This window comes from Schistocerca nitens, chromosome 2, assembly GCF_023898315.1.
Source record: "Schistocerca nitens isolate TAMUIC-IGC-003100 chromosome 2, iqSchNite1.1, whole genome shotgun sequence".
Lineage (NCBI taxonomy): Eukaryota > Metazoa > Arthropoda > Insecta > Orthoptera > Acrididae > Schistocerca > Schistocerca nitens.
This window is the reverse complement of record NC_064615.1, coordinates 117,935,248-118,052,169: the sequence shown is the minus strand read 5'-3', so window position 1 is coordinate 118,052,169 and position 116,922 is coordinate 117,935,248. Positions and strand designations below refer to the sequence as shown.

Here is a 116,922-nt window from a genome sequence, read left to right as displayed (position 1 = left end):
TCTTAATCTTTCTTCTAAGATAAGTCGTAAGGTTAGTATTGCCTCACGTGTTCCAACATTTCTATGGAATCCAAACTGATCTTCCCCGAGGTCCGCTTCTACCAGTTTTTCCATTCGTCTGTAAAGAATTCGCGTTAGTATTTTGCAGCTGTGACTTATTAAACTGATAGTTCGGTAATTTTCGCATCTGTCAACACCTGCTTTCTTTGGGATTGGAATTATTATATTCTTCTTGAAGTCTGTGGGTATTTCGCCTGTCTCATACATCTTGCTCACCAGATGGTAGAGTTTTGTCATGACTGGCTCTCCCAAGGCCATCAGTAGTTCTAATGGAATGTTGTCTACTCCCGGGGCCTTGTTTCGACTCAGGTCTTTCAGTGCTCTGTCAAACTCTTCACGCAGTATCTTATCTCCCATTTCATCTTCATCTACATCCTCTTCCATTTCCATAATATTGTCCTCAAGTACATCGCCCTTGTATAAACCCTTTATATACTCCTTCTACCTTTCTGCCTTCCCTTCTTTGCTTAGAACTGGGTTGCCATCTGAGCTCTTGATATTCATACAAGTGGTTCTCTTCTCTCCAAAGGTCTCTTTAATTTTCCTGTAGGCAGTATCTATCTTACCCCTAGTGAGACAAGCCTCTACATCCTTACATTTGTCCTCTAGCCATCCCTGCTTAGCCATTTTGTACTTCCTGTCGATCTCATTTTTGAGACGTTTGTATTCCTTTTTGCCTGCTTCATTTACTGCATTTTTATATTTTCTCCTTTCATCAATTAAATTCACTATTTCTTCTGTTACCCAAGGATTTCTACTAGCCCTCGTCTTTTTACCTACTTGATCCTCTGCTGCCTTCACTACCTCATCCCTCAGAGCTACCCATTCTTCTTCTACTGTATTTCTTTCCCCCATTCCTGTCAATTGTTCCCTTATGCTCTCCCTGAAACTATGTACGTCTGGTTTAGTCAGTTTATCCAGGTCCCATCTCCTTAAATTCCCACCTTTTTGCAGTTTCTTCAGTTTCAATCGGCAGTTCATAACCAATAGATTGTGGTCAGAAACCTCTTACAGGTTCTGAATTGCATATAGTGAGTCTTTTCGAAGTTTAATGTCAGTGAGTTGGCTTTAAACCATTTATTAATATCCATGAAAATATCATTAGCAGATCTTTCTAGAACTACACTCGACATACTATTTATTGCAATACTTGTGTCATCTGCAAACAAAACGAACTCTGCTTCTGGCAATGTAACTGATGAGAGATCATTAATGTACACAAGAAAAAGCAATGGCTCTAAGATGGATCCTTGTGGGACACCACATGTAATTTCTTCCCATTCTGATGACTTACTTCACCAGTCCCTTGCACTGACACCCTTTGTTTCCTGTTGGCGAGGTATGACTTGAACCATTTTGCTGCACTGCCCGTAACACCATAGAATTCCAATTTATTTAAAAGGATGTTGTGGTTCACACAATCAAATGCCTTTGACAAATCACAGAAAATACCTGCTGCTTGTAATTTGTTATTTAATGAATGAAGTACATTTTCACTGTAGCTGTAAATAGCCTTCTCAATATCAGAACCCTTCAGAAATCCATACTGTGTTTTTGATAATATATTATTTGTGGTCAGATGGTTGAGAAGCTGCCTGTTCATTACCTTTTTCTAAAATTTTTGAGAGTGCTGGCAAAAGTGAAATCGGTCAGTAGTTTGACGGTATCTCTTTATCCCCTTTCTTGAATAGATTGTAGTGCCCCCAGAATTTTATGAAAGTCTGGAGACACTTGTGTTCCAGCCGTTTCGAACACCCGTTATTTTAAAGCAGGGCGTAAGGATGAGCATGGGATACTGCACCCATTTATTGTTTGTGCAGGTGAAACTGGAAGGGAGATAATTCGTCGGCACTGGCAAGTGTTCAGCACGACCTGCCAAGAATAATCAAATACGGCCTGGAAGCTCTGTGGCCGGCTGCAAAGAGTAATGTAGTTTTGTATTGTTGAAAAACAAATGGAGAGACTCGAGATAGTGACTGTTCATTAGACGTTGAACTTCTGTTGAGGGTATGTGGACTGGACGTGGATAGTCAGCCACAATAAAAGCTTATGTATTAATTGTGTTCAAAATTGTGTAATTAACTGATTCTGGGTGCCGGGTAATGTGTGGGCTTACGTCATAAAGTTAAGTTGTTTTTTTGTACAAAGTGGAAATAAATATGTTCTGGTGCATTAAATGATATTCCAAGAGTAGTGTATTTTTTAAATAAGAAGAGAGAGAGAGCGAGAGAGTGAAAATTTCCCCTTCCTAGCAGTGAAATCTTAGGAGAAGCGTCCGGTGCAACAGAAGACATCGGCGCTGCAAGAAAGCAGAACCAGCATTCTTCAACAAGTAAGTCCACAAAAATGCTTAACATTACACTGGGCCACCACAAGAGGCTTAAAATCTGCATATTTTAGCCACTCAGGAAATGTCCCAGTTATAATTGACTGGTTACACAAGTAACTTAGAATTGTACTAAACTCACAAGAACATGCCTTAATTAACTTTGTTGATATTTCATCGTAACCACTAGAATGCTTTGTTTTTAAAGATTTTATTATGGATGTTATTTCTTTTGGTGAATGGAGTGACATATTCATGTACCTGAAGCTACTTGTAAAGGCTAGTTTCAGATATTCAAGGGCATTATTTACTGATCCTGACAATTCCATTCTATCAGTAACGGATATAAAGTACTTGTTAAATAGATTTGCCACACTATGCCCATTGGTTACTAATGTGTCATCTACCCTTAATGCTATTTGCTCCTGTTCCTTTCTGGTTCTACCAGTCTCCTCTTTGACTATATCCCATATTGTTTTTATTTTGTTCCCTGACATTGCTATCTTCTCCTCGTAGTGCATTTGTTTAGATGTCTGAATTACTTTTTTTAATATTTTACAGTATTTCTTGTATTTAGCTAAGTCATCAGCATTGGAGCTATTCTTGGTCGACAGATACATTTCCTTTTTGTCTTACAGGAAATCTTTATTTCATGTGTAATCCATGGTTTTATTATAGACTTCTGTTTAATTTGAGTAACTTTTAGAGGAAAACAGTTTTCAAACATGGTACTGACATTGTTCATGGATGTGTTATATTTTTCATTCATGTCACGAGCACTATAAACATCTTTCTAGTTCATATCTTTGAACAGTTTTCTAAAACACTCAATTTTTGGTTGATTGACTACTCTGCTGTACTCAAGATTTAGCAGTCTTGATAATCTGCTTAGAATTTACATCTAAAACAAGGAGCTGCATGTCATGATTTTGTTCCTTTGATTTGTCTAGTAAAAATGTTATCAATGGCTGTCCTTGAGGATTTAGTGATCCTAGTTGGAAAGTTTACAGTGTGAGTTAGATTGAAAGACATTACTAACTGCAGTAAATGTTTACTGGAAGATTGCATTAGAATATGTGTATTAAAGTCACCAGCAATCACAAATTCTTTGTTTCTTCCTGTTAAATAACCCAAAAGAGCTTCTAGATGATTTATGAATAGATTATAATTTCCTGCAGGTGCTTGGTAAATAGTTACTGTTATATAGGATCTGTTATGGAACTCTACTTCTGTTGCACATGCTTCTAGATGCTGCTCTAAACAGAATTTATTAATGTCAATGTTCCTGAATTTATGGCAGTTTTTAATAAATGTGGCAACTCCTCCTCCATCCATATCTACTCTGCAGAAGTAGAAAGCTAGCTTAAATCCTGAAATGTCTAACATATCTATACCAGTGGTCACTTGATGTTCAGAGAGGCAGATTACGTCAATTTGGTTAGATGAATTCATTTCATCAATACAAATGAGTAGTTCATCAACTTTATTTCTGAGTCCCAGAAGAAGATTGTTCCAATAATTACATGAAGTCCATGGAAACCTGTTGCAACAAAGAATGTTGATCCATATACTGTGTCTGCAATAATGAAAGGTGTTTCCCAATATTTGTATGCTTGAAGTATTGTGAAATATAATCCTAATTGTACTGTGAAGAATAGGAGTTGTAGTGCTTGAGTGTGATTAGATTGTATAAGACTGTGGTGTGCTCATGTTATGGTTACTCCTGAGGCTAAAAGAATAGCTGTATTAAGTAATGGAATTTGTATAGGATTGAAAGGTTGAATTCCTATTGGAGGTCATAATATTCCTAGTTTAACTGTTGGTGCTAGTCTTCTGCTAAAGAAGGCTCAAAAGAATGAACAAAGAACAAGACTTCTGATGCAACAAATAAAATTATTCATCATAATCCAATTGATACAAATCCTGTATGTAATCCTTGATATGTTCCTTCCCGTACTACATCTCGTCATCATTGAATTATGGTTAATAAGGTAATACCAAATCCAATTATGAATAAGTTAATGTTAAATAGGTGAAATCATTTAGCTAATCCTGGTACTACGACTATTGCTCCTGTTAATGGTCAAGGTCTATAGTCTACTAAGTGGAATGGGTGGTTATAGGTGTCTAGCGATTATGTTTGTTGCTAGTCGTACTGCTAATGTACCTGGTTGGATAACGTTTCTAATTGTTTCAATTAATACTATAAATGATATTAATGCAGGTGGTGTTCCTTCGGGTACAAGGTGTATAAATATGTGACCGATTCATCCAAATAATATAAATCTTAATCGTATAGGTAGAGCAATTGCAAGTGTTAATGCTAAATGGCTTGTTCTACTAAAAATGTAAGGGAATAGTCCTACGAAATTATTGAATAATATTATAATGAAAATTGAGATAAAGATGAATGTTGTCCCATTAAATGATTTTGGTCCTAATAATGTTTTAAATTCATTATGCAGGGTTAAGTTTAGTTTATTCCAGATAATATTAATTCGTGATGGTGTAAGTCAAAATATTGATGGGATTAATAGTAATCCTAGAAATATTCTAGTTCAGTTTTATGATAAGTTGAAGATATTAGTTGATGGATCAAATGTTGAGAATAAGTTTGTTATCATTTTCAGGTTAGATTTTTTTTATCTCAATTGTTATTTTTTCTGCTCTTGTAATAAGATTAGGTTTAAATGAGAAAAAGTTTATTTGATTAAATAGAATTAAAGTGGCTGAAAATATAATGAATAGAGAGAATTATATGAGAGGAGGTATTTGAGGGATTTGGATTTAAACTTCCGCATCAGAAGTAGTCGTTAATTTACTATTGTTTGGTTTAAGAGACCATTACTTACTTTCAGTCATCTGATGTTTCAAGGTGTACTAATTATTTAGTTATTTTAGACTGACGCTCTAATGTTATATATTTTGACTAACTCCTTAAAATATCTTAGATAATCACTTGATGAATAAATTTACTGAAGTTCTTTCAATTACAGTTGGTATGAATGTGTGGTTTGCTCCACAAATTTCTGAGCATTGGCTGAAGAATAGTCCAGGTCGGTTTATTGAGAATTTTCCTTGATTTAGTCAACCTGGTGTGGCATCAATTTTAACTCCTAGAGCAGGATGTGAGGTCCGTCAGTTATTGCTCATGAGTGAAGGCTCTTGTTAATACTTGTACTTCTGTATTTATTGGAAGAATTGTCCTGTTACCTACATCTAGAAGTCGAAAACCATCATTTTCTAAATCCTGCTCTGGTGTTATGTACATATCAAGTTCTATGTCTATAAAGTCTGAATATTCATATTTTCAGTATCATTGTCGTCCAATTGTTTTGATTGTAATTACTGCGTCTACTGAATAATCAAGTAAATAGGAGTGCAATAAAAATTAAGGTAATTGCTGGTAATGCTGTTCAAATAGTTTCAATTAAATGTCCATTAAGTATATTCTGGTTTGTGTAGGCAATAAATAGTACATATCTTAGGGCGTAGCATACAATTACTGTAATTAATAATAATACGACCATAGTATGGTCATGGAAGAATGATAGTTGCTCCATTAATGGTGAAGCTCCATCTTGAAGTGGTAAATTTGATCATGTTGCCATTATTGGGTTTCTAATAAAAGGTCAAACCTTTATTTGTAGGGCTTAAAGCTACTGCACTAATCTGCCACATCAGAATCTAGAAATTAATGGTAATTCTGAGTAACTATGTTCTGCAGGTGGGTTTGTAGTGGTTTAATAAAAAAAAAAATGAAAAATGAGAGAAGAGTGACCGTGAAAAAAGGGAAAGAAAGAAAGAAATGCAGATCGGACTTCGTATCACAGAAAATCTATTGTTGGGGTGGTCCTTGTGGCGTTTTTGAGCAAAAGTTAAACCAATTTCCACTACAAAATTTTTGAAAAGGAACAGAGAATAACAGAATGTAACTGACAGGGGGAAGTGGCGTAGATAAATCATCCTTTACCAGGTTAACTTGTCTTCTTTCTTGCGGCGTCTCCTTCATTTCTGGGTGAAAAGTCGGCTTCGAAATCTTGCAGTAAGTTTCATTGTCCAAGAATTTATAATGTGCACAAAACCGTCTTGCTCTTAAACACAATTTATTTTAGTTGCTTCTCTCCATCCTCCGAATTTCATAATAACTTCCACAATGTCTACACATTAATAAGTTTATTCGTCTTAATCAGCTCACGTCTGCCTTAAGCTACTGCTATCAAGAGACAATTTGAAAACGGATAGAAAAACAAAAAAGGTTACAATTTCGGTATTTTCTCTCTGCCGTCGAGCGCTCATACTGCTGCGACGGGATATTTATATCTGAGGGGACGAATGTAGCGCGGCGAAATTCAAAGTCCCGCTACATCGCCCCCTCGACTGTCACGCTAAAACATTTAGCGTGGCAGGCTAGCAAACAATAGAATAGATATACCTAAATGTCAATTATACATATTTTCTTAGGAAAGGCCACGTGCATTCATAGGGGATTATCTTTGTCAATACTTGGTTTCTAAATCTATATACTACATTCAATTGTTACAGTTTTGATCCTTTTTACACAATTAATATATATTTACATACAGTTTGTTTGAACAAGGTGCTCGCCAGCGTAGTTAATGTCGTGCGCTTCCAGCGTTGGTTTCCCAATGCATCTCTGGCAGAACGTAGTCTTTGCGCATGCGCAGTAGCATCACTGAATTTCGCGTGCGGCAGTTTCAAAATCGCTCTGTTATGACAGTCTTGAACAGTATTCACTCTCACATAGTGTTCATTACAAGTTGTTATTCCAGCATAAATGGCGTGTTAAGTCCGGTGACACCATAAGATTAAGCGTGTGCGTGAGCTGAAGCAATGTCTATGTCTTCTGTTACGAGACAACACTCCAGGTCCTTGTGCGTTTTCATGACTATTGTTCCCGGGGCATATATGGTCGATGCAGTTTTTAGCCTCCACATCGCCTACGACAGGTGCTGAGTTTATTGTCTCCTAAGCATCTGAAGGCCGGCCAGGAACAACGGCGTCGATGTTCGCAAAGGTAGGTGCATCATCACGTTGTTTACACTCGCCAACAAACGTTCAGTTACAGTGTGAAAATCCTCATTATCGTCGACGTAAATTGCAGTTTATATCGGTTTACAAACAGTTATTTGGTTTAGGCACCATAAGTTTCACAAACAACACAAAATTCGTCGTTTATAACGTTCACAGTTTAACACAGTTTGCAACACTTTTTTGCCATATTTACATTTTAACAAAGTTCACTTTGTCCAAGCATGTTTACGTCGTTAATTCTGAAAGCTTACATTTCGTGGTCACATTTCAAAATATGTTGACAATATGCAAAGTTTTAACACATATACAAATACATATAAATTTACAAGAATATGCATGTGAAATATCTATACTAAAAAAAAAATTATACTAAGTCCCATTGGCTTTCTTTTATTGGGGTATTAATTTTTTATTCAGGTTTGGGTGTGCCAAGGGATATAAGACTTAATATTTAAAAGCACGGGCTTTCCTTCATTTATTATTTACCTCTTTTTTTATATATATATATATATATATATATATATATATATATATATATATATTCCATATCTTGGCTAGTGGTTGACCAGGCTTGTAATGCCATTCTCAATTTTCTTCATTTCTTTTAATTCATACCTGAAAGTTTACTGTCACACAATATATTCTTACATTCCATAAACAAACAACACCCAGCTGCAGGAGGTGGTAGGATAATGGAGAAAGAAAGACTGGAAGAAACTATTCACTACCTATAAACTACCAAATCCTACAGCTAATACATAAAAAAAGAGAACATAATACATTATAACGTTTGCATCACCTTCAAGGGGTGTGTGAAAGGAGGTACTTACAATTTACCAAATCATGGGTAAATGTAAGTGTCCTTACGTCAAGTCTGTGTAGTGTAACGTCATGACAGATTCTCTGTTTGTGTTCTGACTGTTCATATGACTAAGTGTATTATACCTTAACAAATCCTTGCATGAGTAAATCACATATCTGCTCAGTACTTCCTCGATATCTCCACTTCTTGTGGATACCGTCTATACAAATGGAAAATATATCTCTCAGAGATTGTCTCTCTCATAATGTGTATTATATAATAACATACCAAATTTCCTCTCAATAGTCAACCATGAACTTTCTTCTACTTCTCTACATCATGTATGTTGTGTACATATATCATTTCTTTGTATAAAACATAAATAAAGAACATAGTATTATAATTGACAGTAAAATGTCTCTTTCTCAGTGTCCGTTGCTCGATGTCGGCTGCACGGGTGGTCACTGCTCCTTTGCACTTACCTTGCATAGCCTGAAAAGTCAAATGTCTTCAACGTAGATGTAATTTTGTCATTCTTTCGCTTAAGTGGAGGTGTTGTACGAATCGCAAAACGGCCTTAATAACTCTATCTTTTGCTTCCTCAGGGTTTTCTGTCTTGTGTAAAAAAATTTTTTTTCTATACAAATGTATTCACATGAGGGCTGTGTAAAAACTATATTTCAACTTAAGTTCCTTAAAATATCATTCTCCTGTCTGAACACAAACTATAAATGTTTTCTTCCACACAGTGGCTTAACAAAACTTAACGAAAGGTTACCAAGTTACACTTCTGCAATAAATTAAGGCTAACGTGTTTCCAAGTTACATTCTTATTAAACTTCTTTCCACAGCTGTAATCATCATTATGTTCACTCTGCTTTTCTTGCATTCATTCATTTTCGAGGGCACTGTAAAGAGATTCACCTTTAGTGTCTTGTACTCACGTGTTTTAACTCATCACAAATGTATTCTCTCAAACTGAAATTCTTATGTAATCTTAAAGATGTAGACTGTTTACTCACTTCTCCATGTAGCACAATATTACCAAAACATTCTCACTCATTCCTTACTCACATATTCATCATAATATATATATTCTTATACATTAAACATATTCCTCATCAAACATTAATATATCACATATGTGGGCCATCTGGCACTTCCATTCTCATAAAACTCCAATAATATTTTCCTCAAATAATCTCTTGTCTCCATCAACAACTTCACAGTAACTTACCTTCTTATATTAACTTAAATATTAACTCATTCATTCTTACATCCTCATTCATTCTGCTACATACCTATGTCATTACTGATCTCATTGTAGTGCCTTGAAATAACTAACTAGTGGTTGATTCACCTTATAATTTACAATTAACAACAAATGTAACCTGTGTAGATCTCATTCCTACATGAATATCTTTTCTCACCTGGGTTTACATTCTCTTCATAATTATGTATACAAGTGTAACTGCAGTATATAATTTCCATAAATGAATGTTTGTGTTCTTAGGCTGAATAACTTAATGTGTCGTGTATTCAATACAAATATTTATGATCTCGTTTTCACAGCAACTTGCTCATGTTCAACTTAGTTATCATTATATTATGTTGTTTTAGTGCACAAAGGGTTTCAAATGTCTGTGGGGATGCAGCCCCCTCGGCTTGTGAGATAGCGGGTATTCTAGGGAGTAACAACCTGGGTGAGGTATGCTTGCTATTCTGAAAGGACCTGAATATAATAGCTGCCATTTTCTGTTCAGTTGTTTTAACTTTGTAGACTTGGGATGTGAACGCAAAAGAACAAGGTCATCAACCTGATAGGTTTGTGTATTTGTAACATATCTGTCATACTTCTCTTTCCTGATCTTGGCTTTATTGCACAACGTAGTGTATGCCTGTCTTACTTTCTCTTCCAAAGGTGTGTGTGTTGTGGATGCGGTTAGCTTTGGAATGGGCATAGCCCACTTGTTCTGTTCAGGTTTGTTTAATAATAATTCCTGTGGTGGGTATCCTGTTGACGCATGAGGCAAGTTGTTTACTATCTGCTCAAAGGGTGCTAAAAATTCGATCCACTTTGTGTGTTTACGAGGTGAATGTATTCTCATAAATTGACCAAACTCTCTAAAAATCCTTTCTACAGGGTTCCCTTCTGGGTGAAATGCTGATGTAAGAATATGTTTGATGTTATGTGTGGCAACAAAAGATTTCCATTTTCTTCCCGTAAAATAGGGTGCGTTATCCGTGATAATGCTGTGGGGTTTGCCAAACCTTGTAAAGTAACTGTTAGTCAAACGTCTAGTAATAGCAGATGCGTTGACAGTGCGGATAGCAAACAATTTTAAGTATTTTGAGAAGACATCAAATACAGCAACGATGTATTTCACACCTCCACGAGCTCTGGGATAAGGTCCGGCGATATCCAACGATACTATCTCCAAAGGTCGGGTTGGTACAATAGGATGTAATTCATTCAAAGATGATCGGTTGGAAAATTTTGCTTTTTGGCAGATGATACATTTACGAACAATTTGCAACACTCTCCGACGCAGATTGGGAAAGTAACAGTACTGTACTATTTTATCAGTGCATTTGGTGACTCCGTAGTGTCCCCAAGTTTTGTGTGTGAACAGAATAAAATCGTCAACATGCGCGTCGGGTAGACAAACACACCAATGGTGCGAGTCTGGGGTACGCCTATGAAAAAGTACATTTTTGTGTATCGTGTAATATTTTTGTAAATGTGAAGAAGGATCTGTACGTAATTTCTTTTTGATATTTGACCACCTGGGGTCGCTGTCCTGAAGTGAAGCAAAGTTCTTGCACATATTGCGGTAGTATGGGGCGTATGTACCATCATACATAAGTAAGATGTTAAAGTCTGATGTTTGCTCGGAAAGTTCCGAAAAATCCTGTATGCCTTGGGGCAAACGGGACAGGGCATCGGCTACTACGTTTGATTTACCTTTAATGTAAATAATTTCGAAGCTGTATTCTTGGAGTGAAAGGCACCACCGGGTGAGCCGTGAATGAAGCAATTTGCATGATAGTAAGAAAGAAAGGGCTTGGTGGTCTGTGTATATGCGAGTATGTTTACCCCAAAGAAAGTAGCGAAACTTACGGAATGCCCAAATAATGGCAAGAGCCTCCCGTTCCGTCACCGAGTACGACCTCTCGCACTCAGTGAGCGTGCGGCTCGCAAAACTTATCGGTTTGATGACAGATTGTCTTGATTCGGATTGAATTTGAAATAGAAAAGCTCCAAGGCCGTATGATGACGAATCCGTGGCTAGGCAGAAATCTGACGTCATGTCAGGGTGGCAGAGGAGGGGTGCGTTCACCAATGCATCTTTAATAGCCTGAAAATCAGCTTGGCAAAACTCTGTCCATCTCCAAATTGCGTTCTTTTTCAGTAAAGTTAGCAGGTGAGAGCTGTTCAGAAGCTGTTTTGAAACAAACTTCCGAAAGAAAGAAGATAAACCTAAGAATGCTTTCAACTGTTTGCGGTTTTGTGGAGGAGGGAAATTACGAATAGCATCAATCTTCTTAGAATCGGGACGAATACCTTCCGGCGAGACAATATGGCCTAAAAACTTGATTTCACGCCTTCCTACTTTGGACTTAGAAAGATTTACTGTGACTCCAGCTTGTGAAAATTTAAATAAAATTTGCTGTAACAGATCAATATGTTCCTCCCACGTATTTGTTGCCACGACAATATCATCGACGTACGCCGTGACGCGTGACAACAAACACGGGCCGAGAACGGCGTCAAGCGCCTCGATGAACACGCCCGCGCTTACGCGCAAACCAAAAGGCAACACACAAAACTGATAACTGCGTCCTTCACAAAGGAAAGCAGTGTATTTACGACTGTCATTGTGAAGGGACACCTGCCAGTACGATGAGCGGAGGTCAATATTAGTTAGGTATTGTACATTATAAAATTTTAGCAACTGTTCATCCAAGTTGACGGGTCTTGTGTTAACGGGTATAATAATTTTGTTGATTTCACGTGCGTCTAGCACCAATCTGACATTTCCATCTTGCTTGCCTACCGCCAGGATAGGACTGCAATAAGGGGAATGTGATTTTTCTATGACACCCCAGGTCAACATACGCTCGATTTCACGTAAAACTGCAGGTTTCTTCGCCCATGGAATATTATAATGTGTCCTACAATAAGTTTTATGTGGCTTAACATCCATTTTATAGCTATAACCTTTGATTACACCAGGCCTCTCACTGAAAACTTGTGCATAATCACATAATAATTTGTACAATTCTTCTTGCTGTTGTTTCGTTAAATAGTCAGATTCGACACATTTCTGATACAATAAATCCTGCTCAGTCTCCTGATAGTCTGAATCTTCAGGTGTTAAATTACATACACTAACTATGGTAGGATATATCAATTGAAATTGACTTACTTCGTAATGTTTTTGTCGTGGTTCAATCGTCTTGTTAAGTTCAACATTAATTAGTTGTTCTCCTACGGATAATTGACATATGCCATTACTTAAATCTATGATTGCTTTGTGTTCATTCAAGAAATCCATCCCTAGGATGCAGTGCACGATAAGCTTGTCTACAATCAGAAAATTACACTTGAACTGTGTATTGGAAAATGTGAAGTTAACAAGGGCTTGCATGCGTATGTTCTTAGATTTAGTACCTGTGGCACTAACCACGTGGCAATTCTGTACAGGTAATGTAGGTATGTTTATAATTTGTTTCAATTCATTATAGAATGCGGTTGACATCACACTTGCAGCAGCACCAGTATCGAATAAAATTTGTACATCATATTCGTTAAACTTAACCCATGCCGTAGCTTGTATGAATTCTTTTACACAACTGCCTGATTTAATGTTTATCTCGTCGGTTAATTCCTGTTCTGCTGTCATTTTGTCATCGTACCTGAGGAAACAAACCGTCTCAGCCATTGCGCTCTTACAACACCTCACGACCGAAGCACTAGCGCTTAGCTCGGTCGGCGACTGTTTTCCGTCGTCTGCTGTGTTTGGCCGGGTTCATTGACCAGCTCCACTATGTTTACATTCCGGCCGGTTGGCGCCCACGCGTCAGCTGATGGCGCGCCGCAATTGTTATTGCTACTTCGTGGCGGGGAGTGCATAACTGTACTAGGGAACGGGGGCGGATTCCGTGGAGGGTTATGATTTGTCATGCGTGAATTTTGTGTGTTCCACATATTCTGTCGGTGATTGTTGGGATTGTTATTGTTTTGGTGGTAATTATGTCTGTTATATGTCACGTTCCTGTCAAAGTAGCCCGGGTTGTACCGGTTATTCTCACGTCTCCTATTGTTGTTGTTGTTGTACTGTCTGTAATTTTCATTTTGCTTGTAGTTACCATTTTGATATGGGTGATAATTATTGTTGTTATTATTATTCCACGAATTCCTGCGGTTGTTCCTACCATCATACACGTTTCCATTTGAATATGTTTCGCGCGCAGGCATCGTACTGTGTCGCGTCGCGGAGGCATGGTTCCACCAACCACCGTCACTACGGTTCCTTTGGGGTGGGTGCTGATTTTGGTTACTAATATGAGTAAAATTTGAATGGTGTGAATCGCCTCTGTAAACTACGTCCATTTGATCTAAGAAGTTTAAGAAAGTCTTGACGTCATTCTCCGGTACTCCTATTAATCTGTCTCGGTATGGAAAAGGTAAGTGGCTCTTTAAAGTGTCAATTATCGCTGGCAAGTCGGCTGGTTTGGACCAGTACAGTGTCTTGTCTAGGTACCTCTCAAAGTATTGTCTTAACGTATCTTTTTTTGGGTCATAGGTCTCGGGGTTGCACACGTCTCTCCTTAGACTCTGTTGCTCATTCTCGGACCAGAATTCGTCCAAGAAAGCTTGTTCGAACTGTTCAAACGTAAGGCACCGCCGTTTCATAGCGGCACCCCACTTAGCTGCTCGTCCTCTCATGAGATTGGTGACGTATCTGATTTTATCGACTTCTGACCAACTATGTGGAAAAACACCGTCAAATGATCTAATAAACACAATATGGTGGACTTTGTGCTTGTCCTCACTGGAAAATGTCTGGAAATACCCATGCCTTACAAACGTGTCATCGGCCATGCCGGTTGGCATAACTGTATTGACGTAGTTTGTGTCACTTGCTACTCTAGGTGTCGCACCGTAATATTGCTCGTTTGGTGGAAAAGAAAGCGGCACATTGTAATTTTGATTTGAAATAGGTGATTCCACAATAGGTGTTCTGTCTGTGTCATTAGCCATGGTTTTCGCTGTTTTGTTGTTCCCTGACGATGCATTTGCACCAATCGCCAAACACGGCACAACATTGTCTCGTAATTTTGTCACTTCGTCTCCTATGTGTTTTGTCTCGTCTTTAACATGTGTCTTCGTTTTTGAAAGTATGTCTTCTGTAATTGTTTCAAGTTTTTTGTCCAGATAGTCGTCACACAATTTACATTCGTGTACAATTCTTTCGGCCATGTTGGTGTCGTTGTTTAGTGATGCGAGGTCCGCTCGATCTTCTAATTTTTCTATCTTTTCTTTGAGGTGGGTTTGTTCAAGAACTACCATTGTGAGCTGTTGGGTAATATTTCCCACTTCTTCAGTCAGCTTTTCTTGGGTGGAGCTAGCTGAAGTGTGGGCCTGAGCTAACTCTTCCACACGAGTGTTCACTTCCTGCTGCACATTAACTATTTGAGTTAACTGATTCTCACATCGGGTGATATTGTTTTTTGTTTCATGTGTGAATGTAACCAAAGTTTCTTCCTGTTTAGTGACTCGGTTGGACAAAGTCTCAAATCTCTGGCTGAGCTTTTGAGTGGTGTTATTTAATTCTGTCATCTGTTTTGTCGTTCGTTTAAAATTTTCGGTCATAGTACGGTTTAATACGTCAAATTTTTCGTCGCTTTTATCTAGCCTTTGTTTAAAGTCCTGACCAAGTGCGTCCAGTTTTGCGTCAATTTTCTGACTAACGTCTCGTTTCACGTCTGCAAATAACTCGAATAGTCGGTCCAGTTTGTTAGTCTCCTGTGTCCGATTTGTGTCACATTGCTGAATTTGTCTCAAATTCGGTTCTGACATTGATATTAACAACAGCGCTGACGGTCTAGTCTCACGTCCATTCCACATTTCGTCATTTAAAGTCGCCATCTGTGTATTATCACAAATGTTGCGAGTTTGAGGAAAAATCATTGCATTTATCTGTGAACTCGTCCATGGAGGGAAACGCGGACTTTCTTGTTGGTTGCACGATGAATCTAGTTCACTTAACTCATCTGCCGAAACTATCTCTACCTTACCGCGTTCCATTGTAATAGGATGTATAATCGTAAGTCAAAAAGGGAATAATATAAGTCTGACTAATAAAGATTTGACTAAAATTTAGGTTGAAATATTTCCTCGTCAATGTAAATGATTGCTCTATTGCAAACAATGGTTGAGAAAGATGCAGCAGGGCGGACAAAATTTTTCGTAACAAATGATTGTTTGGCGGTCAAATTCACGATCTTCATATGCAGCTACGACAATACTATACTTACCACAAACTACAATAGAGATAGATAATTTTGGAAAAATCTAGAAGATAACTACAGGATGTGTGGAAAGGGAAAAATGGATTCTGCAGTTGGCTATTGAATGTTTGAATGAAGCATAATTGTGTGACTCACCATTAAATTTTCTGTCCTGCAGCGGCTGGTCAAACACTTCTGCATAAATAGTATTCGTCAAAATATAGATTTTCTTAATACATCTCCATCGGATAATCACCAAAAGGTCTCAAAATAACGGTTTTGCATCAATATAGGCCATGCAAAGAAAAACAGATTGAATTAGTTACAAAAATTCTTTACAATATTGTTGTATGATCATTTGCTTAGGTACAATAAAGTTGGTGTTTTCGTTACCCTTTAAACTTCAGGATTTTTGGTTATTCTCTGTTGGGAAAAAATACAAATTAAAGTTTCAAATTTGCTCAAAAACGACACATCCGAAAATTGCGTCCTATCACGGTCGCCAGTTGTAGTGGTTTAATAAAAAAAAAATGAAAAATGAGAGAAGAGTGACCGTGAAAAAAGGGAAAGAAAGAAAGAAATGCAGATCGGACTTCGTATCACAGAAAATCTATTGTTGGGGTGGTCCTTGTGGCGTTTTTGAGCAAAAGTTAAACCAATTTCCACTACAAAATTTTTGAAAAGGAACAGAGAATAACAGAATGTAACTGACAGGGGGAAGTGGCGTAGATAAATCATCCTTTACCAGGTTAACTTGTCTTCTTTCTTGCGGCGTCTCCTTCATTTCTGGGTGAAAAGTCGGCTCCGAAATCTTGCAGTAAGTTTCATTGTCCAAGAATTTATAATGTGCACAAAACCGTCTTGCTCTTAAACACAATTTATTTTAGTTGCTTCTCTCCATCCTCCGAATTTCATAATAACTTCCACAATGTCTACACATTAATAAGTTTATTCGTCTTAATCAGCTCACGTCTGCCTTAAGCTACTGCTATCAAGAGACAATTTGAAAACGGATAGAAAAACAAAAAAGGTTTCAATTTCGGTATTTTCTCTCTGCCGCCGAGCGCTCATACTGCTGCGACGGGATATTTATATCTGAGGGGACGAATGTAGCGCGGCGAAATTCAAAGTCCCGCTACAGGTTATTTTGTAATCATTCTGTTGATCATCTTATATTCGCTCTAAATATGATTGCTCGGTTTGTAATTATTCTTTCTCATATGATTACAATAAATATAATGATTCCTACAATAGAAATTGTAGATCCAATTCTTAAAACCATATTTCATGATGTATATGCATCTGGGTAGTCTGAACATCGTCGTGGTATTGCTGCTAATCCCAAGAAGTGTTGAGGGAACAATGTCAAGTTTATTCCAATGAATATAATCATAACTGAAGTTTTAATCATGTATTATTTATGGTTAACCCTGTGAATAGTGGGTATCATTGAATAACACCTCCTATCATTGCAAATACTGCTCCTATGGATAATATATAATGGAAGTGGGCTACCAGTCACACCCATAACATGGGTAGTCATGCACCAGTGCCCTGTAAGCAGTATATGTTACCAAAACATCTCCAGCCATTCAGAGAATAGTCTGTGGACAATTTAAAGAAGGCATAACAGAGCACAGTGGTAGTTCTTGGTCAGCAAGAACACTAATTGTGCTGAAAAAGTCACCTGATGGAACAAGAAAATATACATTCTGTTGTGATAATAGGTTTTTAAATAAACATACAGTAATCAGTGCACATCTGATTCTAAGTATAACTGAAACTTCGGATAACCTGGGGCAATGTAACGTCTTTTCTGCAATATATATAACAATTGGTATCGCCAGATTGAAGTTTGTCCAGCAGACAAGCTGAAAACAGTTTTTAGAAGACAGACTGAAAACAGTTTTTACAGCATCATACAGTCACTACCAGTATCACAGAATGCCTTTTGGGTTAAACACCGCACCTGCAACATTCAAGTGGTTGTTGGATGTAGTCCTTCAAGGGTTAAAACCAAAAAGATGCATGGTCTATTTGGATGACACCACTGTTTTATCAAAAGATCTAAATGAAAGTGCAGTGTGTAAGTGAAGTACACTCCTGGAAATGGAAAACAGAACACATTGACACCGGTGTGTCAGATCCACCATACTTGCTCCGGACAGAGGGCTGTACAAGCAATGATCACACGCACGGCTCAGCGGACACACCAGGAACCGCGGTGTTGGCCGTCGAATGGCGCTAGCTGCGCAGCATTTGTGCACCGCCGCCGTCAGTGTCAGCCAGTTTGCCGTGGCATACGGAGCTCCATCGCAGTCTTTAACACTGGTAGCATGCCGCGACAGCGTGGACGTGAACCGTATGTGCAGTTGACGGACTTTGAGCGAGGGCGTATAGTGGGCATGCGGGAGGCCGGGTGGACGTACCGCCGAATTGCTCAACACGTGGGGCGTGAGGTCTCCACAGTACATCGATGTTGTCGCCAGTGGTCGGCGGAAGGTGCACGTGCCCGTCGACCTGGGACCGGACCGCAGCGACGCACGGATGCACGCCAAGACCGTAGGATCCTACGCAGTGCCGTAGGGGACCGCACCGCCACTTCCCAGCAAATTAGGGACACTGTTGCTCCTGGGGTATCGGCGAGGACCATTCGCAACCGTCTCCATGAAGCTGGGCTACGGTCCCGCACACCGTTAGGCCGTCTTCCGCTCACGCCCCAACATCGTGCAGCCCGCCTCCAGTGGTGTCGCGACAGGCGTGAATGGAGGGACGAATGGAGACGTGTCGTCTTCAGCGATGAGAGTCGCTTCTGCCTTGGTGCCAATGATGGTCGTATGCGTGTTTGGCGCCGTGCAGGTGAGCGCCACAATCAGGACTGCATACGACCGAGGCACACAGGGCCAACACCCGGCATCATGGTGTGGGGAGCGATCTCCTACACTGGCCGTACACCACTGGTGATCGTCGAGGGGACACTGAATAGTGCACGGTACATCCAAACCGTCATCGAACCCATCATTCTACCATTCCTAGACCGGCAAGGGAACTTGCTGTTCCAACAGGACAATGCACGCCCGCATGTATCCCGTGCCACCCAACGTGCTCTAGAAGGTGTAAGTCAACTACCCTGGCCAGCAAGATCTCCGGATCTGTCCCCCATTGAGCATGTTTGGGACTGGATGAAGCGTCGTCTCACGTGGTCTGCACGTCCAGCACGAACGCTGGTCCAACTGAGGCGCCAGGTGGAAATGGCATGGCAAGCCGTTCCACAGGACTACATCCAGCATCTCTACGATCGTCTCCATGGGAGAATAGCAGCCTGCATTGCTGCGAAAGGTGGATATACACTGTACTAGTGCCGACATTGTGCATGCTCTGTTGCCTGTGTCTATGTGCCTGTGGTTCTGTCAGTGTGATCATGTGATGTATCTGACCCCAGGAATGTGTCAATAAAGTTTCCCCTTCCTGGGACAATGGATTCACGGTGTTCTTATTTCAATTTCCAGGAGTGTATAAAGTGTACGTCACCTTTTGATTTAGAGCTGCCAAAGATAAGAACACACTGGGCAAACATGTGAAGCAATTTGTGAAAGTGTTGAAAGAAGTTTGGCAATGAGTGAAATGTGCAACACAAATCCACTGGAGCATCAGGAATGGATTGTGAGTGGATTACCTCAGTATAGAGTAGTGTTCTACTAAACCGCAGACCCCAAAGTGTAAAACAAAGAAATTCTTGATGATATTTCAAGGACAGTACCAGATTACTTTATTGGCCAATCTCAAGTTGCTACCAATGAAAACATAGGTTGCACATGTTAGTTGAGTTCAACCTTTTAAGGATACAGTTGACAAATTACCACTGAAAAGGAAATGCCACGTGGAGTGGGAGAACCACAGAGTGTGCCTTATGAGTTTAGGTCTAGAGATAAGTGATAAAATAGCAGTGTATTGTTTTTAATTTTGTGCCTGTTTATGCACATAAATATTTTTTTTAGTTTGCTGTAGTAGTAATGTTCTTGCACATATGTGAAACAGAGGTGAATAAAATCCAGCTACTGGAAAATGGAATCTTGCTCTTACGACAACCAAATGTACTTCTCATGGACCAAAAGTGGCTGCTTAAACTCACATTTGACATCTGGGAGTTAAGAAATAAAATTCTACATTTACAGAATATGTTCATTATCTTCAGAAGTGGAAAAGGGGCAGATTGTAACAGATGTACAGAACAAATACCAGGAATTGAAATTTTCTTATGAGACACTTCTGCCTCAGTTACAGCATATGACAAGAGGTAATTCCAGAAATGCTAGTACAAAAGAAAAGAGGTTGGTTAGATGCAGATGGGAAGTTATTAAAAATGGTATTTGGGACAGCAGATAAAAATGACATTGCACATTTAAGTAGTACGATAGGGGAAATACAAGAAATGGCAAAGAACGCAGAACCAGCAGCTGTTTGGCATATACAAACTACAATTTTTTTTATTTAATTGTATCAGAAGCACAAACTATAGTTTACAAGCTATACAAAATGTCCCAAAATATGGTACTATAAGCATTACAATTACAATTAAATGCGGCATGACCAGTATGCATGCTTCCTTGGTGGCATTGATGACATTCTGTAGCATGCATGACATTGGGCATAGGCTGCAGACAAGATGACTCATTGTCTGTTCTTCACCAATTTCACATGCTGTGGAGCGCATGCAAATCCCCACTTTTTCAAGTTGGTTTTTGTTCTTCCAACTACAGAACGCAGCCTGTTGAGTGTCTTCCATATTGACCAGCTGTGTGTCGGCAACGGAACGTCGAATAATTCACAACGAGGTGGAGAAAACGATGAAGAATGACATCATTCAGTCTTCACAAAGCCCATGGTCATCACCAGTGGTTCTCGTCAGGAAGAAGGATGGCAGCTAGCACTTTTGTGTTAATTACAGGAAGCTTAATAAGACAACTAAAAAGGACGTTCACCCCCTTCTACGAATTGACGATACACTGGACTGTCTGAAGGGGGCTAAGTTTTTCTCAAACATGGACATGTACTCGGGATACTGGCAAATTGAAGTAGATGAGGCTGATTGTGAGAAAACTGCATTCATCACCCCTGAGGGCCTGTATGAGTTTAAGGTAATGCCGTTTGGTTTGTGTAATGCACGGATGATGGATAATCTTCTAAGTCACCTGAAGTGGATGGTGCGTCTTTGGTATTTAGATGACATTATAGTGTTCTCAGAGACATTTGATGAACACATAAAAAGACTGAGGGCCATTCATAAGTGTCCCCAACAAGGTGGACTGAAACTTAATCCAAGAAAGTGTCTCTCTGGAGAAAAATAAATCAAAATACTTGGACACCTTGTGTCAAATGAAGGTGTGCGCCCAGACCCAGAAAAAGTAAGATCTATAACAGAATTTCCTATTCCTGAAAAAATTAGAGATGTGAGAAGCTTCCTCGGATTATGTTCTTATTACCGTCATTTTACCAAAGACTTTTGTATCAAAGCCAGGCCACTCCAAGAGTTGTTAAAAGCTGATGCTAAATTTATCTTGGGTGGTGCTCAACAAGATTCTTTCGGTGTGCTGCGAAAAGCTCTGACGACTGACCCTGTACTTGGTCTGTATGATGAGAGAGCACCTACTGAACTACACGCAGATGCCAGTGGGTATGGGATCAGTGCTGTTCTGGTGCAAATTTCGAATGGAAAAGAGAAGGTTATAGCCTATGCCTCTAGGACACTTTCAAAAGCCAAGAGAAACTACTCAACTACAGAAAGAGAATGTCTTGCTGTGATCTGGCCCATGTGCAAATTTTGACAGTATCTCTATGGAAGGCCATTTACAGTTGTTACAGACCATCATTTACTTTGTTAGTTGACAGGTCTTAAGGATCCAACATGATGACTCGCCAGGTGGGTACTACGTCTTCAAGAGTATGACATTACCATAGTGTACAAAAGTAGAAGAAAACATCAAGATGCTGACTGTCTCTGTGCAAGACCATCAAGACTTTGATGAAGATAGTGACTGTCTCATTGCCTCCAGGATCTCTCTGCTGAGCAGAAGGACTCCAAGATATCTCAAATTATGCTTGCCTTAAATTGGGCAGAGGATGAGAAAGGACAATTTAAGGTAGTTAATGGATTACTTTGCAAGAAAAACTTCGATCCGTTTGGAAAGAGGTGGCTACCAGCGATTCCTAAACACATGCACTTAGATGTTCTACAGAAATGACACACCTAAGGCCTGACATTTAGGATTTATTAAGACATACAATATGATCCACAAGAGATTTTTCTAGCCAGGTTTATTTAGGGGTATCCGTCACTATGTGTCACACTGTCAAGAGAGCCAGAGGAGAAAGGCAGTTCCTCAGAAACCACCTAGCTGACTCATACCAATTACACCAGCTGAAACACCTTTCCAGCGTGTTGGGATTGACCTTCTTGGATTTCCAATGTCTGCTAGTGGCAATAGATGGATTATTGTTTGCACTGAGTATCTGACACGCTATGCCATTACAAAAGCCATGAAAACAGCCAAAGTGTTCTAGGTAGCCAAATTCATCGTGGAAGACATTGTATTAAAACACGGTGCCCCAAGGTCGTTAATTACAGATTGAGGGAAAGTCTTTCAATTGAATCTTGTGACAGAGATAAAACCGTTGGTGCAACATTACTCGTCACATGACGACTGCCTACCATCTGCAAACTAATGGGCTTACTGAACGCCTTAATAAGACCTTGGCCGACATTCTATCAATGTTCGTCAATGTTGAGCAGAGCAACTGGGATGAGGTGCTACCTTGCCTTCAATACCGCCAAACAAGACACCACAGGATTTACGCCATTTTTCCTGGTGCATGGGCGTGAGACGACTATGATGATGGACACTCTGTTTCTGTTGCATCCTGATGGTGCGGACAACGACCACATAAGCCAGGTGTAAACCAGAGCTGAGGAAGCTTGGCAGTTAGCTCGACTCGGCACACTGCAAGCTCAAGAAAACGATTATGTTGTGAGCCACCACCGTGTTGTCTACCAGCCTGGCGACCTCGTCTGGATCTTCACTCCTGTTCGGAAGGTTGGTCACTCCGAGGAGCTCCTCGGGCGCTACTTTGGACCTTACAAGGTTGTAAAACAGTTGTCTGATCTTACTTAAGAAGTTGACGAGTTCGACCCCGACACAAGACGATGGAAGATCAGAGATATGGTCCATGTCCTTCGAATGAAGCCCTATAAGGATCCTGCAACCCAGGGTAAATTCGAAGCTCCAGCGACAGGTAACAAGTGGAAAGGTGACGAAGAGGATAGCAGCAAAGGAAGTTCTAAGAAGATCACTGCCAGGGCAAACATCAGTCATCAGGAGTCGGAGTATGCAGGACCGATGACTCGTTCCCAGACTAGGAGGACATAACACCGAGACGCTGTTCTCTGAAGGAGGGAGCAGTGTCACAGAAGAAGCTGAGTAACACAGTCACCGAGGTGTAGTGGTTATGATACTAGACTGTTGCATGGAGGGTTGCGAGTTCAAAACTCACCCGAACTGTAAAATTTTAATTTCTATATTCGGTTCGAGTACATTCTAGAAGTATCCACAAATGTCAAGAATCATTGTACTGGAAAGTTCTGTAACTGTATATATACCATGTGTTCTGGCCAGAGGCAGTTCGCTCCGCGCTCTTGTATGTGGAAGTGCTGAATAAACCTTCATTAAGTGAAGTTAGTGTTCGTCATTCATCTATTTACACTTTCTTCTACGTGAGAGTATGGTATACAGTGAGAAAATGGATTAAGTTAATTCAAACTGACAAAAGGAGTGAAGTCCTGCATGTGTGGGTTTCTGAGCTGTATTGATCTTTTTGTCTGGTTTTATGAAGGTTCCATTGTTGATATTGTTAAATGTCTTCTCTTTTCGTGCTGTCAAAGTTCATGATTATTGTTTTCGTGTGATATCCAGTAGCATTCTGTTTTCACTGATAATGGAATATCCAGAATCATGCAACAGTGATAAGTCTAGAAAAAACTAAGACAATGTCACATGAAATAGGAGAGCACTGCAACTGTATGAAGATTTGTACAACTGATACGCTAAATGATGTAGAAAAGTCTTTAATTTGTATCTAATTTCAGTCTACTGAAGGACTGGAATGAGCAAAGTTGTCACCTGTCAGGACTGATTTCTACTGATATTATTTAATGCTGAAGGCCTTGCAGAATGAGACAGTAGCAACTTTACGTTATTATATGTTTCATTATAAGAACAATGAGAGGGAATGCTATGAAGGAACTGACTGTTAGTCAACAGGCCTTTATATCATTGCATGGGCTTTTTTTTTTTTTTTTTTTTTTTTAAAAAAAAAGATTAAAAACTAGTAGGATTTCTTTAAAAAATGATGTTTCAGTTGACAAATGAGGCAAACACAGAAATCAAGCTCATAAACTTCCAGCAGAAATGGAGTAAAGCACCTGCATTCACATCATGTCATTTAAAGGGAGTTTCAATCATTACAGCATACATAAAGCACAAAAACTGTATTTGCCTGAAGAACTAATGATCAACAAGACGTTTAAAGAGCTTTCAAGAGGCACATCCTAACTGTTCAGCGTGATATGAAACCTATCATAAAATATTTTATACTAAATTTAATATCTTGTTTGGTTTATCTTGAAGTGATATATGCAGTACTTGCAATAAGTTTCCTGCAACTTTAAAAGCGCCAGAGGCCCAGATTATACGTATAACACATGGAGAGAAAAGATTAGACATTCAAAATAATATTAAGAGAGAGATGACTGAATGTGAACTACACCGCAACTGACACTGTATATCAGTGTAAAAGATAATCTCAACAGAGAAGCATAGTAAATTTATAAGCACTGAATCGATAAGTATAGAGTAACCATGGAATTTTCTGTCTCCAGCATCAGCACCAATGTTGTCTATTATTAAGTGCCAGCTTTATAGCTATTTATATACATCAACTCTCCGAGAACAAGGCAGTATTTTATGTTTACCCTGAAACAATACAGAAGAAAGGTTCAAATGAAAAAAAATGTAACTACAATTCTAGATTCAGAGGTTAAAACTTTGGAAATCTTCTGGGACATATGTGGGGGTTTAAAACAAAAACTATCCTCTTTTTCAGGTTCATTCACTATCTTGTCCATCATGCAAAGTGTTTTGAATCTATTTGTGTGACATACCCAGTTAGAGGAAATTCATACTTGGAAAGTAACAAAAGACATGGGCCTTATCAGGCATAAAACAAAAGCAGAGTTTCTGAAGCACAGAATGGACACAATTAACGATGCACATGTCAAATCCACTCCTTTTAACACTGTTGAAGTTGATGACCTTAATGATACTTGAGAGGTCTGATTTCTTGCAACCAAGACACTTACCAAATTGCTCAATTCCTTCTTAAATTATTAAGGAGATGAAGGTAGAACGTCATCATCTAAGGCTTGGCAAATAGGCGACACTAACGATGGATCTTGAATCACATCAGTTATGACTGCTCCTGCTGCACGAATGGTAGAAGAAACGGAACTTGCAGAAGGAGATTTTTGTTCCCTTTGTCCTGTTATGAAGGTAAGCTATTAACCCTAGAAACACCAAGCACGGGCAAAAATTGCCCGTACATTTTTATTTTTTTAAAATGTCATGGCAAATATCCTTCTATGTTTTTGGGTCTTTTTCTATTTGTCTGTTACCTTATAATACACTATGCTGTATGTTTCTATGGTTAAATTTTTATAATTGCAAGTACAAAACAGGAATTTTACACCCAAGGGCACATTTTGCCCGTGGTTGGTACTCCATGTGACCATAATTCTTATTATCTTCCCTACAACCACCAAGTATGGGCAAAATTTGCCCGTACGTTTTTCTTTCTTTTATTCAATTGGCAATCTTGAACATGAGTTTTACTGTGGTTTGTTGAGCATCTAATAGTTGAGTTTCACTTTCATTGTTGATTTTAGACTTGCCATTATTATTATTAGCAGTTCGTCACAGTAGAGAGACGCCTTTATTGTAAAGTAGATTTTGTAAGATGAGTTATAAAGGCTTGAACGACGCAGAAGTTCTTGCAGAACTATTACTCGACAACGAATTATCAGTTTTAAGTGATTTTGAGTCAGATCATACAAAAGTAGAAAAGGATTCCAGCGAAGAAGCGGTGGACAATGAAGAAGAAACAAATCATGCAGGTAACGCTCCAAATAAATATGTTACAAGTTCTGGCAGAGTGTATCTAGCAGAAGCTCCGAGACATAGTAAAAGGGATTTTGGTAATACAGTCCATGAACGTCAAGGAATAACCAGTGCTGCTGGGAAAGTAACAAGCATATGTGAACCATTTAAAAAAATTTCATTCCTGAATTACTACGGAAAATACTTGAACATACAAATGAAGAAGCTGAAAGAGAAAACTTATCTCCCGTTAGCGATTCTGAAATATATGCATTGATGGGAATTTTAATTCTAATGGGAGTTTATCAGGACACCAATATTTCTTTATCTGATTTATGGTCAAATTTACTGGGAAGAGCAATTTATAGAGGAGCTATGGGTAAGACAAGAGCATATCAGCTATTGAATATTCTTGCCTTTGATGATAAAGGCACCAGGTCAGAAAGACGTGTACATGACAAATTTGCACCGCTGCATGAAGTATTGAATGGAATATTCCCATGGTACTTCAGAAGTGGACCTGACAATACAATTGATGAAATGTGTCTTTTTCAGACGTTGTTATCCTTTCAAAGTTTTCCTCAATGACAAAACTGGAAAATATGGAATATTAGTCAGAATGCTTTGCAGTGCAACTGAACGATATATAATAAAAAGGGAAGTGTATGTTGGAAAAGACAGTAGACCTGCCAGTGAACAAGGTCCTCTTGAGATTGTGAAGAGACTGGTGGAGCCAATAAAGAATACAGGCTACAATGTCATAACTGACCACTTCTACACTTTTGTGGAGTTGGCGGACATTCTCTCTCAAGACTACAAACTTACATTGGTTGGGACACTCAAATCAAACAGAAAACATGTACTGCAGGAACTTAAGATGGCAGCAGACAGAGAGCTGTATTCCTCCAAATTCGCATTCACAGACCCATCTTCTAAGAAGCCGCCAGTAACAATTGTCTCTTACATCACAAAGGGAAAACCAAAGAAAAATTTGTTGATGTTGTCTACACAACATCATAATGCAGGAGTAGAAGTTGATACACCAAAAAAGAAAACACACATAAATCTGTACTATAATTCCACTAGGGGAGGAGTGGATGCCATAGATCAAATGGTTAGGACATACTCTACAAAAAAAGGTATGAGAAGATGGCCACTGTCAACGTTCTACAGCCTACTTGATATAGCTGCAGTTAACTAATACATACTGTTCAAGATGAATGCGCCTAAACGGAATGAAGGGAAACCAAACGACAGAAAACTGTACCTCCATGAATTAGGCCACAAACTTTTGAAACTATACGTACAAGAGTGACCCATGGATTTGAAAGGACTCCAGTTGCCTATTATTTGTGCGATGGGAGAGATCCTAGGAAAGAAACTAGAGGTAAACAAAATTGCTGCAAATGAAGAACCAACTAGGAAAGCAAGGTGCTACTTATGCTTGAAGAATGCAAGTAACCAGAGAGCAAGAGACAACATCACAAAAACCAAATGAACATGTGGAAGCTGTGGGCACCATCTGTGTGACTCATTCAGAATAAACCATTTTGCGTGCAGGAGGTAAATGTCATCTGTAAATGAAAATATTCTCTCCAAGTTAAAAGTGTTTTCCGAGAGTTTTTAGTGTACAATACCATGTATTTTAGCAAGTGTTTTCATTTCTGTTTTTGAAACTTTCTCTCAATGGCAAAGCTGTATTATTCAGTTAATAGATCAAAGAGTGCATAGAAACTTCAGACAGCCTTTGCATTCAATTACAAACCTTCTTATCTTGTTTACACAAACTTTCATTGACCAAGATTTGATCATTCTTGGTTGTTATATTCACTCTGTGAGTGTTAAAAAATTAAGCTTTCAATTATGTTGTCACTATTTACTGTTAAACTAATATCTCAATGGAAACAGAATTACATAAAATGTTTCAGGACTGTTACCCATTACCAAAGAAACATATCGTGATCTACTGGAACTGGAGGTGTTCTGTGACCTTCTTTACAGACTCTCCCTTCTGGCAGCGAATTTATTGTTTTTTTCAATCCCACTTGTGTTTTGTACAAGTTAAAAGAAAAACATGATCACTGAGATATATATATAAAAAAAACTATGATTTATTTTTAATAACTGCAATTACGTGTATGTTCCATTTACTATATTTTTGTTGACTGAATGATTGTTGGAAGTAATACACAAGGCGATTTAATAAGGATACAAAAGTTGAAACGCTAAAGTATTTGAGTGGTAAAAAATATCTCAGGGTGTTCCATCAGGTTCCATATTAGGCCCAGTCCTGAAGATCAGGATTCAGAAAAAATTCCCAAGTCTGTAATCAGTATCCTCATTAATTTAGAAACTTGGTTTCAGCTAAATGGGTTGAATCTACACATGTCTAAGACTCACGTGATGCAGTTCAAAACCAAACAGCCAAAATGTGAGCAGATTGTACACAACAACCAAGATATAGACGAAGCTGACTCAATCAAATTCTTAGGTTTAAATATATATGTAAACTTATACTGGCAGGCACACATTGAATACCTGGCAAACAAAATGAGTAGCTTTGCAATGCAAATATTATCAACACAACCGACATGGAAGCACAAAAAGTAGCATATACAAGCTACTTCAAATCCATTATTAGGTAACTTGACAAACATAGTGCGGATACTAAAAATACAGAAAAAAATCATTCGAAATATGTGCACTTCAAATCACAAAGAACCATGTCGACCATTATTTAGAAAACTTAAAATACTAACTCTGCCATCCTATTATATTTTTGTACACCAGACATGAATTATTTGAGGAAACAATTTTGTCCATTCGCATGATACTAGAAACAGAGAAAATTTTATGCTCCCCACTCACCGCCTCAGACTGTATGGCCAGGGACCTCAAGACATGGGAATGAAAATTTGTAATAAGTTAAAAGGGAACAAGTTGATGCAGATGAATTTAAGTTTACTTAACAGAAAGCTATATGAGGTACTCACATTGAAGTGTTATTACTCAGTGGGTGAATTCATGCAGGACAAACTGGAAATTTGAGCTGGATACAATGTGTTACATATTCCAAGAAATATCATTATAGTGTTATTATTTATTGTAGTGCTATTATTTATTAATGTAAAAATCACTGTAACTGTATTATAAATTTTGGACATATCTCCTGTACACAAACCAAATGGATTGCAAATGTACGTCATGAGATGAATAAAACACAATTCACACTGACTTAATAATCTTTATAATTTACTCATTCAAAATAAAAACATGAAATCTATAAACAATATTATTCCTAAAACCCTGTGTGACAGATGACTAGAATCATAGATGAATAGAATTTTGTTGTAGGAGTTACATAGAGGTTATATAGTGAAAAATGATCTTAATATCCCATTAGTTTCTAAATTTCATAATTGATTTGACAACTATACTAAGAAACTGAAAAATAGCATCCAAACAAATAAGACACATAGGGTCAAATTTTTAAAAATATTTTTTAATTCTTTTACAGAAAACTAAAGAACGGTCATTCAATGCACCTTATAAATTACAACAGCATATTTCAATAAACACTGAAACTGTGAAGTTTCAAACTTTAAAACTGCTCCCCTGAAAAAAAAATTTAGAAAATGGAGTTAATCCCTCCTTCCCCTGTAGTCTTCAAATGAAATACCAAAAACTTTGTGCTCAGCAATATGAAAGCTGCAATGCCTGTAAGGCATATTTATAAACCCATGTTCAAGATTCTGCTCATCTGTAAATATAAAATTCAACTCTGATGATTATACCACACAGTAAACATGCCAAGGTCTCTCAGGATACTGGCATGAATGTTGGTCCCTTATTATATGTAAGGTACGTCAACTGAAAGTAAATCAATATTTCTGGAATAAAAAGTGAGAATTACAATGAAAGGTTACAAGGCCAAGCTAATACTTGTCTGTCTTTCTTGGTTCTACTACGTAAAAAAATTTCACGTTACTCTAGAAGCATGTACAGGTATATCTCACACATGTCCTTAAAAGTAAGTATCCCTCACAGACTCTAGAAATGACATATCCCTTGCCACCGAACTTATATTTTCATGACACACAGCACTTCTTTCTGCTGGAGTTGAAGAGATCATGTTGTCCTCATGGTTGGACCTTTGTATTTCTTCTGTCATCCAAACACCAGATGTTGACTGTTGCTGATGTGTCTTAAGGTGCTGCTTGAGACTTTCTCTCCATCGAAAACTTCGACCACAGGTAGTGCATGACAAGTTCCTCTCATCTAAGTGAATCTTCATGTGCTTCTTTACACTGTCTGGGTATGCATAGGATTTACCACATAGCTGACACAAATACGGCCTTTCTCCAGTGTGCTGGCGCATGTGTACTCTCAAGTGACCTGCGTGATAGAAACATTTTCCACAAGTGGGACATTTCAGCATCCGTTCACCACTATGTAGAGTTTTCTGATGCTTGTTGAATGTAGAAGCATCACTGAATGACTTTCCACAGGTAGCACATAAGAATGGTTTCTCACCTGCAATAAAAAAAATGTTTAAAGTAGCAGACACTAATTGGAAGAAGAAACTAAAAAACATAACTTCACATTATTTGATACTGTAGTCTACAAATGAACTGGCAAAAGGAAAGCAATCAACATTGTTAAGTGATACTCTTTTCCCTGCAGCTTCACCCATGCATGTATTCGACACGTGTATTGCACACATCTCCTCCTCCCCAGTGTCTCAGGTCAACTCCCCTCCTCTCCCTCTCTCTGTCCATCTCTTCCTACCACCTCCTACTCCCCATCTCTGTCCATTTGCTCATCCTCCTTCCCCATCTGTACCCAACTCCTCGTCCCCTCATGTCTCTGCCAATCTCCTCCTTCCCCCTCTCCCTGTTCATCACCTCCTCTGTCCCTCTCACCCCCCCACCCCCCACCCATGCCCATCTGCATGTGGCATGTGTAGCCCCTGCAACACAGGCTGATAAAGCTGGCCTATACTACTCCAACACATCAAATCTGTCATGCAGGGCAGCCTATACAAGAGGGGCTTGAAAACTATGCCCCTGATATGTAGGCTGTCCTACAAAGCAGGTCGATAAGGAAGACCAATACTATTCCCAAATAACATGCCTGTCGTGCAGGATGCTTAAACAGCAAGGGCTGAAAAAACACTTATTTGCCTGTATTTCTGCTTCTATTGAAACCAAAAAATGCTGATAATAATGAAGTTTGCTGTCTGTGCGTAGAATTTGGCTGAAACCGATAAGCTCAGTTAAAAGAGACATAAAAACAATATCTTCAAATTTTCAAAAGTGCCAACAGAAGCTCGGGAGACCAGAGATTTTTCCAATGGACATGAAAATAGAAATGAGAACATACTGAAAGTTTCTGGAAAACATGAAAAACCGCTGGTCAAGAAAGTTACCTTGACATTGTTGCAACACATCCTATTTCAATGTGTGCCAGACATTTCTCAGACTGATTAATTAAGTTTCTACCTGTTTGTCCACTGTAAAATTTGATACTATCATCACATGAGATTTTATATATTCCTGAAGTCGAGGAAACAAAGAGTACAAGAAGAAGAAACTAGAATCCCAATTTTCTCAAATTCAAGAATATACAAAATCTCACGCAATGGATAAACAGATAGGGACTTCCCAATTATGTTCAAAGAACACAATCTAAATTGTGAAAGTAATCAATCTATCTTTTACCTGCACTTATGCAACCATAAACACAAACCAGAATGAATAGAAAATGCAATGAAAATGCTACAGTTTACCCAAAGGGACTATAATGAAACTCCTGAAATAACTTAAGATTTATACCTACACAGACACTTATCCAGACGAAATTGTTGATGAAAAATGGAACTAAAACACAAACAATATTTAGAAAACTTTATTGACTTCCTAAAGGAGAAAGGGTGATTTTTCACTGTTCATGACACCAGGAAATAAATAAAAAACAGCAGAACTCTCAACACAAATTATATATGTACATGATACATAAAACATATAATGATACAATCTATGTAATGTAAACTTATTGTAAACACATACACATCAGTGGAGTGGGTCGTGAGTGAAGTTAGCTTTCCTATCAAACAAATGTAGGTACAAATAAAAGGTGAGGACCATACATAAATTTCTGACAAAGTCCAAAACTCAAGAACACTAAATGATGACATCCCAAATGTAAAGCTAATTGTTGCTAACATACATGTAAGCCATACCTAATAATTTTAAACAAAAAATTGTACCATTATTAATATGGTAAGATTAATTGAAAATGGCATAATAGCCGAAACCACTCGTCTTATGTACATAATGAGCTAATAAAATCAGTGTGCAGCACAAAATGGAAAATTCATACTAAATACACAGCATTGATTCTCCAGGCATCATAGTTCACTGCACCTTGATTGTGTGTAGGCAAAAGCAGTTGTTCTGTCAAGTGATCGGAGTATACCTTTTCTGAACCTCGAAAAGCATCAATGACGGTCAGGAACAGGTGGCAAAAAACCATGGGGCCAACAGTCTTTCTGTCCAAATGATAGGTTGAAACATATCCAAGGATGTGGTACACACAAGGGGGGATAGGTGGTTGCTCCCTGACAAGAGGCAACAGTGGAGGAAGGTGGAGTTCAGAGCAGAGACACTATGCGAACTGCAATTTTGACTCCAGTTCTGGGCCTCTGTTGTGGAAGGTGGAACACAGCACCAGAAAACAGATCATAGTAGTTTGAATACTAAGGGGAGCAGCTACTGTGTACTGAGTAACTGAGCAGTGGTTGTTGGCACCTGATCTGTAGTGGGTAGACCCAAGCATCCACGAGTAGGCTGTTCACAGGGCTAGTCCAAAACGCACCTGTTGCAAGTTGGACCCACAACAGTTTATCAGGTCCACCATCCTCAATGTCAATGGCTATGCCAAGCCAGTCTTCCATAATCAAGACAGGACAGCATCAGAGCTTTGTAAAGCTGCAGAAGTGTTGAGCGATCTGTGTCCCAACTGGTGTTATTGAGGCAGCAAAGGGTATTAAGGTGTGACCAGCACTTTTGTTTAATTGGTGAAGATGGGGAAACCACATCAACCATGCATCAAAGACAAGTCCCATAAAACCTCCACCACTTTGAGCAACTGACCGTCGAGGTAAGAGTTCTGTTTGTGGATGGACAGTATGATGGAGACATAAGTGTGTGACATGTGTCTTGGCAGCCAGAAACTGAAAGCCATAGGTGAGAGCCCAGGACTGCATCTCTTGTATGCCACCCTGCAGTCAGGGTTCAGCAACACCCACAGTGAGGAGCAATAGTACAAGCAAAAACTGTCGGAATAGATGGAAGGTGACACTCTAGTTCCCACAAGTATAGCTACATCATTGATACTACTAGAAAAAGGGGAAAACTCAATACAGAGTCCTGCAGGACCCTATTCTCTTGTAAGTGGGGAATACTGTGGGAAGCATCGACTTCAACCTGGAAAGTACAGTATGATAAGTTCCGGACAAAAATTGGAAGCACACCCTGGAGACCCCACTCATGTAGGGTAAGGAGTATGCGGTGATGCCTTTGTAAGCCCAAGAAGACAGCAATAACAAGTAGTCCGGATAACAGACGCCAGGCAGACTGAATTGTCAGCAACAGAATGGCCTCGGCAAAAACTGCCCTGCGATGGAGCCAAAAGGACCCGAGACTCAAGGCACCAACACAGCTCATGAAACTTACAGAGAACATTTGTGAGACTAACTGGGCTGTCCACCTCAAAGGTGCTGGAGAACTCATATGCAATCTCTTAATGATCACAGCGATTTCAGAGGTCCACCAAAGTATGGTCTTCAGACAGTTGAGCCTGAGGAACAGTGTATCACTAAGTCAGCTGCCAACAGAATGGCTGCGGCTGTACTCTGGATGGCCACATTAATAGCTTCATGTGTCGGGGCACTAAGGATGGCAGCAGAAGTGAAGACATCCCAGTCAGCACAGTTGAGAGCCCCATCTGGGTGGACACCCACGTGACTGATGCTGAGGGAAGGACAGGACAATCAGCAAGTGGCCACTGCCATATAGTTCATCACGGACACTCCAATGGACAGAGGGGAGAAGACCAGTGCTGCAAGTGGTAAGATCAATGGCCAAATAAGAGCCATATGCCACACTGAAGTGTGCAGAGGCATCAGTATTCAAGAAACAAAAATCTAGCTTGAAATGTAACCACCTTTCATAGCTAACAAACTCGATACTTAACTTGCAGTTTCTCAGAGTTCTTTGCTGCAATTATCTCAAACTGAAAGAAAGTGTTGGGCTCCTTGTAATGTCATGATCGATTAGTCCAGTTAATCAAATCTAGTGAATGATGTGGCTAAAATGAAAATATACTTAATAAATTGTTTATTCACAACACAAAGATGACTTAACACTGACCCAACAAAATATGAAGAAATACTAGCCATTCCATGGCTGCTGCCATTGATCCTTATACTTCTAATGATAAGTGCATATAAATACAGGCATTGTTTGAAACAGTAATTCTGTAGTTTACAATTAAAAGTAGATTGGTTTTATTAAACAAGTTACATAGTTTGTATTTACAATTTGTAACAATCTTTTCAGAAAATGTAATCAATATGCCAAAGTAATACAGTTATCATTGCCAAAATACACGAAATACCTTTCCACAGTAATTTTTGGTTTAGAAATGTTTATAATATTCTAAATATTGGTTTGAGTCTGATACTAGCATAAATCCTGGATCCTTACACACAGTTAAACACAATTACTATCAGGTTTCTTCATATGAATTTTGCAAATACAAGTTTTATCATTTGTTTACATTTTTATACATATTTTCAGACTGAAACCATATTTCATCATAATTTTAATACATTTCATCATTTTTATGTTCCATGTATCTCCATTCAGTCAAATAATATTGTTACAATGTGTGCTAATTTAGTTATATAGCTTTGTGTACACATCGCAAGATAGTATCAGGTAGTTCGATATTTTCTGTACTGCACTCTTCATTGTGTGTCATCCCATTCTGTTACCCTCCAAAGTACTGCACATAAGAACTATGGATAAGATTTTGCCGTAGTATGCATGAACCACAACAGGAGTACATTACACAATAAATTTGATATTGGTGTCTGTCTGTGTTGCGAATTGATGGTCAGTATTATTGTAGTATCGTAGTCTATCGGTACTGCTAAAGCTGTTGCCTCAACATTCCTGTGGGCACCACGAGTGGGCTTTGAACATCGTCGCCACTGAAGAACCTCCAGGCCGTTGACCAATGAAAAATGCCAGGATGGTGTTATAAGTGGCAGGCGCCAGAGCGCATCTGCTAGTCAAGATCACTTCCATGTTGCTAGTTTGTGCCAAATGTTACATCAAGTTGTTGGTAGCTAGCTCTACCAGCAAACATTCAGTGTGCTTCTGTGTCAGGCCTCTGCCTGTAACTAGCCGTGTCTGCTACACGCCGTCAACACTGCAGCATTTCTTCATCCGCAACCTGAGTATAATATATTTATTTAAAGTGCACTTGTGTCCACTAATCTTTTGCTTGTCTATCCAGATTTCTGTGGTGACGGATCCGTTGGTCATCTCCCACCCATTTATCTTAGGCAGCAAGGTCACCTTCCACCCATTTATCTTCAGCAGTGAGGATACATTTGGCTCCTCGTACTGACTTGCAGCATAACAGTTCTCAACCAAGCATATAACATAAACATATTAAGCAAAGAACAATTTAAACAAGTATACACACAATGTTTTTACATAAATAATTAAACATAACTTAATTTTACAAATGTTTTTCTTCCATGTCTTTTCTCTCCTCCATAGAATCATTAGTAGAATGGAAATTTGTATTCAACATGCCATCAGCAGGCACCTACTTCTTCTTGAGCCTCTTCACAGTGTTTTGTTTTCTCTGGAACAACACACATATCTATTACCAATCGATACAACTACAGATTAAAGAAATTTTTTTAGATAATTATACAATGTAATCCTATCTAACTCAATTTTGGTATTTTGTCTACTTATCCAGTAGTATGTATAGTACTCCAGGTAAATTTATATTATTATTTTCTGCATCATCTGTCTTCCATATCTGTGATATGGTAATGTCTTCCACACGAAAATCATCAGGAAAACCATGTACTCATATTTTTAATAATTATTTTGTCATCTTCAAAAGATGTAAATTGCATTTCCTCTTAATGACATGTACTAAACTTAAGTTATAGGCAATGATTTCCAAAACAGTATTTTATAACAAATACGGTTCACTCAGAATAGTGTTACAGTATAATCATCATTACTATTGTTTTAGATTCATTGTTTACAGATAAGATAAATAACATTTCATACATATGGTCAAAGGTGTACACACATAAATCAAGAGTATCAGTATAAAATTCTACCATATTTCAACAAGTGTTAACTTATGTTAGTGCTACTTTCACAAAGGTGTAGCTCATTTGTCATATCCTCTGTACAGCTTCACAATTGTAATGAAACTGCTGTGTCTAAGTTTAAAGCGCTTCATATTTCTTTCATTTATTTTTATCTGATGATGAACTACTGTTTCAATTATTGTAATTTATTCCTGAAACTAGCTGACAAAGCCAGCATTGCCCATGTTTCCATTTTGCCAATTTTCTACTGGAAATGAAAACAAAAAATGAACTGTGTATGTAGTGTAGAACTGAAAAAAATTAATTTCCATGTATTCATGAAAACACCTTTGAAATTATTATGGTTCATCTGTCTACAATGTGATTTTGTTAACATCACTATGGCCATGCCTGATCATAGTTCTATTAACAGCTATTGCTTTTGCCTATAACCATTTGTGCTTCGCAACTGAAAGCTCTGAAAAGTACTGCCAGATTTGGGACTTCCTTAAGTTGATTCGACTGTAGGAGTGTCTTAATAGTAAAGAATAAATGTGTTAAAACATTAAGCATGATGCACCAGTTTTTCATGCACCTCAGTGTTTATGAGATCATATCTCCTGATGTATAATAGATAGGTGGTTCTTCCTCCCACAGCAACTGTTGCCTGACAGTAAGGGATAAGTGTATCACATTTGACTGAAATTGGTCCAGTGTTTTAGGAGGAGATGTGGAACATACACACACCCATTTTTATAATATCTCTGGATCCAACCTAACTGTAATAGGTACAAATGCACTACCTAAAGTAACATATAAAAATTTGCGCTGGACTGGGACTTCGCCGGACATCCCACTTATCGCAAGTGGTTGCCTTACGACTTAGGCTATCTGAGCATGTTGCCCAGACCAACTCAAACTTCCATAAGTCACATACCTATCTATTTCTTCTCACAGATTATTAATTCATTTACCTATACTCGTACATATCATGATCCCTGTGCAGAATTTTAGAATCAAGACCATGGGAGGTCATAGTATATCGTTGCCATTTTCATCACAGGTCCATCTTCACATTAGTATAAAAAGTAACAAATTACAGTTTCAAGTGCTGAAATTTATCCCTGAAATTCAACTTAACTGTAATAGGTGTAGATGAACTACCTAAACCGATATATGAAAATTAGTGCTGGACCAGGACTTGAACATGGATTTCACAAAAATGACAACTACAGTCTATGACCTTTCATTGTCTTGATTCTAAAACCATGCACAGGTATCAGGAGATAAAAGAGTATGGGTAAATGAATTAATAATCTATGAGAAGAAATAGGTAGATCTCTGACATATAGAAGTTTGGGTAGGTCTGAGGAGCGTGTTCAAATAGCCTAAGTGGTTAGGTGACTGGTTGCAGTAAGTGGAAAACCCAGGTTTGAGTCCCAGTCTGGCACAAATTTTCATATGCTGCTTATGGTAGTATGTATACCAATGAAAAGAATAAATTTCTTTCAGTTGTTTGATATTGGAATTAGTGAGGCTGAGTGAGAACTAATAAGAGAGAAACTTTCACAAAATCTTTGATACATACGAATGTGTTATTCATTTTCAGATTGATGTATTTCACTTCAAGACATATCTATAATAAGTTTCACAATAAGTAATAACATGAATATTCTTATAGCTTTATGATTATATAGTCAACTGTGTTTTGTAAAATAAGTAAATCATTATTTATATTAAGGTATGAACAGTAAGGAAGGCCAAATGTAACAAGGACTGACCCCAGCCCCGATAAGACAATCATTCTAGTTGATGTACCACCATGTGTATAAAGAAAGTTCATACACATACTTGTTCTTACTATGTAATATTTACGATTTTATAATCCTCCTCCATTCAGTATAAGTATGTTCTCATACAAATTGTAAACCAATAGGGTATTAGTGTATTTTCACTGTGTATCAGTGGTATAGCAGTTTCAAAGAATACAACACTTACAACATGAGTCATAACTGTAGTGACAGTAAAAATATTCATACAGTACGTTCCATTATTTTATGTAAGTATGTAATATCTGTGTTCAATTAATGTGTAATTTATGTAGGTGTACAATCATAAGCATCAAAGTTTTAACAGTACTGAGCACTTCTTACAAAATGTGTTTAGAAGTAATGAAGATATTAGTTAAATAAATGCCAAATTAATTCTCAAGTTCTTTCTTTGTGTACAATCCATGAAGATAGTGAGTTTGTATAATATATTTCAATGTGTTTATTAATCCATCAATATAAACACAAGATACACTACAATCTGTTGAATGTAGAAAGCTATATATATCAAGTTTTGATGCTGTCCGGTGTCCTAAGATTTCAAAGTGCTCCAGAATACGTACAAACTTCAAGTGTATGCATGTATCTCAAGTATGGTAAAGTGCCTATAATTACAATAGCAAGATAAAATGGCAAAACCTATATTTTACTGAATTATCTTCTCAAACAAAGTTAAAAAATGTTATCTTGTACATTATTTACATCACTTACAACCATACCATAAAAAACATTAATCCCACAGCTGTTCCAAGTTCTCATTACAAAAAGGTCCTAGACAGTATTGTTACACTGAGCTTATCATATTTCCAGAAAATTACTATATGCCAACAAAATTGTTTGAAATACTATCAGACAATAAAACTACCCACATCTCTTCTGTATTAAAAATAGATTTCTGGTTTCATTACAGATTGAATACCCCTCCCCCTACCTGTTCCTCCTTACACTTTGCTCTCTTTAAATAGTCCATACTTGACACAAGAATCATTCAGTTGGTGTAAAATACTATCCAGCAACATTACTTAATCTCAGACATTTTCCAAAAATAACTGTTCTACTACTTTCATCATTTCCAGTTATGTCCTATTAAAAACTCATTAAATGTTGTTAGTATACGTTTTCACATTCCTATCAGACGAACAGTAAAAACCTACATCTTGTTACTTAGCACAAATATTTACTATATAACATAACTGATCATCACACACCACAGTGCAGAATAAAATTCCATAACACATAGCAACCTCATCATAATTATTATCTTCAAAATACTGTAATACATTCTATATTTCACCAATATTTTATCAAATAGTGAAGAAAATCTCTACATCTCATCATCACAGCACATACATAATCCTATCTCATCATGTCATCATAATACACCTAAAGAAAATGCAAAACCTACTGTCTCCACATTATAAAATACACCACAGTGTATCAACTCTCAAATCACTACATCATCCATCACTTGTTCACCACTTACAAAAACGACAACTTCTTTCATACACTGAGGTCACAAAGTTATGGGATAGCAATATGCACATATACAGATGGTAGTATCGCACACACAAGGTATAACATGGCAGTGCATTGGGGAAGCTGTTATTTGTACTCGGGTGATTCATGTTGTAAGGTTTCCGACTTGATTATGGCCGCACTACGGAAATTAACAGACTTTGAATGTGGAATGATAAATGGAGCTAGATGCATGGTACATTCCATATCAGAAATTGTTACGGAATTCAGTATTTTTAGCTCCACAATGTCAACGGTGTGTCAAGTATACCAAATTTCAGGCATTACCTCTCACCATGGACAATGCAGTGGCTGACGGCCTTAGTTTAAGGACCGAGATCAGTGACGTTTGCTATGGGCTATGGCACAAGACGACCAACATGAGTACCTTTGCTAACAGCATAACATCGCTGAAGCGTCTCTCCTGGGCTCGTGATCATACCAGTTGGACTCTAGATGACTGAAAAACCATAAACTGATCAGATGAGCCCCGATTTCAATTGGTAAGAGATGATGGTAGGGTTTGAGGGTGGCACAAATCTCACAAAGCCATGGGCCGAGGTTGTCAACAAGGCACTTGGCAAGGTGGTGGTGGCTCTCTAATGGAGTGTGCTGTGTTTACATGAAATGGACTGGGTCCTCTTGTCCATCTGAGACGATCAATGACTGAAAATGATTATGTCTGGCCACTTGGAGACCATTTGTAGCCATTCACCAAAGGAATTTTTAAGGATGACAATGCGCCACGTCACAGGTTACAACAGTTCACAACTGGTCTCAAGAACATTCTGGACAATTTGCGTGAATGATTTGGCCACACATCGAACATTTATGGAACATATTCCAGAGGTCAGTTCATGCACAAAATCCTGCACTGGCAATACTTTTGCAATTATGGACGGCTGTACAGACTACTGTCTGGTGCTGTCTACAGGGAACTTGCATGGACATATTGAGTCCATGACACTGAGCTGCTACACTACACTTGGCAAAAGGAGGTGTGGCATGATATTAAGAGGTATCCCATGATTTTTGTTACCTCAGTGTAATTCTCACCTGTTTTAGCTTTCAAATATTACATATGTGATCTAACAAATAATCTCCTCACTCTACTCCTCTTTTATAGTTAAAAGTACTTGATATAACAAACAGGTGTTGTGTAGGTTTGAAATTTTAAGCTTAATATTTACCCCTCATAACGAATCATTATCAATGTTCTCACTATATTCAACTGCTGACCATAGATCTTGAAAGAGATAATAGAAAACTTACAAACCTGACTTCCTTCATTTTCAGTTACAAATAAAGTACAAATCTTCCCCAAGTAATTCCAAATTTTGTGTTTATGGAACTTCTTTGGGACCAAACAGCACAGTAAAAACTTCTTCTAAAACACAGCCAAAATGTGCCCTCTGAAAATGCAAGACAACTCCTCCACTACACAAGCATATCAGTATGAAATACCTGTAGCGTAACCATGGTTCAAAATTTCTCTGCCTTAACCAACTGTATCCAAATTTCATTTAGAAAGCCACACATGCTGTTATCGACAGATAAAAAATGTACTTCACATGATTACTGCTGTGTAGCTACATTTGAAATACTCCAATTTCTGTTAATACTTTCATAGCCTGTGGGTTTCATTCATGATATGCATAAAGCTTGCTTGCAAAACTAAATTTTCTACAGTTTACAAGCAGTTTTAACATTATTTATCTGATCTAATTTTACTTTTACAACAATGATTTTTACAGGACCTAACCATGCATCAGATCTGCTGTAAGTTCCTTTCTTAGTTTCGCAGTCAAATTATTGAGCTTCATAATCTCATTTCTTACATTTTGTCACTTCATTGTTCTTACTATCAATTTTAACAGCCAATCCGTCCCCCCCCCCTCCACTTCTACTAGTGAAACTATTACTTAGACTAGACAGCATTCCATTCATTTTGTTATCTAATTGTACAAAATTGCTTTCTTGATTTTAAACTGTTCCTGCATAAATGACATTATCTGTTTAAAAGTGTTGTTGTAATATTGTCGAGCTCCCTCTTCCTGCTTTTCTTATTACGAAAATTCTTGCCTAACACACGAAAAATATTGTGTCACAGGTCACATGACCTTAACAAACTGCCTATCATGATGGCACAAAAAAGAAAAAAATTTGAAAGTACTTAACTTTGTTTGTAGTCCACCATGTAGATATTACACATAATTAATTGCCACCCACTCTATTCGTCATCCTCCTTGTCCACCCCTCTGTTTCACTTCTGGTCCCTATTGTTGTCAGTGCTGTACATATTTGCAATTTGGAGTCGTTTTAATTTTGAATATAGTTTTTGTGATGTGATGGCACCTGAAACTTAGAAATTATTAACAAGACTGACCTGACAGTTTTCAACATATATTCCAGCTAAATCCACCAAATTAAAATATAACCACTTTTCATGATTACTGAACTCGGTACTTAACTTGTAGTTTCTCGAAGTCTGTAAACTGAGGTGTGTATCTCTTCGCTCCTATTATCTCCACCTGAAAGAAAGTCTTGGGCTCCTCGTAATACCAGGATTGTCTCGTCAGGTTAATTAAATCTAGTGAATGTGTCGCCAAAATAAAACAGTACTCAATAAATTGTTTGTTCGCACCACAAAGATGACATAACACTGACCCAACAAAATATGAGACAATACTAGCCATCCCAGGGCTGCTACCACTGGTCTTTATATTTCTAACAATAATTGGAAATAGAAATACATTCATTGCTTGAAGCAGTAATTTTGAAATTTACAGTTAAAAGTTGATTGGTTAACTTACACAATTTATGGACTTTGGATTTACAATTTGTTGCAACATTTTCAGAATAATTAACATGTCAAAATAATACAGTTATCGTCACCAAAGGATATGAAATACCTTTCCACAACAATGTTGCACTGAGAAATGTTTATGACATTTTAAATACAGATTTAATACTAACATATATACTGGATCTTTACAAATAGTTGAACAATAATTACTATCAGGTTTTCCTGTATGAATTTTGTAAATTCAAGTTTTAATGTTTGTTTACATTTTTTATACCTATTTTGGGACTGAAACAATATTTCATCATTATATTCTGGATACCTCAATTTCATTACTTCAGTTAACTAATACCCTTAAAATGTGTGCTAATTCACTTGCAAAGCTTCGTCTATACATTGCGAGATTCCAACAGGTATTTCGATATGCTCTGTATTGTATTCTTCATTATGTGTCAACCGATTCTGTTACTTAAGCTCTATGAGCAAATTTTTTATAAATGGCCATTGGTTGTGGTTCAATCCCACAAAAGGTTATATGGACACTGAACTCATCCAGCATTAGGAAGGTTGGGGGTAGCTATGAAATCAGAGCAGAAAATGTGATCTGACACAATTCACTATGGGTTGGGAGATAAACATTACAGACAGTAAAATCCATAGACGTCTTCACGCGAACAGTAACAGCCTCCATAGATGTATCAAGTGGCACGTGTTTGCTGTACAGTTCAGAATGTACATGCAAGCTCTGTGCGACATTCTTTCATAGTCACCGTGATTCTTAAAATAGCCCCAATAGCCATGGAGGGAAGCGGTTCGCATTGCTGGGAACCAAGTTTCCTGGAGGGCAATGCAAAAAGCACAGGAAATGCATAAGAAATGTTGAAGCTCAGCCAGGTGGTGGAGGAGAACCACTACAGTTCCACTAGAACAGTGGTTCTCAACCTAAAGGTAATTACCATCTGAGGAGTAAAATTAAGTTTTCTGAGGGGTAAAATGAAATTTTTGAGGGGTGAAAACTAAGCAATCCAATTACGTTTCTATCAATTGTTCTCAAAAGATCACTATTACTACTACTATTCTGTACGACTCCTGTGCCTTATCTTTCCAGTATCCCACTACCTCCCAAAGTCCCACCATCCAGCCACAGAGGAGCATTCCCCTTGTAACTCATACCACCCAGGACTGGAGTAACTGAATTACATTCTCTGCCAGGATTTTGACTACCTTTCAGCGTGTCCTGAAATGAGAAATGTCCTGCCCACTATCCTTCCCACCCCTCCCACAGTGTATTCCGCCATCCACTGAACCTACACAGTACACTCGTCCATCCCTACCCAACCCCTTATCTCATGACTCATAGCCCTGTAATAGACCTTGATGCAAGATCTGTCCCATACATCCTCCCACCACCACCTACTCCAGTCCGGTCACGAATATCACCTATCCCACCAAAGGCAGGACTAACTGTGAAACCAGTCACGTTATCTACAAGCTAAGCTGCAACCACTGTGCTGCATTCTATGTGGGCAAGACAACCAACAAGCTGCCTGTCCACATGAATGGGCACTGACAAACTGTGGTCAAGAAAGAAGTGGACCACCCTGTTGTTGAACACTCTGCCCAGCATGACATCCTTCATTTCAATGACTGCTTCACAGCCTGTGCAATATGGATCCTTCCCACCAACACCAGCTTTTCTGAAAAGTGCAGGTGGGAGAACGTTTCTGTAACCCTCTTGGCCTCAACCTTTGTTAGTCATTGTCCTCACCCATCAAGCCCCTTCCCTGTTTCCATTCCAGCACTACACAGCCGTCTTTCCATTATCACACTCAATCTTTTTACTTCTCTCCTTTTCTGCTACTCCCCCCTCCCTGCCCTGTACTCCGTCTAACTTGCAGCACTTCACTGTTCGCCAGCCCCACCATACTACTATCACTGTCCCTCCCCCTCCCCACCCCAGCCTCCTCCTTACCCCCACCCAGTTGCCACTCCCATCATGCATGGGTGTTGCTGCTCACAGTGTGGGTTCAGTTGCCTGAGATGGCAGTTGCATGCCTACTTCTAGTGTTGACAAAGGCCTTAATGGCTGAAAGTTTCATTTGTGACAGTCTTTTTGTTGTGCCTATCTGCAACTCGGCATCTCCGCTATACAGTGAGCAGCAACTTTCCTTTTCATAATGTTATTACATTCCACCCTGGATTTTCCATTGTTTGAGTGACTTTAATATTGATTATGTAAGTTATCAATAACAACTTTTTCTCAATTACTAGCATTAATGCAGTGGACATCACAGGTTCCTCACACAGTCTACCCACTACTCACATATCTTGTGCGTTGTCCAGTACATTTCTGATGATAAAAGTGAGACATATATGTAACAAATGCTAAATATCTCAAGGAAATGTCTTCTCCAAGTTGTAGATAGTACCTGCAGTAGTCCAGAAATTGCCTCATTACTCGCTTCGAAACAGATATGTGAATTAATTGACAGCACAACACAGCATTAACTACACAAGGACTACTTCAGTGCCATACAAGTATTTTTATTGTTGTTATTATGAGAGTAGTTAGACACAAAGCATTAACAGTCTGAAGTTGCCAATTTCTGCCAGTTCAGAAGTAAGAAGTGCAGTAATCAAGTGATTTACAAACAATCAGTATACTGCACACATTTGAACTCGGTTGATTTTAAATGGAGTTGCAGTGTGCAGGTCAAGCAAGTGCCACAATGGAGATGAGTAATAAAGGATAAGTACGTTTTGTAACAAGTGTCCACCCTCACTGTGGATAGTTAGCTTTCTTATCTGAGAAAGAATTATAGCTACCATTTGCAATGCACCTTGAATTCCTTCATCGTTAATTCTGACACACACACACACACACACACACACACACACACAGGAACTAAATATAATTCATCTTTCATCATTTTGGAAATAAAAGTGTGTCACACTACAGTTTTGTTAGGTGCTAAAGATGGTCATAATGTAGGGGAGATGAGGGGAGGGGGGGGGGGGGGCAACAGATGGCTGGGGACACTAGCTAATGTTTGACTGCACTCAGGGGTAATGGTCTAAGAAAGGTTGGAACCACTGCACTAGAGAATCACACTAACCGTATCCTTTGGGTGCATGAAGGGACTAAGAAAGCAGGTCATGCCCCAGGATCACTTGCTGAAACCAGATGCGAGGATATAGCATCAATATACACTGGTTCTGAATCACATTGTGTGGGTGAATCTGGTGACACAGGGGCCACCTGGAACTCTGCCTAATATACAAAGGTGGAACACGTGGAGTCCGGTGAAATGGGGGTAACTGGAGTCTCCTCCTTCTTGTAGGACAACTTCTTATCCTCCTCCTCAGACAATTTAGATGCCTTTTTTTTTTTTTTTTTTTTGGGGGGGGGGGCGCAAAACTGCTATGGTCATTAGCGCCCGGTCCGCGACTGAGGAAAGAATAAAAACTGAAAATGGAAAACAGCAAAAATGGGAACAAAACTCAAAAAATTGGACACGAAAAGCAGAAACAAGGCTTAAAAGTCCACGACAGAGAGGGGTTGATGGTCCCCGATAAAACTTCAAATGACTGACGTCATTTCACTGTCACTAATAAACTGGAGAACGCGGTCGGCTGAGCGCGTGTCATCTGCTAAAATCGACGATAGATCAGGCGATAGCTGTAGACGGGAGCGTAACGGATTAAAATAGGGGCATTCAATTAAAAGGTGTCTTACCGTCCACAGCTGAGAGCAGTGGGGACAGAGTGGGGGAGGATCGCCGCTTAAAAGATGCCGATGGCTAAAACGACAGTGCCCTATCCGGAGTCTAGCTAAAATTACCTCCTCCCGACGACTCGTTCGGGAGGAAGAGGTCCAAGCGCAAGGAAGGGCTTTCACTTCCCGCAATTTATTGCGGGGAAGTGTTGACCAATGCGCATGCCATAAATGAGCAACTTTGCGACATAAACCGCTCCGTAGATCGGTGAAGGGAAGCGACTGAATAGCTGGCCGAGGAAGAGAAACTGCAGCCTTGGCTGCTATATCAGCCGCCTCATTCCCACAGATACCAGCGTGTCCCGGGAGCCAGAGGAACGCCACCGAGACGCCCCCCAGGTGGAGCAAGCGCAGACAGTCCTGAATCCGGTGGACCAGAGGGTGCACAGGGTAAAGAGCTTGGAGACTGAGGAGAGAGCTGAGAGAATCTGAGCAGATTACGTACTGTATCCGCTGATGGCGGCGGATGTAGTGGACAGCCTGGAGAACAGCGAAAAGCTCCGCAGTATAAACAGAACACTGGTCGGGAAGCCGAAAGTGATTTGGGGCGTCGCCAACAATATAGGCACTCCCTACACCCAACGATGTTTTCGAGCCGTCGGTGTAAATAAAGGTGGCGTCTGTCATTTGTGCACATAGAGCAGCAAATGCCCGACGATAAACAAGTGAAGGCGTACCATCCTTGGGAAATTGACAAAGATCACGGAGCAGACAGATCCGGGGACGAAGCCAAGGCGGTGCTGTACCCCAAGTTGTCAAGAAGGTTTTAGGAAAGCGGAAGGAAAGAGAATGGAGCAGTTGACGGAAGCGGACTCCCGGGGGTAGTAGGGAGGAGGAGCGGCCTGCATACCCTACATCAAAGGAGGCGTCGAAAAAAGGGTCGTGGGCTGGATTAGCAGGCATGGAAGACAGATGGCTAGCATAACGGCTCAGAAGGACCGCTCGCCGATTGGACAGCGGAGGTTCAGCAGTCTCAGCATAAAGGCTTTCCACAGGGCTAGTGTAAAAAGCTCCAGACGCTAAACGTAATCCACGGTGGTGGATAGAGTCGAGACGCCGAAGAATAGACGGCCGAGCAGAGGAGTAGACGATGCTTCCATAGTCCAATTTCGAGCGCACTAAGGCGCGATAGAGGCGGAGAAGGGCCACTCGGTCCGCTCCCCAGGAGGTACCATTCAGGACACGGAGGGCGTTGAGCGTTCGCAGACAGCGAGCCGAAAGATAGGAAACGTGGGAGGACCAGCACAGTTTTCTATCAAACATAAGACCCAAGAATTTAGTGACGTCTGAAAACGGAAGGTTGACAGGACCTAGATGTAAGGAGGGCGGAAGAAACTCCTTACGTCGCCAAAAATTAATACAAACGGTCTTACTGGGAGAAAAACGGAAGCCGGTGTCGAGGCTCCAAGAGTGGAGGCGATCGAGACATCCTTGAAGACGTCGTTCAAGAAGGCTGGTCCGTTGAGAGCTGTAGTAGATCGCAAAATCGTCCACAAAGAGGGAGCCCGAGACGTCAGGAAGGAGACAATCCATAATTGGATTTATAGCGATGGCAAACAGTACAACACTCAGCACGGAGCCCTGGGGTACCCCGTTTTCTTGAGAGAAAGTACGGGAGAGAGTAGTGTTCACCCGCACCCTAAATGTTCGCTCTGCCATAAATTCGCGAAGAAAAAGGGGCAGCCGGCCTCGAAAGCCCCAAGAGAACAGTGTGCAGAGGATGCCTGTCCTCCAACAGGTATCGTATGCTCTCTCCAGATCAAAAAATATTGCTACCGTTTGGCGTTTCCGGAGAAAATTGTTCATGATATAAGTGGAGAGAGCAACAAGATGGTCAACTGCAGAGCGATGCTTTCGGAATCCGCATTGTGCAGGTGTTAAAAGACTGCGGGATTCCAGCCACCAAGCTAAACGGTAATTCACCATACGCTCCAAAATCTTACAGACACTACTCGTGAGAGAAATGGGGCGATAACTAGAGGGGAGATGTTTGTCCTTTCCAGGTTTCGGAATGGGAACGACGATAGCTTCCCGCCATCGTCTGGGAAAGGTACTGTCGGTCCAAATTCGATTATAAAGGCGAAGGAGGTAACGCAGACTATGGGTTGATAAATGCAGCAACATTTGGACATGGATACCATCCGATCCAGGGGCGGAGGAGCGAGAAGAAGAGAGGGCATGTTGGAGTTCCCGCATGGAGAAAACAGTATTGTAGCTTTCGCGATTTTGAGAGGAGAAAGCAAGAGGTCGCACTTCCGCTGCACGTTTCTTCGGGAGAAACGCTGGCGGGTAATTTGAAGAGCTCGAAATCTCAGCAAAGTGATGACCCAATGAGTTAGAAATTGCGACGGGGTCCACTAAGGTATCATGCGCGACAGTGAGCCCAGAGACCGGGGAGAAACTAGGCGCGCCTGAGAACCGTCGAAGCCGACTCCAAACTTCCGAGGAGGGAGTGAAGGTGTTAAAGGAGCTAATAAAGAATTGCCAGCTAGCCTTCTTGCTATCGCGGATGACGCGACGGCATCGCGCACGGAGTTGCTTATAGCGGATACAGTTTGCTAAAGTAGGATGGTGACGGAAAATGCGAAGAGCACGCCGCCGCTCACGGATTGCGTGACGGCATGCCTCGTTCCACCAAGGAACTGGGGGGCGCCGGGGCAATTCGGAGGTGCGTGGAATGGAACGTTCCGCAGCTGTAAGAATAACGTCGGTAATATGTGTGACCTCATCGTCGACGCTGGGAAAGCGACGGTCATCGAATGTCGCTAGAGACGAAAAAAGTGTCCAATCGGCTTGGGCAAACTTCCAGCGTCGCGGGCGCATATATGGCAGTTGAGGCTGCAGCCTAAGGACACATGGAAAGTGGTCACTCGAGTGTGTATCATCAAGGGCGAACCATTCGAAGTGCCGAGCAAGCGGAACAGTACCGATCGCAAGGTCCAAATGAGATAAATTTGTCGTGGAGGCAGACAAAAACGTGGGGACCCCAGTGTTGAGGCAAACTAGATCCGCTTGGTGGAAGACGTCTAGCAATAGGGAGCCACGTGGACAAGGATGTGGAGATCCCCAAAGCGGGTGGTGGGCATTGAAGTCCCCAACCAGCAAATAGGGGGGTGGAAGCTGACCAAGAAGATGAAGGAGATCAGCTCGTGCCATTGGTGTGGTCGATGGAATGTATACAGTACAAAGAGAGAACGTGTATCCAGAAAGGGAAAGACGGACGGCGACAGCTTGGAAGGAACTGTCTAAGGGGATTGGATGATAATGGAGAGTATCATGGAGAAGAATCATGAGTCCTCCATGGGCTGGAGTGCCTTCCACAGAGGGGAGGTCATATCGGACGGACTGAAAATGAGGGAGAACAAAGCGGTCATTAAGACGCAGCTTTGTTTCCTGAAGACAGAAGATGACCGGCGAGTAGGAGCGTAAGAGGATCGACAATTCATCCCGATTGGCTCGAATGCCGCGGATATTCCAGTGGATAATAATGGACATAGGGTGAACAGAAAATGGAGGAATGTGACCAAGGGTGCTGTCAACTCAACGACTGCTCAGAGCTTGCGACCGACAGCATGGAATGGCATTCGGCCGAAGGCAGAAGATCCTGATCCATAGGTTGGTCAGGAGCAGCTCCTGCCACCAGCGATCGGCCGGTTGACCGGCCACCAGCAGTGCGCCTCGGCGACACAGAAGACGGCCGAGGGCGATTTCCGCCAGGTGGCGCTGTGGATGGGACACGCCTTGGTGGAGAAGGAGAGGAACTGGGTTTCTTTGTAGCCTTCTTGGAAGTATGAGGTTTAGAGGAAGGAGGAACCGATGGTGGTGAAGTTGCCATACGTAAAAACTCTTCACGAGTATGCTCTTTCTTCGAAGACTTGGTGTCGGACTTGTGGGCTCGAGATTTAGCAGAACCCGACGAAGGGTGAACCATAGAGTGGGCAGGCGAAAGTGGTGAAGTTGAACGGGCGATCTTTGCGCTGGCCGATCGGACGACCGTGGCACTAAAGGTGAGGTCGCAAGTCTGCGTGGCCGCCTCCTTTGTTGGCCGAGGAGAAGCAAGGACAGTGCTGTATTTGCCTGTCTGAGGCACGGTGGGCTGTCGACTGGCGAACAACTTCCGAGCAGCAAAGGTCGACACCTTTTCCTTCACTCTTATTTCCTGGATGAGCTTTTCGTCCTTAAAAACTGGGCAATCTCTAGAGGAAGCAGCGTGGTCACCCATACAGTTGATGCAGCGAGGGGATGGAGGTGGACAAGCACCCTCATGGGCATCCCTGCCACACGTAACACATTTGGCCGGATTAGAACAGGACTGGCTGGTGTGATTGAATCGCTGGCACCGATAGCAACGCGTAGGGTTTGGGACGTAAGGACGAACGGAAATTATCTCATAGCCTGCTTTGATTTTCGATGGGAGTTGAACTTTGTCAAATGTCAAAAAGACAGTGCGGGTTGGAATGATCTTCGTGTCAACCCTTTTCATAACCCTATGAACAGCCGTTACGCCCTGGTCTGACAGGTAGTGCTGAATTTCTTCGTCAGACAGTCCATCGAGGGAGCGTGTATAGACAACTCCACGCGAGGAATTTAAGGTACGGTGCGGTTCCACCCGGACAGGGAAAGTGTGTAGTAGTGAGGTACGCAGCAATTTTTGTGCCTGGAGGGCACTGTGTGTTTCTAACAACAGGGTGCCATTCCGTAATCTGGAACAAGACTTTACAGGACCTGCAATTGCGTCGACACCTTTCTGAATTATGAAAGGGTTGACTGTGGAGAAGTCGTGACCTTCGTCAGACCGAGAAACAACAAGGAACTGTGGCAACGATGGAAGAACTGACTGTGGTTGAGACTCAGTGAACTTACGTTTGTGAGCAGACATAGTGGAAGATGAGGAAACCATTGCGGAAGAATCCCCCATGATTACCGGCGTCTCCGATGGCGCGCTCCTCCCTTGTGGGGGCCCTCTCTGAGGGCACTCCCGCCTTAGGTGATTGTTCACACCTCAGGTCACACCTCCCGACAAACGGACGGAGGGACCAATCGGCACTTTTGGAAGGTATCAGCTCGGGTAATCACCCCTCCCTGGGCCTGGCCGTTACCAGGGGGTACGTACGTGTCCTACCTGTCTACCCGGGGCGGGGAATTACGCGTTACCCCGTCACCGGCTACGCATGGAAGTGCGTGGGTCGGCCTTCAGACACGCACAGGGAGGAAGAAAGAGAAAGGGAAAGGGAAAGGAAAGAAGAGGTCTCAAACGCCGCAGCGGAGAAAAGGGTAGAGAGAAGAGGTAAGGAAAAGAGAGGGACAAAGGAAGGACGAAGACTTACAAGTAAGGAAGGCGAAGAATGTGGTACATTTACAAGCGTCCGTCTCCGGACGTAGGCACAAACCATTCCCCCAGAGGGGGAGAAAAGGAAGGAAAGAGCCAGAGGTGAGGGGGGGGGGGGGGGGGCGAAGATGGGGGATGGGGAAGGATGCGGAAAGGGAAGGTATGCAGCCCGGAAAGGAAGGAAGGCCACATCAGCTCGGGGTCCCGTGCTCGCTACGCACGTATCCACAAAAGAGTTGTGGATCCCCTGGGGGGAATTTAGATGCCTGTGAGGGCTTGTCTACCTTAATTTCAGGGACAGAGAAGTGCCACGACTGACTTGCCACAGCCCAGTTCTACAGTAGCTTGAAGAATAGCAACTAGATAGAAGCGTAAAAGCTTCTTCGTACATTCTATGTAGCTCAATCTTGGAATTGTTATACTGAAGAACATTGATTATTTTGCATGTCGCCCTTTGCTTACGATATATCTATGTATTTCTCAAAGTTAAGTATTATCATTTACTTTTTGTAATAAAACTCATTAATACAATTTGTTTAAATGTTGTCTAGCGATCCGAGAAAGCTGGTTTCTCAGACACCCCACTATTGACAACTAGGCAGGATTCAACATCTGGCGAGAGTTATAAGAATAACCCAGTGTCTGAGGGCCACAGATTTTCTTTTGTGTTTTTGCTGGTGTAGTAAGTCTACCTTGTCTTTTCTTTGCAGGGGTGTGTTTACTTGCTTTAATAGTGTCTCTTATAGTGTTTTTGCTCATCAGTGTTTTCAGGTGGGTTTGCAGAAATTTTCTTCGCTTGTGTGCTTCTATTTACTGCTTGCCTTGTCTGTTTATTGCATTTATCTCTTCCAATATGAGAAACCCATCTCTCCCATCCCTGCTCAGGCGCCTTAGCTGCAAGTGATAGATGCAATGCAGCTAACACAGATGTTTCAGTTTCAGACCAACGCATTGCCTTGCTGCTAAACACTGTGCAGCAGCTCCTGACGACTCACGCCACCAATACAGTGCAAAACACAACAACTGTAGCTCCGAGTGCCATACTGCCTTTTTGCCAGTTTAACGAAAAAGACGAGGAGTGGCTGCAATAGTCTGAAGCCCACATAATTTCTCACAATGTACCAGGTACTGTGAAACTACATTATTTTTTTGTCAATGGTAGGAAGTGCAGTGTTTGCCTCATTCAGAAATTGTTCCCTAATGTAACTCTGAGTGAACTTTCCTATGATCAGGTTGTTGATTCGCTATCTAACTATTATGACCAACAAGTGAATGTGGCAGCAACTAGGTACCAATTCCTTCACTGCAATAAACGGTCAGAGCAAACTTATTGCTAATGGGTAACAGATTACCATGGAATGCAAGGAAATGCAAATTCAAATGTGCTTTATATTCGGATGCTTTGTTGCCTGATGCAATCATGTACAATATAACAGATGTCAAACTACGATAATAGATTTTGAAACAATCAGATCCATCATTTCAGCACATAGTACAAATATTAGATCAGTATTGTTCAGATGCCGTGTCGACCGATAAATCTGAGCAGCCACCGTTTTGTCGGGTTGTTGTCCCTTGCTTATGACCGACCCAGGAGGCACCAGCAGCTACCACATGAAGTAAACAGTTCTCCATGGCATGTAAACAGCTCTCTAAACAGGCAAATGGAATTAAGTCATGCCCTCAGTGCTATTCATGGCACAAACACCAAGACTGCCCATCGAGACACGCACAGTGTTACGCTTGTGGCAAGAAAGGTCACGTTCAATCCGTATGTTTGCAATGGAACAAACATACAAATACTAACCACTCACAAAAATCTAGTCACAAGGCCCATGTAATCAATGCAGTGTATTCAAAGCCTGCTGTGGGCATTAGCAAAACTAACACGTTGTTGCTACACACTAGTGAAATCAAGGACACAGTAAAACTTCTGCTCAGACACACCTTTATTCTCACACGTCCATTTTACAGTTACCGTTGAAATATATCCGCTGCAGAGGGCAGCACAATGTACAGACTTAACAGAACACCAACAGATGGCGTAGGAGATTTCATTCCCCGACATCCTCCCCACCCTGGTCCATCTCGAGGGGGATGACCAGCTGGACCGGTCGACAGATCTTCATACCATCTGGCTGGCGGAGGATGATGCACCATATTTTACTGTCTCTGCCATGCCGCACTTCTTCTACCACAGCCCTCTTCCACAAGTGCCGTGGTTTGCTGTCTTCTTGGAGCAGAACAACCTCTCCAATTCTCGGTTTCCTCTGCGAAGGGTATCCCTTCACCTCATGATATTGTCTTAGCAGCAGGAGGTATTCTGTCTTCCACCTGCGCCAGATGTCGTCATTGACCTTTTGTCTGAGTCGGAACTCCTTGGCAAGGTCCTTTCTAGTTGCTGGCTCTGGCCCACATGGAACTGTTACTAATTTCCCACCATTTAGAAAGTGGGCTGGCGTCAATGCAGTGTCGCTCTCTCCTTGAGTGATGGATCGTGAGTTTATTGCGGCTTCTATGCTGATCAAGGTGGTGTTTAAGCTCTCTTCATCCACCTGGGAGCGACCAAGAACTTTCCTCAGGCAGCGCTTGACTGAGCCTATCATGCGTTCCCACCAGCCTCCCCGTCGGGGAATGAAGACTCCTACGCCATCTGTTGGTGTTCTGTTAAGTCTGTACATTGTGCTGCCCTCTGCAGCGGATGACCTTGCGATCGAATGCGACGCGTTTCGTCAGCCAAATAAACACCTTAGATGGTTCTACAGCTGCAGAAGAAGTAGAACACTTAACAGAACACCAACAGATGGCGTAGGAGTCTTCATTCCCCGACACACGTGAACAGTTTCTTCAGTGCTATACCAGTCCAACAAATGTTTTGTTCATTTGCACATTAGTGGAAAATGTGAAATTTCAGTTGGACACAGGTGCCTCTGTTACATTGTTGAATCATAACACATATGAACAGTCAGGCTCTCCACACCTGTCAAAAACTAGCAAGCCCCAGAGAGCTTATAATGGACAAGACATACCTGTTCTTGGAAAATGTACTTTACCTGCCATGTATCGCTCACGCACGCGAACTGTGACTTACTGTGCTACAATCACGTGATTGTGACAACATATTTGGCCTTGATTCATTTGAGTTGTTTGGTTTTAAAATTCAGGACAATGTGTTGTCATTGACTTAAATCAATGCAAAAGACAATGTGCTGAAAGAATTCCCTGAACTTTTTCCTGAAGGTTTAGGTAAGGCTAAAAATTCTGATGCACATATTACTATGAACAACAGTGCTCAGCCGAAATTTTGCCAGCCCAGAACTGTTCCCATTGCATTACAGAACAAAGTGGCTGCTGAACTTAAGGAACTGCAAGATATCGGAGCTATTGAGCCTATACAAGCTAGTCAATGGGAAAGTCCATTGGTTTTGCTCCTCAACTCTTCAGGTCACGTTCGCCTCTGTGTTGACTTTAAATCTACAGCCAACTCACGAACTGTGATTGATACTTATCCATCACCATGCCCAGAGGATATCACGGACAAATTAAGCGCTGGTTGCTGCTTTTTAAAAACAGATTTTCGTGACACATATCTTCAAATACCACAAGATGAAGAATCTCAAAAAGTGTGTGCTGTGAACACTCATTTGGGCTTGTTTAAATATTTGCATTTGCCTTTTGGCAGTGCTTCTGCACCCACCATTTTCCAATGGCACTTGGAACAGTTGACTGCTCAAGTACCAAACTGTTCAAACTATTTGGACAATATTGTCACAGCAGGTCGTAGACCTGAAGATCACATTACAAATTTGTGTGCTTTGTTTCGTGTTATCTGATGCAAGACTAAAGTGTAGACTGGAAAAGTGTGATTTTTTAAACCTGAGTTGCAATATCTTGGTCATGTCATAAACAGTCAAGGTGTACATCCTCTTCAGTCAGATTTTTTAGCCATACGGGACCTGCCAGTTCCTCACAATGTCACAGAATTGCAGTCAGTCTTAGGGGAAAATGAACTATTATATTCGGTTCACACCGAATGCTGCGCAAATAATGGCTCCATTGTATCGCAAGAATGTCCCCTTTGTTTGGACAGGCGAGTGCCTAGTAGATTAACAAAAACTTAAAGACGCATTGCTCAGTGATCAATGCTTAGTTCACTTTGATCCAGACAAACCAGTTGTATTGCAAGTTGAGGTATCCTTTTACGGAATCGGTGCAGTGCTTTCAACAGAATTGGTGATAAAGACAGGCCTATTGCTTTTGCATCAAAAGTGTTGTCCAAAGCTCAATGTAACTACTCAGAAATAGAGAAAGAGGCATTGGCTATTGTGTATGGTGTCACCAAATTCCACCACCACTTGTATGGCAGAAAATTCTACTTAGTAATGGATCACAAGCCACTGCAGTTCTTGTTTCATCCAACGAAGCTGGTTCCTGTATGAACTGCCCAAAAATTGCAAAGACGGGTTTTGTTGTTGTCTCAATACCAGTTCGAGATTGTGTATAGTCCGACAGTTCACCTTGGTAATGTAGACGCACTTTCATGTCATCCGATTGGCCCTGATACGGTCTTTGATGCTTCTGCTGCATCTTGTTGTCACATCGATGCTCACGATTCTGAATTGCTTCAACCCTTTCCTCTGAACTACAGGAAAATTGCACAGCCAATGGAAGCTGATTCTGATTTAAACATTTTGCTAAAGTACATTCGCACATCTTGGCCTTGTCCCCTGCTCAGCATAAAGAACTTTGTAGGGCGCCAATACTCTGCACATTGGCGTAGCCTCACTATACAGCAAGGTGTGATTCTTGTTCAAAATGACAGCGGAAAGTCATGTATGTTGATCCCCAAAGCTTTGCAAAAAGAAGTGTTGCTGTTACTGCACCAAGGACACTGGGGGATTGTTCATATGAAACAGTTAGCATGTTGACACTGTACTTGGCTGGGTATGGACACCCAAATAGAACAGGTGCTGTCACAGTGTCACACATGTGCGGAAAATCTGTCCGCTCTGCCACAAAAATTCTCTGCTTGGCCTAAGTCGCAATTCCCATGGCAATGTGTGCACATAGGCTTTGCGGGACCTTTTTGGAACACTCATGGTTGATTGTGGTGGACTCTTATAGCAAGTATCCTTTTGCTGCGCCAATGAACTCGACAACATCACGTAGCGCAATTCAGGCATTGTCCTCTATTTTTTTGCCCCGAAGGCTTGTCTGAAGACATAATGTCCCAAAGGCCCTCAGTTCATGTCAAATGAATTTGAAACATTCTGTGAACGCAATGGCATACAGCATCTAACTAGTGCACCGTTCCATTCACAGTCAAACGGCGAAGCGGAACGTTTTGTCAGAACCTTCAAGCAGCAGATGGCCAAACTTTGCACCGAACACACCAGGAATTACATTGTAACTGTTTCTCGCCTCCTATCCTTTATATCCACGAGATGGACGATCGCTGGCAGAATTGCTTCAGGCTCCGAAGGAAGGTCGCCTCATGCCGCATGATATTGTCTTTTACAGGATTTTTAGTGGCAGCAGATGGTGGATGCAAGGCGAGATCCTTTGTTGCCTTGGCGCAAGCATGTATCTCATTTCAGGCCCAGATGGATTGCAGCACCAACATCACAATCAAATCCGTCACTGACATGTACACAGTGATCCTTCTATGTCTCTTCCCTCAGATTCACGGATTCCAAGAAAAGCATGGCCACAGCAGCCGGCAGAGGGTGTCATCATGATGCCGCGGGATGACCCCACGGAGACGGAGCCTTCACCTCCCCTCGTTCTTTCGATGGGGCTGGACCCGCTCACACCACAGCAGCCGACGCCTTCTACATCTTGTTATGGGCCTCAGGAGGTGGACGCACACCATTCTGGTCGTTTTATGGACGACATTTCTGGAAGAGTGAAGGCCAGATGGCAGGGTACAACTGGAAGCATGATGTCCCTTGCAGTTACGGCTTCCAGTCCATCGCAGCATCCACTCTCCTGCCGTTGTCGTGCTCCTATACAATGATGGTCCGTTGCTTTGGTGTGTGTGTGTGTGTGGGGGGGGGGGGGGGAGGGGGGGGGAGATGTTACGGCGTAAAGTCAAGCGACCAGTGAAGAAGACATCAGCCAATTGAACACTGATTGACTGTCCAGGATGACAACGTGACAGCAGTGGCCTCTATGCGAAGAGGACATAAGTGCCATGCCCCAGTTCTATAGCAGCTTGAAGACTAGCAACTAGATAGAAGCGTCAAAGCTCATTTCTTTCCTCGTACATTCTATGTAGCTCAAACTTGGAATTTTTATACTGAAGAACATTGATTATTTTGCATGTTGCCCTTTGCTTGTGACACATATACGTATTTCTTAAAGTATTATCATTTACTTTTCATAATAATAAAACTCATTAATATGATTTGTTTTATTGTTGTCTGGTGACTCGAGAAAGCAGGTTTCATAGACACCCCTAACCGATGACTAGGCAAGATTCAACAATCCTGTTGCAGATCAGCAGTAACCTGGGAGGGGAGCATCCTGAGAGACCCCTTCCTTGTGAGAGATGCCGGAGGAGGGTGGTGCTGCTCCTCGGCTGATGCATAGTCAACGCTCGCAAATGTGGTTTGGGGGAAGCAGTAGGGGGAGAGGCCCCAACCACCAGCAGAGAGAGTGTAGTCGAGCAGCTCCAAGGACCCTCATAGAAAGCACAAAGGGTGAGGCACAAGGAATGTCTGTATGCAACTGATGTCCACAATCCCAACAGATTGGGCTAGCTTCACAATGTGAAGGCATGCCTGAACCCATTCATTTGAAGTGTGGCATAGGAGGGGGTACATAAGGTGGTAGAAGGATAGGTTTACAGTGTGGAAAGAGGAGTAGCACTGCGCAGGGACTGAGGGCCCATGTTAGCCAAGCACAGACTCACAAAAGAATGAAATGTGTAAGCACATGGTTGACAAACAGATATTGATGACATGGAAGTTTGGGTCTGGCTGTGAGTCATGCTTGGATAGCCAAATGGTAAGGCGACTGCTCATGATAAGTGGGGAATCTGGGTTCAAGTCCTGGTCCGGCACCAATTTTCCTTGTCATTCCGTTATACACTCATGGTTTTTCACACTGTAACTGCAAATACATTTAATGTATTTCATAACAGCTGTAATAACGCAGTGCTTCTTCCTTTGGACGTGCATGCAATGCAATATTGCACTCGTAAAGAGTTGTGAGTCACTTGGGGAGGGCAAGAGGGATCAGTGGCAAAGAAATTAAAAATTTTGTGGAAATGTGATAGAAACAAGAAACTGGAACACACATAATAATCTGTAAAGTCTTTTGGAATGTCATCTTCAGTGTTACTAGGCGTTATCAGCAAATGAAACATCTTTAAACAAAGGACACGATTTACAGAAATACTTATTTTTCTAATGACAGTAACTGTACCTTCGTTACATAATTTCTGTGCTTCCAAAAGTGTTGTTTTTCTTTTATTATATGAATTAAATAAATTTTAGTTCTTATTAAACATTTAATACATTTGTGATGTATGATATGTTTTATGTATCATACTCATCTTACTTATTACATAAGTATTACTACATCAACAAAAATAATCAATTTTTGAAAATATAATGTCATTGGATAGGTAAAAAAATCTATTCACCAAGAGGTGGCTGAGGAATACACATATAAAGATATTTAAATTTGCGAATTTTCAGAGACAGCAGCTCCCTCTTCTGACAAGGAGCTTGCAGGGGAAGGAAGAGGGGTGACGGAAAAGGACTGGTGATGTTTAGGAAACGAGGAGAGTTGGAAAAATTCACCCTGAACCCCAAGTCAAGGGAGACTTACCATAGAGGATGAGAAGGAAAGACTGAATGTTGGGAACTCCGCTGGATGAGACTTGGAAAACTGACAGCTTAAAGGTGGAAGATAGGATCATACACATCAGTTAACAAGAGAGGAAAGCTAAGTGCATTGTTTGTGATAGAGGTGGAAGGGGGGATTGATAGGTCAGAAAATGAAAGAAATAAAAAACTAAAAGTGAATGAAGAAAGGAACAGTTACTGTGAAGGAATGCTGAGACCAAAGAAATTAACACAAATTAAGGCCAGGTGGGTGGTGAGAACCAAGAACATGTTGTAACACAGGTTCTGAGAAACTGGTGTCTTGGAGAATAATACAGATGGCACACATGGTGAAACAGGCACCTAGGTGACGACTGTCATGTTGTAATGATGCTCTGTAATAGGATATTCTGTGTTGCCAGTATAAACCTCTTCCTATGCCCATTCATCCTAACTGATAACTTTGTGGTAGTCATGTCGATGTAAAAGTGAAACAGTGTTTACATAACAGCTGGTATGCAACACATGTCGTTTCACAGGTGGTTCACCCTTTGATAGAACGTGTTTTGCCAGTTACAGGACTGGTATAGGTGGTGGTAGGAGAGTGCATAAGGCAAGTCTTACAGAGGGGATAGTCACAGGGGTAGGAAGGAGCACAGGGTCTGACAAAGATATTGTGGAGACTGGGAGGGTAATGAAAAGCTATTCTATTTGTGATGGGCAAAATGTCAGACACAATGGACCTCATTTCAGGGCACCATTTTAGGAAGTCATAGCCTTTTTGAAATAGCTGATTAATATTTTCAAGACCAGGATAATTGAGTGACAAGATGTGTACTCCTAACAAGGGAACCTTCCCATCGCACCCCCCCTCAGATTTAGTTATAAGTTGGCACAGTGGATAGACCTTGAAAAACTGAACACAGATCAATTGAGAAAACAGAAAGAAGTTCTGTGGAACTATGAAAAAAATAAGCAAAATATACAAACTGAGTAGTCCATGCGCAAGATAGGCAACATCAAGGATAGTGTGAGCTCAGGAGCGCTGTGGTCCTGTGGTTAGCGTGAGCAGCTGCAGAACGAGAGGTCCTTGGTTCAAGTCTTCCTTTGAGTAAAAAGTTTAATTTTTTATTTTCAGACAATTATTATCTGTCCGTCGGTCCGTCCGATGCGAGGTAACTGCGCCGTAGTACGGGGACGCTACACCTAAACAAACATCAAAACACACGACATCAGATGACTACAGCGCACGGAAGGGAGAGTATTCCTGCTAAAGAGGCTCCCTGGCTGGCAGTTAACTGTTCGCTACTTTGGACGAGAGTGCATTAAATACGTGAGATGTATTCTGTGGGCAATATGAATCCAGCAAATATAACTCACAACTTCAATAAACACAGACATGAAACTTATTACAGTGAACAGAGATGTCAATGAACGAACTGACAGATCATAACTTTGCAAAAATAAAGAAAAATAAACTTTTCACTCAAGGGAAGATTTGAACAAAGGACCTCTCGTTCTGCAGCTGCTCACGCTAACCACGGCGCTCCTGAGCTCACACTATCCTTGATGTTCCCTATCTTGCACATGGACTACTCAGTTTGTATATTTTGCTTATTTTTTTCACATAGTTCCACACAATTTCTTCCTGTTTTCTCGATTGATCTATGTTCAGTTTTTCAGGGCCTACCCACTGTGCCAACTTATAACTAAATCTGAGGGGGGTGCGATGGGGAGGTTCCCTTGTAAGTTACTTTAAATCTATGTCTCGCGTATTACCCCATCTTCCACCTTTAACCTCTGAAGTTTTCAAATCTCATCAGCAGTCCACAACAATCCAGTCTGGTAAGACTTCCCTGACCGCGGGTGCTGGATGACTTTTCCAAACTCTCTCCATTTCCTAAACCTCATCAGCCCTTTTCCTTCGGTCCTCTTCTTTTCCCTTCAACCCTTCTGCCAGGAGCCACTGGCTCTGAAAGCTTTCTGATTTAAATACTGTTGTATGTGTATTCTCTTGCAGTCACTTGGTGAGTAAATTTTTTTATCTATCCAATTAGAAGTATTACTGTGACACCTAAATCGGCTTCTGCTGAAAACATTTCCCCACCTTAATATGTGTACCATCTCAAGAGTACCTTAATAATGCTGTACTAAATTGCTTTTACATGCACTAATTCTGGGAAGGTAGGGTTTCTCACAAATTTTAATATTTGCCCTTACATTTTTCCTTGTCATATACTTACGCAGGCTGCTACAGTTATGAACGCAATTAGAATACCACAAAAAATATGTAATGTGGAGAAAAGACACACAGCATTTGCAATGTTGTGAGTAAAACTTCAATATAAATTTGAAATTTAGTGGCACTTCTGTAGCAACCATGCAATATATCTTCTCTCAGCTTTACTTGTTATAAATTCTTTTCCTAATAAAAGAGAGAGAAAATTGGAAAATATGATCTGAAATAGGTATTATCAAGTACCATATTCATGCAATTCCCACTGCATTTGCATTATAGTGACTGAATACTTTTGAACGTTGCTCAGTTTAGTTACTCCACGAGCTCAACTAACATTACCCATTGACTCCACTAAACAATGGTCAACACATTTCTCACAATGATTGTTAATACGTCCGATAACATTTCTAATTTTCCAATGCAAAACAGCCAAAAACAAGCCTTGGAGTATATAAAATATAGATTTATATACAACAAATAGCTGAGCAGAGATTCTTCCACAAAAGGTACTGACACTAACAAACACTCTTCCATTTAAATGTTGGCACTCCAAAAGTAATGCAGCATTAACAGGATGAGGCAGCTAAGACAGGCCAACCCAAACATATCCAAAATGAATAAATGTATCAAGGGGCAGTTTACACGAAGTTATAGAGGATAATATTGTGAATCTCTATGTTTGCAAATAATTTTTATCGTTTACAGTCACTGAATTATGACACAGATTTGTTTTCTTTTGTTTCCTAATGGAACTAAATACTTTTTCTGTGGCATCTGAAATAAGCTTCTAAGAAAACTTCAATGATATAACATGTACTTTAACGACTTAACATGTATGGTACTTGATCAAATACTATAAATATAACAGCACCGCAAACCACTGTCCCAACATCAGGAGAACGGATTCCACAAATGTCTGCCTTATTGTACCAAATGAAAGCAAACACAACACTCAGGTATGTTCCTTGTGGTTTTCTGTCTGCTTGAAGCCCACCAGTCTGTGTTCTGCTGTTGTAGCAATTAGATATGAATACTGTTTAAGGCAAATGTCGCAAAACTATTAGAGCAGCATCCAATCATGTTAAGCAATCACAAGCTGTCATTGCAAACATTATAAAAAAGTTCTACAAACTGGATGTGTAAAGAATAAAATACGCAAAGGAAAAAGCAGCACAGCTGATGAAAGAAATGAAATTAACACTTTAGCAGCAGTAACACAGAATGCAAATGTCACTAAGAGGCATCTAAGAAATACGAGAGGGATCAAACAAATTAGTGTCCTCAAACACTAACCAAAATTTGTTACAGTTCTTTGAATGTTGCCTATGAAAAGTGCAAAGTGATGCAGCATGCCTCTGCAAAATTTTGTTTAAGGAAAAAGTATCATTTACAACAAATTGTGTGCAAGTCAATCTTCGCAATATGCATGAATTGTCAGCTGAAAATCTACACGGACTAAAAGAAGCGGATGTAAACAACACTCTTGGTCTATCAAGGTTTGACACGTTTTTGAAGACCCTTATCATTGGTCCCTGTTTTATTGATGAGAACCTGAATACACTCAATTATCTCGAGTTCCTAAGATATGCTGCCACCACTGTTATTCGAAAACATCCCACTGGACATAAGGCAGTCAAGTGTGGTATGAAAATGACAGCTGTAATGACAGACACTCTTAAGAAAACATTAGAACAGTGGGAGGGTCATTCAGGAAATGCAATATTGTCTGCACATTCACCGAGCTTAACACTTTTATATTTTTAACTATGACAAAAATTAGAACAAGAGGTCTATTAGGAAACTACTTCCAGAGGCATGAAAAGCCTTATGGCAATGGCCTGTGATGCCTTAACTCCAGATGAAATTAAATGTACAGTACTGTCTCTCCAGAATCACTTAGCAGCATGTCGCAATGTTCAAGGTCAACATTTTAAGCTCTTGGTATGACAGCTGGGATAGTAAATACACAAATCGCATAAGAGTTACATGTTTGCTTACATTTGGTATAATACGGCAGACATTTGTGGAACCTCTTCTCCTGATGCTGGGACAGCAGTTTGCAGCACTGTTATTTTGATACTACTTGATCAAGTCCCAAACATGTTACGCCTTTTAAGTTCTCTTAGAAGCTCCTTGCAAATGCCACAGAAAAAAGTACACAATTCTGTTCATCATATTTGATGTTTTATGAAAGCCTGCAACTCATTAATGATTTAAATAATGAAAAACTGCATGAGTTACATCTTTTTCATGCTTAGCATAATGTGTTTCGAGAATTTATTCTCGTTTTCAAGTGCATTTGATAACACCAATATTTTGGTGATGTTTGTATGTGTGATTTTCTGCCTCTCTTGCAATGCAGTTGTCCTTTTTAGGTTATATTGCAATCAGAAAATCAGACAAAATGAATCTTGGAGTGTTTTTATATACTAACATTAGAAACAGTATTTTTGTCTGCCTGCTTAAAGGTTATTTGCCTCCTCTGTTACACAATGCGCATGTGTGCACACATACACGGGAATGAGCGCGCGAGTGCCCAGCCCCCCCCCCCCCCCCCCCCCCATATTGTCTCTATAGAGGTCGAAGATGAGTGTGACAGTGAAGTTAACTGGTTGCATATAACAGGAGTAGGTGAATAGGTGAAATCAAGTTAACTGATGGATGTTTTTACTGGTCACCTGACTCCTTTGTGACAGTTCTAGAGTCATTCAAAGAAAGCCTACGGTTAGAGTAGTGCAGAAATACCCACACCGTGCAATACTGGTTGGTGGTGGCTTTAACCTACCAAGTATAGACTTGGATGTCTATGGACTCAGTGCAGGAGGTACAGACAGACAGTCATGCGAAATACTTTTGTACACTTTTTCTGAAAAAGTGTCCTGAGCACCTAGCTCGGCAGCCCACACATAATGAAAATATGTTAGATCTTGTAGCTACAAATAGGCTGTACCTTAATGACAATGTCAGCATAGAAATAGGGATTAACAATCATGATGTGATTACGGGTACTATGGCTAAGAAAGTTAACAAATCAGTCAAGGAGGATAGGAGACTGTTTCTGCTAGACAGAGCCAATAAGCAGTTGTTAGCATCTCACTTAAGACAGTGAACTGAGACCACTTAGTTCCAGCAAGATGGACATAGAGGAATTATGGAGAAAGTTTAAGCAGATTGTAAATCGTGGTCTGGAGAATTATGTGCCTAGTAGGTGGATAAAGAATGGAAGAGACCCACCATGGTTTAATAACGAAATTCAGAAGATGCTGATAAAGCAAAGGTTGTTGCACTCTTTGTTCAAAAGACGATGCACAAATGACAATAAGCAAAAGTTAGTGGAGATTTGTGCATTTGCAAAAAGATCTGTGTGCAACCACAACTACAATTGTCACAAAAGATCTGGCAGAGAACCCAAGAAATTTCTGATCCTATGTAAAATCACTGAGTGATTCTAAGCCTTCCATTCAGTACCTTATTGACCAATCTGGTATGGCAAATGAAGATAGCAAAATGTAAGCCAAAGTTTACAATTTCACAATGAAGAAATCTTTCACTCACGAGAAACATGCAAACATACCGTCATTTGAACATCGGGCAACATAGTAATAAGCACTCCTGGTGCAGAGAAACAGCTGAAAGATTTGAAAGCAAATAAGTCACAAGGTCCAGATGAAATCCCAATTAAGTTTTACAAAGAGACTCAACCTATTATCAGTTCGAATATCACAAATTTTCTTGAGAGCGAGTAGCTTATATCCACAATTCATCATGGTTTTAGAAAGCATTGCTCGTGTGAAACTCAGCTAGCCCTTTTCTCACATGATATATTGCGAACCATGGATGAACAGCAACAGCTAGATTCCATATTTCTAGATTTCCGGGAGGTATTTGACGCGGTTCCCCATTTCAGGCTCTTAACGAAGGTATGAGCACGTGGAATAAGTTCGCAGATATGTGATTGGCTTGAAGACTTCTTAAGTAATAGAGCCCAGTATGTTGTCTTCAATGGCGAATATTCATCAGAGATAAGGGCATCGCCAGGAGTGCCCCAGGGAAGTGTGGTAGGACTGATGTTGCTCTCTATATACATAAATGATATGGCAGATAGGGTGAGCAGCAATCTGCAGTTGTTTGCTGATGACACTGTGGTGTATGTTAAGGTGTTGAAGTTGAGTGCCTGTAGGAAGATACAATATAACTTACACTAAATTTCTATTTGGTGTGGTGAATGGCAGCTATCTCTAAATGTGGAAAAATGTTAAGTTAATGCGCGTGAGTGGGATGAAAAAACCTGCAATGTTCAGATACAGTATTACCAGTGTCCTGCTTGACATAGTCAAAGTGTTTAAACATCTTGGCATAACATTGCAAAACAATATGAAATGGAATGAGCATGTGAGAACTGTGGTAGGGAAGACAAATAGCCAACTTTGGTTTATTGTGAGAACTTTAGGAAAGAGTGGTTCACCTGTAAAAAAGAGACCACATATAGGACCCTGGTGTAACCAATGGTTGAGCACTGTTCGATTGTTTGGGATCCAAAAAAGGTAGGATTGCAGGAAGGCACTGAAGCAATTCAAAGATGGGCTGCTAGATCTATTACCGGTAGGTTCGAACAACACATGCTTCGAAGAACACGTAAGTGTTACGAAAATGCTTCGGGAACTCACATTGGAATCCCAGTGGGGTGGGGGCAACGTTTTTTCCGAGAAACACTATTGAGAAAATTTAGAGAACTGAAATCTGAAGCGGACTGCCTAACGACTCTACTGCTGCCAACATACACTGTGTGTAAGAGCCACAAAGATAGGATTTGAGAAATTAGGGCTAATATGATGGCATGAGAATTAGGGCCCATATGGAGGCATATACATAGACATTTTTCTCTTGCTCTATTTGTGAGTGGACCAGGAAGGGAAATAACTAGTAGTGGTAAACAGTACCCTCTGTCACGCACCGTACAGTGGCTTGCGGAGTATCTATGTAGACATAGATGCTATGAAGATATTATAACACTATGGTTTCACAAAGAGTTTGTACAGTCAGAGGCATTGTAGTGTTTTGGATTACATTATATATATGTAGGTGTTAATTATAAAATGTATTTTTACTAATACTGATATTGAATTATTGATTACATTTTTTAAATATCACATACAATGGATTTAAAGGAGGAACTTGAAATTTCTGTACAACACAAAAAGCAAGGAGGAAAACTTCTTAATGACAAATTAGATAGTGAATCAGTTAAATTTTTCAAATGTTATTCCTGCATATGATAACTGTAGCAATTTTTTTATAAATAAGCATATTTCATTTCCTTGCTCGTGTGTGTGTGGTGTTTTTTTATGAAATGTAATCGATAATTCATTAGTCAATAGTGGTAAAAATGCATTTTATAGTTAACAATTTTATATAATCTGAAAACACTAACACCTCTGACTGTGCACAAACCCTTTGTGAAACCACAGTGTCACAATATCTTATTCGTAATTTTTGATTACTGAGAAACAGAGTGTAAGTGATGATTTGTGTGTTCAAAAATGGTTCAAATGGCTCTGAGCACTATGGGACTCGACTGCTGTGGTCATCAGTCCCCTAGAACTTAGAACTACTTAAACCTAACTAACCTAAGGACATCACACACATCCATGCCCGAGGCAGGATTCGAACCTGCGACCGTAGCAGTCGCGCGGTTGATTTGTGTGTGTGTTTTTTTGATATGTACCTCACAAGCGGCTTGTAAACAAATTGCCTTCATATGGAATATTGTCTCAGTTATGTGACTGGATTCATGATTTCCTATCAGTGGGGGTCACTGTTTGTAGTAACTGACAGAAAGTCATCTAGTAAAACAGAAGTGATTGCTGAGGCCCTCGGTTCTTCTTTATCTATATAAACGATTTCAGAGACAATCTGAGCAAGTTGTTTGCAGATGATGCTGTCATTTATCATCTGATCAAAACTGATTGCAAAACAATTCAGACATCTGTACGGTGTGAAAACTGGCAACAGACCCTAGATGATGAGAAGTGTGAGGTCATACACATGAGCTCTAAACTTCGGTTATACGATAAATCAGTCGAATCTAAAGGCCATAAATTTAACTAAACACCAAGGAATTACAATTACTATCAACTTAAATTAGAAAGAACACATAGAAAACATTGTGGGGATAGCAAACCAAAGACCATGTTTTATTGGCAAAACACTTAAAAGCTGAACGGATCTACTAAAGAGCCTGCTCACACTATGCTTGTCTGTCCTCTTCTGGAGTACTGCTGCGTGGTGTGGGATCCTTACGGGATCGGATTAACAGAGTACATCAAGAAAGTTCAAAGAAGGGCAGCACATTTTGTATTATTGAGAAATACGGGGAAGACTGTCAAGGACATGATACAGGATTTGGGGTGGAAATCATTAAACTTTCCCCTCCAAATGCGAAAATGTTTTGTTGACACCAAGCTACAAAGGGAGAAAAAATCATCATAGAAAAATAGGGAAATCACAGCTTGCACGGAAAGATATAGGTGTTTGTTTTTTTTATTCAGGCTGTTTGAGACTGAAACAACAGGAATTATTGTGAAGGTGGTACTGGAGGTACTTAAGTGTGATTTGCAGAGTAGCCATGTAGATGCAGATGTACAATGCAAGAGGGGCAGAAAATCACACATGCACACCACAAATATTAATGTAAACAAATGCACTCGATTTTAAGAATAAATTCTCAAAACATATTGTGAAATGCATGAAAAAATTAGCAACTGGTGCAGATTTTCATTATTTAAATCCAAAAAGTTTAGGCTTCCATTGAACAAAATAACATTAGTGTCATAATTTGGCAACTATAAACAATAGAAATTACTTGCAAACTTCAGAAAATTTGCCATATTGCCTGCTATAACTTAGCGAAAACTGCATCTCAATACATTTATTAATTCTGGATGCATTTGTGGTGGCCTGTCTTAGCTGTCTCACCCTGTATTTACACTTTAAGGAAATGTATAATGTTAGTGTAGTGTCCTGCATTATTTATTGTTTAATTGTGTCAGCACCATTTATTATTATGTTTTACTGTTTACCTCTACGTAATCTGTCAGTCTCCCGGAGATTTGAAATATGGTTATTGTATGAACAGATATTTAATTTTCCATCTCAACATTATTGCAGTTTTTTTTGCACACTCTACATCACTGCGGACTTCAAATATTTGCTGCTCATACCTAATGTAAGTTCGGTGAATTTTTGTTATTTTATACCGTTTGCTGCTGCTACCATTATTCTATTCTGTTACAGTAGCGAAAAGTGTGTTGAGTGCATACCCAGGGTCTTTTGCCTATGCTATGCATGGGTAAGTGATTCTGCATGTATATCTACACCCTGCAAACCACTGTGAGGTGCATGGCAGAGGGTACATCTCAATGTACCAATTATTAGGGTTTCCTCCTGTACCATTCAGGTATGGAGCGTGGGAAGAGTGACTGTTTGAATGCCTCTGTGTGTGTGTGGTAATTATTCTAATCTTATCCTCATGATCCCTATGTGAGCGATATGCAAGGGGTTGTAGTATATTCCTAGAGTAGCCTAACCATTTAAAGCCGATTCTTGAAACTTTGCTAATTGACTTTCTTGGGACAGTTTATGTCTGTCTTGAACAGTCTGCCTGTTCACTTCCTTCAGTATCTCTGTGACACTCTCCCACAGATTAAACAAACCTGTGACCACTTGTGCTGCTCTTCTCTGTACACATTCAATATCCCATGTTAGTCATATCTGGTACACACTTGAGCCATACTCTAGGATGGGACGCAAGAGTGATCTGCAAGCAATTCTTTTGTACGCTGATTGCATTTCTCCAGTATTCTACCAATACACCAAAATCTACCACCTGCTTTACCCAGGACTGAACCTATGTGATCGTTCCATTTCATATCCTACGGAGTTAAACCCAGGTATTTGTATGAGTTGGCCGATTCCAACAGTGGCTCACAGATATTATAGTCATAGGATACTACGTTTTTTTTCATTTTGTGAAGTGCAAAATTTTACATTTCTGAACATTTAGAGCAAGTTGCCAATTTTCGCACCACACTGAAATCTTATCAAGATCACACTGAATATTTATGCAGCTTCTTGCAGATAACTGCATCATCTGCAAAAAGCCTGATTTTACTATTGTTTGCAAGATCATTAATATACAACAAGAACAGCAAGGGTCCCAACACACTTCCCTGGGGCACACCCGAAGTTACTTCTACATCTGGTGATGATTCTCCATTGAAGATAACATGTGGTGTCCTCCCTACCAAAAAGTCTTCAATCCAGTCACAAATTTCACTTGATATTCCATATGATCGTACTCTTGACAATAAGTGTATTGTGATACTGAGTCAAATACTTTTTAGAAATAAAGAAATACTGCATCTACCTGGCTGCCTTGATCCAAAGCTTTCAGTACGTCATGTGAGAAATGTGCGAGTTGGGTTTCACATGATCTATGTTGATAAGATCCATGCTGGTTGGCATTGAGGAGGTCATTCTGCTCAAGATGTCTCATTATGTTTGAGGTCTTTCTTCCGAGAACTGGGCATGATTTTTTGCCCAAGGGATCCACGACAGATGTATCAGAGGCCCTATATTGCTCCAACTGCACACTCCCCACACCATTACAGAGCCTCTGCTTGAACAGTCTCCCACTGAGATGCAGGATTCATGAGGTTTTCTCCATACCCGTACATGTCCATCCACTCAATACAATTCGAAACGAGACTCACCCAACCACGCAACATGTTTCCAGTCATCAACGGTCTGTATCCTGCAGTCATCAAGGGTACACGAATGGGCCTTCAGCTCTGAAAACCCATATAGATGATGTTTTGTTGAATGGCTCGCACGCTGACACTAGTTGATGGTCCAGCATTGAAATCTGCAGCAAAAGATTTGTATCGTGCAGTCATCAAGGGTACACGAGTGGGCCTTCGGCTCTGAAAGCCCATATCGGTGGTGTTTCATTGAATAGTTCGCACGCTGACACTTTTTGATGGTCCAGCATAGAAATCTGCAGCAATTTGCTGAAGGGCTGCATTTCTGTCACATTGAATGATTCTCTTCAGTCATCGTTGATCCTGTTCTTGCAGGATCTTTTTCTGGCCTCAGCGATGGCAGAGATATGATGTTTTACTGGATTCCTGATATTCACTGTACACTTGTGAAATGATAGTACTTAAATCTTGATAGCCTGCCATTGTAGCAGCAGTCAGCAGTAACTGATCTAACGACTATACCAGACACTTGTTGTCTTATATAGGTTTTTCCGACTGCAGTGCGGTATTCGGCCTGTTTACATACCTCTGTATTTGAATGTGCATGCCTATACCAATTTCTTTGGCACTTCAGTGTTTTAGTTGTCTTTAGTATTTCGGCAATCACTGTTGCCACAACTGCGTCATTGTCACTGATACTAGTTTCAATGTGGACATCCTCAAACACATCATGTCTATTTGTTGCCATCAGATTCAATATATTTCCATCGTAAGTGGGGTTCCTAACTATCTGTTCTCAGTAGTTTTCAGATAAGGCATTTAGTAAAGTTTCACAGGATCTTATCATGCCCACCACTAACAAAACTGTAAATTAACTGTTGGATGATTAAAGTCTCCACCGATGATAACAGTATGATTGGGGAACATCCAAGTGAACTGAGGTTTTCTCTGAAGTTTTCGGTTACATCAGGAGACGAGTCGGGTGGGCAACAGAAGGGTCCAATTATCATTTTATGCCCACCCCTGATACTGCCACTTGGCCAAACAATTTCACAAGCAGCTTCAATTTCTATCACAGTGGATTTGAGTTTCTTGTTTATTGTGACAAATACACCACCTCCATTTCCCATTTGCCTATCCTTTCAATATAAACTTAAAATCTTCTCCAAAAATCTCACTGCTATCAATTTCAGGCTTCAACAGGTGAACTTGTGGCTCGCACCTAAGTGCATGTATTCTTACATATATGGTCACATAGTGACAACACTTTCATATACAGTCACATAGTGACAACATAGTACAGAAAAATTACTAAGTCATTTGTTATGTGTGATTAATAGTATGATGCAGTTACTGGAATATCCATACATTTATATGGTGAAAGTTCTTCATTAATCAAAGGTATTCATGGACACAAAAAAAGAATACTGCATACACAAACAAAATTTCAATTATGTTGAGGGAAGTTAAATGATCTATAAATATAATACATAAGTACACTCATGAGTTAATGAATCAGACAGAGCTGGTGGGAGAGAGAGAGAGAGAGAGAGAGAGAGAGAGAGAGAGAGAGAGAGAGAGAGAGAGAGAAAAATGCCTCTCACCATGGAGAATGGAATATTGCAAGGTGTCATATAATTGGGATGTTATCATACCATGTTACTGGCTGTTGGTGTGACACTTGAGAGCTTGATTGAAGCTAAATTGTTTGTGACCAATACTTTAATAACTCGCCCTTCAAAATCAACCAGGCACTAGGGTATTCAAATGCCACAAATGCCATAGTGTGAAGGGTGTATCATGAGAACTTTTAGTCCTGGAAAACTGCAACTGCCTGAGTCAATGGCTGCCGGCAACAACTTGATGACAGGCTGTATTTGACTATCATGGATTATAACAGCAGACAGGTGGATTGCAGCAAATCCTATCTACCGGTAATTCAACGTTGGGCAATAACAATTTGTTGTAACAGTGCACACAGAATCACAATCTCAGAGTATAGAAAAATATTGCCTGGACTCTGAAATGTGGTACATGTTGGTACACACTGATTGCTGAGTAAGATTACACAGAAATTATATGAGACAATGCTTTTCATATGACATATTTCAGCCAGGCATGTAAACAAGGCTGTGTGAAAGAAGTTTACATAGGATTGCGTCAGAATGGTTTGAATGTACAGAGCGCACACATTAGGTGCTTGTATGGTCCCCTAAGTCACCTGACCTCTATCGTGTAGAGCACATCTGTACTCCACTGTGTGAGTTGCATTTACTGAACACTCCAACCCTTCTCTGTGAGTTGTGGGTAACAGTTGGTCTACTGTGTTAAGGGTAGCTTTCCAGTGCTTTTGTTGTCCCATCAAGTCAGTGGTGTAAAGTGTCTTCACTATTACCAGGTCAGGAGGGGATGCTACAGGCTACTATGCATGTTATCTCACGTATAATTGCTTATGGGCATATAACTGGAAATCTTTTACAGGCAACAGCAGGTGCTTTCTAAAACTAAGCAATATGATATGGCTAAAACAAACTAAGCACTATGATATGGCTAAAACAAACTAAGTCCTCTTTTTAAGGAATTGGATTGGATTGGATTGTTTCGAGGAGGAGACCAGACAGGAGGTCATCGGTCTCATCGGATTAGGGACGGACGGGGAAGGAAGTCGGCCGTGCCCTTTCAAAGGAACCATCCCAGCATTTGCCTGGAGCGATTTAGGGAAATCACGGAAAACCTAAATCAGGATGGCCGGACGCGGGATTGAACCGTCGTCCTTCCGAATGCGAGCTTTTTAAGGTATGACATACCTGCAATAACATGTAGGTATTAATGCTCTGAATACCAATGCTACTACTGCAGTTAGTGCACCACATACTTTTTCTGAACTTGTGCACCTAACTGAAACCAATGAAACTATCATCACATAAATAATATCTCAGACAAATGTATCATTACTAAATGAAAGTGATTGTAAACAGCCTTTATTTCAGAACAATTTTTATTTTGCTGTCTGCTTGTCAAAACCCAGCAGAGGAGACAGAAGTGGACGACAATGAATTAGTACATGAAATGTATTCACAGTAGTGAATATGGACAATCATCAGCTGTATAATGGCACGATGATGATGAAAATTTTTGCTGGTCTGGGACTCAAACTGGATTTCCTGGTTGTTGTGGGCAGTGCATACAAGCATGTCTGGAGAAATATTGCATCGCACTTCTGAACAACACAGGCACTGCAATATTGTAAGAATTAATACAGTCTTTATTCTGGCAAACACATGGAATATTTTGTTGTGTTTTGTCCACACTGACATGACTTCCACTGTCAAGTGGAATATTTTACTTGTGCACAAGTCAGAACTATAAAAAGTTGCTGACATGTATGTACATTGAATGGCTGATAGGATGAATAAAGATACAATAAAGATATGTCACTGTCACATCGTGTTGGGTATTTAATCTTATAGTTATCATCTTTTACTAAAATCACTATAAATAACTGCTTGTGCACCCTGTTGTCATTTGTATAATCTATACCAGTAGCAGTTTGCTGTGATTTATGTAAACGATGATAAGAACATTAACATTAAATATCCAAAAAAGGATGTGACGATGACATATATACATGTCGAATATTTTTTAAGATTTTAACATGTGCTGAAGCAAAACTTTTTAGTATTTCTCTTGATAATGGTCATATGGCTGGAACTGCAATAGTGGGTTTTGTAAATAAATAATTTTGCAGTCAAAGGCGAATGTAAAGTAATTTGGAAAATGTTATGTAACTGTGAACCCCAACTATGAGAAGTTAATCAACATAGACACTGTCAACATTTTGGTAGCATACTAACTAACATGCTAACATGTGGTGAAACAGTGTTTGCCACATTCAATCTGCAGACATGCTGAAGCATGTTCACTAATCAAAATTGAAAACTGTGAACTGTAGCGCGTGAGATTCCTGCTGTGACAAACATGTCAATGGTGACATTCGTAGTCTTCTTCTTTTGTAAAAATAACATTTTACTCTACAGAATGATTCACAACAGACACTGTGTGGAATATTCATAACCAGCAAAGTGCGACGCCACCACTAGCAAAGATACATATCCTTGTGTGCTGCCTCGGAATTCTGGGCCTAAAGGTTGTCCTTTATTGTCATGACTAGTTATAAGTTTTCTAGATCCTCATAGACCATGATATGTGCAGTCAATTTTTTAAAATCTTAATTTCTGTCACTGCTATTTATTTGCCATTTTTATCCACTAAAATACACAGATTTTTTTCTCTCTCTGACAACATGTGTAATAAAATCTTTGGAAGTTTTGTTATCCCAGAACATGAACCGTAATTCAATATAGAGAATACAAAAACAGCCACACTCAAAATAATGAAAATAAAGGCATATTCAATACTCACACTCTGCTTAAAACTTGGCAAAAGTATTTTTGAAGTACACAAACATATAGAAACAGCAACAAATTAGGAACAGTTCTAATAACTATGAGATAAATGCAAATCTGAAAACTAGCACGACTACATCGCATTTGAACTTAGACAAAATATACTTGGTCCACGTAGGAAGATAGCCATACAAACAACAATTCATATGGTTAAGTAAATAAAACACACCCAATAATGATGGTGAAACAGAGCCAAAAGACGTCTAGGTAAAAGTGAACAGGAACAAACTTTTGTTTTGTTCAAGGTGACATCATCAAAGTATTTTATGTTGGGAACATTTAGTAAACTTCACAAAAGTTCAAGAGTATAGTGTACAACCAGTCTTCAATGTGCATTCAATTAAAATAGTTAACAAGGAGCCAAAAATTAAGTAAGGTGTAAGGCACATTTGCTAATTGCCACTAATGATATTTAATTTTCATGTTCAAGAGAGAATGAGGAATGTAAAAAGATTAATTGATGTGTGTGTGTGTATGTGAGATATGGGGATTGGAGGGGGTGTCATGCACAGAAAATCAGCATGATCTTCTTTGCTGACAACACACAACATGGCTGCAAACATCAACAGGAATTGAGTTCAGTGCATAATGAAATGTAATGTGTGCTAACTGAAAGCAGTAATATGTGCATAATGAAAACTAATGTAACAGTGTGCCAAGCAGATGGATTTGGTGGATGGTCTAGTTAAACCTGAGCAAGATACACTAGAGGAGGCGAATGAGTTTTATTTTCTCAGAAGCAGAGCATGCAAAGAAGGAAAACTGTAAGAAAAGCATAGTAGCACGGATTGCACAAGGAAAACGCCTTTCAATAAAAAAAAAAAAAAAATAATCTACTCACATAAAAAATTATCACCTTGAAACCAGAAGAATACTGATGAGAAGCTATGTTTAGAGCACAACTCTGCATGGATGTGAAACATGCACTATAAAGAATGCTGAAATGCTGCATGAAACCAACCTTAAGGTTGATTGGGGGGGGGGGGGGATTAAAAAAAAAATAGGAAACTAGAAACACATTTAATTATCAATAACAGTTAATTTTTCATTGTTAAATCAAGCAAAGGATGAAATCATTTTATTTTCTTAACTATATGGACTTCACCATACCTGTATGGGTTCTTGCATGCTGCACAAGGTTGAAGGCTTTTTTGAAGATTTTCCCACAAACTGAACAACTGTATTTACTTTTGGCATGGACTTCACCTACATGTTTTTTTAATTGAATGTCATCATCAAAAGTAGAAGAGCATTCACTACACACATATCTTCCACCACTATTATGTTGTACCATGTGTTGCTTCAGTGCACCCACACGTTTAAACGTCTGACCACATATTTTACACATAAAATCCGTAATGCTGCAGTTGTCTAAAGCACCTTTGTCAGTCTCTGTTGGTGAGACTCCCAGTTTATCACTTAAGGAACTAAATTCAACTGCTCGAGTTTCAACTTTGACTGAACTGTCGACAGAGATATTAACTGTTTCAACCATTCCACTATTTAAACCGCGTCCATTATCCAAACTTGAGAACGTATTGCTGTTGCTGTTATTGCAATCACTGTTTTTTAAAGTATTTATAGTAGACAATTGTAGCTCAGAAGAATCTGACTTATTATTTTGTGTATGTTTATTTAACATACCATTATTTTCAATAGTTGAGGTCTGAAATTGTAGAGCTGTGTTTATTACAATTGCATCTATATTATTTTCCAGGGCAGTTTTCTCTTCTTGCTCAGAAATGTGGTTTGGCTTTGCTAAATGCAAAGAATTCACATCAACACATGGGATCTTCTGCTCTATATGTGACACAGACTGTTGTTCCAGCACAGAGCATGTAAGCTTTTGGCTAGCTGAGACAGCTGAACTACTGTTAGGTGATGAATTACAAGAAAGGTATTTGTTCCCCGAAATGCCTGGTCTGGAACTATTTTGTGCAAGTTCGCTTTTCACTGGCTGGCTAAGTGATTCTGAGAAATTACTTGTTGCTTCCTCAAAACTCTCTGTGTACTCAAAAGTACTATGCAGACTATCTCCATTAAGGTTTTGTTCAAGCAAATCTAACCCCTCAAATCTTTGATTACATGCTGACGATGTGAATACTTCTTCCTTTGGTGAAAGTTGCAAGGTTTTTTCTACGTCTGGGCTCGGAAAATTGAGAGCTGCTTCAGTTACAATTGATTCGATTGGCACATGCAGAGCGTCTTCCTGTTGATTACTTGATCGGTCTAGAGAGCCCATCATGTTGACACTATCTAAACATTCTATACTGTGCACAGTATGTAAACCCATGTGTTGTTTCAACATTTTTACACATTCAAAAGTCTGATCACAGAGAGAGCACACAAAGCTTCTAAAAGCATCACCTCTATCGAGGAAGCAGTTGAGCAGTGCATCAGTATCACCTGAAGAACAGTCTTCAGACGCATTACACGCTCGATACGGTATCTGATAAATGCGAAAGAGATCGCGTAACATATCTTCACCGAGTCCAAGCTGAGCCTTAACCTGTTGTGTGTACACATTAACCTGCCAGCCCTGCGAACCTGAACGACATGAAGAATGCAAAGGGAGACGATGATGACATGCCTGGCATGCAAAACACAATGCTGAATACAGTCCACTGGACCGCCGAACATCTTCGTGCAGCTGCAGCTGCCCAGAGCAACAACAAGGGCATCCCAATAATGGTCCTAAGGCTTCCTGCAGACATGTGAGCTCCAGCAGACGAACTCCTTCCGCCCGTACCATACCTGCAGATATGCAATGGTCACAATTAAATGAAAATAACAGGCTGTTTGAAGGGGTTTGAAAGATGACATAAAAGTGCAAGTACATAGCTGGAAATGATATGATTTAAAAAAAAAAAAAAAAAAAAAAAAAAAAAAAAAAAAAAAAAAAAAAAAGCAGCAGAAAAATTGCAAGCAAATAGCTGGAAATATCAATTGCAGCAACATAGTTACAATAATTTAAGATCTGTACCCACAGCCAATTTAAGGCCCAGGCAACACAACCAGCTGCTTGGGGTGTCAAGCTGAGAAGGTCACCAAAGGTGCCCCCTTGTGCAAAATGTGTGCAGCAGGTGTAGCAAAAACAATTCACTTCTGCACTCACTCAATTTATGAGGAAACGACAGATGGAAATGGGAGCAACAAATGACATGTTGCTCGTGTGGAAAATGAATGGGACGGAGGGGTGTGTGTGTGTGTGTGTCCAGACGAATATGTCATCTCAAACCAGTCCTGATACTCTACATAGAAAAAATTCTCTCACTGTGCAGCCTTTTATGGTCACAATGATTAGTTACAGCCCTTGCAGTATACAATTCAAAAGGCAGACACCGGAGTATGAAGATGTTATACTGGGATCACAGGATGCCTCAAGCTGGAGATTAAACTGTAATGCAAAAACAGTGTTTTTTCACTTCACATACGAATCGACAACACAGCCAGTCATATCTGTCTTACGAATATATCAAACAATGGAAAAATGACAATATTATGAAAAGGATAGACTGCAACTCACCGTATATGTAGATGTTGAGTTACATACAGGCAGAACAAAAGGACTGTGAAGAAGTAAGGTTTTGGCCAAAAAGGCCTTCATTGGAATTAGATCACACACACACACACACACACACACACACACACACACCACACAGTCTCTGGCTGCTACGGCCAGACTGCATCTATCTGCGACTCAACAATTTTACGATGTGGTGAGGTGAGAAGCAATCCATCCTTTCCATAATACTACAAATATATCCTTATGACAAATGTGATTAGGATACAGAAAGCAACAAGACCACTGCAAGGTCAGCACATGTAATACTGTGAACACAGTCCACCAGTCAGATCATAGACAATACCTATTTTCTTTGATTTAACAAAAGCATTTGACTGTGTCGACTATGTTCAACATTGGTTCACTTCATACCTGGAAAGTAGGAAGCAGAAGGTTCTCCTCCTGTGTGAACAAACAAGTAAGAGAGTTGAGTACGGATGGGATCATACAAAGTTGGTGTGCCACAAGGTTTTGTTCAGAGTCTGATGCTTTTCTCGATTTATACCAATGGTCAACAACTAAACATGACAGACGACTTTTAAAAAAATTGTCTTTGAAGATGATAATTGTTATTGTGAAAGACACTGAATGTAATGTAAATGATGCAGTTTATAGGATAGTTGGTAATATCAGCATGTGACTTTGAAAGAAAATTACGATCTTATGCAAAAACTCAATCATGTTAATTTCACTGTAAGAATAATTTCCACTGCCTCTTACACTGAAACACAAAGGCTTCTTTACTTTGCTACTTCAACTCTATTATCTCATATGGTGTTATATTTTGGGGCAACTCTGTGCACTCTTCAAGAATATGCTTAACCTAAAAAAGGACAGTCAGACTGATCTACAGTATCACCCACAGACTTCATTTAGGCCCTTTTTACATTTTTTATTAATATTTTGATTATAAAATTTCTAATCAGCATTCTGTAAACTATGAACTGACTTGTTCCATGACGTTGGCTTGCATGGTCCCATCGAACATGATAAATAAAAATTTCTCTTTGAAATGCAAAGATCATCACTTTTAATAAGAAACTTCTTGGACTATTAAAACTGTACACTGGACTGATTCGAACTCGGGACTTTGCCTTTCGCAGGCAAATACTCTACCGACTGAGCTGCTCAAGCATTATTCACAACACATCCTCACATCTTTACTTCTGCCAGTACCTCATCTCCTATCCTTCAGACGTCATAGAAGCACTCATCCGAAACTTGCAGTTTCATGGCATATCCTTTCTTCCAGAAGTGCTAGTCCTGCTTTTAGTTAGCTTTCAGACAATATTTGCTGTGGCCTTGTAATGATTTAATTGGTTTCTCTCTAAGTCAGCTTGGCTGATGAACATTTCTACTTCTCTCCAAATGTGTTCTTATTTATTTTATTTAAATTATATACTCTAATCTCTTAACATCTTTTGCCAAAAGTTTAGAAATTACTGCTGTTCTGTGCATGTGTTTGATAAATTACTTAAACACTGTGCCTCAAGGGTTAAAATGGTATTTATTTCACTCTCACTTCAACATTAAGTTGAGGAACAACTCTCTTAATAGCAATATGACATTCTGGCTATAGCACGACAATCCTACTGCTATTGCAAATAAGAGTATACAAATTGCCAATTGTCCACTGTATTAAAATATTTTGAGTTCAATAGTTTGGGGCTATTTTCTTGTGCACGATACCTGCAAATTATGTTGCTTAATTGTAGTGCTGGTGGAGTTTGAGTGGCAATAGCACATCTGAGTGTTAAGCCCTTTTGTAGCCCATTATGAACAGATAGCGATTATTTAATGACTAGTTACATCTCAGTGAAGACTCTAATATATATCAACATATGAAGCCAAAAAGAATGAAGACTTTTTCACTTTAAAAGACTCTTCATCTCTGCATTTGAACTTATCTACTGTATTCAAGCCTTGGTCACCTTCTACAACTCTTAACCCTCACCCTTCCTTCCATTACCAAACTGACAATTCCGTGATGCATTATGGATGTGTCCTATCAACAGATTCTTTCTTTTAGTCAAGTTGTGCCACAAATTTCTTGTTTCACCAGTTTCATTCATTACGTCCCCATGTATTATTCGATCTAACCATCTAATCTTGAGCATTCTTCTATAGCACCACATATCAAAAGTTTCCAGTTTTTTGTGTCTGGGATGCCTTTCATCCAGTTTTTCACTGGCATGCAAGGCCACAGTCCAGACAAATATCTTCAGAAAAGTCTTCCTAACATTTAAATATAAATTACATGTTTCTCATTTTCAGAAACAGTTTTCTTGGTATTGCTGGTCTGCATTTCATCTCTTCCTTTCTTCAGCCATAATCAGTTATTTTGCCATCAAACAACAATACTCATCTACCACTCTCTATTAATGTCTCATTTCCTAATCTAATTCCCTCAGAACTGCCTGATTTATTTTGATATTATTCCATTACCCTCATTTTACTTTCATTCATGTTCATCTTATAAACTCTTTTTAATATACTATTCATCCCATTCAACTGCTCTGTGAAGTCCTGACACAATTATAATGCCATCAGCAAACTTATTTCTTCTCCTTGAACTTTAATTCCTTTTCCAAATTTCTCCTTGGTTTCTTTCAAACTTGCTCAATACAAATTATATAAATATAGGTTTAACTTTCTTCAACCTGTCTTCCAAGATAAGTTGTAGGGTCAATACTGCCCTGAGTTTTTCTGCATTTCTCCGGACCCTAAACTGATCTTCACTACCATTGACCTCTATCAGTTGTTCCATTTTTCTGTAAATAATTAGTGTCAATATTTTGCAACCATCACTTTTTAAACTGATGATTCTATAGTATTCACACCTGTGAGTACCTGACTTCTTTGGAACTGCAATTACTATACTCTTCTTGAAGCCTGAGGGTATTTCACCTGTCTCATATATCTTGCACACCACGTGGGGTAATTCTGTTATGGGTGGCTCTACCAAAGTTCTCAATATTTCTGAGGGAGTGTTGTCTACTCAAAATGCCTCATTTCCATTTAGGTCTTTCACTGAGGCACACAAGCTGCCCCACCTTGGCAAGGTCAGTTGTTTGTGGGAGGATCTGTAACCTAGGTGAGGTTACATTACCCTTACAGCATTCCCAAGCACAGAGCAAACTACAGTGGGCATATGTGATTATTTTTAAAAATAATTGTTTGCATTTTACTGCTTGGATACTGTTATTTAGCAATAACATAATCCAAAATAACAACACAGTAACATATTACACCCAGAGCTTTTCAGCTTCGTCTCTCGCAACATGAATTACAATGTCAATGACAGTTGAAATTTCTAAGCTGCATGTAAATGTTGGTTCTAGGCATCTCCATTACCTCCTAAAAGACTGATTGAAGTACTTTGTAAAAATTGGTACAGAATTCCATTCAAGACTATTTATAAACAACATGCACAAATTCTAATGTAAATGATGATAAAAATTACAGACATTACAGCAATCTTAGATTTTTCCTTAAACCTTTTTAAAAAATGGCTCTGAGCACTATGGGACTCAACTTCTGAGGACATTAGTCCCGTAGAACTGAGAACTAGTTAAACCTAACTAACCTAAGGACATCACACACATCCATGCCCGAGGCAGGATTCGAACCTGCGACCGTAGCAGTCGCGCGGTTCCGTTAAACCTTTTAGTACACTCCTGGACCCACCTTGAATTATAGTGTCTAAGTAAGGAATGAAGAAGTATTAAGAAGAGTTGGAGAAGAAAGAAACATGCTGAAAGTCATCAGAAAGAGAAAACAGAACTGGATTGGACATTGTTTGAGGAGGGACTGTTTACGGAAGGAAGGAATAGAAGGAATGGTGGACGGAAAAAGGGGAAGAGGAAAAAGAAGATATCAAATGCTGAACAGTATCAAAGGAAGCAAATATTCAGAAATGAAAATACTGGCTATGGACAGACAAAAGTGGAAGAGGCTTAGCCCATGACAAGACCTTAAGGCAGACTAACATACTACTACTACTAACAAGGGAACCTCCCCATCGCACCCCCCTCAGATTTAGTTATAAATTGACACAGTGGATGGGCCTTGAAAAACTGAACACAGATCAATCGAGAAAAACAGGAAGAAGTTGTGTGAAACTATGAAAAAATAAACAAAATATACAAACTGAGTAGTCCAAGTGTAACATATCCAACATCTAGGACTATATAACACGAAGAGCACCGTGGTCCTGTGGTTAGAGTGAGCAACTGTGAAACGAGAGGTCCTTGGTTCGAGTCCTCCCTCGAGCAAAAATTTTACTTACTTTATTTTCGCAAAGTTACGATCTGACCGTTCATTCATTGACGTCTCTGTTCACTGTAATAAGTTTAGTGTCTGTGCTTTGCGACCGCACCACAAAACCGTGCGATTAGTAGACGAAAGGACGTGCCTCTCCAATAGGAACCGAAAACATTTGATCGCAAATTCATAGGTCAACCGATTCCTCCACAGGAAAACACGTCTGATATATTCTATACGACACTGGTGACGGCATGTGCGTCACATTACAGGAATATGTTGTCGACCCACCTAACTTGCACACTTGGCGAATGGGTAAAAAGATTCTTCTACCTTGCCCGATTTAGGTTTTCTTGTGGATGTGATAATCACTCCCAAAAAAGTGATGAAAACATTTAGTTTGTCGCATAAACGGCAACAAATGAATGCAACAGTTTCACAGTCGCACAATTTTCCCTGTGCTCTGTCAAAACAAACGTTTTCAAGTTTTTCCGTGTGTAGACCGTCAAATCCTGCATGTGTCCAAGCAAATCTGAACATGTCCTGGAATTTTGGAGAGCAAAGTTGATCATGTCTGAGTGCATGAACTTTGATAATTGTCTGAAAATAAAAAATTAAAACTTTTCACTCGAGGGAGGGTTGAACCAGGGACCTTCCGTTCCGTAGCTGCTCACGGTAACCACGGTGCTCCTCAGTCAACAGGTACCTTAATGTGACATATCTTGCACACGGACTACTCAGTTTGTATATTTTGCTTATTTTTTTCATAGTTCCATACAACTTCTTCATGTTTTCTCGATTGATCTATGTTCAGTTTTTCATGGCCTATCCCTGTGCCAACTTATAACTAAATCTGAGGGGGGTGCGATGGGGAGGTTCCCTTGTAAGAGCATAGATATTGTTTGAGTTGAATGTGGAACTAGGTTTCAAATTTGTACGCATATGCATATATGAGAAGTTTCATTGTACGCAGTAACATTATATTTCTGAAACTTCCTGAAAAATTAAACTGTGTGATAGACTGGGACTCAAACCCAGAACTTTGCCTTTTGTGGACAATGTTGTTACTAGCTGAGCTATCCAGGCATGTCTTGCAACCTGTTTCCACAGCTATACTGTCAATACATCTCTCTTGCTTTCCAAACTTCAGAGTAGTTCATCAGCATACACTGTGGGACTAGCATCCCTGGAAGAAAGTATACTGTGGAGAAATGGCTTATCCACACCCTTTGGGATTTTTTCAGAATGAAAACAGGAGACTGGTACTGACACAAGTGAAGCTGTGGGTGGTTAATGAGTTGCACCTGGATAGCACAGTCAGTGTCCGGCCCCAGTAGCTGAGTGGTCAGCGTGACGGAATGTCAATCCTAAGGTCCCGGCTGGGTGGGAGATTTTCTCCGCTCAGGGACTGGGTGTTGTGTTGTCCTAATCATCATCATTTCATCCCCATCGACACGCAGGTCGCCGAAGTGGCGTCAAATTGAAAGACCTGCACCAGGCGAACGGTCTACCCGACGGGAGGCCTTAGCCACACGACATTTCATTTCAGCACAGTCAGTGCGACACTGCCTATGAAGCACAGTCCGGGACTGCTAAGATCTTAGCTCTGCCACAGTTTAGCACCATCTACATACCTCTCCAAGCTCTTTGGGCACTAACACGCTAGACAACATAAAAACATAGAAGCATTCAGAAATTTGTATACACCCAGATCACTATAACAAAGTGACTGATAGCTAGCTGTTTATAGGACAACTACCAGAGCAAGAACAAATCAGAAAACAACCTCGATGTGCCTTTGTTCCGCTCACCCTTTTCATATTGCACTGCTATCTGATGGACTGGTTGTTACAGTCAGATGCGAATTACACTTCTAATGGATAATGTAATGGTGTGCATTTTGGTCCTTTGTATGCCATTTTAGTTTACAGAACTGACTGATTGAAGCTAGCAGTAAAAATGCTATAATACTCTAAAAATGCAAATTCAATACTGCATGTTAATGTATACAGCACAGAATTGCACAGCTACCACTGCCACAGCAATGTATAGTAACTGTGAATCAGCATAATCTTCTACACCCAAATGTGCTAGTGTGTCACTCACTTTATTCTGGTCGAGGTGTAGTTCAAAAGGTGACTCAAACAAACACATAATTAAAAGCAATGATATGCCAGATAAAGTGTACAAAGGCATTCAAGGTATGATGAAAATAAGATAACATGGCAATGATGCCAGTCAATGAGAAATCACTAAAGCAGAGGAAGAGTAATGTCTATAGAGGCAGACAATTCCACAAAACATAATTCTCACCAATTTAAAAAAAGTTTTCACAAAGGAAGAAGTGGGCTTTAGAAGTTCCAAAAATATAGAAGTTAATTCAGCTGAGTATGAGAAATGATCTTGTAATTTTTGAATAATGGTGTGCTGCTTGACATAGTCATGTCAATTAAATATCTAGGTATAACACAGCCAAGTGATATGAAATGGAACAAGTATATCAGAACTGCAGTAAGGAAGACGGATGGCCGACTTTTGTTTAGTGGGAGAATTTTGGGTCAGTGTAGCCCGCTATAAAGCAGACTGTGTATAGAACACATGTGCAACCCACTCTTTGAGTGCTACTCGAGTATTTGGGATCCCAACAGGTCAGGTTAAAGGCTGATATCGAAGTAATTCAGAGGCACACTGGTAGATTCGAAACACAAACTTTGATCACCACGGAAATGTTTCGCGAACTCAAATGTGGTTCCCTGAACAGAAGACAAAGTTCTTATCACAAACCATTGTTGAGAAAGTTTCGAGAACTGGCAATTGCTGCTGACTGCAGAACAATTCTACTACTGCAAATACATGTCTAGCATAAGGACCATGAACACAAGTTAACATAAATTAGCAGTCACACGGGCACACATAGACAGTGGTTTTTCCTTCGTTTCATTAGTGAGTGGAACCGGAAAGGGAATGACTAGTAGTGGTACAAGATACTCTCCACCATACACTGTACAGTGGGTTGCTGAGTATGTATGTAGATGTAGATGCTGATACAACAGAATGCGCCCTTTTGCAGATTGTAAATGGAATTATAGATCTACACAGTGAGTAAGAATGACAAATTTGTCCGTTAGCAGCTACAGCTGGATGACGTGCTCCATTGATGCTCCACAATTTTCAAAGTTTTGACCATGATAAACTGATGCTGCAGTGTTCATCTTTGGTATGGTAGTGTAAAAGGTGTCACATATTCAGCTAAATAAAAAATCTACACAATTTGAATGTTTATTTACACATACAAACCGACTTACATTTTTTTGTATGCACCCATGTGTGGCATATAGGTCCAATTCAAAATTCTAGATTCTAATGTTTATGTTGTTTCTGCATCACCTTTCTGTGATTGTATTAATATTCACATGTAACACAATATACTGCTTATTTTTTTCTTCAATTGCCATAAAAAAAACTTTTACCATATCATCACATGTAAACTTAAATAGGCCACATCTAACACTATCGCATATTAACGTGGGGAGGGGGGAAAGCAACAAGTTCTTTAGATTTTTCAGAATTTTTGGACACTTACAAATTTATATTTCCAAGAATTTTCAAAAGTTGTGAGTGTTGCACATAACCTATTTTTTAGTCAATCAGCATTTGAGATTTACAGTTACTGTAAATACTTAACATTTTACGTTATATTATTTTTCTCTTTTAACAGGAGTGTATACTGCCTGCATTTATTGTAAACTGGTGATATTGTTGAATTTGTTACTGGCTTTAAGCTGAAGAATATTTCACAAAAATAGTAAATTTTGTACCATGTTTTTCTGTTGTTGTAACAGATATGTCATTTTGACTCTAAAAGGTTACCAGGCCCACTAAAGGGAATCAGCAATCTTAGTGTAAAGCTATTATTACTGTTCTGTAAGATATTGCACCAGGCACAATGCAGCCACACTGTCTATGCTGTTCTCAGGCACAGGATGGGTTGGTTGGTGTTTGTAAGCAGCTAGGAATCATCGTGACTACTGTATGGCAATTGGAAGCTGCTGTGAGGGCTACTGAGAGCCATTTACCACAGTTATTAAAGGTGCACTGCGAGCCATTTAGCAGAGATACTAAAGGTCTGTCCTCTTCAGTGGATACTGTCTCTTTTGCAGGAAATACAGGATGTGTCACTCAACATACACTTCAGTGTGTGTGACTTTATCAACGGCACGTCTAGGCGTCCTGTGGAGGGGAGACAAGGACCAGGGACAGGATGTTACAGCTACCCCCTTAACCAACAAGTTCGCGGTGCTATCTTCCACTGAAACTAAACTGAACCAGTGAGACTTCACTTATCGGAAAACGTACACAGTGTGAAGGGAGGTAAAACACAGGGGGAAGGAGGTCTATCAATTATCTGCAAGTCAAACGTACAGCTAATAATGGTCCCCCCTTATTGAAATGCCAACAGTGGATTGGAAAAAACACCATCGACATTCAGTGGGTATGCCTGGGGGTCTCATTCCACATTTGTCAATGGGGCTATTCCAATAGTCACTGAGAAAAAAGGGTGTAACCAAATGCAAAGTGAGGCTCATGTTGAGAAAAATGTTGTTTGTCATCTGGGAACCAGAGCTGTATTTATATCATTCCAGTGACTGGCAGAAAAGGTTGACATTATTAGCCTCGTTCATATTGTTTCAACAAAGCTCACAATCTGCAGCACTGTCCCGATAACAGAATGTGGCCTCCTGGTTCTCAATCAGGTGGAAGGTTGGAACCTGAGACAAAAGATATGTGACAAGCTAAGCTGCAACTTCCTGGGCTTGTACCATAGTTTTGAGAACTGGAGGGTCCCCCTAAATGAATCAATTCTGCACTACACAACAGAGGCTGTTACCCGGGTATCGGAGGTTTTTTTTAGACTGGGTCAAAATACTAATCAGAAAAAATATTATGTAAAAGTATAGTGTGCTTGCCTGTATCAAACTTGGTTCAAATGGCTCTGAGCACTATGGGACTTAATTTCTGAGGCCATCAGTCCCCTAGAACTTAGAACTACTTAAACCTAACTAACCTAAGGACATCACACACATCCATGCCTGAGGCAGGATTCGAACCTGCGACCTAGCGGTTCCAGACTGTAGCACCTAGAACTGCTCGGCCACTACGGCCGGCTTGCTTGTATCAATGAAACTTTAACTTACTTGTTAGATTATAATGATATGCTGAACAAAGGTTCTAAACCGGAAGACAATTTTGAGTTTGAGCCTGGAGATTTTTAAAAATTATTTTGCATGCACCAGGACAATGAAATACATTTCAACTTTTGCATTTTGTAAGTTTAAAGGCCTTCATTTTTGTCCTGACACCATCTTGTGGTAACAACATTCTGAGAGCTTTCTGTTCTCTTAGTGTAACAGATTTTTTTGGCTGTCATTATGGAAAATACTGTACAGGCGTTAATACTTGTTATGTGCACTGCAAAAAGCATGCATAAATCTCAGAATGAAATCAAAACACTACTGATATACTGAAGACAATGTCAGGAAAACAACAGAAAGGTTCAGTCATGTTATTCTATTCACTGAAATAAAAGAATAAAGATCCTAATTATTTGTAGAAGTGGAAGTAACAACTCACTGAGTAGCTGGTGGCAACTCACTGTGTAGCTGAGTGGCTGATATACTCATAAACAAGTCTGCAGACCTTGCCAAGTGTTCAGACAATTTTGCTGATCTAAATAGTACAGTTTACACATCAACCTGCGTGGTTACACTGTCCTGGTTGACTGCATTGTGCCAGCACTGCAGGATGAGCTGTAATAGTCAGCCCTGAAGGTCTCTGTCTGAAAGCTTGGCAGCGTTTCAGTCATGCTTGTGTGCCTATCGAACACTCAGTCTCACCCACACAGCAAACAGTTACCCTTACTTCTTCCATTATTTACATTTGACCAAGTGAGATGAGGTCTAGATTTCAAAAGAAAAATAATATATAATAAGAACAATGAAAGCTACTTTGGAAAGAGGATACTGAGGGGTGTGAACTATTAATTATTAAAAGCTATTATTGGATTTGGCATAAAATCACCTTCCACATCCCTCTGGCATAGCTGAGAAGCTGTAGTTGTGAGTATACGGGATGAACATAAGACTGAAAAGTGTGCCCCAAATAGGTGCAACAGACTGAACTATTTACCATGAATTATATAGTTTTGACTGTTTGGCCACTTAAGTTTTCACGTAGTGATGCCCTGAGGAATTTTTTGAGCATGCTCTGTAGTAAAGGTCTCTGTGCAATAGACGGTACAGGACTTTCGGACATGTGTGCAACTCTTTTGTCAGTATGGTTTAACGAAATCAGGATGGCTAATCAAACTAGAAAGAAAAAGTTCCTGAGAATTCCAGGTATGGGGAGGAAAATGGTGTCATTTGTTAGAAGCTACTGATAAATTAATTGTGAGTGGGGAGGGGAGCATACAGCAATAACAACTTTTCTTTCATCACAGCTGAGATACACTAGCCATAAGTAGGAGTTTAATCACAGTTTTTAAACACTGATAATTTTTATGGAATAATGTTCTAATAATTAGCAGTCTTTGAAATATTAAGTATTTTAAAATTTGTGATTTTTAAAACTCAATAAAATTAAATTTTAATGTAAGGTTAAAAACACAGAATTCCACGAGATTTTACGAAATTCCTGAAGTTCCCTGAGATTTCCCCTGATTTTTCCGGTAAAATGTAATTCCCTGAGAATTCCAGGTTTTCAAGAAGAATTGCCACCCTGGGGTCCTCAGGTTACTTGTGAAGTTTGTTTCAGAAATTACTCTTGGTCAGTAATAACATACCAAGTAAAACAACACAAAAATTGTGGACTTGAAGTTTCAGCTAAAATAATTTATTCATTGACCAAGGCAAACATTTAATTTTATTTGTAAAATATGTGCCCTATGGAAAGCAGAAGAAAATACTTTCAGCACTTTGCCGTGAATTTGAAAGGAATCTCAAATGAAGCTAGTAACAGTCAGGGTAGATGGGAGGTGCAACGGAAATCCAGTTTGCCATGCAGACTGGAGTTAGTGCAAAGGGCATATCAACAAGTTCACCAGAAAGTGCCCTTGATGTGTGCAGTGAAAAAGACTAAAACTGTGTTTCTTATCAAAGAACGTTATATGATATGGATCGACCGAAGGGGGCAGTTTTTTAAGACACTGACATGTTTAAAAGGATGGAGTTGGTTCTATCTGACCATCCTGATTTAGGTTTGTCCTAAATAACTTCAGGCAAATACCGGCATTGTTTCTTCATTAAGACCATGGCCGACAACCTGTCCTATTCTCAGAAAGCTATTTGTTTTACGTGCATTATGATGACAAACCCAACACTGTTCTAATAATAATAATAATAATAATAATAATAATAATAATAACAACAACAACAACAATACATGACAGCTAGAATGGAGAACAATCTCCAATAATTTGGGATGGGTAACGGCTGTTGTGGGACAATCAGTAGGGAAAGGCTGAGGGCAAAGGGGTCAAATGGGGATGGTCAAAGATGGAGGCCTTTAGAGGATGACGGCAAGGCAAATGTGGCCTTATGGCATATGCTGGAGGGAGATTTCTTAGCAGAGAATGAGTTGACGCTCAGAAGAGGATCAGAGTGGTATAGACATTGAACCAGGTATTCAAATCATCGTGTAATATGGTGATGACTGCATAATATGTAAAACACACAACAATAATAAAGTAACTGAATGCTACTTATTACGGGATATGAAATTCTTGACTGGCCTGTGGAAGCAGATGGGTGAGAGTATGGTACAGGTTTTAGCAAAGGTTGTGAAAGTTTTTCTCAGGACACTGGTGATATTGGGAATACTGCTCAATGGTTATATAGGCAGTGGTAATGGAGTCTGTATTTTGCATTTACATTCATTGATTTTGCTAACTTACTACCAATAGCTTCCTAACTAACCTAGACCTCAGGCTATGCTGCAGGCCAGTCTCTTACCACAATTATTGTTACATTCCATCCAAGAGCTTGCATCACCATTTCAATTTTCACTCACTGTTATACAAGAGTCAAGTTGTAACATGGGTGACAACAATGAAGTAGAATGAGATTTTCACTCTGCAGCGGAGTGTGCACTGATATGAAACTTCCTGGCAGATTAAAACTGTGTGCCAGACCGAGACTCGAACTCGGGACCTTTGCCTTTCGCGGGCAAGTGCTCTACCAACTGAGCCACCCAAGCACGACTCACGCCCCATCCTCACAGCTTTACTTCTGCCAGTACCCCATCTCCTACCTTCCAAACTTTACAGAAGCTCTCCTGCGAACCTTGCAGGAGTAGCACTCCTGAAAGAAAGGATATTGCGGAGACATGGCTTAGCCACAGCCTGGGGGATGTTTCCAGAATGAGATTTTCACTCTGCAGCAGAGTGTGCGTTGATATGAAACTTCCTAGCAGATTAAAACTGTGTGCCGGACCGAGACTTGAACTCGGGACCTTTGCCTTTAGCGGGCAAGTGCTCTACCAACTGAGCCACCCAAGCTCACAGGAGAGCTTCTGTAAAGTTTGGAAGGTAGGAGACGAAGTACTGGCGGAAATAAAGCTGTGAGGACGGGGCGTGAGTGGTGCTTTGGTGGCTCAGTCGGTAGAGCACTTGTCCGCGAAAGGCAAAGGTCCCGAGTTCGAGTCTTGGTCCGGCACACAGTTTTAATCTGCCAGGAAGTTTCATATCAGCGCACACTCCGCTGCAGAGTGAAAATCTCATTCTACTTCATTGTTTCAACAAACCAAGTGAAACAGGTAGGATTATTTAGAATGGTAAGGGTCTGGAAAGGGGGAGTAAAAAATAAAAATGAATAACAGACAACAGGAAAACATTAGGATTTGAAGCATGGAATGTTAGAAACTTGAATGTGGTATGAAAGCTAGAAAATCAGAAAATTGAAATGTAAAGGCTAAGTCTAGATATAGTGAGGGTCAGTGAAGCAAAATGGAAGAAGGTAAGGATTTCTGGTTTGATGAATATAGGATAATATCAGCAGTAGCAGCAAATGGTAAAACGGTTGGTTGGTTGGTTGGTTGGTTTGTGGGGGTCGAAGGGAACAGACTACAAAGGTCATCAGTCCCATGCTCCACGACCATAAAAACTCACAAGGTGCAAAATCAAGTAAAAGAGGTAACAAGGGATGACACAGAACAAGAAAGACACAGACAAAGACCAGAAAACAAGGAAATAATAGCACATAGAGATTTACAGTGGTTGGTCGACCATGGCAACAAAAAAAGGAAAAGCCAACCACCAAGAAACACACTAAAAACCACAATCTAAAACCGTAGGACAAAGGCCAGACTCAAAACAGAAAAGGACACAAACCCTTCGATCGAGCGATAAAAGCCCCCTGCATGAATAAAACTCAAAACTAGGTCTGCCATTGCAGCGTCATCCGATAAAAGCGCAGGGAGCGTATCAGGCAGCGTAAACGTCTGCCTGAGTGCAGTTAAAAATGGACAGGCCAACAGGATGTGGACCACTGTCAACATTGATCCACAGCGGCAGAGAGGTGGGTCCTCACGGCGCAAGAGATGACCGTGCGTCATCCAGGTGTGGCCAACGCGGAGCTGGCAGAGAACAACTGAGTCCTTGCGGGAGGCTCGTAAGGAGGAGCATCACATGTCAGTAGTCTCCTTGACGGCCCGAAGTTTGTTTGGTGAAGGCAGGGTGCGCCATTCTTCACCCCAGGTGCGAAGTACCTTCTGCCGCAAAACTGACCTGAGGTCACTCTCCGAAAGGCCAATCTCCAAGGCTGGAGAACCGACAGCCTGTTTGGCCAGCGTGTCAACACGTTCATTTTCCAGGATGCCGACATGATCCAGGGTCCACACAAAGACCACAGAGTGGTCGCAATGGGCAAGAGTATGGAGGGACTCCTGGATAGCCATCACCAGATGAGAACGAGGGAAACACCGGTCGATAGCTTGTAAACCTCTTAGGGAGTCACTACAGATAACGAAGGACTCACCTGAGCAGCAGCTGATATACTCTAGGGCGCGAGAGATGACGACCAGCTCACCAGTGAAAACACTGGAGCCAGCCGGCAATGAGTGTTGTTTATAACGATCCCCTAGGGTAAGAGCATAACCAACACGACCAGCAACCATCGAACTGTCAGTATAAACAACGTCAGAGTCTTGAAATGCGGCAAGGATTGAAAGAAAGCGGCGGCGGAGGGCCTCAGGAGAGACTGAGTCCTTTGGGTCGTGTGACAAATCGAGCCGAAGGTATGGGCGGGGCACGCACCACGGGGGGTAGATGTATATGAGCCCGGAAAACAGGAGGGAGAGGGAAAAACTCAATCCCAGAGAGAAGAGCCCGGACATGAACTGAGATCGTACACCCTGATCAGGGCCGCCACTATGGCAGATGGACGGTAACTGGGATGCGTGGGTGAGCTACAAAAGTGGGCAGTGTAAGCAGCCAGTAATCATTGGCGCTGGATCCGCAATGGAGAGACACCAGCCTCCACAAGTATGCTAGTGACAGGGCTTGTGCAGGAAGCTCCAGTGGAAAGTCGGATTCCGCTGTGAAGGAGGGGTCAAGCAACCGCAACACGGAAGGGGATGCCGAACCGTAAGCCAGGCTCCCATAATCTAGATGGGACTGGATTAATGCCTGGTACAGCCGTAAAAGGGTAGACCGATCAGCACCCCAGCTGGTGTGAATCAAGCAACGAAGAGTATTAAGATGCCACCAGCACGTTTGTTTAAGCTGCCGAATATTGATGGAGCCAAGTCAAGCGGGTATCAAAAATCAATCCCAAAAACCGATGCATCTCTACCACCGAAAGAGGTTCGCCATCAAGATAAAGCCGTGGCTCAGGGTGAACAGTGTGACACCGGCAGAAATGCATAACGCAGGTCTTGGCAGCCGAAAACTGGAAGCCAGTTGCCTGCTGCGCCTTGCGGAGAGCGCTCTGCAGCTCCTGTTCAGCAGCTGCAATGCCAGTGGAGCTATAGTATATGAAGAAGTCATCAGCATACAAGGAAGGTGAGACAGACATTCCCACCACCACAGTGAGCCCATTAATTACAACTGAAAAAAGGCAGACACTCAAGACGTATCCTTGCGGGACCCCATTCTCCTAAACTTGGGAGGAACTATGGAAGGCCGCAACTTGCACGCAGAAGGAACGAAGCGACAGAAAATTTTGTATGAAAATCGGGAGTGGACTCCGAACACCCCACCTATGAAGCGTGGTGAGGATGTGGTGTCGCCATGTCGTATCATACGCCTTCCGCATGTCAAATAAGAGGGCAACCAGATGCTGATGGGGGGCAAACGCCGTATGGATGGCAGACTCCAGGCTCACCAGATTATCGGTGGCAGAGCGGCCCTTACGGAACCCACCCTGGGACGGAGCCAGAAGGCCAGGGACTCAAGCAGCCAACTCAACCTCCGGCTCACCATGCGTTTGAGCATCTTGCAAGGAACGTTGGTGAGGCTAATGGGGCAGTAGCTGTCCACCTCCAGTGGGTTCTTGCCAGGTTTCAACACAGGGATTACGATGCTTTCCCATCATTGCAACGGGAACTCACCCTCAACCCAAATGCGGTTGAAAAGGTCTAGGAGGTGTCGCTACCAGTCCACCAAGAGGTGTCTGAGCACCTGACAGTGGATGCAATCTGGCCTGGGAGCCGTATCAGGGCAAGCAGTTAGGGCACTTTGGAATTCCCACTCACTGAATGGTACATGGTACGAGTCAGGGTGGTGCGTGTGAAATGAAAGGCTCTGACATTCCAACCACTCTTTCACGGAGTGGAAGGCCTGTGGGTAATTCGCAGAAATGGAACTGTGAGCAAAATGCTCTGCTAAGTGGTTCGCAATCGTGTCAGAGTCAGTACAGACTGCTCCACTCAGTGAAAGTGCAGGTACGCTGATGGGGGTTCAATAGCCATAGAGTCGCCTAATCTTGGCCCAAACCTGCAATGGAGAGGTACGAAGGCCAATGGTGGAGACATACCTTTCCCAGCACTCCTGTTTGTGCCGGCAGGCTCGCACACGGAGCCGTTTAAAGGCGATGAGATGTTCCAATGCGGGATGCTTCTTGTGACGCTGGAGGGCCCGCCTGCGATCTTTAATCACCTCAGCGATCTCGGGCAACCACCAAGACACAGTCCTCCGCCAAGGGGACCCAGAACAACAGGGAATGGTGGCAGATTCTGCAGCAGTAATGATGCCGGTGGTGTCCGAGTGAACCACAGCATCAATGGCATCATTGGAAAGAGGCTCAATAGTGGCAATGGAGGTGAACAAGTCCCAGTCAGACTTATTCATAGCCCATCTGCAGGAGCGCCCAGAAGAGTGACGCTGTGGCAGTGACAGAAAGATCGGAACATGGTCACTACTGCACAAGTCATCATGCACACTCCATTGGACACACAGTAATAGGCTAGGGCTGCCGATCGAAAGGTCGATGGCTGAGTACACATGTGCCACACTGAAATGTGTGAAGGCACCATTATTTAAAAGAGAAAGGTTGAGCTGTGCCAACACTTGCTCAACGACGCTGCCTCGGCCTGTTGCCACTGATCCACCCCACAGAGAGTTATGGGTGTTGAAGTCACCCAGTAACAGAAAAGGTTGTGGCAATTGGTCTATCAGTGCAGCCAGGACATGCAGCAGGACATCACCATCCGGTGAAGATAGAGACTGCAGACAGTAACAGCCTGAGGCGTCCACACCTGAACAGCGACAGCCTCTAAAGGTGTTTATAGAGGGCCACACTCGCTGTAAAGAGAGTGAAGGACGTAGATGCAGACGTCACCAGATACCCTCTCATAAGCTGCCCGGTTCTTATAATAACCCCGATAGCCACAGAGGATGGGGGTTTCGCATCGCCGGAAACCAAGTTTCCTGAAGAGCAATGTTGAGAAGTTGTCGGAGCTCAGCAAGATGGTGGAAAAAACTGTTGCAGTTCCACTGGAGGATGACATTGTCCATGGCCGAGAAAGGCACGAAGGGGCCAAGGAGGCAGATTACGCTGCTGGGTCACCTGCTGCCACCAATGGAGTACTTGTGCGAGTGACATCAATTGTGTCTGAGGGTCCGGCTAGATCTAGGTCCTCAGCGGACACCAGAATCTCTACCTCGTCCGCAGACGCAGAGGTTGTGGTGGGGTGGGTGCCACCACAAGTTCCTTGGTCGTAGAGGTCTTCTTCTTGAACTTTTTTCGCTGCTCCTTGGGTTTCACTGGCTGGGAGGGCTTCACTGATTCAGTCTCCGGGACGGAGGAATATCGTGAAGCCCTACGACCAGCTGCTTCTGGGCACTTATGCCACTGCCAGGCATCATCTTTCCCACTTGTGAAAACCTGGGAAGGAAGGGACCTAAGGGACCCCTCGCAAGCGAGAGGAACCGAAGAAGTTGGACGCTTCTCCAGCTTATACGCGCAGATGGACGTCCCCGATCGGTGGGGGGGGGGGGGGGGGTGTTGCCCCTGATGTAGGTGGTGCAGGAGCAACAGGGTGGGTAGTGCCCCCCACGGTCAAGGGGGCATGTGGAGTCGTACAACTCGGGGAGCCGACTGGAATTTGCTGAACTGATGGGGCTGTCAAGGTTGTTGTAGTGGTGGCATATGAGGAAGTCATTCACACAGGATGGATTCGTTCGTATTTCCTCTTAGCCTCAGTACAGGGCAGTTGGTCCAGGGTCTTATATTCCATGATTTTCCGCTCTTTCTGTAAGATCCTGAAGTCTGGCGAGCAAGGTGAATGATGCTCTCTGCAGTTGACACAAATGGAAGGCGGGGCACATGGAGTATTGGGATGTGATGGGTGTCCACAATCTCGACATGTGAGGCTGGAAGTACGGCGGGAAGACATATGGTCGAACTTCCAGCACTTAAAGCACCGCATCGGGGGAGGGTATAGGGCTTGACATCACAACGGTAGACCATCACCTGTAATGTATCACCCTCGAAAGCCAAGATGAAGGTATCAGTAGCAATCTGATTACCCTTTGCATCCCGACGAACAGGCCGGACGAAATGTACGCCTCGCCGCTCTAAATTGGAGCGCAGCTCGTCATCAGACTGCAAAAGAAGGTCCTTATGGAAAATAATACCCTGGACCATATTTAAACTCTTATGGGGTGTGATGGTAACTGAAACATCTCCCAGCTTGTCACAAGCAAGTAACCTTCGTTATCAATACTGACCCAGAGCGCATTTTGGACAAGCCCTCCACCTCCCCAAACTTGTCCTCTAAATGCTCTACAAAGAATTGAGGCTTCGATGCCATGAAAAACTCACCATCAGCTCTCGTACGAACTAGGAACCGGGGCGAATAAGTGTGGCTGCCATCCTGAGCCTTTCGCTCCTCCCACGGTGTGGCTATGGAGGGGAACGATTTGGGATCGTATTTATGAGCACTGAATTGAGCCCGAGAATGCTTAGAGACTGCTGGCTACCAGCAAGAGATGATGTACCACGCTTCATTGAGGGTCATCCGCCCTGATGCCACCCACTTTGAACAAAGGGCCCTCCTCACGGGCGCCACCCAGCCTCAGTAAGGGTCACCTGGCAGGATGGCCACTGCTGGGAGTCCTGATGCCCCATGGACATAGGCATCTACTCCTTGGCATACGTGGGGAGTTAATGGTGCAGGCATCAGCAGAGCGATCCCCGTGTTGTCAGGGGGCTACAACCAACAGGGAACATGGCGGCCCCACCACAACGGACTGGCTACTGTGCTGGATATTAGGTGCAAGGAAGTCCATAGTTGTCGTCTCCACAGAAAGCACACTGCACAGTGCATGGTGGAAATCGCACCCAGGAATGTATCCTCGCCCAAGAGATGGAGAACGAGCGGGACTGCAATGCGACAACGAGAAAACTGGCTAAAGGTCTCAATGCACAATGAACACAATGTACCATGTAAGGCATCCTTCCCCAATTGGCTCGTTCTTCGGAAGAATTTTGAAAGATGGAGGTCAAACCCGAGAGGGGACCATCACATAAAAACCAAAACTTGTGAGAATCCTTTTAGTCACCTCTTACGACAGGCAGGAATACTGTGGGCCTATTCTTATCCCCAAACCCACAAGGGAGTAGGATTTGTTATGAATGGGAAAGCAGGGCAGACAATTACTACGAGTAGTTTAGTGATAGGGTTGTTCTGATCAGAACTGTCAGCAAAACAATGCCAACAACAATAGTTCAGGTATACATCACAATATCACAAGCACAACCTGAAAAGTTAGAGAAAAAATAAGAGGATATTGAATGGGAAGTTCAATACGTGCAAGCAGATGAAATGCAGTTGTAGGGGAAGGAACAGAAGAATAAGTTACAAGAGACTATGGACTTTGTAGAGGAATGAGAGCGGAGAAAGATTGAGTTCTGCAATAAATTACAGCTAGTAATAGTGAATACACTGTTCAAAATTCACAAGAGGGCACAGAATACTCGGGAAAGGCCTGGAGACATGGAAAGATTCCAAATGCATTACATCCTGCTCAGACAAAGCTTCCAAAATAAGATATTGGATTGTAAGGCATATCCATGAGCAGATATAGACTCAGATCACAATTTAATAATGATGAGGAGTAAGCTGAAGTTTAGCAGGCTTGTCCAGAAGAATCATTGTGCAAAGAAGTGGGATGCTTAAGTACTGAGGAATGATGAGGGGTGTCACAAGTTGTCTGAAGTTATCCATACTGTGATAATAAATAAAAGAATAGGGCTATTTCATCTCAAATCATACAGTTTAAGAGTGAATATGTCACATCATTATTTCAAAGTTTTCTGGAAAAAATATAGGCCTATGTTGATATTCCACTAGACACCTCTCAAAAACTAAAATATTTTAATTTTCTGATGTTTTGTTAGAACATTACGGACCTCTCTACATGAGAGTATTTGTGAAAATTCATAACGAAAGTGAAAATAATAAAAAAAACTGTAATAAAATATTACTAGTGACAGAGATCGGAAATATTAAAAAAAAAGTTGAAGAAGAATTAGACTGTGAGATACATTGAATGGAATGAATAGTCTAATCAGTACAGGATATAGATTAAGAGTAAACTGAAGAAAGTAATGACAAGCAGCAGAAATGTGATTAACGATACACTTCACTACAAAATTGAGGACCAAGATGATGTTGTTGTGGTCTTCAGTCCTGAGACTGGTTTGATGCAGCTCTCCATGCTAATCTATCCTGTGCAAGCTCCTTCATCTCCCAGTACCTACTGCAACCTACACTTTTCTGAATCTGCTTAGTGTATTCATCTCTTGGTCTTCCTCTACGATTTTTACCCTCCACGCTGCCCTCCAATGCTAAATTTGTGATCCCTTGATGCCTCAGGATATGTCCTACCAACCGATCCCTTCTTCTAGTCAAGTTGTACCACAAACTTCTCTTCTCCCCAATCCTATTCAATACCTCCTCATTTGTTACGTGATTTACCCACCTAATCTTCAACATTCTTCTGTAGCACCACATTTCGAAAGCTTCTATTCTCTTCTTGTCCAAACTATTTATTGTCCATGTTTCACTTCCAAACAAATACTTTCAGAAACGACTTCCTGACACTTAAATCTATACTCAATGTTAACAAATTTCTCTTCTTCAAAAACGCTTTCCTTGCCATTGCCAGTCTACATTTTATATCCTCTCTACTTCGACCATCATCAGTTATTTTGCTCCCCAAATTGCAAAACTCCTTTACTACTTTAAGTGTCTCATTTCCTAATCTAATTCCCTCAGCATCACCCGACTTAATTCGACTACATCCCATTATCCTCGTTATGCTTTTGTTGATCTTCATCTTATATCCTCCTTTCAAGACACTGTCCATTCCGTTCAACTGCTCTTCCAAGTCCTTTGCTGTCTCTGACAGAATTACAATGTCATCGGTGAACCTCAAAGTTTTTATTTCTTCTCCCTGGATTTTAATACCTACTCCAAATTTTTCTTTTGTTTCCTTTACAGCTTGCTCAAAATACAGATTGAATAACATCGGGGAGAGGCTACAACCCTGTCTCACTCCCTTCCCAACCACTGCTTCCCTTTCATGCCCCTCGACACTTATAACTGCCATCTGGTTTCTGTACAAATTGTAAATAGCCTTTCGATCCCTGTATTTTACCCCTGCCACCTTTAGAATTTGAAAGAGAGTATTCCAGTCAACATTGTCAAAAGCTTTCTCTAAGTCTACAAATGCTAGAAACGTAGGTTTGCCTTTCCTTAATCTTTCTTCTAAGATAAGTAATAAGGTCAGTATTGCCTCACGTGTTCCAACATTTCTATGGAATCCAAACTGATCTTCCCCGAGGTCAGCTTCTACCAGTTTTTCCATTCGTCTGTAAAGAATTCGAGTTAGTATTTTGCAGCTGTGGCTTATTAAACTGATAGTTCGGTAATTTTCACATCTGTCAACACCTGCTTTCTTTGGGATTGGAATTATTATATTCTTCTTGAAGTCTGAGGCTCTCCCAAGGCCATCAGTAGTTCTAATGGAATGTTGTCTACTCCCGGGGCCTTGTTTCAACTCGTCTTTCAGTGCTCTGTCAAACTCTTCACGCATTATCGTCTCTCCCATTTCATCTTCATCTACATCCTCTTCCATTTCCATAATATTGTGCTCAAGTACATCACCCTTGTATAGACCCTCTATATACTCCTTCCACCTTTCTGCTTTCCCCTCTTTGCTTAGAACTGGGTTTCCATCTGAGCTCTTGATATTCATACAAGTGGCTCTCTTTTCTCCAAAGGTCTCTTTAATTTTCCTGTAGGCTGTATCTATCTTACCCCTAGTGAGATAAGCCTCTACATCCTTACATCTGTCGTCTAGCCATGCCTGCTTAGCCATTTTGCACTTCCTGTCGATCTCATTTTTGAGACGTTTGTATTCCTTTTTGCCTGCTTCATTTACTGCATTTTTATATTTTCTCCTTTCATCAATTAAATTCAATATTTCTTCTGTTACCCAAAGATTTCTACTAGCCCTCGTCTTTTTACCTACTTGATCCTCTGCTGCCTTCACTACTTCATCCCTCAGAGCTACCCATTCGTCTTCTACTGTATTTCTTTCCCCCATTCCTGTCAATTGTTCCCTTATGCTGTCCCTGAAACTCTGTACAACCTCTGGTTTAGTCAGTTTATCCAGGTCCCATCTCCTTAAATTCCCACCTTTTTGCATTTTCTTCAGTTTTATTCTACATTTCATAACCAATAGATTGTGGTCAGAGTCCACATCTGCCCCTGGAAATGTCCTACAATTTAAACCCTGTATTCACCTGACCAGAAGTCTTGATCCTCCTGCCACCGAACTTCACTAATTCCCACTATATCTAACTTTAACCTATCCATTTCCATTTTTAAATTTTCTAACCTACCTGCCCGATTAAGGGATCTTACATTCCAAGCTCCGATCCGTAGAATGCCAGTTTTGTTTCTCCTGATAACGACGTCCTCCTGAGTAGTCCCCGCCCGGAGATCCGAATGGGGGACTATTTTACCTCCGGCATATTTTACCCAAGAGGATGCCATCATCATTTAACCATACAGTAAAGCTGAAAGCCCTCGGGAAAAATTACGGCTGTAGTTTTCCCTTGCTTTCAGCTGTTCGCAGTACCACAACAGCAAGGCCGTTTTGGTTAGAGTTACAAGGCCAGACCAGTCAATCATCCAGACTGTTGCCCCTGCAACTACTGAAAAGGCAGCTGCCCCTCTTCAGGAACCACACGTTTGTCTGGCCTCTCAACAGATACCCCTCCATTGTGGTTGCACTTACGATACGGCTATCTGTATCGTTGAGGCATGCAAGCCTCCCCACCAACGGCAAGGTCCATGGTTCATGGGGGGAGGGACCAAGATGTAGAATACTTTAAAGAATTCTGTTACACTGGAAGCAGAAAAATATGGTGGACAAAGCATGAAGGACATAAAAAGCAATTTAGTATAGGCAAACAGGGCATTCCTGGCCAAGGGCAGCTGCTAGTAACAAACATTGACCTTAATCAGACAAAAAAAATTCTGAAAATGTACATTTGGAGCACAGCATTGTACATCAGTTATTCATGGACTATGGAAAAACCGGAAAAGATGACACACAAAGTGTTTAAGATGTGGTGCTAGTAGCATTTTGATATTTAGGTGGACTGAGAAGTTAAGAAATTAAGAGATTCTCTGCAGAAACAGCAAAGAATGGAACATATGGAGATCACATTTAAAGTGTGATACTGAACTCTTTCCCCTCCTCCTCTGAGCTCTTGGTTGTGGTGACAGACTGATCTGTGATGCAACCCGAAGTCTAGGTTAGGTTGGAAGGTAAAAATTGGGTTAGAGTTAGCGAAGCCAACAAATGTAAACAAAGAAAATCTAGTTGTGGAAACAAATTTATCCATAGAAAAGCCTAATATTTACACCTGAACCATACTGAAAAACGCTACGTAGGTCCAATACATTAACTTTTACCTACTTCACTGACAAGAAGGGGGCAGGCTGATTACGAATGTGTTAACGTATCGAGAAATAACTTTCATGGTACTAGAGGGAGCTGTTGAGAGTAAAAAACCGTATGACAAGACAGAGTTTGTGAAACATCCAACAAATAATTGAAGATTAATGGTGAAAGACATTGGCACAAGATAGGAATTCGTGGTATGCTACACCAAACCAGAAGACTGATGAAAAATTAATATTACAAACAATATACTATGACAATCAAAAACTGGATTCAAACACGAATTGTTGCATTTGATGTATACTAATATTTCTATGGAAATCCAAGTTGGAGTCCTGGTTTGGTGCAAATTTTCAAATGTAAGAACATAATTACTACAACGCAAGTTCATCATTTCTGAACGGCTTTTGGTGACATTATTTCGTATCACAGCATCTTTTTGATTTAATCAATGAGTTTAATTCCATTAATAATACAAACTCAAACTTGACAAGAAAAAATTTGGCAAACCGCATCTGATAATTAAAAATGAGTGTTCTCTGTCGGCTACATTGTGATGAACATATGTATAGCAGCTGTCTTCACATACTAGTTGTACATACAATTAATTCTTGGGTTTTCTTGGGCCAATACCACGCTCTGATAATTAAAAATGAGTGTTCTCTGTCAGCTACATTGTGATGAACATATGTATAGCAGCTGTCTTCACATACTAGTTGTACGTACAATTAATTCTTGGGTTTTCTTGGGCCAATACCACCGAACAATGAAAAACGTTTCTCTTACATGAACAATGTTAGTATAGGCACCAAACTGTACTGAACATTAAGTAAAATGGCGATAATTACAAAGCAAAAAGCCTAATCAATAACAGAGTAATGAAGAATTTTATTACAGCGACGAAATCACAATAAAAATTTAATTATGAATGTAATGTTAAGAAAGAAAATTGAGTATTTTTGTGTGGTCTATCTACAGCATCCAATTGCTATAAATAGGCTACTTAAGGCAGAAATAAACAGAATTATGGACGTATCAGTGGTGTACTTCTGTTGCTGTCATTATCATTATTACTTAAAGCAACTGATCAAAGCAACTGTCCAATGCTTTCGGCTAAGAAATTCCTTAATCTCTCAAGACTTCACTGTAGCATGTAATGATCTGCGTTACGACAAAAACAATTTAGTTTTTGAATAGTGGATATAGCCAACAATTGAAGGAATTAAGCCACAAATAAGGGTTCAAACGTCTTTAATTCTCCTGAGTCTAATATTCTATGGTCCGTGCTCGAAGGACGAAGCAGTGTCAATTCTCACCATTTACAAAGCTTGCATGCTGATACCCAACAACATAATGTGACATGATGCTCAACGTCACAACCGCCGCTATTTACATCGCAATAGATATTATTAGCACTTAAGAACCGTATGAATTATAAAACAATTTTAGTGCTGTGTCACAACTCACAGGAAACGAAACAATCAAGTAAACGAAAAAAAGAGAGAATAGTTTTTACACAAATGTTTACGAAAGAATGCGAAACTTGTTTGTTTTGAACTGCATCACTGGTGTATCTACTGAAATTACACAGCAAACGCACATGAACACATCCAAAACGTTCAAATTTTCTTACTAACCGCCCATTTCCGTTTGTTATGCCAACTGCGTAAGAAAAACATACATTAAACCCTTTAAATACAACAATAAGTTAAAATTCCCACTCGATACAACTCCTTCACAGCTAAAAATCGATACCACTATCGACAATCTATTGTCATTCGTATATGCGCGACAGTATTCTAGTAGGTCGATATCTACGAAGCATTTGCCAGCGAAATCCTTGCTTTTACCAATATCGCATTGACAGTGTTTGTTCTTAGATCCACGCTAATAGATACAAAAACTACAGGGTGACAAAACAAGAGTGCTCTCTAAACAGTAAACTCAAAAACGTGTTTCCATAGCGATTGCGAACTTCTACATGTACACACCAACCAATGCGTGCTTCCCATTTTTCGCCCTTGAAACACCGGTCTGACACACTGGCATGACCGCCAGAAATGTTACATATCGCAACAAAATGGGATTTTTTTATCGAGTAATCTTTATTGAGGCTACACTTCAAGGCCAGCTTCCTCTTTTCGTCAGGGCTCCTTCACGTCACGGGACTGTCACGTCAAGGTGTGTTCCCATTGTTCGTCACGTCAAGACATTTTAAGCGGGGTTTACACTGGCATGTATTAGTGCAGGTTGACTTACGCGTGTCAAGATGAGTGTATGAACACCCAAAATTGCACGTTGTCGCTACTGGCGCACTTAGAAATGAAAGTTGAAGCCGGATCTACTGACTTGTCCACTTCGGCTCCCCCTCTACTTTTTCATAGTCTTCGCGGAATGGCTCTCCTTACCGAGTGACATTCAATCTGTTTTTTCCCGTTCTAGAGGTGACACCGTACAAATTTTATTTTGTTTCCGAGGTCTGAAATACAAGGGTAACGGCCGTTACAGTATACTATACAATTTCTGCAACTCTACAAAGAACATCCGTGTTTCTGGAAGGATGGAAGTGGAGAAGGAAGAAGCGATAAGAGACATTATAAACGGAATGAGGAAAAATGTACCACATATTAATGAAAATGAAATAAAAGCCAAAATCCGAAGTTTAATGCATACATGACAGAGAACAAGGTTAAGAATTCGTTGAGGATTGATCCTTCAGGAAATGAAATTTACAATCCAACATTTCCCTAGTTTTCTCTTGCTGATCGATTTTTTAGAACATTGCAATAGCGAGAGAAGCAAAATAACTTTCTGAAGCATCTCGCATTCGAGAATCTTTTCTCTGAATAATGTGCCTAGGAGTCTCAATATATGTTCAAAACTATACCTGTTCATTCGAAAATGGTTTTCGAAGTAAGTTTTTTCCTCATTTTCGAACTCCCTAACCAGCATTCTAGACGCTCCCAACTCATTTCTCCTCGCAATCCACTTTCGAACACGCAATATCGGCATTTTCTCTTTTCCATACTCAAGCGTTCAGCAACTTTTTGAATTGCAATTTAAGCAACGACCCGAATGCCCTCACATGACAATTCAGTTGGCGCATTGTTGAACAGCTAAATTGGATTTGCCTGGACTGAAAATTTTCACGTCCGTGTTAATGGCCACTGGCGCACGTTGAAGTCAGTTGTACGTAAACACCACCGTAAGTCAGTGCATGTCACGTGATCTCAACTAGCATGGATAATGTCAACTGTTTTTTCGCAGGAATTGCGGTATTCACAAAATGATTCTCAACTGTTTTTATGCGCAGAATGCACATGCGTAATGCGGTAGCTGATGTACACGGATGCTGGAGTCCTCATTTGTACGAAGATGACGGTCATTGGACCCAAACGGTTTGCAGCTAGCAGGAATAGCTTGTAGGTTAAAGGAAGACAGAAGTGCAAGACAACTCAAAAAAGAGTGTGGATCCAAAAAATGTCTTTACATAGCGCAGAAGGTTACGAGCTGCCATCACATTCGGTGAAAAATTGGTTTGTTTTAGTTGCCAGTCCAGTGTAAATTTTTGCACAGTACTCATCAATATGTTTTCCTTCAAGATTTATAATTTTTCTTTACATTTAGCATTTGGTTTTTAATAGTTCAAGTGCCTCATTTACATTGTGGTTAGCTTGTGAAACCACATATGTATTGACAATTGACACTTGCAAAACTGTTTCACACACAATTCACAAAGCTTCTGAACAATAAATAAGTCTACCACAAATGCATATTTAAACAAACAAATCTAATACATTACCTAATGGTATACTTAAAAAAAAAGCATTTTGCCACTGTTGGATGCAATCTTACCATCCCACACATCACTGTTAAAATTCTCGCTCTCTGCAAAAGTTTTGAAAGTTTCGAGATGCTTAAGGTATACAAAACAAAAACTTCTTACTTATCTTCATTTTCTGTTGTTGTTGGGACCAAGGTTTGTGTCCAGGGGCACATTCTTGTGGGTGAAATTTTCATTTAATGTTGTGGGTTTCTGATGACTAAATAACTGATGAAGATTTTCCTGTACATTTCTTGAATTTTATTCTTTGTCACATTATTAAATATCACAGAGTTTTTACAATTTCCACTTAATATACCAAATTACATTGTTAGTGTCGATTATATAAATACATCTGTCTCCATCTGAGACATGCCCACTATTTCTTACATTCTACCGTACTCACAATATTCCAAAGAGTTTACAAAGCGAACGAGTTTACATACTTTATTGACAAAAGAAGAATCGTTACCGGATTATAGCATTATTTTATAAATGAATTCAGAAAAAAATAATAATTAATTTCAGATATTTCTAAAGGATGAGTTATTTTAACCTTTAGTACATATCGATTGTAACAATTGAATTTCTTTTCATACATTTTAGTCTGAAATATAATACATCATATACAAAATCAAATGAAATTCTTTCAGTGAAACATCCGAGAATGTTAATCTATACTAGATAATGTTAGAGGATGGTGTCCCATTACAATATCCCTCTCATAAAATTTGGAAACAGTATGTTTACAATATTTTGTGACGGACTATAAGCTTTGCCAAACAGTGTACAAAATGATGCTCAGGATGGAATATATATGTACAGAAGTATGTGATATATCACATATTACAGAAAACATAAGAAAAATATCTGCTACACAAAATATCTACTACACAAGGCATAATCTACACATATGTCAGGATATGCCATTCAGATTTTCAGATCTGTGGAACATAGTGTCACAAGACAAACAATACAAGGTCAAAACTACAACACTGCATCACTAAACTATAGAAATAATTACAGATACAAGGTAAATTACTAGAATTACAAATTTTAACTTTAATCCATACAATCAAAAAAAATTTCAGAGTCCGAGTATACAAGGAGTGAACCAAGACGAATACTCGCTATGTTGGATACAGACCAGCAAAAATTTACTCAGTCATGAGTAGGAATCTGTCAGCCACATAAACCAGAGTATTGAGGATATGTTGACTCATGAAAGAACAAAGTAATGGAAAAATATTAGGATCTAAGTTTATGATGTGTGGATCGACCCATGAATCCAGACCAAACTGGGTACAAACCAGCAAAGAATGTTTTGACACAACAAAATGAATTAATCATATCAAAAAGTTCATTTATATGCAAAGAGTAGCTGAAATTTCAAAAGGGATACCAGCTGTGTCATTCATGACATTAGCATTGGTTAAAGTAACTGAAATGGTGAGGGTGCAGAGATGTGAGAGTGGTTAATGACTGAGTCCACTCTCACCAGAAACGTTTGACAATTTATTTCACTCCAACAGTTTACATAAGACACATAATGCTAACCTCAGCACACTTGATTATTAAGTTAAGCCATTGTAAGATCATTATCAATTGTTAGAGACACAAATAAATAAATCATATATTACCAAATCAAAATTATTTAAAGACGCTGACAACTAGCACAGACCACACACCTCCAAAAATTATTTAAAAGTGCCAATAAATAAATCACACACAGAAAACATAACATATATTTAAAGGTGGCAATAAGTAAAACAAACAGTATAAACATGGTAAACTTTCCTTTAAAAGGATCTCTGTACCTTAAATTTAATAATGGACAGAATTCCAATAGCAAAAATTAAATTACAACACACAGCTTATTTACAGTTCCAAAGTGGAGGCCAGTAAATAATGGAAAATTTAGTTCAGAAGCTGGTATAAACATTTTTACATTTGGCACATGTTCCAACAGGCTGCCCCACAAGGTATAAATGGGTACAGTAAAACAACTAGGTTTTACAGCACTAAAACCGAAAAAAATATTACTCCACATGAGATAACATATTAAAACAATAAACCTAATTTACGTGAGGGTACAAGAGCTGCACCCTTTCCACAACTCAGCAGCATTTATCAAATTAGCCTATCAGTGCTACATAACTCTCTTAACAGTCCAGCACCTTTGGCCCAGCTATGAATATTTAAAGTGAGTTCCAGCTAATACCTGGGGCACCACATCTGGGGAACTTGAGGAGTGAGTTATTTGAGAGGAGCACAAAAATTACTATTACCTCTCTTTTCAGAATCTTGAAATGAAAAGCACACATACATCTAACATACTCTGCCTGGCACCTGGTTTCTAAACCTGAAAGACAGAAACAACCTTTGATGACACATAGATGACGGAAATGCTACTTATGCATGAGCACTGCCAAATTTTATCCACAAAAGTAATATGTTCAGTCACTTAAGTTCAACTAAATATCATTATGATGCAGCTTGGCCAATAGAAGCACAACATTAAAGCAAATGCTGGTAATGAGAGATGCTACAATCTCACAGTGGGTACACCACACCTTCATGAATGGATCAAAATCTGGATCTGCCACATGGAAACGCTTCAGAACAGCAATAGAAGGCTTTGACAAAGAAACTCAATAGTTTATATGTGGCTACCAATCACATAACCAACTCCAAACTGAGGAACCCATCGCCTTTCCAAGCTGGTGACTACCACTAAGGGTGGGCAATGCTGATAAGCTCGCCATTCCGTCCCAGACTTTTGCACTATGCTAAACCCAGCGTATACAGAACCTATGCAGTCTCATGAAGCGCCATGGTTGTCTCCCAGCACCACAGGTCGATGCACTGACACTAGTCACAGGATATCGACAGGTAGGTATCAATCTCCCCCCATCCCTCATCAAAACCTGACACGGGTAGCCCAGTTTCTACAGTCCATTACATTCCAGCTTTTGCTTTGGCACTACCTAATTTCAGCTGACTAAAATGTCACTCGACTTCCTCACGCGTTTTAAGGTCCTGGAGTAAGAATCTGAGGGAGGGCAAACACTTAATGACCTTACATGGCCCAAAAAATCGGGGCAACAGCTTCTCTGTGATCCCCTGTGCCCTTTTGCTTTGCCCTCAGAAATTCTTCAAATAAACAAATTCTCCACAGTCAATGAAGTGTGGTGTCTCCCCCCAGTGGTAATGATGAGGCTCTCTTTGATGTGCAAGAGAAATGTTATATTTCGCTGCCTCCCATTGAGCCCTGGTATCCTCATGATTAACATGTTCAGGTAATAGATCACTCAACAACCACTAATTACTCAATGATGAAGTAAGGTAGAGTGCAAATATTAGTTTGGCAGTTGTCTTATATGCTTCATGGCAGGCAGTATTAAAGGCTAGACTAAGTCAATTCACAGAACTATCCTAACGTATCTATGAATGAGAATGATGAATTATTAAAGCAGATTTCAGATCCCCATTAATATGTTCCACAAAAGACAGCTGAGGGTAATAAGAGGTTGTTGTCACACGAGAAATGCCATTATCAAAATCAATTTTTTCAGTTCATGTGATGCGAATGCAGAAGCATTGTGATCATGAGGAAACTGTTGTCCCGATTTTGCGGGCCTTGTAGGGTCATTAAGAGCTTTCCACTGACAGCTTCTTGCTCCAAAAACTCAAAGCACATAAGAAAATAAGGGCACATTTGAATCAGCTGAAATTACATAGAGCCAAATCAGAGGCTGGTATGTATTAGATTACAGAAACTGGGCTGTCCACTCCAGCTTTTGCTTTAAGGGATGGGGATGGGTGGGATAAATACATTTGCTTGAATATCCTGTGACCTAGAATCAGTTCCACTCTGGGGTCTTCGGAGCATTCTTTGACACACTGCAGGAGGGGATGAGTTATATGCACCAGTTTTAGCATGGTGTGCAAGCTTATTAATGGTTGTCATCTTGGAAAGATGATGGGTTTTTCAGTTTTTTAGAGCAGGCATTGTGACTGGTAGCTACATATAAACTATTCAGTACCTTCATGGCCTTCTGTTGCTTGTCAGGAGCATTTCCATTTCCTGGTTCTGGTCCAGTTATGAAGGTTATTTTCCTCAAACAATTCAGTCCCAGCACACCTCTTATTCCCATTGCCAAATAACCTGCAAGAAGAAGCAGCATGAGCAACGAACTGCGTACCAAATAATCACGGAGTCTCCTGCCACTGAAGTGGCGAGGATGTGGAGATCACATAGTCATAAGAGACTGAGCGCATGATTGACAGAAACCCTTTACAGTTTATTTTGCTCCAACAATCTACATAAGGCACACACTGGTAACTTGACCATACTTGACAATTAATTTAAGCACACATAAGATAGTTAGTGAACTGTGTAATAAAGCTAGTAAATATATTGTGTGCATTCGGGAGGACGATGGTTCAATCCCGCATCCGACCATCCTGATTTAGGTTTTTTGTGATTTCTCTAAATCGCTCCAGGCAAATGCCGGGATGGTTCCTTTGAAAGGGCAGGGCCGACTTCCTTCCTCTTCCTTCCCTAATCTGATGAGACCGATGACCTCGCTGTCTGGTCTCCTTCCCCAAACAACCCAACCTCTATATTGTCAGCAAAATAATTTACAGATGCCAAAAAGTAAATCAGACAATATGAACATCAAAAAATTATTTAAAAGCGCTATACAGGTACATAAAGGAAAAGTCCTGACACGCTACGATAAAAGTTATTACCAATGACAATAAACACTAGTGCAGCCACTGTAAGCATTGGCAAAGAGATATTTTGCTACGCTGGAAGGCGAAAGACAAATGATGGAAACTTTTTTCAGTTGTTTTGACAATTATTAGAGAGACTCTGTCGTTAGTTCTTGTAGCAAGAAGACGTATTTCTTGGGATACAGTATGTTTTCTGAATAATAATTTGATGAAAATATGAAGTCTGAGAGTTCGTTTTTGTGCAAAACCACGAAAGTTTTATTTTCTTCCACGCATCATTCCAATTTCATGTCACTGTAGCTGCCTGCATCAGAAGAGGAAGTCTGGTTAAGAATCAATATTGTACACATGATCAAGAATGAGAACTAATTATGGCAGGAGGAGAACCATTTAACCAACTTGTGAAAATCTCAACAGCAAAGCGAATACAGGAATTGATGTAAGTTAAAAGTGAAAGACATTGCATTCCCTTAAAAATCTATAAGGAATCAAAAAGATAAAAGTGCAAAAAATTAATTTTTTAAATTAATTATATTATATTATATTTTTTAATATAAATTTGCACAACAGCAATAAGTAAATCAGACACTGTAAACCACAAAATATTTTTAAAGGCAACAAAAAGTAAAGCGGACAATATAAAGATACAAGAATTTCATTTAAAAGGATCTCTGTGTCTTAAATTTAGTAATGGACAGAATTCCAATAACAAGAGTTACATTACATCCCACAACTTATTTATAATTCAAAACAGCAGGCCAATAAGCAAAGAAAAGGACGACAATGACTCATCTTGAAAGACTTCATTTGGCACAGATCCCAACAGGCCAACCTGCCAGATATAAATGGGTACAGTAAAACAGTTAGGTTTCAGAGCTCTAAAAACGAAAAATATTTCTCCATATGGCATAACATCTTAAAATAATTACACATAATTTAAGAGAGTGCTTCAGAGTTGCACCTTTTCCACAACTCAGCAGCTTACATCCAATTAGGCTACCAGTGCTACAGGAACTTGGTTGACAATCAAGCCCCTTTGGCCTACTTGCACGCATTTAAACCGAATACCAACTAATACCTGGAGACCAGGGGAATTTAGGAGGTAAATTAACTGAGAGGGCACACAAATTACTATATAATCTTAAAATAAAAGGAACAAACACCTCTAACATTTTGTACCACAACACAGGGCACCTGATTTCTAAATCTCAAACACAGAACCAGCCTTCAGGGACGTGTAAATGAATGAACAGTCAGTTATATGGGCACTGCTAAATTTTACCCACACAAGTAGTATGTTCACTCCCTTAGCTAAAACTAAACAGCATTAGGATGTAACTCAACCAGTGGAAGCTCAACATTAACTTCCGTCAAATACCAGTAATGACAGCTACAACGATCCCACAGCAGGTAGGCCTTGGTGAACCACCTTCATGACTGGAGACTGGATCACAGTCTGGATCTAGACCATCAGCAAAAGGCCTTGACTAATGAACCGAATAGTTTATATTTGGCTACCAATCAAACTGAAAAAATCGTCGTCTCTTGAAGCTGGCGACCAGTATCATCCATGGGCAAGATGACACGCTCGCCACTGCCAGAAGAATCCCTCGCAAATATACTACCAAAAACTCATTCACTGCCCGCGCTTGTGCGCTGCGCTAAAACCGGCGAATGAGGAACTCACGCCTTCTCGCGACTCACAAGGAAAACTCCCGAAATCACAGATCGAAGCACCGATGCTAGCTCATAGGATATCAATACGAATGTACGAGTATCAATAACAAAACCACTATAATCATGAAGTCGTGTGCTCACATCAATGGACGACTACAAATCCACATGCAAAATAATCCAAAAATGTAATTAAGACACTTATCGTACACAATCGAACAATATGAGTGTATAAATACGTAAATATGTAATTGGTGCGCCTTACTCGTAGACTTGTGGCACAAAACACGTCTTTAATTTCTGCTGACAGGGCTTGAACTCAGACCACCTAGCCTTCCAATACACAGCATCACTGGCTGCTGGCAACACTACTGATCCCCTCACAGCCTCGTGGAACATTCTCATGGGACATTGCTCATAACAATGTAGAGACATTTCTTATATTTCAGCAGTTTTTGTCAGGATTATGGGAACTTAAGTCCACCTATTATGCAAAAAAAACTGTTGTTTGTAAATGCCCAATCATGTTTCATCGCCTTTGTGCCATTACCAGTGGGTACTTTTACTCAGTTCTGTAAAATCGACCTTGTTGTATATAGCAGAGAATATTGTACCTGAAGGACAGTGCACTTAGGAACACATGAAGTTTTCTGATCTGTGTCTTAATGTAGCGACCAATTTTAGAATTACATGAAGGAAAGCACACTAGAGACAACCTTAAGCAATTTCTGGCATTTCCTACTGTTTTTGTTGTGAGTTATTTAAGTGGCATATCTGTTATATATACACAGCAGTATGTATGTGTGTATGTCTGGGATCTCCTCCTAAACATCTGAATCGATTTCTACCAAATTTGGCACGGAAACAGCGCACCTTATGAATACCAGCTCTATGGGATTTATCACTTCTAGGTCCAGTAGGAGCGGAGATATCGGCAAAAACGCGTTTTTTCCAGCCTCTGGAGTATAGACTGCCTTGCATGATGGGCATGCTGTATGGAAAAAGTATTGGTCTGGCAAAATAACCTGCTTTACAGGGTAGCCTACATGTCAAGGGTAAGAAAACAGTTTTCCAAGCCCCGACATTTAGGCTACCCTACATGACAGGCATGTTTTGTTTGAGTAGTACTGGCTTGCTTCATCAACCTGCTTTGCATGGCAGCCTGTACACCAGGGGCGAATCAATGATTTTCAAGCCCCTGATGTGTAGCTTGCCCTGCATGACAAGTGTGTTGTGAGAGTAGTATCAGTTACTTTAGGGAACTGTATTGCAGGAGCTACATGTGCCAAATGATATGGCTGGGGACAATTTGAGATGGATGGAAGAGGGTAGGAACAGAGTGAGGGGGAGGAGGAAATGTACAGATAGAGGGGAAGAAATGGAATGCATGAGGCAGCTGGAAAGTATAGTGGGGTGGTAAGCAGGTGGAGAGGTGGAGATGGGAAGAGGGTGGGGTGTAGATTGTGGTCAGAGGGAAGGGGGAGGAAGACATGGTTGCAGAGAAGGGGTGGAGGAAAAGGACAAAGTGAGGGGGAGGAGAAGATGAAGAGACAGAGAGAACAGGGAGGAGGAAATAGAAAGATAGAGGAGTGTGAATGAGGTGAACAGACAGAGAGAGGAAGAGGTGAGCACAATGAGGGGGAGGAGGAGATGTGTTCAATATATGTGTCAAACATATACACAGAAGAAGCCATGGGGAAATATCTAGTAACATATTAAAACTAGTGTAGCCTTAGGGAAATATCATATTAAAGCTAGTGTGAGAATGTTGTTAATTCTTCAGTAGCAGAGTTTTATGGAGAGTAAAGTCTGTTTATCATGGAACACATGGCATTTCCAAATGAACTGAGTTTCTTTAATGTCACAATTTGTCCTATCTCTACCTATTATTCTAATGAAATTGGGCCTAAAACAGTTTAATGTCTGTTGTGGTTATTATATCATTTTTTGTATCTGGATTTCTTTACATTACTGCAATCCAGTAGCTTGCCATCTGCAACTAAAGGATGTTGTTATGAGTGTAATTGGTGAGTTAACAATTAACTTTATCTCTAAACATAATTTTGTAGCCTTATAATATTCTGCGATACTATTTTGTCGTTAGTTACCGTTATTTTCAACTTATCCATTCTCCTCTGCACACTTCCCTGTTGTGGAAAAATACCCAGACATACGATATATGTTTTTGATTAACTCCACTAACAAGTTATACTTTTGCACTTCACGAAACACATTGTGTATGTTGATACTGTGTGTTTAGTCCTTGTTGACGTTTGCTTGTTTTCATAACAGTATGGCGCCAAATGTGAACTTTCTTTACTTTCTCGCTTCCTCTGGGTCTGTATTTTGTATGTCGGTGTCGTGTATTTTTGTATACTTGCTTTAATGTGTGAAATACGTTGAGATGGCAAAAGTCATGGGATACCTGCTAATATCGTGCCAGAGCTCCTTTTGTCCAGTGTACGTGCTATGGACTCAACAAGCCGCTGGAAGTCCACTACAGAAATACTGAGCCCTGCTGCCTCTATAGCTGTCCATAATTGAGGAAGTGTTGTCGGTGCAGGTTTTTGTTTATGAACTGATCCCTCGATTATGTCCCAGAAACGTTCGATGCGATTTATGTCGGGCAGTCTGAATGGCCAAATCATTTGCTCCAATTGTCCAGAACGTTCTTCGTGAACATTTGTGGTCTGGTAGCGTAGCGCATTGTCATCCATAAAATTCTATTGTTGCTTATGAACATGAAGGCCATGAATGGTTGCAAATGATCTCCAAGTAGCCGAATACAACCAGCATCCAGTCCATTCCATGTAAACACAGCCCACGCAATTGTGGAGCCACCATCACCTTGCACAGTGCCTTGTTGACAAGTTGGATCCATGGTTTTGTGGGGTCTGCGCCACACTCCAGCCCTGTCATCAGCTCTTACTAACTGAAATTTGGAGTCAATTGACTAAGGCCAACCTGATATGGTCTGAGCCCAGGAGATGAGCTGCAGGCAATGTCATGCTATTAGCAAAGGCACTCGCATCGTTCGTCTGCTGCCATAGCCCATTAACAATAAATCTCGCTGCACTGTCCTAACAGTTACGTCCGCCGTATGTTGCACATTGATTTCTATGGTTTGTTCACGTAGTGCTGCTTGTTTTTTTTTACCACTGACAGCTTTACGCAAATGCCGCTGCTCTCGGTCGTGAAGTGAAGGCCGTCGGCCATTTCGTTGTCTGTGGTGAGAGGTAGTGCCTGAAATTTGGTATTCTCGTCACACTCTTGACAATGTGCATCTCGGAATATTGAATTCCCTAACGATTTCCGAAATGTAGTGTACCATTCCGCATTCAAAGGCTGTTAATTCCCTTCGTGTGGCCATAATCTTGTGGGAAACCTTTTCGCATGAATTACCTGAATGCAAATGACAGCTCCGCCAATATGTAAACCACACACAGTTATGTTACTAATCCCATAAACGCTGTAGTATTAGACTACAAATCTGTTCACTTACCCCTGTAATAATCAACAACCTAGTCATTACTCATGAAAGTACAACGTAAACATAACCTGTGTCCCTTGAAAGCTGTCACATTCAGTTTGCCCTCGTCGCGAAGCTTACACAATACCGAACAAGCAGCTTTAATTCTGTTGGTCGGTGCCCAGAAACCAATGGCAGATGCCGCGATTTACGCGCTCGACCATATCAACTCACTTTGAAGATAACACTGCATGAGCATTTGTAGCACTTCGCTCCAAAAGCTACATAGAACACATTCAAGTGTAGAAGCACCAATTTAAAAGAAAGAGATAGTTTAAGTAGAATAAAAGTGCTTATAACTAATAGTGGGTCAAAAAAGCTACATTGAAAGTTAATAGTTCACTTCGAGCAATTTTATTTACGCGCCCAAAATTGAGATAAGGAAAAGAAAAAAAATAGTTTTATAATGAAACAAACGATCTAGAATCTGAAGTGCTAAATTCTGTTAGTCTACAGCTGGGGAGAGTGCAGTTAGGTTGCAAAGTCATCCGCAATGGCGTTTAATTGGCTACAGGCTGAATATACTTAATTATTGGTTATAAACCACAGTTTTCGCATGTGCACATTTATTACTCCTTACGCATCTAGTTCCCGTTTCAGTACTTTATACATTAATTTCCGATCTCGGTATAGCTGTTCGTCATGTCTGCATGTGACTACAGCGCTTGCGAATTCACAATCAGTAAAACCATTCTTACACCTGATCAACAATAGTAATTATCTTCACCGTGACAGTTAAAGCTTGAGACACACGGCTGTTCATTAAGGAGACAAATACATTACACTGTTTTATGAAGTCTTGGCTCTTGCAAAGTGGTTAAACGTAAAAGTGGTTTCACTCACACGGTAGCAATAACTATGTCTACTCGCGAAAGCATTGTCAGTATCGGCTGAGATACAGTCCATTTAGTGAGAGTCAAACCGCATGTG

General features: G+C 40.4%; 1 protein-coding gene across 4 annotated transcripts; it reads right to left on the bottom strand.

The window, feature by feature from the left end:
• Nucleotides 1-29,412: 29,412 nt before the first annotated feature.
• LOC126235790 (zinc finger protein 721-like) lies at nucleotides 29,413-103,979 on the bottom strand. 4 transcript variants are annotated; one of them, XM_049944599.1, is made up of 3 exons: nucleotides 103,864-103,979; nucleotides 76,035-77,678; nucleotides 29,413-30,499 (listed from the first exon to the last, which is right to left on the bottom strand). In XM_049944599.1, exons 1-3 carry the CDS (start codon nucleotides 103,868-103,870, stop codon nucleotides 29,991-29,993), a joined length of 2,160 nt encoding a protein of 719 aa, XP_049800556.1. In that variant the 5' UTR covers nucleotides 103,871-103,979; the 3' UTR covers nucleotides 29,413-29,990. The 4 variants fall into 4 exon arrangements, with proteins under 4 accessions (XP_049800556.1, XP_049800560.1, XP_049800557.1 ...); XM_049944603.1 differs by lacking the exon at nucleotides 29,413-30,499 and adding an exon at nucleotides 34,602-35,908; XM_049944600.1 differs by lacking the exon at nucleotides 29,413-30,499 and adding an exon at nucleotides 41,975-42,076.
• Between the last annotated feature and the right edge of the window lie 12,943 nt (nucleotides 103,980-116,922).

What these genes read in the sequence shown, in the direction of transcription:
- LOC126235790 (XM_049944599.1), bottom strand. An exon ending in GCATGCAAGAACCCATACAG is followed by an intron (nt 30,500 to 76,034) that starts GTATGGTGAAGT and finishes TTTTTATTGCAG; the next exon opens with GTGAGAAACCATTCTTATGT.